This window comes from Talpa occidentalis, unplaced genomic scaffold (genome assembly GCF_014898055.3).
Source record: "Talpa occidentalis isolate TD23 unplaced genomic scaffold, MPIMG_talOcc4v2.1 talOcc4.6, whole genome shotgun sequence".
NCBI classification, from domain to species: domain Eukaryota; kingdom Metazoa; phylum Chordata; class Mammalia; order Eulipotyphla; family Talpidae; genus Talpa; species Talpa occidentalis.
The window spans coordinates 89,737,652-89,881,830 of NW_023604972.1; the positions used below are offsets into that span (position 1 = coordinate 89,737,652).

The 144,179-nt window shown below is 41.7% G+C and overlaps 1 protein-coding gene across 1 annotated transcript; it reads left to right on the forward strand.

Annotated features, from left to right (window-relative positions):
- Positions 1-4,705: 4,705 nt before the first annotated feature.
- LOC119260606 (rho guanine nucleotide exchange factor 28-like) lies at positions 4,706-64,490 on the forward strand (the record flags this gene model as incomplete). The annotated part of the gene is made up of 14 exons (XM_037529584.2): positions 4,706-4,825; positions 6,001-6,118; positions 10,372-10,626; positions 12,211-12,287; positions 17,287-17,465; positions 18,484-18,575; positions 20,149-20,331; positions 22,831-22,959; positions 26,067-26,167; positions 29,033-29,071; positions 29,166-29,213; positions 33,043-33,528; positions 34,584-34,884; positions 63,301-64,490. Coding segments are annotated over 14 exons (2,292 nt in total), but the record flags the coding sequence as incomplete, so codon positions are not given.
- Between the last annotated feature and the right edge of the window lie 79,689 nt (positions 64,491-144,179).

Consider the following 144,179-nt stretch of genomic DNA (forward strand, 5'->3'; position numbering starts at 1 on the left):
TCTGCTTTCCTTGCTTTTCCCGGAGTTCTTTAGTTCCTCCATTAATTCTTTGATCTCCTGCATTTCTTTTACTTCCCTCTTTAGGGACTCAATTTCCTTCTTCTGATCTATCACTTTTTTAATCATGGCAATTTTAAATTCTCTTCTGGAAGGCTCAGAAGTTCTTCCAAGTTGCTGTCGTTGTAATCTGGGGAGTGGTTTTCTTTTTGTGGTGTGCTTCTTTCCTGAGGAGTTGTTAGGTTGTGTGTGGTTCTTCTACTCCCTACTGTCTGTTTTCTAATTTGTCGTATGCGTTGGGACACTGTGTTGCTCGGACTGACTGACATCTTGGGTGAACTTCTCCGCTCCCCTCTGGCTCTTCCAGGAGCCATCTCTGTCTCTTGGGGGAGCTTTCTGCTGGTTTTAGGCAGTTTTTACTTAAGAAATGTCCCTGTTCTCAAATGGCGAAGCGGGATGCAGTCCCTGTGCCTCCGGTTTCAGGCACACTCTTCTGCGCACCCGGTCTGCCCCGGACGTGGGTGCCTGCTCCCTCTGTGGGCTCAGACTGCTGGTCGGAAGGGGCCTGGCGTGGAATAACTTCCTGGCTGGCCACTGGGTCCTACAGAAGCCTTCTGCCCTTTTCAAGCAGTCTTAAGAAATTTCCTGTTCTATGGGGTGTTAGTGACTTTTTTTTTCCTGGTTGCTAGGTGGCGCCAGAGATCTCTCCTATTGTCCTTGGGGGGCTGTTTTTCGCCTCTCCCCACCCCGTGGGACAGGGAACAGAGCGGGAATGGTAGGGTACACCTCAACAGCTTTGGGGTGCTGTGTCTGCCTTGTGCCCCACCGTCGTGGAGAACCCACGCCCCAAATTTTCGTGCCCCGGGTCTCAGTTCAAAGCCCTCAGTTCCAGGACGCGGGCTGTAGCCCAGTTCAGTGGCGCGGGAATGGCGCCTTTTGCACCGCTCCCGTGCCCGGGTGCCTGGTTCCTGCTCACTCAGGGAGGGACCTTCACCTCAGTGAGGACCTCCCCGCGTCTCCCTGCAAGCCTAGGTCGTCTCCCAAGCCTAGGTCGCAGGCGCGGGGACCTGGGCAGCCATGATCCAGGTCTGCACTTGCTTTTCAAGCGCGCCGCTTTCCCGCGCCAGCTTACCGGCAGCCAGGGCTGTGTGCGCGTCTCCCGGGGTCTTTGTTCTTCTCTAATGGCGCCCGGAGCCGTTCGCTCACCGCCGGGGCGGATCCTGCAGGGTTCGCCTCAGCTCCCGTTCACAGGGTGTGGTGGCTGCAATAGTTCCTTTCCATGCACAGTCCCGCTTGCTGCGTCGTTTGTTCTTGTGGGCCGTTTTGGTTTGTTGTTTCCTCCTCTCTGCCGGTCGGAGAGTGCCGCCTCTGTGGGCGGGGGAGGGGAGCAGGGTTCTGCGCTTCCCTCCCTTCTAGTCCTCTTTTATGGCCACTTTCTTCTTCGGGTAGTTTGCTGGCGTCACCCGTTTATCTTCCGTGTCCCGGTTCTCACTGGGACCTGCCGCTTTTCCTCCCTATTAACTTTTTTTAATGGGAGATCTTACTCGCAGCGTCTCCTCGCCGCCATGTTGCTCCGCCCCCCTCCATCTCTTTTCTTGATACAGATAGCAAGAGTTTGAATTCTAATTCTTCAGAACACGTTCATTCTCTTATTTTTTTACATGTTCGTTGTTAAGTAAAAAAAAAAAAAAATTCACACTTTTACCAGCTCTCTTTTTACTTAGTTTCCATGGAAAAAAGCAGGTCTTAAGAGGGTCTGGAACATTGGCTGTCACACAGGGTGAGCCTTATTTTTGGATGAAGCACATTTCTCCTTTGTGGGAAGATCCTTGTTATGCAGAGACAAGGATTTAAGTCTGTCTTTGTGTTCCTATTGTTGACCATACATAGTGGGTACGTATGGCAAGGAGTCCCCCTCATACTGTGTAAATAAAATTGCTTCCTGAAGACTAAATTAGCAAAATCCACAGACAATGGATGTTGGTGTGTCTCTGTTGGAACAAAGAATATACTGCTTAAGGATGTGTGAGAGAGAGTGGGGAAGCCCCATGCTCTAGCCACAGAGACTCCATAGAGTCTCAGGAGGCTGGGCTGATGTTAATTTAGTCCATGGAAACTTTTAGTGTGGGTGACAATTGTGAACACGAGCAATGTGGTCAGTGTAAAGCAGTAGTTCTCCACTTCCGGTACATATGAATCTCAGCTTGTTAGAAATGAGGGATCCCTTGCTCCAACCCCTAATATGCTATTTTGATAAATCCAGGATTTTAAAGTGGAGTCTGGGATTTTAAAGTGTTGATTAAAGAAAATACTAGATATTTTTAAATGATCTTTTTCCTTAATGACAGTATCTTGAAAACTTCAAGTACAAAACCACAACTACAGACACTATTACGGGCAAAATATAGAATATTTCCAACATCATGTGGATATCCCATCTGATCATTTTATATCCACACCCTCCTCTTGCCCCTACCTCCTCCTTAACAACTGGTAACTACTAATCTGTTTTCTAGTTCTATAACTTTGTCACTACAATAATGTCATAAAAATTATATATGGGTTACATGGATTTACTCAGCATCATTTTCTCAGGAATCATCTAGGTGGTTATGTATATTAATAGTTCATTCCTTCTTATGATTGTAGTATTGCAAGGCATAGATGTACCATTGTTTGTTTAATCATTCTTTTGTTGGAGGTTGTTATAGTGTTGTTTCTAATTTTTGGTGATTATGAATGAAGCTGCTATAAACAGTCATGCACAGATTTTTGTGCAAATTTAAGATTTTATTACTCTGGTGTAAATACTTGCAAGTGTAATTTATGGGTTTTATGGTAGTTGAAACTACCAACTATTTTCCTGAGTACCACTTTACATTCCTATCAAGAATGTGTAAGATATCCAGTTCTCCACATCTTCAATAATGTTTAGTGTTGTCACTTTTATTTTAGCTATTTTGAAAAATGCATAGTGATATTGTGGTTTATATTACTTTCCCCCTATGATTTATGATGTTGACATCTTTTCATGTGTTTATTTGCCACCAGGATATCCTTTTTGGACAAAATACCTTTTGTCCATTTTCTGAATGAATTTTTTTTTCACTGTTGAATATTGAGATTTCTTTTTATATTCTAGATAGTATTCCTTTTTCAGATATGTCATTTGAAAATGTCTTAAGTTTTTAACTTGATCTCTCAGTCTATAAATTTGAAGTTCAATTTTTTTTTTTGTTTGCTTGTTTTAAGGATCATCCATTTGGTTTCGAGTCTAAGAACTCTTTGTCTAGCCTGAGATCTCAAAGATTTTCTCTTATTTTTTTCTAAAAGATTTATGTTTTATATTTAAATCTATGGTCCACTTTGAGTTAATTTTTGTATAAGAGAGAAGCGGTGGGTCTGTGGATGTCCAATTTAATCAGCACCATTCATTGAAAAGACCATTCTTCTTCAATGGAATTGCCTTAGCTCCTCTGTCATAAATAAGTTGATCATTTTGGATTGCTATTCTGTTCACTCATTTACGTGTCTGTCCTTCCTCACAGACTTAATCATCATAACTATATAATCTTGAAGTTGAATAGACTGAGCCATTCCACTTTACTGTTCTTTATCAAAATTATTTTTTTTTTGGCTGTTCTAATTTCTTTGCATTTCTGTATAACTTCTAGAAGAATCTTGTTTCATATACAAAAAAATCTGGGAACTTGATAAAATTGAATTAGAACTGTGTATCTGTTTGGGGAGAACTGACATCTTGATGATGTTGGGTCTCCCAGTCTACGTACCTGATTACATCTGTCCATATTTGCATCTTTCTTTCACCAGGATTGTGCAGTCTTTAGCATGTAAGGCCTGTGTTTTGATGTGCCAACCTAACTATATCTTTTTGTTTGTTTTGTGGGAACAACTGTAGATGGTTTAAGGATCATTTCTTGAGATCTACTGACCTCAAGTTTAGATAAAATTGTAAGAAAAGTTGCAAAGCCTGGAGGTGGTGCTTTCTAACAGGGGAATGGGTGTATTCTCATATCTGGTGCAGTGTTCTTCAATGTGGACATGTGCATCATTCAAATAACTCAGCTAATTTTCTCACATCACCTATGATTCTAAATTGGTTCACATGTAGATTTTTCTACAGGTCAACCTTATTGAAATATCCAGCCCATACCTCTATTTCTTCTCATCACTTAATAAATCAGCCTTCTGATTATTCATTTTTTTTCCTTTCATCTTAGTCAATGCTAAGCTCTCTTTCCATTTGTGATGTGTTGACTAAAATCAAATTCCCAACTGAGGACTGAATGATGGATATGAACAGTTAGCCAATGTATGTTGTTCGGAGAGCACACCTTCTGAGGATTGTCAGATGTTGCTGCATGCCCTCCCTACATCTATAAACATACTGAAATTATAACATTGAAATAAGAAAGTTGCATAAACACAAGAAAATGAAGATATCAAATATTTTTATTAGATTATTTGATCATTGAACTAGTTCAGTACTATCACATTTGGTGGATGTTTTCCTCTTATTTCAATTAAGGACGTGTCTGGGGGAAGAGAGGTGATTTTGTTTAGAAATTCTATGATTATCTTTTATTTGCATAGAACATATTGAAATACATGAAAATTGCATATTCTTTTCAGTTGTTAGAGCTAATTAAATTTATAAGCCATCATTGAAATGTTTTCTTCTCAGTTTTCAGAAGAAAATGCAAATAAAATGAAGAAAATATATGGAGAATTCTGTAGCCACCACAAAGAAGCAGTCAGCCTCTTTAAAGAACTCCAGCAGAATAAAAAATTTCAAAATTTTATTAAGGTCAGTATTTTAAAACTTTATTGCAGAGTGGTAAACCAACATGGAGAAATAGCTCATGCTTGTTTCTTAGATTATCTGAACAAGTTTTACATCTACATGGTTTTTTCCACCTGAAGGGGAAGGAGAAGGAAGTGTGGTAGGTTTATGGCAAAGATAGGAAGTTTGCTTTTCAGTGTTACTGAAATATTTCTCCCCAATTATTTCCATTTTTGTATTGTGAAGTCATATCCTCCCAGCTTCTGAGCACCTTTGTAATATCCTGGGAAGCTTTTGCATGCCCTAACAAGTTATAAGTCAGAAGAACCAGAGTGCAAATAAAGGCAGGCTGACCCCTTCCCCACTGGGTTAGTTTGAAGCAAACCCATGACACATACTGTCTCACATATTATATGTATCTTTCCACAATAGTTCTTCAAAAAAAAATGCAAAGGTATTACACTGAAATTAACAATAGTTCTTAACATCTTCAAACAGCTGGCCAGTACTCAAATTTCCCTGATTATCTCATCAATATTGGGTTGCTTGAATCAGGGTCTGACCACAGTTCACAAAATATATAGAGTTGTATCTTTTAACTCTTTTCATTTGAATGCTCTCTCCTTTTTAAATTTTGTTTCAAATATATTTAAGAAATTATTTTTTAAAACTAAAGTTTCATGAGTTCTAAATTCTACCTACCATTTTAAGAATGCTACTAAATTTTCCCCTTTTTATGTCATACACGTGTCTTGAGAACTGGAAAACTTGCCATATTTCAAGATTTTTAGGAAAATGTCCTAATTAGTGGAATCTTTAAATGCTGTGATGAATAATAGCAAGCATAGAGAAATACCTGTTGGAAAAACAATTAACTAAGAAATATATATTCAATATCTGTGGTATCTGACTATTTTTTGAAAATTTTGGGTATTCGTGAATCCTAGTGCTTATAAATCTTGGAATGAATTACCAATGCATGAGAGTAACTTGAAATCTTAAGTTGGATTATTGAAATGAATGATAAACTATATAATTTAATGACAGTTACTTCAAGTTTTAATTAATGGTAATGTATTCTATCTTAATATTACTTCTGAATAGACTGATACTGTTTAGGTTTTTGTGTTATTAGATTGACACCTAAAAAGACAATACAGATAGTTTGTGTATGTAAAAATGTATGTGTATATTTTAAGCTCCGAAATAGCAATCTTTTGGCTCGACGCCGAGGAATTCCAGAGTGTATTCTGTTGGTCACTCAGCGCATCACAAAATACCCTGTCTTGGTGGAAAGGATATTGCAGTACACAAAGGGTGAGTGATGACTTCCAGGACAATCATTTGCCTCTTTCATTAGTTTTAAACATACCTGGCATGTCTTAACAGCTATACATGTTTGTGGCCTCTGATTCATAATGATTTTCTTTATAGAAAAGCTGTTAAATCCTTAGGATTGGATCCATTTTGAGAAGTTATCTTTCTATAACATGACTTGGCCAAGTAGTATGAATTCAACCCAACAGGCATCTTCATGCTTTGATCCTGCCTTTTACTTCTTTTTTTTTAAAAAAAAAAAAAAGATTTATTTATTTATGCATGCAAGAACTGGGGTGTAAGCCAGAGGTGTGGGGGTTGAGAGGATTCACCAGAGAGAGTGGGGAGTAGAACAGGCATATGTACTGAAATGTACTGCTGAGGGACCAGCGGGCGAGGCAGGAGAGCTCTGCTGCACCATGTGGGTTGCTCCCTGGCCAGCTGGGGATTGAACTCATGCTGCAGTGGCTAGCGATAGCTTGATAGTGCTGTCTTTTACCCCTGCGCCCCCAGGGAGGCCCCTGAATTTTACTTCTTTATTTTCCCTAGATCTAAGCCTTCATAATATTGCTGCTGCTTCATCTTCCTATTGCCTTCCTAGAAGTCTGATGAAAAAATAAGTAATTGACCTTACCATCAAATGTCAGTGAATTTTTAGATTGAAAATGATTTTATTTATTTCATTTTAACATTTATAATTTTTTAAATTTTTTTAGACAATATTTGCTTTCCTCCACCTCCTCAGATTGAGTCCCCATAGAATTTCCTTCCCCAAGGCACCCATGCGTCACCGCCACAGTCCCCTGTGCTCCTCCCTCCCTCCTTCTGATCCCTCTCCCTCCTCCTCCCCTGCAGGATGTCTCTGGTTTATAATTGTCTGTTTTTGCTTTATTGTGTTTTTTTACTGTTATTATTTTTTTACACTGATGTCATATTTGGTTCCTCTATATTCCTGTTATAAGTGAAACCATCCGATATTTTTCTTTTTCCTTCTGGCTTATTTCACTGAGCATAATACCTTCTAGCTCCATCCACGTTGCTGCAAATGGCATGAGTTTATCTTTTTTGATTGCTGAATAATATTCCATTGTATATATAAGCCACAGCTCCTTGATCCAGTCATCTATCTTTGGGCATTTGGGTTGTTTCCAGGTTTTACCTATTGTAAATAGTGCTGCAATAAACATAGGTGTACAGGTGCTCTTTTGAATCAGTTTTTGTGTCCTTTGGGTAGATCCCGAGTAGTGGAATTGCCAGATCCTATGGTAGCTCCATTTTTAGTAGACTGAGGAACCTCCAGACAGCTTTCCACAGTGGCTGGACCAGTTTGCACTCCCACCAGCAATGTAGGAGAGTTCCTTTTTCACCACATCCTCACCAACATTTGTTGCTGCTTATTTTTTTGATATGTGCCATTCTTACTGGTGTAAGGTGGTATCTCAGTGTGGTTTTGATTTGCATTTCCCTGGTTATAAGGGATGTTGAACATTTTTTCATATGCCTGTTGGCCATTTGCATTTCCTCTTTGGAGAAATGTCTTTTTTATTCTTCTGCCCATTTCTTGACTGGATTGTTTATTTTGTTTTTGTTGAGCTGTGTGAGTTCTTTGTATATCTTTGTGATCAGTCCCTTATCAGTTGAATGAAGTGCAAAGATTTTTTCCCAATCAGTGGGGTGTCTCTCTGTTTTGGCTAATGTCTCTTTGGCTGTACAAAAGCTTTTCAGTTTGATGTAATCCCAGGTGTTTATCTTTGCCTTCACTATCACTGCTTTGGGTGATGAGTCTTTTAAGATGTTTCTGAGATGTATGTCTTGTAGTGTTTTACCTATATTTTCTTCTATATACTTTATGGTTTCAGGTATTATGTCGAGTTCTTTTATCCATTTTGTGTTGATTTTTGTGCATGGTGAGAGGTAGTGGTCTAGTTTCATTTGTTTTTTTTTTGCATGTGGAGGTCCAGTTATCCCAGCACATTTATTGAACAAACTGTCTGTGTTCCATTGCATATTCTTTGCTCCTTTGTCAAAGATTAGTTGTTCATATAAGTGTGGCTTTATTTCTGGGCTCTCTGTTCAGTTCCATTGGTCTGTGTGTCTGTTTTTGTTCCAATACCAAACTGCTTTAATTTTTATGGCTTTGTGGTATAGCTCAAAGTTTGAAAGTGTGATACCTCCTTTCTCCTTTGTTCAATTGAAAATTATTTTTAAAGCAGCTATTTTGGACCCTCCAGTTCCATCCCTGTTGTCACAAATGGCAAAAAGAATTTTTTTTTTAAATAGATGAGTGGTATTTCATTGTGTAATATATACCACACCTTTATCTACTCCTATGTCCCTGGGCACTCAGGCTGTTTCTATATCTTAGCTAATGTAAATAGTGCTGCAATGAAGATAAGAATGCATATATCCCTTTGAATTACTGTTTTTGTATTCTTTGGGTAGATATTTAGGGGAGTGCTCCCCATGATTTAACATAAAAGAAAAAACAAATACAAAGGAGAAGAGTCACCTACGTTTTGTTCTCAGCAAAATTAAGACTTTTTCATAGTCTCTTCAAATTTAATACAACATTTCAAAGACTAAAATCTGTCAGGTTGGATTAGGTCATGTAGCACTACTCCAAGAATTATCCTATGCAAAATTCCTGGTAGAATAAATAACAACCATTGCTGTGTGTCAGAAATGATAAGTATGACTTACAGCTTCTCAGACAGCACTGTCATAGTGGCTGAATAGACACAGCTCTTCTAGGCCAAGCCTAGAAGGTCAAATGGTCAGTTCTCTCTCTGGCTTCTGGAAATGTTGGTTTGTGTGACTCTTCTGGTGGTGCTTCTCAGACTTTATTAGGCGGTGTCATTCTCCTTGGGATCTTGCTTACATGCAGATTCTGATTCAGTGGGTCTGAGTAGACGCAAGACAACATTTCTATCAAAATTCTCAGGTGAGGCCAATACTGCTATACTTTGAATAGCAAGCTATTGTAAGATAGTAATCTACCCCTGAAGGCCAAAAAACTTAGAAACTTTTCTTGGTCTTACCTCAAGTCACCTTAGAACTCACCTTCGATTTTCTCTACTGAACTTCCTATTTATAAAATATGCCTTTTAGAAAGAAGAACCTACTTATGAGAAGGGCAGGAAGTATACTAAAGCAATGAGGTATTTTTTATTCAGTGGTAGTGGGAAAGGAAGTATCTTCCTTGCTAAAGGTGGGTGTCAAGATCTGTTCCTTGAAGCTTTCTGACAAAACCCTATATATCTTTAAAACATTTAGAACTTAGAAATGTGTAGACCTTAGGAAGATTAGTTCTCATTCCATTTGGCTCTTACTTCTGGTGCTCTAGGCCTCAGGAACTTTTTATTTTCTCTGCAAATTTTTCTTTTCTACTCTCTTCTCTACCACCTTCTCATCTTCTGATACTTTCCCTTATACTTTCATTCCCTCAGTGAACATCTAATAGATTTTTTTCCCTTATCTACAAGTAGAGAAGATAGCTAAGTTCAGTTTTATCTGGAGTTTCAGGAGACTGTTCCAGAAACTCCTCCAGACTTTTTTTTAGATAATCTAGGTATAAGAGCAGGTGGCTAGTGTGTTAAAGAATGAACAACTGTAATCTGTGGCTATCAACTGTGCTGACATGTGCAAGTCTGAACTCTCTCATGGATACAGTGTCTTCATCCCAGTTTTTAGGTTGAAAAATATCTTGATATATTTTGTTAATATATTCTTCATCATGCTTTTGCATCAAATATAATTTTGAATACTATTTTTATGGAGGAAGGGGCCTACAGAGGAAGGCATGTAAGTTTGGAGCCCATTCAAGTTACCTTGCAACTCCCTTTAGTGAAAAGACACCAACTTGGGTCTGTGGCCCCTTTGACATCTAAGAAATTTGGTGTGGGGATCTCTTGATTACCAGTATTTGGGAAGATGGGGGGAAGGCTGAATTTAGTGTATGACACATTCCCCTTTCCAAGGGGAGATCAGATTAGTCCCCAGAGCTCATACATTTTCTTATCTCAATGTTTAATCCGAAACACATCTGATAAAAAAAAATCATTGTATAATGAAATACTTAATGGCAGTTTTTTGGGAGGGAGGGTTCAGAGTGTGTATATAATATTTGAATTTAACATTTTATATGAGATTTTTGCTATTTGGATGATAAATTTAATTATATTTAAAAGTAAAGAAAAAAATGTCTCCTTTATTATTCTGGCTTATTGTACAGTGTTCTTTTTTTCCCCATGCAGAAAGAACTGAAGAACATAAAGACTTATGCAAAGCCCTTTGCTTAATTAAGGACATGATTGCAGCCGTGGATTTGAAAGTCAGCGAATATGAGAAAAAACAAAAATGGCTTGAGATTCTAAATAAGATTGAAAACAAAACATATACAAAGCTCAAAAACGGCCATGTGTTCAGGAAGCAGACGCTGATAAGTAAAGAAAGGACTCTATTATATGATGGCCTTGTTTATTGGAAAACTGCTACGGGTCGTTTCAAAGGTACTGTGGTTCCAAAAGACCAGTTCCTCCTCTTTTCACACATGTTTTTCATTTGGCAGAGGACAGATTTTTAAGAGAGAAATATTTCAGAAAAACAGGCACACACACACACATCCAGGGTCAGTGGCAAGATTCTTGTAAGATCTAGTGAACTTCAGTGGGCAAACATGGCCAACACCACACATGCTTGGTGGGCGTTGGCAGCCCCAAGCAAAAGTCTTCATATGTATTTATGAGCCCACAAGTTTGTGATGTTTGAATCAAAGGAACTGAGGATTCTGCTAATTGTTGGCACAGAAACCCTACTCTGGCAAATGTGATGTGTTGAAAGTGAGACGAAACGCCTACCCACCTAGGTCTGTTGGATGCCAAGCCAGGTGGGACTGCCAGAACATGGAGGGGAGAAATGAACTGTTTGTTATCTTTGTTGCTGACTAATATAATGCATAAATATACATGTTGACATTGTTGTCAACTCTTCCTTAAAGCTACTGTTTGTTAATGGAAATTAACTTGACTCTCTTAATCTGGTTAGAGTCTGAAACAGTTTGTTCCAGTTCTTAAGGGCCTATTCTGTAGCTAACACCTAACCTGATCCAGGCTTTCTCAACCTTGGCCACACACTGAATCTCCTCTGAAGCCTAAGAAAATTTCTGATGCTCAGTCTCCTCCTAGAGATTCTGGTTTTATTGGTCTGGGGATAAAGCCCAACCACAGGAATGTTTAAACACTCCCAGGGAGTCTCTGTGGCCAGGTTAGGAACAATGGTCTCCTTGTTGTTAATATGTCCTAATAACTTTCTTAGGTATGCAAGGAGAGGAAGAGATTGTTGAATTGTAGTTACTCAAAGGTAACTCATTGGAGGATTATCAAGTGTGGATGGTGGTTGCAGCTAATGACTAAAATGGGATTTGCTCATCAGCAACTTGGAACGTTACAGCTCCCCATTAACCACAATTAGAATATTAACCACAACTAAAGTGTTAATCACAATCTGTAGTTCCTATTGCTCCAAGTCATTTGCTCTTTATCCATTTTGTAGAATCAAAGGTTTGTTAAATTTGTTAGAATGCTCAGCAGTGTAGTAAGGATCAGGTCTTATGAGTAATTTTTAAAGGAATTATGAGATTGTAAATTTCCCTCATATCTACATGGGATAAAATAGCAGATTTGTATGTATAATTCACGAAAGAATTTTTAATTAAGTAGCATTTTTAAGCATTACCCTCTTCACCGCCCCCCCCCAAACCCTCACTAAGAACATGCTTTATTCTATTAGAATCTTCTTTCTATGTGACATTTTTCTTGTTTCTGAAAGCTATAACTGTAAAATTTTTCTGGAGATTTAGACTCACCTGGAGGTAAACACACAAACTTGCACACTTAAACACAACTCATCTACTAAAATTGTTTATCAAATGAATCTTTGGCTATCAAAATACAGGGATTTGTATAAAGGTCTCAATTTTAATCTTTTCATTTTAATTAAGCTTAAAAATTTCAAATATGAAATCAGAATATTTAATAAAGACATTTGAGCTGTGGTTTGCTTCATTAATACTAGCAATGTCTTTTTCTTCGAAGATATTCTAGCTCTACTTCTAACTGATGTGCTGCTCTTTTTGCAAGAGAAAGACCAGAAGTACATCTTTGCAGCTGTTGTAAGTATATGGGCACGTGATGCCTATTTTAATTAGTTTATTCCCACATTTTGAAAAATGCCTGAAATACCTCAGGAAATTGAATGGTTACTGGTGAGAAAATGCTCCTGTTGTAGTCCCCATATGAGTGATTGCAGTATTCAGTAACAAACATCGAATTGGGTTTAACTAGAAGCTAGTGTTGACCAGAGCTGATAGTCAGCTGGCTGAGCAGTTTAACCAACGGTGAAAATATTAAAGTACTTTGGTATTGGTTGGTGAATAGGCACTACCCTGAGCCCCACGTGACCCTCTGCATCTGGCTATCTTGATCTTTCTTCCAGATGTGCACCGCCCCCCTACCCTGCCCCTCACTCCCTGTCTCACCCTACTCTTGGACTTTCCTTAGCTCCAGCTACAAAACATTAATATTAGGAGTGGCAGGTCACTCTGGCACCTTCCGCTCCCTTGTCTCCTTGGATAGTGCCTGCTGTGCCTGTTGCTAACCCTTCCGTAACTGTCATGATGTTCCTTCTACCAAACAGAATACCATTTCATTACCAGTAATGAAAGTATAAAAATTATTCTTTGTTTTTACAATAATGGCTACTGATTTCTAAGGTTGTTCCCATGACTGATGTTTGTAATGGTATATTAATCTCATTGCTAGCTCGGAGTAGCAGTAAATCAGCATTGTGTAACATTTCTTATATAGTGTCTTATGGTCCAAAAATGACTGACTTAATGAAGGAAGATGTCATCAGTTAGCTCCTTGCAAGGACCATGGAGCATCAGGCCTCGTTCGAGGAAAGAATCCAAGATGCAGTACCAATTGTAGCAGTATAGTGGTGGCTGTTTAAAATGCTCATGCTTATCATCCATTGAATAATAGCATATTTGGGTACCATTAACAGATGTCATCAATTCCAACTGGTAATCCAGTTGGCAAATCCTTTGGCACATCCACACCTCAGTGAAGTTTCTGTTATGCTGTTCAGAGAATACAAAGAAGCATGCCAGCTCAGTGCTGGACGCTAGGGAGGAAGAGGCTGGAGCAGGGCCTCATCTGCCTGCCCAAACCTGTCAGCCTGCCCTATAGGCTTCTTTACCTTGCTCATTCAGTGCATAGCATTTCAGTAGCACAATGATGCCAAGTTGTACAAAAGTCAGAGATTCTTTCACAAGTCCATGCCAGAGAATAACAAGAGACCTTAAACAAGTCCTCATGTCTCTGAGCCATTTGAACTATATATATTGTGAATTTAATGACAACCTGCTGATTTGACAAGCAGCCTCTCCCTAAGGTGTTCTGAAAGCACACAGAGAAAATAAGTGACAGGGTCATACCATTTTGTTTGACCTATGGGGCTGGTGAGAACCTTGCTGCAAGTGAAAACAAATTTCTACCACATTTTTATAGAAACAAAAGTCTCTTCAAAACTAAAGATCTGAAAGAGAAGCAAATCTGCTCTTTGACTGGTATAATAGGCCATAGGACCTACCGACAGAACAAGAAATAGCCTCAGCATAAAGACAATTCCCTAGTATTCTAGGACAACATAGCCTGTGGATTCAGATCAAAGTGCTACGCTCAAATTAGTGTAGGACTTGAAATACCAATACATCCTTCTTATCTCTTCAAGAGTTATTTGTGCCACTAGTAGAGCACACTTACCATAAAGTGGGGGCTTTAGGAAGGTAATCCAGAAAATGCCAGAATGAAGGCAGCCACGTCTTAGCTTGGCAAAATGTATTTGGCCTTGAACAACAGTAAGATGATGCCAATGCTGTTTACTGAATATGTTAGCCTGACATGTGGTCGCATTCATAAAGGCCAGCCCCATGCCAGGGAGCAGAAGAGGAACCATTAACCTGAAAGCGTTAGGTGTACTCTACTATGTGATCTATGTATTGTAGATGTTTTAGAGTTAAATCTTTTTTTTAAATATATATATTTTAAAGATTTATTTATTCATACATACAAGAACTGGGGTACAGGTCAGATGTGCAGGAGGGTGAGAGGATTCACCAGAGACAGAGCGGGGAACAGAATAGGCAGACTGACGAAATACACTGCTGAGCGGAGCAGCAGGCAAGACAGGAGAGGTCTGCCTCGCCATGTGTGTTTCTCGCCGACCAGCCAGGATCGAATCTGCGCTGCAGAGGCTGCGTTCAACTGCCTGCACCACCAGGGGAGGCCCCTATAGTTAAATCTTGAGGGAATTTATGCATCAGTGAGAGGTATGCAACTGTCTGGATTTTCTAGTGTGCACTTTAGCATTTTAGAAAGCTATCTTTATGCTAACAGGTGAGATTTGTTGACTTTTGTCCTATTAGAAGAGCGCATAGATGCTTTTGCTACGTGTTGTGGAAGACATGATGAATTGGAAGTGGTCAGAACATAAGCAACTGAAAATTGCAAAAGGATGGGGTAACATCCTTGCAAGAAAATTTGATCTGTTTTTAAGGAGAACTCAACTAGAATTTGGAGTAGGACCCAATCTAGGAAAGGAATAGGAAAAAATAGATTTGTTCAATAAATCCTGGAATACTGAGTGTAAGAGGATGTCTTAAAAGCGAAGAGAGTAATTTCAAAATGAATGACTAATAAGCAAGTGAACATATAGATGTGCAAGTGTGAAGTTCAAAATGAGAAGCAACCTTAAGCTCTCGTTACAGTGACATCCTGAATGGAATGGTCACTTTCTACCCATCTCACTTATAGAATCAGCCACTTTATAGAATCACAAATGGGTGTGGCGTAATAAGGGGGCTGAAGGTAACAGCTCTTTTTCCTCTTCTCCCATGGCAGAGGTCAACTCCATTGTCTACAGGGACTGGCTGGGAATGTAATTGGATGAACTGGACTGTGCTTAGTAACACGGACAGGGAGGGTGGGAACTGTAGTGAGCTGGTGAGTGAAAGCCCTCACTCAGAGAAGGCATTACCCAGTTTAGCCAGCATTCTGAAGTGAGATTGCCAATCTTCTGCTTTTACCCAAGAACCCAGAAATCTAGTTTTATTTCTTTTTTTAAATGATTATTTATTCAAGAACTGAGGTACAGGCCAGAGGTGCGGGAGGGCAAGAGGATTCACCAGAGTCAGAGCAGGGAGCAGAACAGGCTGAAGGACCAAAAGCACTGCTGGGGGAGCAGTGAGTGAGACAGGAGAGGTCTTCCGTGCCATGTGGATATCTCCCTGGCCAGCCGGGAATTGAACCACGTTGCAGAGGCTGTGGACAGCTTCACAGTGCTGTGCTCAACCCACTGCACCACCAGGGAGACCCTAGAAGTTTTATTTCTTAAAAAGGGGAATCCCCCAGTTTTTAAATGTTGACAGCTGTTACAAAGAAAAATCTGTTATTTAAATGCTGTGGCACAAGCAAAACATCTCTGCAGGGTGTATTGGGAGGTTATTGTATTAACAATTTTTGACCTCTGCCTGCCTCCAAAGCAGACATGTTACCTCTTTTCCTAAGAGACTTAACTTAGCTTCTTAATTATCTCTGGTGTTCATGTGTGACAGTATGAATAACGATGGGCATGTCCTACATGCCTCCTGGTCTGATTTAATTAGTGTCGCTTTCTACCCACCTACTGTTAGAGACAAAATATCTGACACCACCAACTCCCCTCCTCCTGAAACACTAACTGACTAGTTCAAATAATCTCATTCTTGCAGATGTCTTAAGCAACTCAAGCCTACTCTGCCTCTTTGTAAACTGAGGAAGATAAAGCTCTGCATTTGAAAGAAGGAAAGCAGATAATGTCTTAGATAGTAGATCATAATTGAATTCAATTGTTATTGGCTATTAGCCATGCTCAGGAGCAACCCCTAAATGGGAGGTCAACACTGCTTCCATCTGCAGAGGAGAGCACGTAACTGGGTAGACTAGTAGTCTGTCTCATGATTATGTGTGTGTCTGTCTACTCAAAGAATGGGCTAATGAGGCATTCTGGGTACACCCTTGCACACAGTGTCAGATGTGGCAGAGCTATGTGACTGGAATAGCAGACAAGTCAGCAGAAAGGAGCCAGCAGTGAGGTATGGAGTGGCATATTCTGGATAAAGGCGTCACTCAGTCCATGAGGGAGAACAAAAACCACATAATGCAACTGACTCTATAAACAGTGGTGGAAGCCACAAACCAAAGAAGATTCTTCCTACTTACCCTCAAACTGTTCATCCTTCAGGCATTCTTTTGCCCATTCCCTCAACTACCACTACCCACCCAAATGAATATTATCAATATCAGAATACTTTGAGTTGCCCAGTGTTTAGGATGGGACATTGAAGAGCCACCACAATAAATGTTGTTAGAAGAGATTAATCATGATTTGGCTTCAAGTCTTCTTTCTTCCTATTCCCTTCTCTGATGTAATTATGCTAAACCTAGTTCTAGAGGCCTACTGTATACAATGCACTGTGGCAGGCAGACTAAAACGAATCAGACACTTTGCTGTCCACCAAGGGCTTGTTTGGTTGGTGGGAAGAAGCATTTGCAGGTAGAACTATGGAAGTTCTGTTGCTGTGCCTTCTACTATAACAGCAGAGAACATTTGTTGTATCTCTCATTCTTTTCATTTTACAGTTTACTCCTTGGTACCCGAGGTTCTGTAACTATCACCTTATTGAAACAGCATTGCTATTAACTGTTAAATCCAGTGAACTCTATTGTCTTTCATTTGTTCCAATTTCTTTGCAACATTTCTATTTCCTATCCCCTGCCTTTCTAGAAAAATCACTCCACCCCCAATATTTTGATTTTTCCTTTACTGCCCTGCTTGTTCTATCTTTTTAAGAGTTGTCCTTTTAAACCACGCATTTGTAAGTACAGATATTTGCCTAGCTCCTCATCTTCCATCTTCTCCTCCACATATCCTCTTCACTGGAGATCTCATTAATTTCCACAGCTCTTCTGGAGGGGTTGAAATGAAATGAAGATTTGCCTACAGCTGTTGCATCCCTGATCTAAGTGTGTAGGTCTTATTTCATCTGCGCATCCTCCTGTTTTATATAGGATCAAAAGCCATCCGTTATTTCCCTTCAGAAGCTTATTGCTAGAGAAGTTGCTAATGAGGAGAGAGGGATGTTTCTCATCAGTGCCTCTTCTGCTGGTCCTGAGATGTATGAAATTCATACTAATTCCAAGGAGGAACGAAATAACTGGATGAGACGGATCCAGCAGGCAGTAGAAAGGTAACATTTTCTTTTGTCCATAATCCAGGGAATGGACTTATTTAATTGGATATTCTAACCATGTCTCCCCTGCATCAAAATGTTGCCTCAGCGAGAACGCTCAGCTCCCTGCCCCCCAAACCCACCTGCGATAGCTCCTCCTCGTCTGCAGCTTTGTTCTCCATGTCTCCCTGCATGCCATGCCCCACCTCCCCTCTGCCTGTGTGAATCCCATTCATCTTTGGTGCAGCTGGTGGCTTACTGCCTTCGTGAAGACTTCTTCAGTCTCAGTGGTCTCTCCCTTGTCTGAAATTCTTTAGCACATTTCTCTCTATCATTTATTTGGTGTGTATCATGTAGACTGTCTTCTAGCTATTATCATCTTTTGTATATTTATGTTTATTAGACTGGAAGCTCCTTGAGGGCAGGGGCCATGTCTTATGTTCATCTGTGTCCCTAATTCTGGAGACTCATTCAATAAACATTTTTAGATTGGTGCATCTATGTGTTCTAAGTTAATTTAGTCCTCATTATTTGTGCAACTATAAATGGGCATAGAAGGGTGGGCATGCTCATTCTTAATCATAATTTGATTAGTTTGATCTTGAATGATGTTACATAAAGCTTTTCCACTTCCATATCGCATCCAACCTGGCACCCTACCTCCATCTCCTCTAACTCCTACGCTACACTAGGAATAGTAGCACCCAAGTGTAGTAGAAAGGAAAAATTATTTTAGGTGTATTTAATGCTGGTTTTGGTATTAAGGGGGAGGAGGGAATGAGAGAGAGAAGGTGTATGTGTTCATGTGTGTTGAATGAAATCTCTGAGTTATCCTCTACTGCTGACCACATCAAGTTATGCAAGATCCTTCATGCACTGAAGAAAACCAGATCTCTCAATTAGGGGACATGATAAATTTGCTCTCTGCTGAGCTTTTCTTCTCTGAACAACTCTGCCAAGTCCCATGTCTTTGTAGTGAACATAAAGAGTTTTGATTTGTTTTCAGTTGTGTCTCTTGACTGTTGTCTTTTAAAAGTTGCCCAGAAGAAGAAGGGGGAAGGACAAGCGAATCTGATGAGGAGAGGCGGAAAGCTGAAGCAAGAGTGGCCAAAATTCAACAATGTCAAGGTACAGCACAGGCTTCTCAGCTTTCCTGATCAGAAGCACAGATGGGAGTTTTTACCTGATTATTCTGTATACCCAAGGCCCACCCTGATCACTGTCTTGAAAAGAACAATAGCAAAAAGCATGCTGGCACTAGAAAGTGATTAAAAATATATTTTAAAAGTTCTGTTGATAACAAATATGAAACAATATTTGTTACAGGGCAACCCCAAAGGGAAATGGGATGGCCTGGGTGTAAGTCCTCACCTATGTGCTTAATAAAATTCAATAAGACCCAAGGGTGGGCACACATAGAAAAGTTAGTAAAAGGTTATTTATAAGGAGAGAAACGAGGGGAACACACAACACACGCACACACACACACACACAGAAGAGAGGGAGAAATAGAAAAAGGGGGATAAAGAGAAATTAATTGTTGAATATGTTCTACCAGTAAGGCTGCTTGAACTGGGACCCCAGGTGCATGTGGAAGGCAGGCAGGACCAAGCCTCCTCCAAGCCCACGTGTGTTCAGTTTTATACCACACATGGCTGCTTAACTCCACCCTTAGTTCCTGGCAATCCCCACTTCATGGCAGATTCATGGCATGATGGGAGTTGTACTCCTTGGTGCCTGGGATTTCTTTCATATGGAGTGCGGGTGGAGTTCATGTCACTGCTCATTCAGGACATACTGTTCCCCTAACAGGCAGTATGGGGCAGATGGGCACTGGAACTGTTGTCCATGGGTTTCAGACTCCAGCACTGTTGTCAGGTCACAACTGCATAATTTTGGAAAAGGAACCCCCCAAAACTTGATGTTTCATTCCCATGTCTGAAGTAAGCAAATTAGATTAGTTCAGTGTTTCTCATCTCTGGCTGGACATTAGAGTCCTTGGGGAGGGCTTTAAAATACTGATACTTGGCTCTTCACTCAACCAGTTCACTTAGAATTTGTGGGAGGTGGGGTGTAGACATCAGTGTTTTAAACTCTCCTCCAGTGTTTCAGAGGCTGAGAAGACTGAGAACCCCTGCATTAGATGCTGGCTAAGGTTCCTTTAAGCACTAAGAGTTCTGCGATGTGTTGAAATCAGAGGAAAATGAGGCATGCAAAGATGGTGAAAGAAATTGGAGGTTTAGGAATAAAAAAGTAAACCAGTGTGTTTGGTTTTGACCAAGACCGGCTGAAGTCCGAGCAGTTTCAGGCCTTTGCATTGTTTTCCTTGCGGGTATGGCTCATCACAGACAGTGCTGCCTCAATTTTCATTCCTGAGCTTAATGTTTAGTCTTAATAGAAAACAGCCTGAATAAACAAAGAATAGCTTTGCAAGCTTTTTTTGGAATTAGGGAAATGGGAAAAGAAACAAACATTTAACGAGTACCTTTTTTACAGAAAATACAATGGAAGCTCAGAGAACTATTAAGTCATTGCTGGAAAAGGCCCCTGTCACTAAAAGTCAGGATTTATAGCTTAGTTTCTCCACCTGATAACTTGTAATTTATCTGCTAACTAATTAGCAATGGTTTTTTCCTTGAAACCTGGATTTTCATATTAATGATTCATGTGATAACTTTTAATGGTAAATGCTATTTCACAGAAATACTCAGTAACCAAGACCAACAAATTTGCACATATTTGGAGGAGAAGTTGCACATCTATGCTGAACTTGGAGAAATGAGTGGATTTGAGGATGTCCATCTAGAGCCCCACCTCCTCATTAAACCTGATCCTGGAGAGCCTCCCCAGGCAGCCTCATTATTGGCAGCAGCACTGAAGGAAGGTACGTTGCTTCCAAAAGGATTTGTTTAGACAAAGTCAGATGATGTTTATTGAACCCCTACTATGTGCCATGCACTGTGTTCCTGGGGCTGAGGATACAGCAGAATAAGACAAAGTGCTATTCTCCTGGAACTTATATTCCAGAAAAAGAAATAATTACATCAGATCGTATCAAGTGCTGTGAAGAAAAATCGGCAATGTAGGAAGGACAGAGATTGGTGGGGCTGGGATAGATGAATTCTGTATTAGACAGGGTGGCCAGAGAAGGCTTCTTCGATATGGTGTTATTTAAGCAGACATGAAGGAAGTGAGAAAGCCAACTATATATCTAGACAAAGAATGTTTCACAACAAGCAACAGCAGGTGCAAAGGCCTTGAGCAGATTAGTGCCAGACTTATTTGAGGAACAACAAGGAGGTCAATGCAAGTAAGAATTTAATGAGGGCTGGAGACTGGCAGGGGATGTGTCAATGTTAATTGGACTTTGACTATCATTCATATTGAGATAGGAAACGTTTGATTTGTATTTTTAAAAGAATCTTCTGACTAGAACAGATTAGGTGGGGGCAAAGTGCAGACAATGGTGATAAAGTCTAGGGTAAGACTGTGGGAGCTGGTGGTGCATAAGGCAGAGTAGAGGGAGGGCAAGAGCATTGGAAATGAGAACGTCAAGGAGATAAAATCCAGGGTATTGGAAGGACTGTATTCATAGAATTTGAAATTCATGGAATTTGACAGAAACAGCTTTGGGGGAGGGGGTAGACTTCACCAGGTAGTAAATTGTTCAGCGTGTCTGGATAAATGGCAAGAAGTGAAGGTAGAGTGATAAGATCTGCTGGCACAAACTTCAGGGGAAAATGGGGTGGGACAGACATAGTAGAGTCTGGAAGTGACAATAGGGACAAAGGGCCTGGGAGATAAAATAGCTGCCACCTGAGAGAGTGCCGGGGAATGCAGTCGTTCAGCACACGGTTGGTGAATTACAGACCAGGAACTGAGTGTGTCCCATGACCTGTTTCTGTAAAGCAGTTTTTTTGGAACCAGCCACACCTGCTTGGTTATGTGTCCTCTGTGGCTGCCTCTTGCTACAGTGAGTGGCTAGGATGCATCGTTGTGACAGAGACTATATGGTTCACAAAGCCTAAAATATTTCCTAGCTGGTCCTTTGCAGAAGTTTGCTGTCTTAGAATCTCTGAACATTAGTTTTGGAACAGAATTTAAAAATCAAAGAACCTGTCATCTTTCTTTCATAGTTGAGGAAAATGAGGTCTTGGAGGGAGTCCTTGGAGGTTGTCTGAAGTGGGGTGGGGTTGTTGATGGAGTCTCCTTGCATTCTATCCTGTGCACTGTGTTTGGGGATGAGAAGTCGGGCTGGCTTTGGTGAATGCTTGTTGTGGGGGATGACAGACAATGCACAGGGAAGCAAGATGCTTTCAGAAAGTCACAAGAAAATAAGATACTGGAGTTGGGATGAGGTGAAAGTTTCACTTCAGAGAGGTCAGGGAAGTCCTCCAACGAGATGATTATTTGAGCATGGAAAGGAGAGAAGCAGCAGCTGTTAGGGTATCTGGGAGAGGCTATTCCAGCGCAGAGACGAAGTGAGTTTGAGGCCCCTGTCTGTGGAATAAGCTTGGCTTGTTGAAGGAAAGGAAGGAGGCCAGGATGGATTTGGGGGAGACAGCTCCTAGGTGAGCAGCGACCAGAACTTTGGAGGCAGGGGTTAAAAAATTTCTTCCAGTATTCAACAATCAAAAAAAAAAAAATAAACTCTTGTCATTCACAGCAACATGGATGGAGCTGGAAGGGGTTATAAGATAAGTCAGAAGGAAAAAGAAAAAGATAAATATCGGATGGTTTCACTTATAGGAGGAATATAAGGGAACCATATAAGAGATCAGGAAAAAAATAATTATAATAAATAACAAAACAAAATTAACAGGCAAATATAAATCAGAGACATTCTGCAGGGGAGGGGAGGCAAAGGGATGAAAACAGGAGAGGGAAGAGCACAAGGGACTGTGGTGATGGATCACGGGGGAACTGGTGATCCGGTCTATGGGTCTATGGGGACTGCCTGAGAGGAGAAAGCAAACATTGTACAAAAAAGGAAGAATGATGTAAAATATATGTAATTAAATAAATTTTAAAAATTATTCAAAATGATGGAAGTTATTGGACATTTTTAATCAGGGATGCGGCAGCATCTTATTTGACACAGGCCAATGCAGTTTGTCAGCCCTGGTGTGGATTAAACTATCTCCCTCTATCTCTGCATATATACCTGTGCATTTTAAAAATTTTTTTTAATTTTATTTTTGCGTAGAACTGGGGTGTAGGCCAGCGGTGCAGGGGGGTGAGAGGATTCACCAGAGGCAGAGTGGGGAGCAGAACAGGTGGATCTACTGAAATACACTGCTGAGGGGAGCAGTGGGCGAGACAGGAGAGGTCTGCTGCGCCTACATGTGCATTTTTAAAAGCACTTTTGTTTTTTTACTTTTAGCGGAGAGTCTGCAGGTTGCAGTGAAGGCCTCCCAGGTGGGCGATGCGTGTCAGTCATCTGAGGAAGATGGTGGAGAAGCTGCCTCGGACCCGCTCCATTCTCTGGAGGCTCCGGGATCACCCACCGCTTGTAAGTGAACCCGCAGGTCTCCGCCGGGAGCCTGGACAGTCCCCCGGAGCACTGCGTGCTCACGTAAAATGAAGGCAACGGCCTGCCCCTGTGTGGAGGGAACTTAATGTATTTTTTTAAATCAGAAAAAAATCTGAGGATAAGTCTGTGCAAGCCTGCTGTACACACAAGAATGTCGCTGGGTTTCCGAGGACAGGACGCAGAGAAGGGCTGGCGGGTCATACTGCTCTGTTTTCCAGGCCAGCTTTGTTCCTTCCCCACCCCTACCTTGTCTCATCTTTGACCTTTGGAATTCAATTCTCAAAGAATTTTAAACTTTTTGGGTTTTTTGAGTATGGGGCCGAAATTCATTAGAGAACATGTCCTTTAACTTAATCTCATACATATCAATGGAGGAAACAGAACCCAGAAAACTAAAATCTGTTTCTCTCTCTCTCTCTCTCTCTCTCTCTCTCTCTCTCTTCCTCTCTTCCCCTCCCCCTTCTCGCTCTCCCCCCCCTTTCTCTTCCCCATCCTCTCTCACTCTCTCCCCCCTCCCCCCAACACACACACACACACACACACACACACACACACACACTCACTCACACACACACACAAGGTTTGGGGTGTAGTTAAAAGCAGAAGTGCCAAAAGGTTCTTGATCTATGTTATCACTTCAGTTCAGGCCAGAATTCATTTGTTAAGATGTTGTTTCAATATATTTTAAATACAGAAAGATAGGATGTAGACAACTGATTTAGATCATTCTTAGAGCCTAATGATATTGTTACATGTTTGGTGTGAGCTAGATATTTAATTCCCTCAAGGCTTCTGAAAGAAGAGCTAAAGAGTATATTTTTCATCATGTTTGGATGGTTAAAAATCTGACTTCTATCAGGTCTTATATGCATAAGAGAAAATGTCTTTAGTAACTAGAGACTGGAGGATTAAATTGTCTTAGAATTTCTTCAGTGGCATTCCTTGGTTAATTAAGATATATGGAGGTCACACAACTTTTTAATTCTATGTATTTTTTTTTTTTTTAACAAACACCAATAATTATTTTCTCCTCTGGAGTCTTGCTTTATCTAATCCTGGGTTTCCAGTTTCAGAACATGCACATATGTTTTTCATTTTAACACAGCCCAGATTCATCAGGGGAGCTGTACTGCCCTGGGTGATTTCCTCCCTAAAGAAGAACCTCATTATGCCATTGAGGAAGCTCTATCTAAAAATACACGCAGGGTCTGCTGCTTGGCCTTCCCCAGGGACAGCTGGAGGGTTCCTCTCGGCTCCTGCAGCTGCTCAGAGACCAGGGCCGTACCTTCCCGCCCTTCAGGCCAGGCAGTGGTAGTCCTCCCGGCTGTGCCCACATCTCCCATGACCTGGGAAAGTTCCAGGGAAGGCCCACAGCCTCTGCTAGAACCACTGAGAGGCTGATCCTGATGTATGAGGATCCCACTGAATGAGGTCCAGGGCCAGATGGGCAGAGGCCTGTACCTCAGAGATACCTCAGTGCTAGGCTGCTTTGGATCATGGTGCTACAAGAGCTCAGTTCTCTTTATAAAGTTGACGAGAGCGAAATGCTGTTTGTAAAGGAGGGCCTGTAACTGCGCAGGTCAGTTCTGTGATTGAGGACAGCGTCCTTCTAAGTAAGGCCTATGTCAGTCTGAGTTTTTGACCAACAGGCTCCTCGAGTTTTCAAGTATATCTGATTGGGTGGACCAGTATAATGTACTTCCTGTAAAATTCCTGAGAACCTCTTCTCCTCGCTGAAATTGAATACAGGACTAGAGGGACTTGACCTCCATGCCGTTCTTCCACCCTCCTTTGGTTCATCATTTCTTGCCTCATTACTGATTGTCCTCATTTCCACAGAGGGAGAGAGGGAGAGGATTGCCACTTCTTTGGTAATGCCTTTGGCATCTCTCTAGAGTTAAGAATAGTATCCATTGGTGGAACCAGTTCTGAGTGGTAGAAAAATCTCTATGAAATGTTCCGTCACTGTAAGTGTTGACTAGTTCGAGCAAAATGAACTTAATTTTTTAGCTGATATATATAATTTAGAGCACTTTTTGCGTAACCAAAAACTTTGTAATAGAAGAGGCCTTTTGAGTCATAAAGGACTCTCATTTCCCAAAGACCTAAATATTTTTTATTTAAACAAAGAAAAAAACAAAACCTTTAACTTATATTTTATTCTTAGGAATAAAGTTTCAAGATGGCAGTGGGAAAAAATTAATGTCACAGAATAAATATTTCATTTAGATTCTGATTGGATGCGGTTTCAATGAAATACTATGTGTGAAAGGGCTCTGGAAAGTCTAATTTTAATCAGTGCAGGGTGACCATAGCATACATTTAACCATGTTCACATGGGTAAAGAAATAAAATCTCACCCATGGAGTTTTGAGGGGTAGGGTGGAACCTGTATTTGGTACTTAATACTTCTGAACTAGAACTGTATCTGTGTTTCATAGGCTAAATATACAGTACTTAAAGTTTTGCAGAATTCAGAGCATAAATAAGAATTTTTTTCTTATTAAATAAGAAGGGGAGGGGAAAGCACTTGGAAATGATTAAAAAAATAAATTATTTCAAGATGGGGACATGTTTTCAGTTTGTGTGGCCACAGGGTCATAACCTCTGAGCCATCTTCACCTGCTTAGAGATGCTTCCCCACTGTCTGACTCTTCACCCCATTCATGGCTGCTGCTTCGGGCTGGGCCGGGAGGGTCCATGCTCAGACCTGGGTCTGTCGGCTGTGCTTTTGCTCCGCAGGCCTGTTCACAATTTCAGTTTGTCCTACTAAGTGAAAGTGAGATGTAGAATCTACCCTCTCAGCACTACAAGCATCACACAAATGCCTCTCTGTACGAAAAAAGAAAAAGATGTGTGATCATGAATGCCAGCTGTCAGTGTGGTATCTATTAGTTTGTAAGCTCCCTGAGGGCAGGGCCTCTGTGTTGCTCTGTGCTGTTTCAGCACCTCGTAGAAGCGTATTTAATGCCTGTGATTGTGTGATGTTTCTTATTTCAAAATATGTGTCGACTATGTACAAAGGAACCCAGGCTGCTGATGTTTGATGATGTCTTTTTGTTTCTGTCTCAACGGTGTGCTTCCAGCACTAGTCACAGAAGGGGCTGAAGGAAGAGGCTGTTGGGATGTGGATCCCGGGACCCAGGGTGTGGGAACCGACCTGGCGGTCTCTGATGCAGGGGAGAAGGTATTGTGAACTGATTTGTTGGGCACCGGTTTCCTTGTGTGATAAAATGACCTCAGGTCCTGCTGTCTATGGCAGTGAGTGGAGTGAAAATATTTTCCTGAACTGTTCTCAGCTTCAATATTCATGTTTAAATTTCCTGACTAATTCTTCTTAAAATGTTCTTGCTCTTATATCATGGAGGTGTGAACAAAGAAACAATCGAAAAGTGATTAAAAAGATTTAAAACTCAAATGTCTATGTGTGTCTGCACTCTTACTTCTGCCTCACTTTCTGCTCTGCAGGAACCTGTAGCTTTCCACCTGCTACCTTGAACAACTCTTGGCTCAGCGGTTGCTCTGGGCCCCAGGGCCAGATGCCACCAGGGGGCGCTAAAGTGGCTGAAATAATTCTAATTTGGGACTATTCTGCTTTTGTCATTTTCTTTTCCTTCCTTCTCCTTTCAAATCGTTCTCCTGTAACCACTCACACTGTCACCTACTTTTTTTGTGATAGGCTTTTATTTAACCTGGTCAATTTTTGCTTGGGGCAAAGTGGTTCCAACATTTCTGATTTACTATACACAGAGCTTATTAGACTGTATTTTAAAAATTAAATGCATGAAACTTCCTATTCCAGTGAAATTGAGATGTCAGAAATGGAATAAGAATATTGTTCTGGGATGTGGCTATTTGTCTTCCCCAGGTTTGTCTGGGGCACAAGAGTTTAACTTTCTCTAAAATCAAATAAAAGTACATTATCAGACAGCTATGTGGGTAATGTGGGAAAATAATGTCAGATCTTTATATATATATATATATATATATATATATATATATATATATATATGTTATGTTTTTTATATATTACATACAACTAAGAAACCAACTCCAGAGATTTTTAAAAGTCCATAGAAAAGGTAATTGATATTTTTTAACTTCATAGGCCAAAGTGAAAATAAGATAGCAGTATTTTATTTCACTTACTCTGACTATAAGCTTTTAAATTATTTCTCCATAAAGCATTCCTGCCTTCCATCCTTTTCAGTGCACCTTTTTAAGTCTGTTACTTTCAGCTGCTTTTATATTATTGAAGGGAAAAAGGAATGGTTGCTTAGTAACAGTTTCCTCTTGAATGGAAAGCTGTGCTGGCCCCATCCTAATGCCACAGGTGAGTGAGATTAAGTGTCCAGGTTCCTCTGTTGAATGAATCTGCCTGAAAAAAATTGCCATTAAAACAGCATTTTGAAAAATTAAATACACTGACATATAAGGCAGGATCACTTGAAATAAAACTTTTTCAAAGTGTGTAATGGTATTCCATAATTAGCTTCTTTATTAAACTAAGGTTTTTTAATTAAAAAATGCATTTCCAAGTTTTTGAAAAATTTGTAACCCCAATGGCAAAATATCCTGTGTATTTACCAACTGCACCATGCACTGTCACCACTAGGTGGCGAACCAAGTCCATTAAAAAGATGGTACTGGAAATTCCTGTCTGTATGAAACCCAGAGATTTTGGGAATAAGTAACTACATGTAGCAAAATCCAACTCATGTCTATGTTTGCAATTTTATAGAATATAAAAATTCTGTGCTATGCAATCTTTTTATTACAAAAGCAATGGTGTGTGGAGCAAGGACAGAATCAGAAGAGCAGAGAGAATACCAAAACTTATGACAGAATAGGTTTTCTTAGCCCCTGGTCTCTTCCACAGATCTAATGACTCCTTTTCCATCTTTTGTGCTTCTACTATTAGAGGTGCTCCTTAGTAATGACATTTTTTATTGACAGTGTCAGGGAAGAGTGTTGGAGTGGGGTAGGGATCAGTCTAGCATATGGCATCATCATTGGGAACAAACTGAACTGAAGAAGTCGAAAGTTACCTGAGACCATTGCCACTGCTGGGTGTTTCCTGTGGCTTTAATTTATAGCTGCTCACATAAGAGCAAGCAGCGTACAGGAGACAATAGGCTTTGGGAGGGCGGGGAAGCTGACCTCCTGCTGGGTCCCTGTGTTTACATATGGAATCGAGTGTTAGTGTCCACACTCATGCCAGGCCTTACTCTTAGGTTTGTGGAGGTAGCATTGAATATACAAATGAAGCCCTGCTACTCATGGACTCACATCCTAGTATGACGAGACAGACAATGATTGTGGGGTAGACGTTTAATTCTGCACGCAGGGAACCTCATGTTATACAAGTGCTCTAAATGTGTGTTGTGGGGGAGACAGAGAATGAGGCATAGGCCCATTCCCAGGGAGTAGCTGGTCTCCTGCAGGCTCATTCAAGACTTCTGCTGATAGAGCTTCCTCTAAGGATCTCACAGCGGGGTGCAGCCACCTGAGTGCTGGTATTTGGAGCAGGCCTGCTAAGCACATGCCTCTGGGCCACTTCTAGGTCTGCTGTCTTTCCCTAGCCACTGGCTTCATGAATTTTAGCTTTATGAATTTATTAAATATTGAGAAAGGGAAGTAGAGGCCAGACATGATGTTCTTCAGCTCCCCAGTTTGGCCTCCAGGATGCAAAGGTCCACCAGGCCCAGGCGACAACTTCCATTGGGCCCAGGGAGCCCAATTCACAGTGTGGTTTGCACAAGGTAAATATTGCCACATAGAGTTTGCATTGCTTCCATACTGTTATCCCTTCTAGTTTTAAGGGCGATTTGGGTGAAAAGTCACCGTGCATCTCAAATACCAGGTTTGCATAGAGATGACACTCATCAAGGGTGGTTTAATTCCATAGGCTTTGATTTCGGGGAAGAAGCAGTCTCTGTAGAAGAGTTGAGAGGAGGTGAAGTGACTTGCCCAAGGTCAGACATTTGGGAACACTATAGTGCAGCTTTTCAAAAGTAGGGTGGTTATTTTCTTATGTTTTTATGTATTTTAGGTGGAATATAGACATTTTCCAGTCTCTTCACAGTCAGAGGTGAGCTATGCATACTTTCAATAGATCACCATCTTCTTCTTGTGGATAATGAATGCTGTTTCAAGAATTTGACACTTACAATCTTATTTTCCAGATTATACAAGCGATACAGAATTTGACCCGTCTCTTATACAGCCTTCAGGTAACCACACTCCTCCAATCACTGACATTGTAAATGTTTCACTTAATGCAATTCACATTATTTGATGATTCCCAGACCTTAAAAATTAGAACATTTGAGAGGCAGCGAATGAGCCTAAAAGAATGCCAGCCCCCATGTGCCGTGCGATGAGGTTCTATGGACCTCGCCTGGTTTTGTGATCATTAAGCAGTGCCACTACTACATTTTACACCATTCTGCTCTGAAACCATAAAATGGTTCATATCTAAAAATTATTGATGAGTGTGATCTGGGTTGAAGCTTACAGTGAAACTCCTAGATGAGTATAGCATGACTTCACATTTCTGGTGAAAACTTAAATTCACACCTAAGTCTTTTCACTTCCACATGTGGCCTTAGGCCTCTACGGCTGTTAAGTCATACACATGCTCCTTCATTCTTTTGTTTTTTCATCCACAAAAGTTACCAGCTTTGTGAGTGCCCGCCCCACTGGTTTATGGACCATCCACCCATCCTATCTTATACCTGTTGAATATTGAAAGAAGATAAAATTATGACTGACTTAAGTTTTTGCCAGAAAAAAAATGTGAAGTCATGCTACATCAGATGTGTTCTTATCTACTTTAAGTTTTGTCAAGACTTCTTTCACTTACGTTCTGTTGGTCATCTGCCTGTTCTTGCTGGAACACCACTGTCTTCATTATTAAAATTTGGGGTTATATTTAAATACATGGCAGTCCTTGTGTCCTCTTAGTATTTTTCTATGCTTATCTATATCTTCTTTCCTAAAAACTTTAGAGTCACATTGAACTTTTGTACCTCTTACCAAGTCTGTGACATTGAAATCTCTTATTTATAAATTAAATTGGGGAGAATTGGCACTTGTACAACAATCAGTTCACTTGTCTGAGAACATGTTGCTAGTCATCTCTTAGCTTCTGCCAAAAAGCTTTGCAATTGTCTCAAGTAGAAGCTGTGTTATTGTTATTTATTAATTTTTTTTTTTGTGGTGGTGGTGGTGGAGTGGGGGGGAAGCCTAAGTTTATTCCTAAACCTTTGTCTCTATGTTGCTTTTGTGAATTTATTTTTCATTATTATGCTTTCTCAATGGTGGTTGCTGGTATAAGTAAAATAATTGATTTTTTTAAAAAAAATATTTATTTTGTAACTGGCCAACTCACTGAATTTTATTGTCTGTTCTAATCGTTTTTCTATTATTTCTTGGCATGCTGCTTTGGTGTGACTTTCTGAAAATGTGGTCAATAATGGTGGTGACAGCATTCTTGTCTTAAATCAAAATCTAGGGGGAATGCCTTTAGTGTCTCACATTAGATATGCTGGAATGGAGTAGATGTTCTTAAAAATTAATTTATCATGTAAAAAAATTTCTTTTAAATTAGCTGAGAAGGCATATAGTTCCAGTAACGTTCATTAACTTTTGGGAGATGAAAACATTGACCAATATGACTTGTGTTGCCTGGAGAAAATACTTCCAAAGTTGTCTTTCGTAATTTGAATGTAGCCCTATGTGGAGTCAATATTCAGAAAAGCAGGTGATCTAAATGTCCTAATTTTTGCAACACATTAGACTGAAGCAACATGGGAAATTCAAATTCTGTAGTGGATTCTATGAACAAAAGCTCTGTACCTGCTCAAAGGCTGTGGGCTCTGAAAAGTTTCTGTTCCAGGCACAGTCTCTCTTTTGAAACAGGCTCTCTAATGCATTATTAAAGTTTTTATGTAAGTATTTCTAATCTGATGAAAATGAAATTTGATCTGTGTATTATCAGGAGAATATAATTCAACATGAAATTTAGGCAAGGCAGAAAGGAAGAGAAGACAGAGTTATTCCAGCAAGAAAAGGTTGAGAGAGTGAATTAGGAATTTCCCTAAACTTGAATAGCAGAGCTGTTCTCTTTCCTAAGTGTGAGTGAAAACTTTAAGTGTGAAAATGAATCTCCAATATCCAAATTCTACCCCTGTGCAGAAAAGAGAACGTCACCATTCTTATTCCAAGTGTTAATTAGAACGAAGAATACTTCATGGTACAAATTGTAACCCTTACATGGGAGTTATTGGCTATGATAGTTTTGACATATAAAATACTGGATTTTTTTTGTTGTTGTTTATTCCACTGATGCCCTTGGGGTTTAGTAGAATTAGCTGGTGACATACAGTCTACAATTTGCTCTGGCCAGGTCAGCAGAGTCTTGAATGGTATATTATTTATGTGCTTATTATTTCATATTTAAAGCTCAAAGTAATTAGTCTAAATTCTAAATGATAAAATCACTGTTTGCTTTATAATAATTTCTAAAAAAGACATTACTCAGGTGAATTTGAAACTTTTAAAGTAATTTTCAAATTTGAAAATACTAATTTTATTTCAAAAGGCCTCAACAAATACACTCTCGAGTCATGTTGTAAGACAAGCACCAATTTAAAATATCCCTTAAGGGGCCTCCCCTGGTGGCGCAGCGGTTGAGCGCTGGGCTGCGAAGCTGCCTGCAGCCTCTGTAGCGCCGGTTCGATCCCCGGCACCCGGCAAGGGTCCCACATGGTGCAACAGACCTCTCCTGCTGCGCCCGCTGCTCCCCTCAGCAGAGTGTTTCGTCAGTCTGCCTGTTCTGTGCCCCGCTCTGGCTCTGGTGAATTCCCTCACCCTCCCACGCTTCTGACTGTACCCAGTGCTTGTATAAATAAATATTTCAAAAAAATAAAATAAAATATCTCTTAGTTCTTTAGCCTTCCGACCTATGGGACTGCTGATGTAACAAATAACTAATGGTCAAATCCCTGTCTTCCCAGCATCTGTTACATGTACAGTCTTAAAAATTCTTAGGAAAGAAAAATGTGTATTTATCCCTAGGAGAGCAATAATTTCTCATAATGAGTCAACACACACACACATACCCAGTATGTGGCCAGTTCAATTTGTCCCTTCTGTGCTGCTTTGTGCTTTAAATGGGAACTTTTAAAATTAAAAGCTTCCAAGGGCATATATAGGGACTTTTTTGGTTTTGTGGAATCCTTCCAAATTTTGGCAATTATTTCCTGTGATGCAGCCAAACATTTCATAGGCAGATACCGTAACTCAAAATGTTTTTTTAATCTGGTTGGTAATGTCCTCTGGGCTTTAGCGGATCTATCTTCCCTTAATCATTCCAGCCTCCTGTTAGCAATCTATTAAACAAATGAATTTCAGCTTAGTCTTTTATGCATGACCTTCGTGCTGTAATACAAAGAAATAGCAATCATAAGGCTAGCTTTACCACTTACATGTCTCCTAAATATGCTATTAATTGCTATTCTTGGGCTTTGTATTAAAAAAAAAATTATTTACCAAAGGTCTCCAAGTGGTTGACTTTTATTTTTATATCGCCATGTGTGTAATACAGCTTAAGTAATTTCTGGTTTGGGACTCAAGTAAAGGATTCTACCAGGTTTATAGAGAATCTTAAAAATTCTTATGAATTATTGACTGGAGAGACTTCAGAAATAGAATGAGGCAGAGCAGGAATGCAGGATCTTGTGAATTTATGTACTGAATTCTTATTCAGAAGACTTGCTTACATACTATCCAACAACAAGCCACAAACCACATTTCCAAAACAGGGGGTGTGCTTTGCTTTTGTGCTTCATTTCTTTTGTATATAAATTCCCAGGCTGTATGGCTAGGAAATGTCGACCAGCCTACTTAAAGTACCCAAGCCTGTCTTTGGGTGTACCTTGGAAGAAGCGCAGAATTATTAAGAGAAAGTTTTGTGGTTAAGCTTTTGGTGCATAGCAGTGGTCCCACCCACAAATGAATGGAATATGGGAGCCTTGACTGTCCCCTCTGCTCCGACAGGCCGCCTTGACCATCCAGGACAGCCACATTGAGATCCACAAGCTGGTCCTCCAGCAGCAGGAGAGCCTGTCCTCTGGCCCCTCTTTCCGAGGGAGCCCCTTTCAGGACCAGGAGAAGTCCCGCCACTTGGAGAAGCGGCGGGAGGAGCTGGCCAACATCCACAAGCTCCAGCACCAGTTCCAGCAGGACCAGCGCCGCTGGCACCGCAGGTGCGACCAGCAGCAGCGGGAGCAGGAGGCCCGGGCGAGCTGGCTGCAGGAACGCGAGCGGGAGTGCCAGTCGCAGGAGGAGCTATTGCTCAGGAACCGTGGGGAACTGGACCAGCAGCTGCAGGAGTACCAGCAAAATCTGGAGCGACTGAGGGAGGGCCAGCGCCTGGTGGAGCGGGAGAGGGAGAGGATGAGGGCCCAGCAACACCTGCTGTGCAGCTGGAAACACAGCCGGCAGAGTAGCCTTCCTGCCGCCTTTTCTCCAGGAAGCAAGGAGGTAGGGGTCTTCTGTGCTTGCACTGGCAGCATGTAAGGCAGCTTCTCACACTGGGTTAGTCATGGACATTCACAAGATGGTGACCCCGAGATGGTGACCAAATGTCTGTCTTTTTGCCGGTTGCATAGACCTTGTAAGAGCTACTCAGTGTGCAGGCTGCAGAGGTTGACACCTTTCAGAGACAATGCATGTGCGTGTTGACATGAAATGCGGATGTTTGAAAGGCCTGCATCCTGTTGGATTGGTGTGAGGATGGGGCGTGAGGTTGTCTCTATGAGGTGGGTCCTAGGGCCACACTCGCTGTGAACAGGACCCTTTTACGTAGTTTAATCTCCCAAGTTCTGGATAGATGTACTTTTTAGTAAATTGACCAACATTAATGTGCATTATGGGTCCACTATTTAGTCAGTATAATGCTATTGTCATTCCAAGCGTATTCGCTTTCATAAATTTGACATAGTAAATTCAAAATCCCCTTCCTTAACCATATGTGTATGCTAATTAATGACTCAGCCAGCAGGTTAAAGTCTCTTATAAGAGTCTGTTCTCTTCGCACCCTCTCTAACCATGTTTGAGGATCCTTTGTGTCCCAGGAGTTTAATTTTCTGTATTGTGTGAGCACATGCTTTTTATTGATAGGGCATAAAGTTCTGAAAGTTGAGAACTTATCAGAAAGATCTGTGTGGCATCTTTATTCCTTTCAAATTGACTAAATTACATTTATTGCAAATACCTCCTGTATAAGCCTTCAACTTTATTTAGCTAAAGTGAAAATGCTGTTCTGATCAAAACAAAGTGGAAACACTTTAATGGCAAAGAATACTTCTGCTTTATTTATTTTTTTTAAGATATGCTGTGTTTAGTGAATTGACGTTTCTGGTACTAGCTCATTAAGAGGGTGTGGGAGGAGGGAGTGGGGAAAATCTTCTCAACCTCATTTAGCAAACTTTTGCTTGCTAAATTCTGTTAGGAATAAATAAAACCTGTGAAGTGTATGAAAACCTGTGCAAGTTGTTAGAGAAATTATTGTACTTTTTCTGTATTTTCTCATACAGGTCATGGAACTTAATCGATCTGAGAGTTTATGTCATCAAAATTCATTCTTCATCAATGAAGCTTTAGTACAAATGTCACTTAACACTTTCAGCAGAACAACTCCATCAGGTAGCCATCAGGATGTCACTTGCCCCCTAAATATTTCTGATTCTGAATCGGTAAGGACTAGTCGAAGTCAAGTAGACCTTGAGACGGAAGTTGCTCAGCCCTCAGATGTCAGTCCTGAACTGTGCACAGCTGCCGGGTCCTGCCACCAGATACCTCCTCCCTACCAAAGCAGCAAGGATTCTCGTAAAAATGGTAATTAATATTTTAAATGTCATCTGTGTAGTTTCTCTGAATGGCTGACTCTACTTTTGAGGAAATTGAAGTGGGCTGTAGAATGGGAATAAATTGGTGCTGACGAGCTGGAGCTTGTAATGTAAACGTTTCTTGCCATCAATTCTAAGAATTTGGACTAGATAGACCGTATGGACCGTAGTTGGAGGGCTTGGAGGTTGCGACTGAGATGTAAGAGCCAGACAGGGTTTTCAGGTTGGCAGGTGAAATGATAGCTTTCCCTTCAAGCCAGAGCAGCTTGATCCTCATTCCTCACTGGAGACCCCATGATTTCCTGAGCCACAAAGTTGTTGGCTCTCAGAAATAAAAGATAGGAGCAGGGTTTGTGGTGGGACTTTATTATCTATCAGGGCAATTTCCTGTAACATTAGTGAAATCTTCTTACTGCTATTAAGCACCCTAAATGAGACTGTTAACATCATTTGTCATTGTAAAAAGAGGTGTTGTGTCTCTGTAAGCACTTTGTAATAACACAATTTGCTAATCCCATTAAAGCATTTGCCAAATATAAAAGAAAGGCAGCTCAGGTTCCCAACTCCACATGAATCCAAATGATTGAAATCTATGTCTATTATAAATTGTTTTCTGTGGGATATGAGGTAGGGAATGAGAAGAACTTGAAACCTCCCTACTGAAAAACAGATGGCATGCAATAGAATAAACAAATGGCTGGCGACATGGATGTAAAATAAATCACCCACAGCACAATGTTTCAGAGACATAAAACAAGCACTAGTATAGAGATCTCCAGAACTGGACACAGATTTGTTTCTATGCTTAATATATATGCTTAGTTGGTCATTTAGGAGGATAATTTTTCACCAATGGAGAGTCTTGAAGGGATTCAGTATCCTGAATTAGAGACAAATAAGTCTGACACTGCCTGAAAGTTGATTTATGATTAAGCCAAAAGATGTTGATTCTTAGTAGTGAATAATTCTTTATATTACTTAGTCACTGTTGTAACCTTCTTATTTCTTGTCAGCATGTAGGAGGGGGTAAAGTAATTATATAAAGTATCATTTCAAATAAAAAAGAAAAAATACAATGGGATCATTCATTGGGATTTAAAAGAAAATAAAGGATCAGGTAGAATTTAGAATGTTTCTCCTTTAATATATCATCTTGCAACTTTAGTAGGATGGAGACCCCCATTACCTAATGCTTTTTCTAGATACATGTCAGTGTTGTTGGTTGATTCATTAGCTTTCCATTTGCAGTGCATTGTATGTTTGTCAGCGTGGCTTTGCATCCTGGCTTTGGCATTATTCAAAAACTCTGGGTTACACCATAATCAGTTTTGTTTGAAAGCAGCCTTTCTCTTACTTTTTATGTCTCTCCCATCTTTTCTATTGACTTGCGTTTTGAAGTAGAAAGCTTTTAAACAATTGGCAGCACATTTGCAGGAGATAGAAAATGTACTAAGGAAATAAACAGTGATTATATGCAAAACCAGTCTCTCCATATGTAAGGAATTAGCTAGAGGCCAGGGAAACACTGAGAAAATGTACTTATGCTTAAAGTATTGTGTGTTCAGTGTAGGCCAAGGACACTCAGGACACTGACAGAGAGGAAAATCAACTTTGGTCTATATCTCCCAGAAACATCCTGCTGTGTGCGTAAGTAGGGATTAGATCAGAAATGCAATGTGTGCTGTTAAGCATTGGAGTTTTGCAACTAGTTGGAAAAACCTATTTATTTTTGTTTACTTAAACATGATAAGCAGTTTCTAGAGGAAAGAAAAGAAAGTGAGAGATGAGCAGGTGATAGGAAAATGGACAGAAAATTGGATATATTTTAGTCAGAGCGTTGTCAGGACTAGATAGAATTGTTTGAATCTCTCTAGAGCTCCACAGCTCTTACAATTGAAAGTAGCACAAAATAAGTGACTGATAGTGGTCTTTGTCAGACTCCATGCCCCCCACACATTCGTGTGGAGCTGAGCTGGGTGAAGCAGGCCCTAGGCGTGCCTGTGGAGTGGACAGTCCACGTGCTGGGATTAAGGACCATGCACTGTAAGCGTCCCCTACTTATGTATTTGGCTGGACAGTCTTTGGGTGAGTGGTCATCAGGGGCCATTACTGCATATCTGGCGGTTCACAGTATTCTGGCAAACAAGATTTGCCTCTAGTGTTCTTGCTGGTGTTTTATTAAATGTGTACTTAACAGGGTCTGCTGTTTTCAGGCAACACCTTACAGAATTTTTTGCCCTTTTTGTCTGTACACATGACCTGCTCAAATGGGTAGAAATGGGAATTTCTGAAATAGTAAGCCTGATAGAAAAAAAATTGTGTAAATAAAATTCTCAAATGTGTTTAGCTGTTGCCTAGCTTAGAATTTTCATTGCTTTGTTTAATTCAACCTCACCAGACATTTTACTGTGCTCTGTGCTCTGGTTGGAATGGATTTTTGAATTTTTCTTCCACCATGTCACCACCAACAATTATATGATACTTACCAAATGCCAGCCATTATGCTAAGGTTTCACATGGAGAAACTAATTTGATACAACACCCCTCTGCCATGGCTCTGTTATTATCTCCACTTGAGAGGGGAAACTGAGGTACAGAGAGGTTAAATGATTGTCCAAGGTCATACACCTGAGTAAATGATAGAATCAGATAGGGAACCGGGAGCCCTTGCTCTAAAACTATTATACTGTAAATTGTGAATTTCTAGAAAGCTGGTTTGAATTGTACCTTTTAAAGAATTTGGAGTAGATATATAATAAATCTTGTTGTAATGCCAATGGAATGGTCACAATTAAGGGCAGTTTTTGTATTTTCTTCCCCTCCTCTTAATTTTTTTAAGGATTTATTTATTCATGCATGTAAGAACTGGGGCACAGGCCAGATGTGCAGGAGGGTGAGAATATTCACCGGAGACAGAGTGGGGAACAGAACAGGCAGACTGACTGAAATACACAGCTGAGGGGAGCAGCGGCCGAGGCAGGAGAGGTCTGCCATGCCAAGTGGGAATCTCGCTAGCCGGCCAGGGATCGAACTCGTGCTGCAGAGGCTGCAGACAGCTTCACAGCACTGTGCTCAACCACCTGTGCCACCAGGGGACCCCCCTCCTTCTCTTTTTAGTACTACCATTTGGAAAAGATATCTAAGTCTTTTGGATTGTGAGGGCCAGTGCTTACCTGGGTCCTGATATCATAAATGCCTGTTAGCTTCACTTTCACTGTAAGATACATGTTCTTATGGATAGTTTCTCTAATGTTGCCTAGAAGTAGCCCCATGTAATTTGTAAATACATTTTTTTAAAGATTATTTATGCATACAAGAACTGGGGTACAGGCCAGAGTGTGGGGGGTGAGTGGATTCACCAGAGACAGAGTAGGGAACACAACAGGCAGACTAACTGAAATACACAGCTGAGGGGAACAGTGGGTAAGTCAGGAGAAGTCTGCACCATGTGGGTTGCTCCCTGGCCGGGGATCGAACTCGTGCTGCAGTGGCTGCGGACAGCTTCATAGGTTGTGTCTTAACCCCTTGCGCCACCAGGGAAGCCCCAATTTGTAAATACATTTTAAGGTAGCTCTTTAAAGAATTTTACTTTTTGAATGTTTTGAAAGTTGGAAGTTGTTTCATGAAGAAAATTCTTGGATTCAACTGTTAATACTATTTGATTTAGTTTGTAGTGGAGGTACAGGTGATGGTTTAAAAACTTAATCTTCACTCCTCCAAGGAACACTAGCCAAGATTACAGAGAATTTGAATTTCTTTAAACAATCTCGTCCCTATGGAATAATTGCTATGTAACTGGCCTTATGAAATCCTCACCTGTTTCTTTAAACAACCTTATCCCTATGGAATAATTGCTATGTGACTGGCCTTATGAAATCCTCGCCTGTATTACTCTTCTTAAAGGCAAAAAAACGCACTTTACTTTGTGACTTTTTAAAAAAAAAAAAAAAACTAGCTTTAGCATTCTAGAACTATTCAGAGTATTTAGTATTTTATAATATATGCTTTTTTTTATTAGTCAACAGAGAAAATGCTTTCTGGTATGAAATTTAATCTGATTTCTGTCTAGTCTCCCTTTTTAGTTATATTTTTATCTGTACCTTACTCTTTGCAGGTTACCTGGGAAGTTCCTCTGCAGTATAGTGAAAGTATCTTGGTTTTGTTAGGCATTTGAAAAATTTAAATCAAGAACCAAATTTTGTGCATAGTCATGAAATAAGAGAAAAAGAGTAACTTTATTTAAAGTTTTGATTCTAAGCGTATTTCCCTTTACTATGTAATAGAGTTTAGTGACTATCAAAATGTGTTTAAAATTCAAAGCATTGTATTCAAATTCTTTAATTTTTTAAAGATTTATTTATTGCATGGAAGGACTGGTGTATAGGCCAAAGGTGTTGGTGATGAGAGGATTCACCGAAGACAGAGTGGGGAGCAGAACAGCTGGATTGACTGAAATACACTGCTAAGGGGAGCAGCAGGTGAGACAGGAGAGGTCTACTGCACCATGTGGGTTAGCTCCCTGGCTGGGGATTGAACTTAGGTTTTAGTGGTGATAGTGCTGAGATTAAACCTCCAGGCCACCAAGGAGGCTCCTGTATGCAGATTATTTCATTTTGGCAATTTTTTTTTAAAGATAGACAGCTGTATTAAACGTTCAATGACATGTTTTTATATATGGAAAGAAAATAGAAAATTTTCAAGTAATAGTGATGCAGTGGTTAATGTTTAAGACTCTTTAAGAAGTGAGCATATGATAATTTCTAATGTTTAAAAAGTATGCCATAATTCTGAAAAGGACTCCTTATTTGTGTAACCTGTATGAAAGAAGCTTGGCCAAGGACCTTAGGGCAATTTCCCATGAAACAGACTGGAGTAAGGTACTATAGGTTTCAATGACAAAGGTGTCTGTTAAAAGGGGAATGTACTAGTTTGCTAGGGCTGCCATAGTAAATTACCACAGATGGAGTAGTTTAAACAACAGAAGTTTGTTTCTTCACAGTTCTCAGGGATGGAAGTCTGAGATCAAGGTGTTGGCAGGGTGGCTTCTTCTGAGACCTTCCCCCTAGGCTTGTCATCCGGGTCATCTTCTCCTGTGTCCTCACATTGTCTTGCCTCTGTGCATGTCTGTGTCCATGTACTTAAGGACACACCAGTCACGTTGGATTAGGACCCACCTGCTAACTTCACTCAACTTAATTACCGCTTTAATGGCTGTATCTCCAAATACATTTTGGGTTTTTTTTTTTTCCTCAGCCTTTGGCTAAGAGAGTGAATACTTCACTATATGAACTTTGGGGGGAACACCATTTAGCCCTTAGCAAAGGGTAAAATAATTACCTTTCTGCTTGCAGTGTTTTTAGGTGTTATGAAAATTTTAATTTTAAAAATAGTGTAACAGAGTTATAACTAACTTGCAAGCTTTTATTTTTTTTTTAACTAGGTTAAGGGAGTAAGTTGAATGCTGTAAAAAAAATCATAACAGTAAAATTGTGATATTTTTGTATGTTTATAGATAGGGCATCTGTTACTAAGACAATGTCAATAATTAGGGTGAAAAATTACTGAGTCTGTAGATTCATTAGGCTGGATTTCCAAGTGTAGGTCTTCATAGGGGACTTGTGGGAGTTTGAGGTCTCTGATAGGGAGGGATATTAGATACTTTCATTTTTGGATTACTTAAGTGAAACCAAAGGTAAAGGGGAGAGAATATTCATTATAATAGCCAATTATTGTCCAGCTATTTCTACAAAGTTTAGAGAAGTCAAAATCAGGAAGCCATTGAGCAACTATCTTTCTTCTAAAATCTTGACTATCACTTTGGGTAACATTTTAAAGCATCATTGTGCTTGCTGTCAGTAATCTCCATCAGGAAGAGTATAAAGAATTAGGCTCCAAGGTTTAATTTCAGTCTTTCTCACCAGCAAGTGTGGATGATTGACTTTAGCCTTTTGCAGATTTTTACAGAAAGGGAAACATGACATTTGCTCATGGAGTCTGTTGAACCATGGTGCTGACTGCCAACTTCCTGATTGCATGGTTCTCTGGGGGCAGGTTGGCTGCGTGAGCCAACTGGGCCAGGGCCATCCGCCTTAGTGCGTGTTGGACCCAGTACACAGCAGGAGAGCAAAACCAAGCAGGTGGGTGGATTCGGAGGCAGCCAGCCAGCCATGTGGCTGCTTGCTCATCCCTACCCTGGGTTCCAATTTGATTAGGACAAGCTGCTGACGTGGGAATCCACTCAGTATGAATGATTCTGCAGGGTAGGCTGCCTTTGGGCCATCCTTAGCTTGAAATATGAAAACTATATGCACGTATGGGGTCTCTGGGCCATGTTTGAACCATCTTGCACAGTGTGGCTTTATTCTCTCAGTGATTAGGGTTAGGTTTGGAATGGACACTTGTTAATCATTTATGTACTAAATGTCTTGCTATTGGTCTTAATAACTCAAGGGGCAATGATCTAAAGGAAGTGTCCCTTCCACATATCAGAATCTGGCGACATTCTCCTCTCATCTCTATGTCCATGCAACCATGGAGATACCATTTTTAGGATTTGCTTAAAATGTAGAGTGTTAGCTGAGGATTGTTATTTCACTTTGCCTGGGAAGAGTGTGGCCATCTGGTTCAGCAGGAGACAGACTGCTCCTTAAAGGGCCCACAGAGTGCCTTAGTCACTGCAGACCTTCAGGTCTTTGTCACATAGAGTCAACTTTGTCATCGTAGCTTGAAAGCAGCCATAGGCAATATGTGAAGAATGATACTAGTGGTGTTCTGGTAAACCTTTATAAAACAAGCCAACTAACTTGTAGCTTATCTTTTTTCACCACTGATAATGAGGTGGTTATGCTCCTTGTTGAGAGATTGCAACCCAATGAAATCACCTTGGTACATTGGTAGCGTAATTATTTTATAGCACTTCATGTCATTCAAAAATGCATTTTAATTCATGATCTCGTGTTCTTTACAAGTCTTGTGAGATGATGGTTACTCTTGCTGTTATTCAGTTAAAGTTTTTTTACTTTTTATTTGGTCTCAGTGAAAATGGGAATTTGGAAAGATATAGTTGAATATGTTAAATGTGTTTAAAGCCAGTGACTTAAAATGGCAACACCCCTACTTCCCCACCCCCCCATTCCATTTCCCAAAATCCTATGATGGTATTTGGGAGGGTTAGTCTCTAACCATGATGGGAGCTGCAATGACAGTGGATTCCTCCATTAGAGATGCTGATTGGTCAGGCTTGGCTCTGCCCTGCAAGTGTGTGTGTGACATTGTCCTTGGGTGACTCCAGGCCAGTCAATCTAATCCCTGTTCCTGCACCCCACCCTGGCTTGCTGTTAGAAGAGAGAGTTCACATGCGGACTCTGGCCCCTATTGCTGCTGTTTCCTAAGCCTTGATTCCCCCATCTGTGCAAAAGGTAAGGGAGTGTTAATAGAATGGAAAAAAATTTTAAAAGCCTAACAGATTTTGTTATCTAAGGAAAGTCAGCTTCTTGCCTTCCTTCTGGAAATCTTCATTCTAATTGTGATTCAAAAGTGGCCTGCTGATAAATATGCATCTATTAAATGTTATCAGGAAGCCAACAGTTTAAAATCTGATTAAAAAACAATGTTATTTGGGGCATTTCTTTCCTCAGAATGGAACTAAGAGGCTGTGTGCGTTAGTATTTCACCAGCACCAAGAAACAAAGCATCTTGTTTCACTTTGTTCTCTCTATGTTGGAAGTTAGATCCATCAATCCTGTTTTCAGAACAAAATGTAAGAAGTATTCTGATGATGAGACTCAACATCTCAATTTGGGATATAGAGCTTCCTTATTTACATACCTTCCACCCTCTTTGGTTGTATAATATTAATAATTGCTCGCTCTATATAAATATACCCCAGGAAAACGTCTATGTGTTCTGGATGCTCTGAGTAGGTTTTCCTACTAGGAAGAAAATGTTGAGATCAGCCAACAGAAGTATTCTGGCTTATTTCTTCACTTTAAATTAAAAAAAATTATAGTCTGATTTATGACCTTAATCTCTTTATGTGTTTGGTTATCCTGAATCAATTTGTTCTTGTTAGTCCTGGATAAATTGATAAAAATTAGGGTTCAGAATCACCAGGACACATCTCTTTATTAGCACTTATCATGATTTGAATTAATTACAAGTGTAATAATTTATGTAACATCTGTCTGCTCCACTGTGGAATGAGTCTTGAGGTGGCGGGGACTGTGCCTGTCCCCTTTGTTAATTGCTCTATCTCAAGCACCAAGCGCTGTGTTTGGCATGTAATGAACATCTGATAAATATTTATTATGTGAATGAAAGAGTCAAGGTCCACTCTCTCCAGCAGAAATGAAAGCAGCTGCGAACTTGACTCCTCACTGAGACATTGAAAGAGGTTGAGAAAAGATAGCAGAGCTCTGGGGTGTGATGGTGATTTGCACAGGCAGGACCTCAGTCTCACTAACCTGATGGAGTGAGTTTCAAAACTTTTTGAAGTATTTGATCTTCAAATGTCATGATAACTACAAGATTGTTTGCCTTTAATAATTCACTGGATTCTAGGTGGCAGATTTTAACAATGACTTTTCTTCTCCTTATTAATGTTGAAATACATTTTTGTACTACTGTGCATTTTGATTATCAGTTTGGCATAGGACAGTTTTGTTCAACTCCAGAGATCATCTTCTTATGTTATTTTTTCCATTTAGGATACTGTATTTATAGCCCTATATGGCTATGCATAGCAAATGAAAATGTAAAAATTAACATGTGCTCTCCCCAAAATACTTTAAACCAACCAGAAATGGATCCTTCATTCAACTGGAAATGAATCCTGTCATTTTCAGAAGATAGCACATAAATAATTCAGCATTAAATTATTACATCAGTAACAATTAGTCAATCTTTCTGTTCACTGGGGTTTTTTTTTTTTTTTTAAACTTTTGAATGCTAGTGAATTAAGCATGGGTGGCTAGCTCAACATGAATGAAACACTTTCTTAAACCCCTTTTCTTCTGTTAAATCCTATTTAACAGTCCAATGTATCTCCCCAGGCAAAACAATTAGTATTTGTTGAGTTAAATACGCTCCTAGAATGTGAACCAGTTTTCCTGGCATCGCCCTCTACTTGTCAGTCTTAAAATATTGTCTAAAATGTCACATATTTATTATAGAAATCTTAAAATTGAATATGGTGGCAGCTTAAGAAATGTATCACTTTGCTTTGCCCTAGAGTGACTGAAAGGCGCCTATGTGTTCTTAGCTGGCTGAGGCAGGGAAATCTTGTCCTGTTGTTCTACTTAGACTTCAGATCCGATAATAAGTAAACCTAAGCCTGAGTTCTGATCTATGGAGATGTTAGTTTGCCGTGATAATTGCTGTTGCATTTCCTTGTAAGGGGCTAGGATATCCATTCTCTTTCTGGATAAGATATTAATTCAATTTAATCTGAAATATTAACGCTTGGTTTGAAGATTTACCTAAGAAAAAAAAATGTAGTCTCGTAAAGGTTCCAGTTATTCAGGGTAATGCCCTGAGCAATTTCACAGTAAAGCTGTGCAAAATCTAATTATTTTGTGATTTTTTTTCCATAGCTCTCTTAGTGCAAATTTCATTACACTAGAACTTTTTCCTCCCAAAACATACCATGCTGGATGTTGGGATTAAATATAGGACACTTGAATCATCCACCAGAAATACAGGAGCCTTGGCCTCTCTGGTGAATTGAGGCCATTTTGTAAGGAATGGTGCTGTAAGGCTTTGGAAGAAACATTTACAAGCACAACACTGGCAGAGTTTTAATTTTATTTAATGACCTGCTTCCTACCAGTGATCTTGGCACCCTTTGCAGTGATTTGCAATCAATTAATCTTACAGAATGTAGTAACATTGCAATAAGGGCAATGTAATCTAAAAGTCTCATAAATCTACCAGCAACAACAACAACAACAAAAAAAAACCCGGAATTGCATACTCAAGGACCTCTTCATTCAAAGCCTCAAATGAGGAGGTGATTCTAACATTCTATTTTCTAACATGTCCTCAGGAGCCTCAGTCCCCTTACAGATTCTGAGTCCTGAAGTTCCTATTTCTCAAAGACTGGCCCTTGCTGGACACTGGTCCCACATATGAGGGAATTCTTGATTCTTCTGTATTACTGAAAGAAGGCTATAGTTTTGTTCCCCCTTCCTCTCCCCTGTATCCAGGATAATCATGCTTAACTGCTAGGCCATATTTTTGGAGGTCTTTGTAGGAATGATTCAGGAAGGAAGCATGTTTCCATCCTGGGAATACAGTGACATTTGTTGAGGCAGATGGCAGGAGACAGGGTGGTGTGATATTAGAAGTCAAGGAGACTTCACATACTTGGCTTTGCCAAAAGTTTCTGGAATCTGCATGTTTAGGATCTTAAGTGTATATTCTTGTCACTTCAGATGTACCCTTGCAGTTAACTGTTTAGCGATGATGGATTTTTCCTTCTTATTTTAGCTTAGTAAATATGGAACTACTAAATATTCTAAATTATATAAGCATAAACACTTGAAATATAATGTGTTGTCTTATTTCCATATGGTTCTGTTTTGGGATCTTTTCTAACAAGAATATGGAAGCTTAATGTCTATTCCATCTGATTAAAACGAACCCCTTTTAAGAAATTAAAGGTTTTCAAGACAGTGCTACTTCTAATGAGTAGGTTAAACTTCTGACTCTTGATGAATTTATTCTTACTAAAAAAAAATTGTACTATTTTTGATTACTTGTTAATTTATACAGATTGGGATGCCAGATTATACACAAGGAGAGCTCATCCTATATTTTTAGATGCTTGATGCTTCTGGTCATATGAGCTCTAAAATATACTCACAAAGTTTTACATATGCAAACTATTTTTCATTGGCATATATATTGGAGGGAGAAACATAATGAACGTTTTGGCCCAAATGTGATGGTCTGGTGGTCAGCATGTGGCAATAAGACCAGATTTCACATTTATGCTCCAGTGTGGGAAAGGACAGTTGCACATGGCTGTCTCCCTGGAGACTGAGGACCGGATTCATGTGCCTTTTGAAAGGATACGCCAACAATCCTGCACGAGGGAGGGGCATTTAGCCTTCCTCAGGGTACTGAATCACCTACATAAATTTTGGGGAAAAAATTATTTTATGCTGAACAAGCAATTTGAGGTATGTAAAGCATTATGAACAATTGGATGCTAAATTTGTCCTAGAAATTCCCCGTTTTGAGCTGACTCTCTGTGCCAGTTATGTTCAAGGATATGGGGGAAAAGCCTGAATCTGAACTATGGGTGCTTTAGAGAAAAGTATTGGGGAAAATCAAAGAAGTCCTCATTGCCCCTAGTTAAGATATGGAAAGATTTTTTTCCAAGTAGTTTAGCAAATTAAAAATTTCCTCTTTGTGTTTGTTAGATGAAAGATGTGTATATATCATAAATACTTGTGAGATCCCTCTCCACCAAATATGTATAAACACAATTTTTTTTAATAAATCAAGGGGGGGCTTAAATGTTTTTTTCTCAAACAAGCTTATGCTACTTCTGCACATTTCCATAAATATATAGTACTTATTGGTGATTATTTTCAGAGATAATTATTCTCAGTTTTTTATTTTTTTATTTTTTTAAAGATTTATTTATACAAGAACTGGGGTACAGTCAGAGGTGCAGGAGGGTGAGAGGATTCACCACAGACAGAGCAAGGAGCAGAACAGGCAGACAGACTGAAGACACTGCTGAGGGGAGCAGCAGGCGAGGTTGGAGAGGTCTGCCGTGCCATGTGGGTTTCTCCCTGGCCGGCTGGGAATCAAATCCACACTACAGAGGCTGCAGACAACTTCATAGCACTGTGCTCAACCCACTGCGCCACTGGGGAGGTCCTAGTCTCAGTTTTTTTTAAAGAGAGGCTATTGGCTAACTTTGGGGATGTATAGTTCAGTAAAATTCCTGAAAGTGTATTTTTTTGAAGGGCTTGGTTAAGTGGCTGGTTCAGCACTGCCCCAGAAACACTACGAGGGGTGAAACCTGTTGGGCAATATCACTTTTAAACATAATGGCCAAAACTAAACACATGAGAAAAGTAGCTGATGTGGTATTTCCTTATAATTAAAATGTAAGAAGATAAAGAATCCTTTTTATCTCATCTTCTACACTGTTCCTACAAATATAGACTAAAAATACATTTTAGTAGATTTATCAGTATTTCACTTTATACTGAGAGATATGAAAGAACAACTAAGTACACAGATGAACAATGAATGCAATAAAGAATACACTTAATATTGAACAGTGGTGTTGGCTGTAGGTCTAGTGGTTAAGATAGAAGTTATGAGAATTATACCTGGGTTCAGATTCCAGCATTGTCATTTACAGAAATTTTACATTACTGTGACATTTTAGCAAGTGTTTAACCTTGTTTCCTCATCAATAAACATGGACTTCTGTTAGTATCTGCTTTCTAGGTGGTATAAAGATTACAAAAGACAAACATGTGAAATTCTTAACATGTTGGAACACCCAGTGGCCATAGTTATTGTCACTGTCACTGTTACACTGTGTTAAGGGGCGAGTCAGTAGCAAGTGCCACTGTGCTGCCCCCAGGTGGTTGCTCTGGTGACCTGACTTATTAGGTCTCTTGGTTTTATTTATTTATTTATTTATTATTTTATTTTTATATTCCCCATACAATTGCAACCCCCTTATTTTGACCCCTACTCCTCCTTTCCCCACCCCCCATAGTGTGTCTCTGATTCATAGTTTTTTGTTGATTTTGATTTTTTCTTTCTTACAGTTTTTCTTTTTCCTGGTCCCTTATTTAGGTTTTCTAGATTCCTGCAATAAGTGAGACCATCCAGTATTGTTCTTTTTCTTTCTGACTTATTTCACTGAGCATGATCCCTTCCCGCTCCATCCATGTTGCTGCAAATTGCATGTGTTTATCTTTTTTGAATGCCGAGTAATATTCCATGGTGTATATGTACCACATCTTCTTGATCCAGTCATCTATTTTGGGGCATTTGGGTTGCTTCCATAGCTTAGCTATTGTAAATAGTGCTCTATAAACATAGGGGTGCAGGTGCTCTTTGGAATTAATGTTCCTGTGTCCTTCAGTTAAACACCTAGGAGTGGAATTGCTGGATCATATGGAAGCTCTATCTTTAGTAGGTTGAGGAATCTCCACACAGCTTTCCATAGTGGTTGGTAGGTCTCTTGGTTTTTATCTCAGCAGGCATTTCTCAAAAAATGCTTCACTATTCCTCTATAATTAGGTGTTACACCATAGAAAGTTCCCATAATCAGATAATTGGGAAGTGGTGGTTTGGGGACTATACAACATTTCCAGAACTTTTACTGTGTCCATGTGTACTGTGAATCTTCAAAAGTGGCACTTCCCAAACCGATTTAACCTCAGGATCCTCTTTTCCAGTCTAGCATTTTGCAGGACTACTTACTTCTCCTTGAAATACACTGGGAAAAAAAAACACAGTGTAAGTGGATGTTGAAAAACTCATTGCAGGTGACACACCCTTCAAATACAATTTTTACCCCCATGGGGTCCGTTAAAGCCCAACTGAATATTTCAACATGAGCTACCACATAGGATGTCCTTTAAAACCAAATCCAATATAATGAATTTAAGATAGAGCTTTGTTTAGATCCTAGGCCACATTTGACCTGTGGATACAGGTTTGTCACCAGTTAATTTAAGACTTTTCCAGGTCAGCTTTCTGGGGCTTATTCAAACACACCAGGTATTGATAGACCTGATGAAAGAATCCCAAGAGTTACGTGTTGGGGCTGGAGGCCTGGTCCCTCAGCCTATCCTACTCTGTCCTCTCTCAACCTGTGGTCCAGGCCTGAAGTGCACATTCTGTAATGTGAGAGGCCATGGGTGTCTCTTGTACATCTGTCTCCATATATCTGTTTCCCCTCTCAGGAATATCCTCCCTCCACTCATATTCCCAGCTCTCACTCAACTTTCAAGACTTAGCTCCTGGGTCATTTTTTTCTCTAGACACCTATCCAGACCCTTCCAACCGGCCAAAAGCCTCTGTGTGTGGCCCCACAGTGTCCATTAGACCCTTTTATTACTTATCACAATATTTTCTGACTTGTTTTCCCTCTATACTCTGAGATGCTTGATATGGTTTTCACTTATTGAGATATAGTTTATATATAGTGAAATGCTCATATATTAACTCTGTTATTTAATCAGTTTTGTGGGAAGAACATCAGGGCACAGGTCACATTTCTGTTCCTCCAGAAAGTTCCCTTATCTCTTGTTCCAACAAACCCCCAATCCCTGAAGCAACTACTCATCCACTTTTCATCTCCACCGGTTAATTATGAGGATTCTAGAAAGAAATGGAATGAGACACGATGTCTAAACATTTTTGCGTTTAGTTTTTTCACCCAGATGCATCCTTGCTGTTGCATGAATACACAATTGGTTTCTTTTTATTAACCCTTCCCTGATGACTGTACCGCAGCTACCTGTTACTTTGTTATGGGCACATGGCTTATTTCTAGTTGTTGACTATTAAAGTTTCTGTGAGCATTCTACACAAGGCTTTCTTGTGAATTATGTTTTCATTCCTCTTGGATAAATACATGGGAGTAGAATCACTCCTACTGTAGGTGCCCATTTAACTTTTAACAAACTGTAAAACAGTTTTCTTTTTAAAGATTGATTTATTTATCCATACAAGAACTGGGGTACAGACCAGAGGTGTGGGGTGTGTGTGTGAGAGGATTCTCTAGAGACAGAGTAGGGAACAGAACAGGTGGATCCACTGAAATACACTGCTAAGGGGAGCAGTGGGCAAGGCAGGAGAGGTCTGCTGTGCCATGTGGGTCAGCATGGAATTCATGCTGCAGTGGCTGCTGGTAGCTTCATTGTGCTGAGACTTAACCCCTTGCACCACCAGGGAGGCTCAGTGTAAAACAGTTTTCAAAGAGATTATATGACTATAAACTTCTAGGGTGCTTGGATGAGGTTCTTTTTCAGCTCGATTTCACTGGTGTCCAGCCCAGTGTCAGGCTCACACTAGGTACTCAGGGTTTATTGAGGAACAGATGGATAAGAAGCTCAAAGCAGTGTTCACTCCAACACTCTGTCCATCACAGGAGTAAAAACTTACTGGCTAAAGGTGGATTCAGTCTAGGCAGGCAAGAAATGGAGGGTTCTCTTCTTACCGTCCTGCTGCACCTGCCTCTCACTTCAGAGTGGCAGTATGTGCAGGTGAAGCCAAGTTAAATATGTAGCTGTCACGGGACCCAAGAAGGATCCTGATATCAGTAGCTGCTTAGCTTATTTCCCCCTTTTTTTTTTTTTAATAGAGGCATGCTTTATTTATTTGTTTGCTGGTTTGTTTGTTTGTTTTGTTTATACATGCACTGGGTACAGTCAGAAGCACGGGAGGGTGAGAGAATTCACCAGAGCCAGAGTGGGGAGCAGAGCAGGCAGAAGGACCAAAGTACACTGCTGAGGGGAGCAGCGGGCGGCAGGAGAGGTCTGCTTGCCATGTGGGACCCTCCTCCGGTGGCGGGGAGCAGCCGGGGATCGAACCGGCGCCGCAGAGGCCGCGGGCAGCTTCGCAACCCAGCGCTCAACCGCTGCGCCACCGGGGAGGCCCTCTTTTTTCTTTTTTAAGATTTATTTATTTATTTATTTATGTAAGCACTGGGTACAGTCAGAAGCGTGGGAGGGTGAGAGAATTCACCAGAGCCAGAGGGGAGAGCAGAGCAGGCAGACTGACAAAGTACACTGCTGAGGGGAGCAGCGGGCAGCAGGAGAGGTCTGCTGCGCCATGTGGGACCCTCGCCCAGCAGCCGGGGATCGCCGGGGATCGAACCTGTGCTGCAGAGGCTGCGGGCAGGTTCGCAGCTCAGCGCTCAACTGCTTTGCCACCGGGGAGGCCCTGCTTAGCTTATTTTCTGAAGTTAAAATTCCTAACACTCCAGTTCAAGACCCTCCACACCCTACTTTTTTATACACTTGCACCACCCTTAATTCATCTGCACAAATTCATTTCGGCCAAACTTGGAAACTCTTGTGGCATCTAACATTTTCTCCCCTTTGCAACAGTGGTATCTTACCACAACACCTGTTGACATGGTGTTAACCAGACTCAGTGCAGACATTGCCTTTGCTCTAAAACTGGTTCTGGCCAGCACATCTGGATTTCTCTCCAGAGGGACTCTGGTGTGGTGTCCACCCATGGACAGTATTCATTAGCCATTGAGCAGGATATCCTGCCTTTATTGTAGTGATGTGTGCCCGCATCTTCCTGCTCTGTGAGCTAATGGGCTCTCAGGCCTGTGTACTTAGTGCCCCTCAAGAGTCTGGAGGCCTGGAGGCTCAGAGGGTTGGTCACTAAAGGAGTCTTTATGGTTATCCTTCATTGTCCTTGCTGGTGATGGCTGATTCCACCAAAGGGAACTTAAATTCCATGGCAATGATTTGGCTCCTTCTTCAGCAGAAGAAAAATCTGTTTAAGGAGAGGAACACATAGTATAAATTTGTGAATTCATGTCACCTGGTAGATAATTAAAGGGAAATGAACATGCTCTAGGCTTCAGTGTTAGTCACAGGTCACATGCCTGGAAATACACATATGAACAGGTCCATAGAGATATGCCAACAGAGTAGCTCCACGCGACTGTAGTATGCAGCACACAACTTAAAATCATCTCCGTAGGGAGAGATGAGCAAGAAGTAGAGCAGTTGACCCTATGACATATATGTTCTCTTTTGACAGCCTTTTTTTTAAAAAAAATAAAGTCCTAATTTTGCTTCTGCAAACTTTCTTTTGTAATTGTACAGTTTCTAAAAATATTCATTTGAAATTTAATTTCCAGAAATGCATTATAGTAATCTTTGATAACAAACATAAATGTGAAAAGAATGCTAAGGAGGTGAAAATATATGTACCAAGCAAGGCTTACATTCTATAAGTTATGTAGCAGTTAAGAAATTATAATCATTTTTGAGTGACAACTCAGGGCAACAGCTGGAAAAGATATTTCAGGATTTGGTTTCTTGGTAATTTTTTTTTTTTTTTTCAAAATCTTATGTTGCTGTGAAAACTGTAGTACCAATTTCTCAGAATAGGTGCATAATTCTTGACAACTCATAATTGTTGATCAAGGGAAAAATACACTCATTTGTAGACATTTAAAATAAAGAATTGGATGCCAATTTTTTTTAAGTCTGGTAATAACATAATTATTAAGAAGTAGGTTGAACTAATTAGGTTGGGTGTGTCTGATCTAATTGCTTGTTGCCTTTTTCTGGTTTCAAGAAAAACTCAGGATCCTGTATGTTCAAGAATTTGAACAGCTGCTTTTCCCTCTACCCAACCAGTAAGAAATAAATGCAGCATTAAAATTCCTAGGTTGATTTCCTGCATTATTCACCTGGCAGAAAAATGAATTCAATACTTCTCTCAGCAAAATGAGAGGCATAAGTCTTTCAATGTGGGTAGGGTCGTGCAGCAAGCAGTTTCCAGAAAGCCAGCTTTATTGCCATGGTATTTAGAAAGACCTGGTCTCTACAGCCTTGAGAGGAATTTAGTGCCATGAAAGTACAAACTATCCTTGTAGCTGGGACCTACATTTCTTTCATTCAGCACAATCTTAAAAGTTGTCTTTGCTTAACAGGGACTCTTAAGATTTGAATATCTTAATTTATTTTGATATAAAATGTGAACTTGACATATCAGTCTACCTGAATGTATTATGGACAATTTGAAATATAGCTAAATGAAACTGAGGTACGTAACAACTACTCAAGTGCTATCACTTAACTTCAAAAAATTAGGAACTTATGACTAGTCTTGCTTTATCTAGCCTCCTACCCATCCATGTTATTTTGAAGCTAATTCTAAAAATCATCAGTATATCTGTAAAAGACAAGGCTCACTTTGAAACTGTTATCATACCCCAGAAAAAATTAGCAGAAATTCCATAGTGGTCAACAGATAGTCAGTGTTTAAATTTCTAATTGTTACATAAATATCATATTTATGTATCTCTGTGTATATCCTTTTTGCAGTTTACATATATGTTTTGGACTCAGGAACCAAATAAAGACCACATATTGCAACTCGTTGCTTTGTATTTTAATAATTTTTTAAATATATAAGTTTCAATTATGAAAAATTTCAAACTTACAGAAAAGCATAGAAAATATCTATCAGTATGTATTTAACAAATGTTAACATTTTGCCAATTTTGCTTCAGTATCTTTTTTTAAAAATTACAGAGTTGAAATCCTTTCCTTTTATCTTTTATTTTTGAATCAGTTCAGTATCCTAGAATTGATGTATATCATTTCCACAGTATGTGCTATCAATACCCATATATATCACACCTATCATTTTTTGTTTTCCATACTTAACAAAAATAGCATGCCCTTTTCTCCTGCCTCCCTCTCTTGCACTTCACATACTCTCCCTGTATGTCTTTGTTTTTGTACTCAGCATGCATATTCATACATGTAGCACAAATAGTTCATTTTCAACAGCTGTAGATTCCATTATATAAATAAACACCAGCAAATTCATTTCCCTACTATGAACAATTAAAAGGCTTCCATTTTTTTCCTATTAGAAATGATTTTCAGTAAACATCCTTCCATACACTCAGTGGAAGTGAATATAGTTGATGTAGATTTTAACACCTGGAAGGGGCAGGGATGCCTTTAGTTTTGCAGGTATGACCGGTTCTCTCCAAAATTGTTCAACTCAGCAGCAATATACGAGGGCATCCATTTCTCCAGGTCCTCCCCAAACCTAGTATTGTTAGGCTTCTAAATTTTGACCAATATCATAGGTGTGCAATGACCATTTGTCCTCTCAATTTATACTTTCCTAGTTACCTGTGTGATCTCATTCCTTTTTGTATATAGTAGCTTTTTATGCTCTCTTTTTATGCTCCCTCTCATTTCCTGTTCAAGGTTTTTTTCTAATAGCAAATTTTTGAATTCTAAGAATCAACTCTTAATTATACAGACATATTCTTTTTGATTGGGCTCCGTATAATTTGTAATTTAAGAAGTTGTTTTCGATGGGCCTCCCCGGTGGCGGCGCAGTGGTTGAGCGCTGGGTTGCGAAGCTGCCGGCGCAGCGGTTCGATCCCCAGCTGCTCCCCGGCCACCGGAGGAGGGTCCCACATGGCGTGCAGACCTCTCCTGCCGCCCGCTGCTCCCCTCAGCAGTGTACTTCGGTCCTTCTGCCTGCTCTGCTCCCCGCTCTGGCTCTGGTGAATTCTCTCGCCCTCCCGCGCTTCTGACTGTACCCAGTGCATGTATAAACAAAACAAACAAACAAACAAATAAATAAATAAAACCATGCCTCTATAAATAAAAAAAAAAAATGTGTTTAAGAAGTTGTTTTCGAGAAGTCATTTATAATTATCTGGATACTTTAAGATTTTAAAGGGGCGTTTGTGCGAGCTAAACTCTTTCAAGAGGGAGAAAAATCAATTACTTGTGTAGAAGCTACTTAAAATAATGTTATTGACTGTTGTATCCTACTGAGACTTTAACCATCTGCCTTATTTTTTTCGTTTGATGACTTTTTCTCCCTCCCTTTGTATTTTATGCCAAGGCTCCTATACTTCTCTCAGTAACTGATCAATATAATTTTACACACTCAACACATCCAGTGTCTGTCAGTTTCACTTTCCTTCCTGGAATTTCCCTTTCAAGATCTGCTGGCTTCCTGTTCCAGTGTCCCCTCGTGGCTCTGCAGACCTGCTGTCCCCTGTAGTCGTCCGCTGGCCATCTCTTCCCATCCTGTGCTGGGGGTTGTGTCCTCAATGCCATTCTGTCCCCCTTGTGGCATATTCCTTCTTGGTGGAGCATATCCTCAGCTTCCCTAAGATGTAAATGAATGCAGACGTTTGTCAGATTAGCTGAAATGTCTTTTTTCATTTCATTTGGGTTTGCTGCTGTTATGTTTAGTTTTTATCATTTATCGGGCATAAAATCCTATAATAAAAATTTATTTCCTTCAGAATTTTGACAGATTTGATTCTTCCAACTTTCCAGGGTTGCTCCTGCAAGGTCTGGTGCTGTTCTAATTCCTGTTCCCTTGTGACCTGTTCTCTGTTTTTGGAAGTTTTTAGAATTATCTTTTATCTCATCTCAGATGAATTGTATTCTATGCCTTAGTGTTGACTTTTATTAAAATCATTTTTACTAGTTATGTATTAGACTCAATCTGGAGACATTTCCTTGATTCTGAGAAGTTTTCTTTTTATTTAAAAAGAAATAATTTTTATTTCAGTTTTAATTTACTGAAATTATCTTTTGGTTGGAAGTTGAACTTGGAATCTCGTTTTCCTGTTTTTCTCTTTTATTTCCATTTCCTCATACTTTCTGGTTTACTTTCTGGGAGAGTTTCCTGTCCTTAACCTATTATTCCACTGATTAAAAAAAAACAACAACAACAACAAAACAAAACTCAGCTAGCATTGCAATTTCCAGGCGATGTCTCTTGTTCTCTTATAGTTCTTGTTTTTAGAATCATGTTTTGTGACTGAAATGCCTTTTAAATATCTCTTTGGAGTTGTTCATTAAGCTTTTTAGAAGTTTTCTTCAGCTTTCTGTATTCTGCATTGTGATCTGTTTCAAGTAGGGTTTGTCTCATGATTTTTTAGCATCTCATTTTTCATAATATGCCTACCATGGTGGGTAAGAGGAGTGAATTAAATGTTTGACTCAAGGTCAAACAATGTTAGTGTCTTAAAGAAATCCTATATTGCAGTTCTATCTTGATTACTTTTGCAATTTGATTCCACTGAGAAGCCAAGGATTAGACAAAATGGACTTCAGAGGTACTTTGTAAATATCAGAATTCCAAACTGATGATTCCATGACTCTAGTTAAACAGATTTTTTTAATTAAATAATCTTGGATTCATTCACTCATTTGGCAATATATATTGATACCTACTTTATTATGGCTTGAAAATTTTCTTTGATATTATTAGACTAGACATATTGCTTTTCATTTCCTACTTCTTAAATGTTACATTTTTAGTTTTAAGCAAGCTCAAAAAGAAAAAATAAAAAACAGGAATCCAAGTTCCAAGAGAAGCTTATCAATTCATTGTTATGGACAAATGCACCCAGTTTATAAAATGAGATCTTTTCTGAATTATGTTTCACTTAGGAGATGTTAGATTTTCCAAGCAGGAGCCAACACTATACCTGAATCACTTTTTTATTGGTAGCTATAAACTCAAAAGAACCTCGCCTAGTTTATGACATAGGTTCATACAATTTGTATATCTTTTTAAGTAGATACAAACCCATACACAGCACTTGCCAATGACCTGTCATATAGTTGCTTTAAAATTGATCTAAATGCACTCAGCATCCAGAAGAGGTCTTTAATTTATTGCCATGGTGTTTTCTGTATATCAGATATTTAGAAGCCACACTGGTGGAATAACAGAGAACCCTTTAAGATTTTATAGTACAAATATATAGAAGGTTATAAACTTAAGAAAAAGTTATGATCCATTTCAAACATACACAAAAGCCGAATAATTTAATAAATCCCGTCTACCCACACCCAGCTTTAATTATTACCAACAGTCAATCCTGATTCATCAATGACCTTTTCCTTTTCTGCTCACATCAGATTATCTTAAAGTAAATCTAGGACATCCTAAATGTCATCCAAAAATATTTAGGCATTCTTTTCCAAAAGGTAAGAACTCTTAAAAAAATCACCATAATATCACTACATCTAAAAAAATTAACAACAGTTTCTTAAAATCATACTGTCAGTACTTAAATTTTTCTGATTGTCTCATTTCCCCCACCCCCTTGGCTTGTTTGAATTGGGAGCCAAATAATTTCATGTATTGCATTCGATTTATCTATAAGTCTCCCTTAATTTAGTGTCCCTGACTTTAAAAATAAAAGACAATGTATTTGTTGAAAAAACTGAGTTAACTTGGACAGTTTTTTTTTTTTTCCTGGAAAAAATTTTGTATTTGTTTTACTTTCTAGGATATTTTCTTGTTCTTAGCCTATTATTCAACTGATTTATTTAAAGCAGTTTTAATTTTAATTTGATTTTTAAAAAATTAAGCTAACATCAAAAATATCGTTTTGTCTGAAAAATGACCTACATTCTGGATTTTGTTGCTTGCATCCTGATAATGTCATTTAACATAGTCTTCTGCCCCTTTATTTCCTGTAAACTGTTAATTGGGGATAGATGTTTGATTAGATGCAGGATTTATATTTTGACATGAAAAGAGTCATCCTAGAAGGTGCTGTATATTTCCTATATTATACATGTTGTTTATTTCCTATTGCTTCTATCACAAGGCTTACCAAGTTTGTTTTTCTTTTTGTGATATTAAGATGGATCTGCAGGTTCTGATGTTGTCAATGTGATCCATAGTGATAAAAGTTTCCCATCAGCTTCTCAAAGATTTCAGCAGCTACTGATAATTATTGCCTTGGTCCATGATAGACATAATGGACAGAACTAAGTGTATCCAAGTTTGGAAAACCTCACCTATTTCCACTTCTTCACTCCTGATTTTTCACTCTGGCATGCTGCTTGGGAGAAAGAACGGTGTGAGAGCAAATCAAACAGCAGAGAGAGTAGCATAATGTGTCTTTTTAATTTTTTTTTTTTACTTTATTTTTATGTAGAAGAATAAGAGTATAGGCCAGAGGTGTGGGAAGTGAGAGGATTCACCAGAGACAGAATGGAAAGCAGAACAGGTGGATTTACTGAAATACACTGCTGAAGGGATCAGTGGGTGAGACAGGAGAACTCTGCTGAGCCATATGTGGATTAGCTCCCTGACCGGGGATCAAGCTCAGGCCATCATGGTGACAACACTGAGACCTAACCCCTAGGCCACCGGGGAGGCCCCATAATGTGTCTTGTATTAATAAATAGAATTGCGTCTTTGTTGACCTGTTTGCCTCAGTTTCGCTGTTTCTTGTCAATATTAGTTACATATCCAGCCAAGATAACTCCCAATGTGTTAATCACTGAGAAGACATTAAGTTCAACTCAGTTTCTACTTTTTGAAAAATGGGTACTAGTTTTCTTTCTCACATTCCAAATTTTCACTTGCACACACACACCTGAGTCTACTCAGTTATTTTACTTCAAGTGCAGTATTTTACATGAAGAATAGAAAGGGAATCAACACTAATCGAGATTGGCTTTAGGTATCAACTCCAGGCTAGTTTTCATGCCAGAGGCTTATATCCTATTTGTAGCTCATGATGGAAAATTGAGTTGAGAAAAATTAGGGACAGAGACCAAATTTCCTTTGCTCTGAAGATAACTCATGCTCTGTACAATAAGTGTTTTCTATTAGGAGGAAAATGCTGTGCATTAATGCTCATGAGAAAAAATAGTGATTGCCAGTAATGCCATGAGGAAACGATTTTTTGAATGTTTCAGAGTATAAGCGTGAATCTATCATTAAATGGGGACTACGGCTTATTTTGCAGACTTCAAGGACACTTTTGTTTAAGGTAGAATTATTCTAGGAAAGTGTGAGTCTTGATTTTAGGAAAATGCACAAAGAACATAGTAATAAGAAGTATACATGTCTGAACTCTTCATTAAAGTAAGCAAGAACAGAGCCGAGGTCCAGAAGATACGAAACTGGAGACCTCTGTTGAGGAGAATGGACTGGGAGAATACAGAGAGGGTGGACCCTAAGGTAGCCATGACCTCACAGTAGATGCAACTTGCTTTTTTGTAGCATAGGGCTTACGATTGAGCTAACTTCAGACCTTGGCAATTAATGTTTAGGACGAAAGTTACACTGGTGCTTTTAAATGTAAATAAGCCTTTTGTTTGTTAAAATAAACAAGTTAAAATGTTTTTTATTGAGAAAATCCAAGAAACGGAAAAGACTCCATAACTATATTAAAATGATAGAAAAGCCTTTTTGATTTATCAACAACCTATTCCTTATAATAAGTTACTCTAAAATTTGCTGCCTTAGAAGGGAGATCAGGTGTGAATTTTGATTATGGGCATTGTCTTCCAGTCATTTTTTTTTTTTTTTTAATTTTTTTTTTTTTTATAGAGGCATGCTTTATTTATTTATTTTTTTTTTGTTTGTTTTGTTTATACATGCACTGGGTACAGTCAGAAGCGCGGGAGGGTGAGAGAATTCACCAGAGCCAGAGCAGGGAGCAGAGCAGGCAGAAGGACCGAAGTACACTGCTGAGGGGAGCAGCGGGCGGCAGGGAGGTCTGCTTGCCATGTGGGACCCTCCTCCTGTGGCCGGGGAGCAGCCGGGGATCGAACCGGCGCCACAGAGGCTGCGGGCAGCTTCGCAACCCAGTGCTCAACCGCTGCGCCACCGGGGAGGCCCGTCTTCCAGTCATTTAAGCAGCTTTCCAACTATAACTGAACAATATAGGTTTAAACTGTGGGGATCCACAGTTCAAGGTTAAAAATCCACAGATTTTCTTGTAAACTTATAGTATCAAAAGAGTACAATTCTATAAGTTTTTTTGTCTTATGACTTAACATTCTCTTTTCTCTAACTTACTTTATTATAACAGTAGACGGTATTGCTTCCTGCTGGTGTCCTCTGTCCCGGAATTGATCTCTATAGTCATGTTACCCCAACTCCACTTTCTTTAATCTGATAGTTTAAAATCCCAGCAGCACGTAGCAAAGTGTAAAAATTGGTAAATACAGATGTCAAACAATAGGTTGCAACAGAGGACCCACACTTGGGAGGATCAGGGGACTGTCTGGATGTAAATCACACTGCGCATGTTCCTGGTATCCTGACTGCTTTCTGCCCTATGAGTAAAAGGAAATCCTTTAGTCCAAATGTGGACACTTAACGATTTTTTTTCAAACTTAGTTAGAATATGGACTTAAACCCTTCTATGAGTCTAAGGAAATTTCAGTGAAGGATGGAGATTTATGGTATGAATAAAAGGTGTTATGCAGCAAAAACAAAACAAAATCACACACCAGAAACAACAAATAAACAAGAAACACCTGCACCACGATTCTGTTTCTCTACTTGGTTTAGTTAGGTTTTGGGGTTTTTAATGTGTTTCAGTTTATTCATCCTTATTTTAAGGCTAGTGCTTACTCTGATTACTTTCCAGAAATATAAGGATTAAATTATGTCAAGAGGAAAAGTTGTGTTGAGATATTTGGTTTAAAGGCTGTTTGTAGTTTGAAGTTTTATTTCATTACAATGGCATTTGGTTTTTAGTTGAACGAATTATTATTTTACCAATATTTCTTATTAAAAATGGTTTTCTATTTCTTTCATGATTAGAAATGTTACAGGCATTTTTGATCACAACCGAAATTGGATGATTAATTTTACTCCCAAACAATTCTGCTTTCTGAATCATGAGGTTTTACTTTAACAAATGTTTTTTCAGTTTAGGGTACTATATGATGACCATACTCTCTAGGGTAAAAAGTGTGGAAAAAGGTGACTGACCTTGAGAAATATACAATTGCTGTGCTGGAGTCCTTTCAGGATTGAAATGGAGTAATAAAATCAGAAATCATGGAGCAGTTTCTAATTTCAAAGACAGACAGTCTGACCTTGCCTAGATAGTTCAGGTAGAAACCCAGAAGGAACATGGAAAAGGAAATTGAGTTCCAGTCCAGGTGACACACAGCCACAACAGCCTCCAGTGTTACATCTGGAATTACAGTGTGGGCCAGTCACCTTAGCCCAGCGAGCTCTCACCTAGAGATGTTTTTCTCCTGCTATCTGTTCTTATTTGAAAAAGTACTGATTGAGCTCTGCAGCCCCTTACACACACACACACACACACACACACACACACACACTCTTACACGCTCGTGTGCGCGCTCTCTCTGTCTCTCTCTCTTTTTTCTTTCTCTCTCTCTCTCTCTTTCTCTTTCTCTCTTTCTCTCATTCTTGGTTCTTTATGTTCCTGAATTGGAGCCTACAATTTATATTAAGATAAAAGAATTCTTTCTGATATGTTTGGTTCTTTGACTTTTTTTTTTTAACAAATCTTCTCTTGAAACAATTAAGGGTAATTTCCTGCATACCTAGGCTCACCAGTATTTTGGATACTTTGCTACATGGTTCAGACTCCAGAGAAGGGCACTTAACATGGATTAAGGCATTCTGGAGTGCCTGGCATTGCCACCTTTGGCAGCAATCACCTCTCGGCCCACTTATTCCATAGATCATCATTCATTTTCCATGTGGTATTTCTCCTGCCCTGGCTGGAACTTCTGTTGACTGGGAGGCAACAGTGTAGCGGCTTAGGTGCCCTGTTCTCCAACCTGCCAGCCTGTGTGTGTGTGTGTGTGTGTGTGTGTGTGTGTGTGTGTGTGTGTAGTGTAATATTAAATATCAGCAGTTAAATTGAGAATATTTATTTTTTAGAGATGAAATCGTTTTATTCAATGGTTGGGAAATGAGTTGAAAGCATGACAGTGTGTTGTGACAGGACGGGTGGCTGTTATCTCCCTATTGGTAAAATAGGATGGAGGCCAGTCAGGTTGAGTTGTCGTCTTTCCCTGATACTGAAATCATTGTTAGAGGGTTTTTGTGTTTGATACTGAGGGTGGATGTTAACAGTATTTGTGACAATATTTCGTAATTACTCTCAGTTTTGAGGAACTTCGAATGTCTTTTTTTTTTTTTTTTTGCCAGTGACTTCAAAATGTGGTACTTAGGGAGAAGAACCATTTAACATTCTTACAATTCTTACAATTCAGAAAAGGTGGCCAAGAAATTTCCAGTGAGAAATGGGAATCATGAGAATCTTGGTCAGAGAAGCAGAGTGTCTCCCAGGGGCAACAGCCCTCTGGGTAAATTTAGATTACTTCATTGGGGCATGATGTTGGCCAAGAATTTGACTAGCCTGAGCCTAAGTTTCCCAATCTGTAAATTGTGGATCATGACATTTTGAGGCTTAAAGAGATAGTAAGATCCTAGAACAGTTTCTGTGTTAAGGGAGATACTCTGTACGTGGTGGTAGCTAGAAACATCATCAGTAGTTGTGTCTTCAGTGGTTCATGACCTCCTGGTATTAGAGGAACAGGATCTGGAGTTGGAGGTCAGTACAGTCAAGGTACCCCATTGTAAATGTCTATATTTCTCTGTGTCCCATTGCACCTAGAGTTGGGGACGGCCTAAACCTTTGAGCAGAGCTGTGGATGCGGTCCCCTCATGCTCTCCCTCTCCCCTCAGGAGTCCACCTCAGTTTCAGAGGCTTCAGTCAGTTTCTCCAGGTGACCAGTGTTTTCTTCCTTTGGCTCTGGCTGTCCCTCTCCCGTGGCCTCCATCTCCTGTAGGAATAATTAATGAAAGAAAGTGTGGAAAAGGGTATCCTTCCCTGAAAAATGGAGCCTTGTATGGATACTTTGTCCTTCATTTCTACCCAGCCATGTTCCCTGCCTTCTGTCATAGCTAAGTGTCCTGGGCAGAAGTCCTGAGCATTTTGTCATTACGATGCCACCAGTTGAGAGTGTTTAATAATAGAGGGCTTGAATCAAGGTTGACAAGGGCAGGCGGGCCTCATGCCAGCCCATCTTTCCCTCCTGGTTCCATGCACACTCTGCTTTGACCTCCACTGAAGCTTATAGTCTGTAGCGTTGCCATATAGCTGAGCCTCAGAGGGTGGTGCGTAGAACAAGTGCAGAAAACGTGGTTTGCACAAGAGCCTTTTTCCCTTCAAATCAAAATCCCCTTGGTCTCCCTTTTAAACCACATATTAGAGGGTTTTATCAGAAAAAAGGATCTAGAATAGGTCCTGATGTTGCTAGGTAACCAGAAGAAACAAACGCAATTGCTACTGGGACAATTGGATTTTCCCTTGCTACCTGGCTACTCTCGCTGTGTGATTGGTAGTGTCACCAGATTTGCATGATGCCAAGGCTGGAGGGTCTTCTTGATCTTCCAGCTCCTTTCTCCCCACCCTTTGCCCTCATTGTAAAGTCCCAGATACAGTATTGGACCCTTAAGATCAGTTCTGGCTTTGAGATATTCTGAGATAAGGTGCTACACAGAAGCAAATACAGTTTATTGCATACAGCTGTATTTCCAAGGTCTTGAACCCATTTTTAAACTAAATGGGCACACTGTCTCAGCAGTAGCAGTGTTTTAACAGCCCACAAATGGTGACAAGTCTGCATTTGTTTGGCTCTTTTCTAGGAGTATTTCACAAAGGTAATTTCTAGCTGCAGGAGACAAATTTGTACACCCGACAGGACATAGCTTAATGCTGCTGATTAAATCATCAGACACTGCTCTGTTCCTTTCTCCCTGGGTGCCACCACGCCTGGAGACAGGATTCCCGGAGTCATAGTGTTGCTGCTGTGGGTCTGACATTCCTGTAACCTGCGCTGTCTGTCTGTTGCAGATCGGGACACCTCTCAAACTGAATGCCCTCCCACCCTCGACTCAGATCCACACCGTCCTCCGCTGCAAACATTTATAGCAGAAGCAAAGCTCAATCTGCAGACAGTGAGCAGACAAGATGGGGAGACTGGAGATGCAGCCGAAGAAAATATTGTTTACCTCTAATTGTGTCGTCGTTATTTTTCCAAACAAAACTGGCACTTTGGGGAGAAACTTTTTTCCTTTCCTAATGTGTGTGAGTGTGTGTTAGTGTGTGTTAGTGACCATCTGTGTCCAAATTGCTTTAAGAGTAATATTTAATATTTCCTGCAAGGTCATTTTTGGGGCATGACTAAATTATGGAAAGCAGCTCTATTTGTATAATATTAACTTATCACACCTAATTTCAGATTTCTGGAAGGGAAATTAAGCAGAAGTATTTAAAAAGTTTTATGACTCTAAAGTAAAATGCATTATACTGCATTTTCTACTGGATCTCCCTGGTTTTGGAAATCCCTTTTAAAATTTAAATGAAGCAATTTGGATGGAAAGAGTGAAGTTCATCATGGGTGAACTTGTCCCAGTCACGGCAACTGATTATGGAGCGTGGCCCCGGTGCCCCAAAGGACCGGCAGATGTGGGAAATGTCTTCCCTCTTGCTAGTTTTTGTTTCATTTCTCTTTGGGGCATCAAAATGGTTACTCTTGGTGGTGATCTGTCACTGTCATCAGTCACTACACAACCAGCTTGTCCTGCCTGGGTGGTCACTCTGCTAAAAATACAGTTTGGACTCCAAGGGCCTGGGCCACCACATACTTTGCAGACTCTCTTTCTCGGTGGTTCTACTGCTGCTGAGCTTCCAGGCCACAGTTCAGCAGCAACTTTCAACACAGCCCTGAGGCCCAACCCCAGCAAGTCAAATCTGATGTAAATAGTGAAACTCCAGTAGAGTCGTCCTCCTCTAAGCTGCCCTGTCTCCCCCATCCTAGGAACACCACCTCCACCACTCCACCCTGTGGAGTGGTTCTTTAGGGCAAAATCTGCCCTCCCAGTTCAGCTCTCTGCCTGGCGTGCTCTACACAAAGCACACCAAGCCTTTAGTATGATAGGCGTCTGTGTGAGAAAATAAACCAGGAAATGTTTTTCAGCTCATTCTTCAGAAATATTTGTATATGTTTTGGTCAGTGTCAATAAATATCTTTTACCTCACTGTTTTGCTTTGTAATTTTAATATGGTGTAGGACCATAGTAACATTTGCATTTCACACACAAACACAACCTCCCTTAATGAAAAGTGGAAAGGAGTATTAAATTCATCCAGAATTGCCATGCTTACCAAGTGGGAGACCTGATCAAGGAAGAGAAATCACCTAGGATCCATTGTTTTATTTTGGTTTTCCCACTGAAAACTGCCAGTTGAGTGTTTCCATCATCTGTTCACTTGAGCAAGTCAAATCTTAGCTTTAAATAAAGCCTCTGGGGGCCACTCATCATCTGACTTTTGCTGGTTCTGGTCATTTTGGTCACAATCATACTAACACATTCAGGAACCAATCTTCACAGATTAGAACTTATTAAAATTTTGTTCAATTAGTCACCTCCAAGCTGAACTCCTAAATCATAAATTCATCTTCTAATTCTAAACACATCTAGAGAGAAAAACCTATCTTCCCTTTCTCTCCAATAAAGTCTACCCCAGAATCCTAGATCTCTTAAATAAAAAAAAAAAGAAGATATTTCAATCTAAATCCTTGCTCTGATAACAATTTATATCTTCCCTTTTTTCTTGAAAATGGATTTGGGAATATCCATGTGCAAAGATGTTCAAAATCCCTGTAGACCTCTTTAAAAATGTGTGCTCAGACCTCAAGTCTGTGCAGCCACCTTGGAGGAGCCTTAGCATCTTTTGTGATACCTACGTTCATAAGTTGCACTTGGTAATTTTCTTATTTAAAATTATGACTTTTCAACTGAATATAACTGAATTTCAACACTTTCTTGATAAATTCTTTTTTTTTTAAAGATTTATTTATTTATACAAGCACTGGGTACAGTCAGAAGCGCGGGAGGGTGAGAGAATTCACCAGAGCCAGAGCGGGGAGCAGAGCAGGCGGAAGGACCGAGGTACACTGCTGAGGGGAGCAGCGGGCGGCAGGAGAGGTCTGTGTGCCATGTGGGACCCTGCTCCAGTGGCCGGAGAGCAGCTGGGGATCGAACTGGCGCTGCAGAGGCCGCGGGCAGCTTCACAACCCAGCGCTCAACCGCTGCGCCCCTGGGGAGGCCCTCTTGATAAATTCTTTCTTCCACTTTGTCCTTACTCAGCAATGAATTCAGATTTCAATAAAGGTCACTTTGTGGAACAAATAAAAATTAATCTTAAGACCACCCTGTTTCCCAGCATCATAAATAAGTTTCCCACAAAGGATTTATTTTTTCCCAAAAGGAAGGCCTTGAAGGAATATTCTTCAGGGATTTGTCATGAAAAGAGAACCCTTTGCTCCATCCCTTCCAGGCGGCTTGGATTCATGCACCATCTCATCCATAGTCCCAGCTACTCAGCAAAATCACTGGAATCGTGCAACACCTCCTAGCCCACTCACGATCGGAGCCCTGCTTGTTCAGAAAAGGGTAAAAACGCAACTGCTGCTGCCGAGGGTGGCGGGGTACGTGTATGTGTGCGCACGCACAAAAATTATGTAAAGGAGCTGAGAGTGAAGTAATGGGAGGACAGAGAAAGAAGTAAAAAATATGTATTCTCCCCTGTGACCTAGGACCTAGGCCCACCATTCAACTTAGAATGACTCTTAAGTTTGAACCCATCTCTGTCTTTCTCTATGAGAGGCTGAGCAATTCAGAGTATGGATTTTGAGCCAGAACTTCCACTGACTGGCTGTGTCCTTAGCATGTCACTTCACCTCTCTAGGTTCATCTGTTATACAGGGATGATTTTATAGAATTGTTGTGACAATTAAATGATTAAAACGGGCAATGTGCTTAATACAGCCCTGGATATGGTTATTACTAATATTGGAAATACAGATGCTAGTTATTGTTATTTTAAAAAAAAGTTTGAGTAACTGCTTAGCATCCAGAGGGGTTGGGAAGGGGTAAGAACAAAGAGGGAGGGCAGCATATTGGACTGTGGTGGTGGAATATGGGTGTTAGTGATGTGTGTGCTACAATGGTGATACCTGATTGGGGAATCCTAATGTTCCCTCAGTTAAAAGGAAAGTGAAATAGAAAATTTTGCTCAGCCTGATTCTGGTTCTTAGGCAATTGCTCCTGCATTGCCAGAAACAGAATTTTAGTGCGTGGAGATAATTGTAAGACTAGACTATGGTTTCATAAGGTAAGTTTTCTAAATCCCTACTCAACTCATTCAATAAATATTTATTTATGGTCTGCTAAAGGCTAAGCAATCAGAAACACAAAGATAAATAAGCTTTTAAGTTGTTGAAGACAGAGATGGAGGAGTATAAATTACTTGGGGAACTCACAGGTAAAGCTTGTTGAGGTATCAGTAATATTTTGAATAAAGGGAGTTGTCCTAAAGTAGAAGATGCCTGAAACTTGAATAGAAAATGGAAAAAAGACATTCCAAGGAAAAAACGCAACTCAAATAGAAGTCGAGAGTCATGAAACAAAGAGATGTAAGAGGTGCTGGAGCACGCAGTAGGAGCTACTCAAAGTAAGTTCCTCCCCTTTGATTAAGGTGTCCAGTGAGCACTTTTTTTATAAGTTGGGCAACATGGATGTTCTCTTTCTTGTTGAAGCCAGACTGTGGAGGAATATGCCCCCTCATCCTTCCACACCCAATTCCACCAAAAAGCACATGGCTCTGGTCAAATGACTAGTTCTAACTAGCCACAAGATAGCAAGGGTAAAGAGAGCCCTGGGGCAACCTGAAGATGCTAAATGAGACTGGGGTGGGGGATCCAAAGATGTCTCGGGGAGCTCCTGTGGTATGAAGTGATCACTTATGTGAGTGAAGGCAGAGTTTTAAGTGGAGAGAGAAAAATGACAGATTTTGCTCTTCTGCTTTATTAATTTTTAAATCAACTCTCATGCCCCACCACCCCATCTTAATCTACCACCTAGGGCTTTGTAAAGAACAGAAAAAAAAAAAAAAGGTGTAGAAGGGCCACATAGGAAGGAAGATTCCAGAATGTTCTTGTGATTGACATCAGAGTTCACCATGTTCTCTACTGTCTTTCTCTCATGCACAGATCTCCCTTTACAGGTGTGAGAGAGGCAGTGAAAAGATATGGAAATGTCACTCAACCTGGATCCTGCTCAGTGAAAGCCCCCAGGGTCATGGGGTTACCCAACACCAGGAGCACTATTCATAAACAACGGAGTTGTTCTTCAGAGAGCATCCCTTCTCCTGGAACCCCAAATGCATGGAAACTCTGTGGTTGTACAACCTGGCTTCTGAGTTAAGTTTGCTTGTCTATGATATGGGGATAATACTATCATGCCTTCCCAGGCGGTTGTGAGAACTAAGTAAATTAAACCCAGTATAGCACATGGAAGAGAATAAGCACTCTGAAAAGGACAGTGTTAAATGCTGGTGATAGGGTAGGAGAGGCAGGATTGGTCAGGCTCGAGGACTAAAATAGTTGGGGTCTCATAACTTCAGTTTCCCATACCTTACGTCCCTCTTCCTGAGAGGGGTCCATGGTGAAACCTGCTATGAGGCTGGGCTCAGGGTAAGAGTTTCATGATACATGTAGAAAAGAGGACCAGTGAGCGAATGCACTACAGGCATTGGAAATCTGAGATCAAAGAAATGACAGAACTAGACCTAGAACCCTGATCCTGTCCCCATTATATTTCTTTGCTCTGGCTTGTGAGTTCAAAGCAATCACTTCAACTTGATGATTGAAGATCGTTGTGGGTGAAGTAACTTGAAGGGGGACCACGGTTCAGTAGTTCTGCAGAAGCTCCATGACTGAAAAACTTCAACATGCCATTAATTGAATCCTAGTTGTTTGGCCAACCAGTGAAACTTTTTGAAAAGCAGAATGTCAGGAGTTTTAGCTACTGCCAGCAGCCAAGAGTCTCTCAGGATGCAAATGTATGTTGTGAGGGCAAAGTTTGAATTTGGTGAGAAAACACGATTATACTTACTTTGCCAATTTTACTAGAAACTTATATAGTTGTATTAGAGAACTGGCCCTCATTACTGCAAGGCTCTCCAATCCTGCCTTCCCCCAAAGAGCCCTCTTTTTACTTTAAACCCAGGGTCTCCCCACAAGGTCCTGACTCCAGGGCACTCCAGGGACTATTTAGTCCCCAGGACTGATGCCCCCGGCCTGCAGGGAGTTCCAGTCACTGGGAAAGGTTTGGGAAGGTCCATTCCTCATTCAGAGGCTCCACCGAGTGTCCCATTGATAGCATAAAAGGGGGCTGCTTTGTCTAATAAAATACGTTTTTACTTTCTCAAGAAATATTCCCTAAGTTCTTTTATTCTCCCTCCTCCGTTGGTTTTTGTCTACCTTTCGAAGAAGGAAGCGGTGAAGGGGAAAAGAGATAGAACTCTGATGAATGGTTTACTGCTTAACAATTCAAGTTAAACATTTAATGAGGGGCGCTGGTATGGGCTGAAATACCATTTGGGGGTAAATGCCTGGCTTCATTTAAATTCATGCTCTCTTTACCACTACCCCCCAAGTCCTCCCCTCCTCCCCCCAGCCATGTGTAATGTCTGAGCAGGTTTTCTGGGTAGTTGTCACTGCTTATTTTTACAATCTCTAACATAACAGCTTCAAATATAAACGCAAACATAGCCAGCATCAAGGAGAGCATCTGTATAGGCTGCAGAGCTAAAACAGACTCAGAAATGTGCTTGACATTCCCCTGGCAGCAGTCATGGCCTCCTTGGAAAGCTTAGTCCAGCTCTCTGCTGCTGGCGAGCGCTCATCTGTGTAAGAAGTTGGCAGGTGCCAGCACAGGACAATAGGCTTTTAATTAAGGTCTGTGCAGCCAAAGGCCAGGAAATACACCTCCCGATGAGTTTCTTTTTTAACACTTGCATTTCTTCTAACTACCCTACAAACAATAACTGAATCCTCCAACCAAGGGAGCCATGACCATTCATCTTCTGTAGTACAGGAATTTGTACCATAAAGGCAGTAATGGGATTTTCTCTTTATTGGCCATACCTTGAAAAATTAATGTTAACTTGTATTCCTGGTTTGAGGCCGTTGATTTTACTCAGCTGTGCCACTGGGATTCCAACTCAGTGGAACGGGTAGGATGCATTCTCCAATTTATCTCCCTCTCTTCTTCCCTGAGCTATTCATTTCTTCATTTCCCCTTCTTTTGTAAATAAGCCCTTTATTAACCTTTCTGTGTGTGCCTGCAATTCAGTCTTACTATAAGTCTCTTTTAAGCACATGGGTGAGGACCCACAGTCAGGCAACTCATTTTATGTCGGGATTGCCCTGTAATGGTTTAGCACCCAATGTGGGTGACCACATTATACCCATGGTTGACCAGCCCAAAGTAACTTTCCCTGTGTTGGTCACCGTAAGCACATTAGGTCTACAGGACACATGGCATGAAAATCTTGAGAAGTTTGCTTTTTCCTTGTGTACAGCTCTCTCTTGTGGGTATATTTTTGGCCCAAATGTGGCTTCAACCATAAGTTTAAGAAGTTTTATCCCTAGCCTGAGTTCTTTTAGTTTTTTTCCAGCTTAAGTTTAAATGCCCTTTTCTCTTTAAATATTACCACCAGTTTTAGAAACATAAATAATTTGGTAAAACCTGGTATATGGTACATGATTTTGTTTCTCTACTCATCCATGGGTGGTTTACAAGCCATTGCAACTTTAAAATCTGTGCTTCTTGTGTCTTTTTGGTAATGTGTTTAAGTGTCATTTGCTACATTCTTGGTTCTATAAGAGGTGGATGTTCTGCTTCACCTACTGAGAATATGCAACAACAAATTGAGGCTCTTAATTTAGCTATTAAGAATATGAGGGACGAGAATCGAGAATCGTGCTGCTTTTGATTCAGCTTTTTTTTTTTTTAAGATTTATTTATTTCTGCATGCAAGAGCTGGGGTACAGGCCAGAGATGCGGGGGGGGGGGGGGGGTGTGTGTGTGAGAGGATTCACCAAAGACAGAGTGGGGAACAGAACAGGCAGATGGACCAAAGACACTGCTGAGGGGAGCAGTGGGTGAGACAGGAGAGGTCTGCTGCGCCATGTGGGTTTCTCCCTGGCTGGCCAGGGATCGAATTCATGCTGCAAAGGCTGTGGATTGCTTCATAGTGCAGTGCTTAACCCCTTGTGCCACCAGGGAGGCCTCTGTTCCTTCTTACCAGCAGGATCCTAAGATGATGGCAAGCTTGTTTGCCTCTATCTTCCTCTCGTACCATCCTAAATGGGCAGATATACAATCAGTATTACAAACTTTATTGACTTTGTATGAGTAGAGGATGGTTTTCAGGAAAGCCAGGGAGAAGGTTGATTGCTTCCACCAACAGGACGTACAATCCCCAGAACCAGAGATGGTTGTCCCAGTGGTAGATCCCAGCTGGGACCCCAACAATGGTAGAATGAAATGTTGGTCTATAAAGAGTGTTTATTGGTAGAACTACAGTGGGGAACTCCCAAACAAAGAAATTTCAGTACAATTCTACAGCTTGAACATAGAGATAACAAGGATCCATCAGAGTTCCTTGAATGAATTATCCAGACATATACCACCCACATGGATATAAATCCAGATGCCCCAGAAAATGCTCATCTGATCACTATGGCGTTCATTATGCGTAGTGCCCCAGATGTAAGGAGAAAGGTAGCAAAGGTGGACGGCATCACAGAGATGAGTCCATCCCAATTGGTAGACTTGGCATTTAGGGTTTTTAATAACAGAGAGGAAAGGAGACTGAAACCTGGATGCTTTTTGTACAGAGAGAGCAGAGGACAGAGTTTCAGGGAAACAGTGACAGAATGGGGAGAGCACCCCGGGAGAAGTGAACCCAGGAGGAGCGAACCCCCAGGGAGAAATCAGTGTGCTTCCTGCAAGAAAGAGGGACATTGGAAGCAGTTGTCCAGATTACAGGTAAATAGGAGACAAAATAATGACAGAAGGCAGGAAAGACGGCCGATGACAGCACAGCATTATGATTCATACAGGGGTTACAGGAGAGAATATAGATGGAGTGCAAGGTTCTGGAACCAAGGAGAGAGGAAAGGAGACAAATGATAGCACAGAGCAGAGGCTCAGATGAAGATAGGGAACATGGAGAGAGTAGACGAAATCAAGAGCCAAGTACAGAGGAGAGGAGACAAATGATAGTACATGGAGAAGGTTCACATGAAGAGTAGGGGGGCCCAGGGGCTCCACCCAATCTAAAAGCGCCCCAGGAGGAACTGTGCCAAAGACAAAAACCCATTGGTCTTGTAAACCCATTGGGGACCTGAGATATTTAAGAAAAAGAGAAAAACTTACATGTTACTAACTTCTTTTCCAGCTACTGTCGCAGGATACCCCAGGATTCACTTTCTGAAAAACCCTGAGATGACAAATATGCTCTAACCAATCTTCCTTTCAAAGTTTAGGAGATATGAAATAACATCTAGGATCATGCAATTATGCTGGAAGTACTTTCTCTTTAATAGTTTAATTTTTATCACACAGAAAGGCCTTCAATCTTGATTTCGGTATTTCCTTTTAACTTTTGCCTTTTTTTAACTTTGAGGTGTTTTTTTTTTTTTTCCTTTGCTTGTTTTTGCCATTTTGGCCTATGAGTGAAACTGCAGTTGTATGAGATATCACATGTGTGAGAAATGATAACTAAAGATCTCTCTTAAGTTATCTACAGTCTCTATGTTGTATGTCTGTATGTCCTTTCCTTGTGTGCTTGTCTTGGCCTCTAGCTGTTGTAAAATTGGTACAGATGGTGCCTATAGACATTGAAAAAAAAAGGAGTCTCCAGTTATGAGGAAAAACTAAAGGTTATGGTTTGACTGTCAACATTGTACTACTGAACTGAGCTGGAGCTTTCATAGAGATTAAATATTGTTGTTGCTGCTGTTTTCTGATATTTATGACAAAGCTTCCCAGAAATGTAAATTGAAGGAAAATTTGGTAGTCATTTGGTTGATCAAAGGTAATTTTGTGGAGCCTCAGTAGAGCACCATAGACACTCCACAAAATTTCTCCCTTTCCTCCTGGGAGAATTTGTCCTATTTGGTTTCCTCAGTAAAGAAAACTGGAAGGGAAGCTTCGTCACTTGGCAAAGTGGTAAAACTTTGGCATGTACAGAAATATTAGCACTATTTTCTGAAACTTGTGTAAAACCTTTCAGTACCTATGTATATAAATTGTCAGTGTTGATTGTTGTCCTGCAATATTGTATACTTCAATGGTTTGGTATCTGCAGAAATTGTTTCTGGAGAAAATAAGGGGGAAAAGACCCCAAAGGATTCCAATCGATGGAACTTTTGACAGTGAAAATTTCGTACAAAGGACTGAATAGACTGGTGAAGATAAACCTGATTTTTACTAAGCTTTGGTTGAAATAATACTGGTAATTTTTTGCATTTTGTTTTGATTCACAGAAAGTTTTCTCATTTTGACTGACCAGGATGTGCAGCAATGTTGCATTTTTTTTTTTTTCCCAGCAGAGCTAACTTGTGTTCGCATTTTCTCTCCCCTTGATACCAGCAGAATGAAAAATAGTGGTAGTAATTTTTAGTGCTCATGGCAGAGTATTTTTGCATAACTTCAATGGGGAATTTTGTCTGCTTAAACTAGAAAATTGGAAACATGTTTCATTGTGTGGCTTTGATTGGAATTCTTCCAGGGAGTTGAATTTGAGCTGAACCAGGAAGAGGAGAACCTGCAGTTTTGTTTGTAGGGTTCCAGAGACCTTCAGACAAGGTGAGGAAGCTGCCTCCATTGGCAGGACTGGACAACTGGGAAAAAGAAAAAGACCTGGTAGACCTTGAGAAGAGGTCACACCAGGTGGAGTCTGGTTAGACCAACTTTGTTCCTGAAGCCTGTACAGACCAGATGTCAAGAGTGCGCTCTGATCCTATGTGGGGTATTCCAACAAAGCCAGCTAAAATTGCTATTTGGTTATTCTGCCCTGTGATTTTATGCAAAAAATAGGTTAAATGGTTTAAAAGTAGATTTAGTTTGCAAATTTTTGCTATATTGGATAAAGTTGGGATCAAGGTGGAGAGAACTTTTAAATCAGTTAATCAGTTTTTAAGATTGGTTTTCTTCCTGTGATTTTGATATATTTGCTGTTTTGTTTTGATTAGAGCCTCCAGATGATTTTCTTTTGGCATGGACTTAACTATCTTCCAGGAATAGTGGACTTTTGTTTGCCACACTGGACAAAACCTGGAGACTGACTGGTGTTTCTTCCAAACTGGAACCCTGAGAAATTACCATCCAAGGCTGCACTCCAGCATATATACATTTGACCTTCATCACCATAGAAATGTGGGCAAAAAGTGAAAGGGGGGAATTGTTGGGGAGAAAGGATGTCCTGAACGAACTCCACAGACACAGGTTTATGTGGACTCCACCCTCTACTCCAGACTAAAGAGATCAAAACATCAGGAACTACAAAAGCCATAATGTCATCATCCTGGAAGGGAGGGTTGGTGGGAACTGAGGGTGGAGTTAAGCAGTCAGGTCTGGTATATAACCTGACAGGTGGACCTTGGGGGTTCTCCTGGCATTTCGCTGGCTCTCTGTGTGCCATTGGGATTTCAACTCAGTGGAGCTGGTAGAACGCATTCACCAATTTACCTCCCTCTCCTTGAGTTCTTCATTCCCCCTTTTGTAAATAAACCATTTATTAACCTTTTTGTGTGTGCCTACAGTTCAGTCTTTTTACAAGTCTCTTTTAAGTGCTCAGGTGAGGACCCACAGCCAGGCAACCCATTTTATATCAGTGTTACCCTATAACAGGGTCGCAGGGAGAAGACAATGAATGGGAGAATGTAAGGGAACTCAGTTCATTGAGAACTCAATAATATGTTTTTAAAAACCCTCATGCCAACATTAAACTGGGTATCATGGGTATCATCAGTGATGGGGGATTTGGAGGCATGGTATTTATTACATTACAACTGATAATTATTTGGTTTATATACACCCAGTACCCTACTGGGCTCGGTACCCTAATGTCAGCCTTTATTAGGCATGTGGAGGGGCGGGCAGGGGAGGAGAGGGGCGGGCAGGGGAGGAGAGGGGCGGGCAGGGGAGGAGAGGGGCGGGCAGGGGAGGAGAGGGGCGGGCAGGGGAGGAGCTAGACCTGGAGCATAGTGGAGCAGCAGGCACAGAGAGAAGAGACCTTCTGCTGCACCACATGCGCAAGCGCCCTGCCCCAGCCCCCACTTGTGGGGGGCCTACTCCCAGGCTCGCTTGCAGCTTGCTCCCTGGCAGGGGATCGAACTCAGGCCGCAGTGGTAGTAGCGCTGAGACTAACCCCTAGTCCATCCGGGAGGCTCTGCTACTGGCTTGTTAAATGGAGCCTTTAAACTTTGTTAAGAGGCTTCAGGAGACCTACTGACAGCTGCTTCCCCCAGCAAGTCAGAAGACTGTGTCGCTGCTGCTGCTTAGTGACAAGAATTCCCGCCGCTTTCTGACAATGGATGATCTTTTCACACAGGGCATCTCTGTTTTCAATCAGCGCCTTGAGGGCCTGGAGCGTCAAGCTGGAAGCTCTTACGGGCTGTCCTTTTGGGGTTCTGTGGCGGCTTCCTAACATGGGCGTGATTAATGAAATCACGGGCCCTTGATGATGAGCTCAACCTACATTCTCACCCCCTCACAGGCAATACATACTGATCTTTTCACATAACACTGGTATTTTATACCTTTGACAAATACATACTATTAGCTCAAATAAGAAAAATATTTTATTTACCTACATTTATTTTTCCTTTATTTTATTTGCCTACATTTATTTTAGCGTATGACTATACAATATATCATTTATGACTATGTAATTCTCCTTTCTGAAGGGCTTCTCATCATAAGCTGAGCATTATTATCTATTCTATTGAGTCAATAGATTGGACAGACACAGCAATCTTCGATGGTATGATAAAAGTGAGATATTTGGAATCAGGTGAAAACAAATCTATAAGGCACAAGTAAGTTACACGAACAGATGTTGACTTTCTTTGTTGTACTGACTCTTCTCTCTTAATTCACATCTATGGGCCTCATGAGGGGCTACACATAACCAATGAATGTCCAGAATAATAGGAATACAGAATACTCAATTAAACTAAGGCGCCGGCTTGGGACAGTACTCTGAGGAGCTGAGCACAGTATATGAAACTGAACTATTGGACTATTTATGGTGCTGTCTCCCCAGTAGCTAGACTAGATGGGTCTGAGAGTTAAGGAATAGAAGTATGATTAACTCTAGTCACCATCATTCATACTGACCACTTTACGTAATTTATTCTTCTCATCTGTAAAAGTTAATTTCGCTGGAATAAAAATCTTGCCTCCATGGGGTAGGAGTGGGAGAACAAAAATGATTTTACAAGGCATTACAATGAGAATACCACTAAAATTAAAGATACAAATGGCTACTTATTTTGTGCATTTATGATGGCATGCTCATAGGCAAATAAAAGATTTTATCTATTAATGATGATCTAGTTGCCATAATTGTTTAATTAGTGATGATCCTGATTACTGTGACAGGTGGAGGCATTCACATTGTGAGTAGGAAGAGATATTTTAAGACCTGAGGGATTCCTGATACTTACATGCCTGAAATAACTGAAAATTGGTATTTCTCACAACCATAACCTGATGGGTATATCCCAACTAAGTCTTCCAAAGAGGCAATCCATGAAGACCACTGAAAGACTGGCTGAAGCACAGTGATGCAAAGTGGAATGAGTGGGAAAAGAGAAAAATGATGTCAATTATGTCAAAGTTTCAACTGGAGCAGAGGGGACCGTGTCTGCTCCACTCACACTCTTCCACTGTGACTTCTGTGGTGATCAAGGCACTGTACAGCTATAAAGGTCATCTGATTTAATATGCATGGTATGAAAAGGGAGCGAGCAGTGTTGTTCTATGTTGAAAACATCATGTCCCCACCTCTTAGCTCTGTTCTCAGCTGCTGGGGTGGAGGGATGTTTTGTGTGTGTGTGTGTGTGTGTGTTTGGTAATTAGAAAACTTAGGATGTCTCTTGTGTTGAGGAAGGCAACAATGAGAATGTGAGCACTTGTTGATTCAAAAATTGGACCTGGCCAACAGGCATATGAAAAAATGTTCAACATCACTTGTCATCAGGGAAATGCAAATCAAAACTACCATGAGATACCATCTTACACCAGTGAGAATGGCACATATTAAAAAAACTAGCAACAACAAATGTTGGCGAGGGTGTGGAGAAAAAGGAACTCTCCTGCACTGTTGGTGGGAGTGCAAACTGGTCCAACCACTGTGGAGAGCTGTGTGGAGAGCTGTGTGGAGATTTCTGGACCTACTAAACATAGAGCTTCCATATGATCCAGCAATTCCACTCCTAGGTATTTACCCAAAGGACACAGAAACATCAATTCCAAAGAGCACCTGCACCCCTATGTTTATAGCAGCACTGTTTACAATAGCTAAGCTTTGGAAACAACCCAAATGCCCAAAAATAGATGACTGGATCAAGAAGATGTGGTACATATATACCATGGAATATTACTCAGCATTCAAAAAAGATAAACACATGCAATTTGCAGCAACATGGATGGTGCTGGAAGGGATCATGCTCAGCGAAATAAGCCAAAAAGAAAAAGAAAAATACCGGATGGTCTCACTCATAGCAGGAATCTAGAAAACTTAAATAAGGGACCAGGAAAACGAATAACTATAAGAAAGTGAAAATCAAAATCAACAAAAAACTACGAACCAGAGACACTTTTAGGGGGGCGGGGGTGGGAGGGGAGGGATTGGGATCAGAACGGGGGGGCTGCAATTGTATGGGGAATATAAAAGTAAAATTTATTATTAAAAAAAAATTAAAAAAAATTAAAAAAAAAACAAAAATTGGACCTGGGATATTAAAGGCTCGTTACCTCTTCTCCCATCAGTATACATTCTGTTTGGCTTCCTTGCTCCTAGAAGCTGCCCAAGGACGTATGACTGAAAAAGAAAAATGTTTAGACAACTTAGACAATGCATGTGATTATATCAACTTTTCAGATTTGGTGGGTGGGTATGGAGAACTCCTTGTCCTATAGCTGACCAACACAAAGTTTTGTAAGTACATACCATTTGTTATTAAAAATGCCACCTACCAATATTCTAAGATCTTTCCAGGCCCTCCATGGATGGCAGTGGTTTCAGATCACACTTAAAAAATCAGCTGAGGTTGTGAACTGTGACACAGCACAGAGTATTTGAAAAACTATGAGAAGTGGCAATATTGATGGGTACAAAGTGGAAAATTGTTTCTATGTTTTCTTATATTTTTCTTATATTCTTCTATTTTCAAAGTTGTGAATAGTAATCTATTTGTATCTGTTCAAAACTTGTTAGGAAATTATTTTACTAAACATTTCAACTATAAAGACCCTAGTCAATACCCTAGTCACTACCCCTGGCAACCACCAATCTTTTCTCTGTTTATGAGTCTGGGTTTTTTTGCATTCCACATTAAGTGAAATCATACAGTATTTATCCAATTATCCATCAATGAACACTTAGGTTGATTCCATGTATTGACTGTTGTAAAATAATGATGCAATGAACGTGGGGAGCAGATACAGTGATTTCATTCATTTGGATATGTACCCAGAAAAGGAATTGTTAGTGAGATTGAACATATTGTATTTTTCAAAGAATTGGTTCATTTCAGGATTATCAAATTTGTGGACAAATCCTCCTCCCTCCCTCCTCCTCTTCCTTCCCTTACCCCTTCTCCTTCACTGGGCTCTCTATGCGTTCACCTGCCCTGCAAAGTTCTCATTACAGCTGACACTAGAATTAATGTAAACATATTTCGGGACTGGCCATATTTTGAGTCACTCACTCAAGGAAGATTTTCGAATGTGGCGATTGAGCCTGTTAAGTATCGTTGCTATGGAGACAGTGTGAGAGTTGGATTAATTAAGGCCTGAACAGATGTTGTGAAGTGTGCAGAATGCACTGTTTTCTGTTAGTCATTAAAGAGGATATGTGTGTACATGAGAGAGGAGAAAAAATAGAGACAGAGACAAAGCAGCCCAATGATAGATCTGCTGGGTGCTGGACATGTGACATTTCCTCCAGTAAAACTAACTGCCAATAACTCTGCGACACCACTCTATTTTCTCCTCTATCCATGCCAGACAGAATAATTGCTCCAAGTGGGTAAGCAGTCCATCCAGTCTCCCTTTTTTGGGTCTGATTTATGAGAGGCATAGGAATACACAAAAGCTTGTTCTTGGATCAGTTAGTTCAAATGACCCATCTGTCTTGAACACTCAAAAATCAAACTGGACTGTGTGAATGGCTTTTAAACTACCTGACAGTGAAGCCAAGTCTGTGGACTGGGGCTTTATTAGTTGTCAGCCTGCTGGGGGTGTTGTCATCAGCAAACTGGCAACTGAGAAAGCGAGGGCCTGCCCAGAGCCTTGGAGAAGTTGCCACGGGAATGCCTTCATGACCGGGGAGTAAATGAAACCTCAGTCTAATTCAGGTTTAATTTGGAGGCTATTTGATTATTTTAGCTTGGACTAATGCTGTTTTTAAAACATTGTATTTCTGTTTTCACTTGAAGGATATTAATATTTGTCTTAGGTCCAAGTTCAGTGAATTGGGTTGCATTTGAATCTTGTTTGGTGGCTCTGAGGAGCAGAGCCCCACAGTGCCTTTTCCTAGTCAGCAGGTAGAAGTTAATGTGTTGATAATGTCCTAAGACTTTTCTGCTGGATTGCTAGCAGTTTGCCTAGATCTGGTAGCTTTTGAAGCAGGCTTTTTTTTTTTTTTTTTTTTTTTTTTTTGCTTTATCTCACAGCTGTGGATGTGATATAGTCTGAAAATGAGGGATCAGGAAGCATCACAGAGTTACTTTGTTTCCAGAGGGACAGTGTCCTGATGGCCAGACCCATCAGACCACAATGAGGCAGAATGGAAAGGTGTAAGACAAAATTGCATGACCTGAGAGGGAGGAAGAGAGGAAGGAGCTTGGGGAGGAGGAGAAGGAGAGAGAGAGAGAGAGAGAGAGAGAGAGAGAGAGAGAGAGAGAGAGAGAGAGAGAGAGAGAAACTGAACATCTCAACCGAAGCTTGATGGCTGATCACACACAAATGCGGGTACACACCACAGACATTCCTTGTGCTCAGTCTTGTCATGCCATGGATTACAGTCTGGTTCAGTCTATGAAGACAGTAGTTTCGTTTCTTTCTTTTATTTTTTAAACAGGTAAAGGCTGCAGTGTCTCTCTTCCATGGTGGAGCAGGCCAGATTCCTTAGACTCTATTGAGAGCCATAGAGACAGGGAAAGAGGAAAAAATTGGAGCAAAATGAATTTATCACCTTCTTAGAATAAAATTCTTATTTGATGTCCCGTCTGTATTGTCCTTTTTAGATCTGACTTCTCTACTTACCCTTAACCTTGATTGTTACATCTGTTGTATTTTGGACTTTTCCTTTCATTTGAAGACTATCTCTATTTATCTCATGGAAGAAAACACTTACTGAGGCTGCAGAGATAGAAAAAGCACCAGCAGTGGAAACTTTGGAATAAATGAATGAAAATAGATGCAGTGTAATGAATTAATTCAAGAGGAAAATCTACTTTTCACTTAAATTGTCAAATTTGAGACTGTTTTTTAATATGTTTTATTTATATAATTCTTACATCATTTTTCGTTTTTGCAAAATGTTTGCATTTTCATTTTAGTTATATTCCCCATACAATTGCACCCCCCTTATTTTGACCCTAATCCTTCCTTTCCTCCCCCCCTTAGTGTGTCTCTGGTTTATAATTCCTTGTTGATTTTGATTTTTTCTTTCTTATATTCTCTTTCCTGGTCCCTTATTTAGGTTTTCTAAATTCCTGCTGTGAGTGAGACCATCCAGTATTGTTCTTTTTCTTTCTGGCTTATTTCGCTGAGCATGATCCCTTCCAGCTCCATCCATGTCGCTGCAAATGGCACGAGTTTATCTTTTTTGATTGCTGAGTGATATTCCATTGTGTATATGTACCACATCTTCTTGATCCAGTCATCTATTTTTGGGCATTTGGGTTGTTTCTATAGCTTAGCTATTGTAAATAGTGCTGCTATAAACATAGGGGTGCAGGTGTTCTTTGGAATTGATGTTTCTGTGTCCTTTGGGTAAATACCTAGGAGTGGAATTGCTGGATCATATGGAAGCTCTATCTTTAGTAGGTTGAGGAATCTCCACACAGCTCTCCATAGTGGTTGGACCAGTTTGCACTCCCACCAGCAGTGCAGGAGAGTTCCTTTTTCTGCACATCTTCGCCAACATTTGTTGTTGCTAGTTTTTTAATACGTGCCATTCTCACTGGTGTAAGATGATATCTCATTGTAGTTTTGATTTGCATTTCCCTGATTACAAGTGATGATGCATTTTTTCATATGTCTGTTGGCCATTTGCATTTCCTCTTTGGAGACGTTTCTTTTTAGCTCTTCTGCCCATTTTTTAAGTGGATTATTTTCTTTGGAGAATTTTTTTAATTCAACATTAGTATATATCCCCTCCCTGTTGTGTGTGTGTGTGTATGTGTGTGTGTGATCACGTCAATCTACCTGCTGCTCTGGCAACAAATTTTACTGTTTTCCTTACATGGTGTTCTTCCATGTGTAATTTTGAACCTAACGTATTCAGTTGCTGCTATCCACAATCCCAGCAGGCCCTAAAGGCAAGGAAGACACAGAGGAAACTGTGTTTCTTACTAAGTCATTAGCCAATGGTCCAGGATTTAAGCCCTCTCTATCATCCACCCTCCAACCATTCATCTCACATGCAGTCAACACCTGCCATGGCCAGGCTTGTTGACATGGAAGCACAAGATATCTGTTCTAAATCCCCTCTTTCCAAAAGGTCACCATTTAGAGCACATCAAGACCTCTATCAGCAGTGAAAGGCTAATATAGTTCAAGCAGAATCTCAAAGGGATACCAGGCTACAGTGAGGTGAGCAGCCTCTATTTTCACCAGTTGGAGTAAGTGGAATAAGTGGAGAGTGCATTGGAGTGGGGGTGGTGGGGATTAGGGGGTTGGGGGGATGGGAGGGAGACTTTGAGGTTGGCAAATATTTTGGTTTGTTTTTGGCCAGTGTGAGGGTTTTGAGTTTTTTGGCTTAATCTTCTTTCAACATGGTAGACCATGCTCCAGGGAGTGTCTAGAATTATGGGAAGGTATTTTGGCTTGTCACCATAACTGGGAGGAATGGTTAGTCCTTCATGGTTAGGAGGAGCAGGGAAGCTCAGGTCCTGCAATGAGGGACAAGAGAAGTTGTCAAATTCCAAAGCCCATTAGGAAATACTGATCGAGTTGCAGCTTTTAGAATATTTTATACAATGCAAATTCGAAGGTAAGAAAGCCTTTAGAAACCTTTTATGCATTCTGAAAAGCAACTATTTATAGATACTGGTAATTTGGTGCATCTCAATTTTTAATCAGTGTTCAGATTTTTAAGATTATCATAAAATTCAAAGAGGAGTCTTAGTACAAGAGTTCATAGAGAAATGATTTCCTTAACGTTGTCAACCAAAAAATGAAAGGCAAGACCAACACAAAACCCAAGTTAATGAGGCTCTGACATTTTTATAAAATGCACTCTAACTTGAGCTGACATTTAAATTAAAAAGCCCAGCAGTGTAGCAAGAAGCTGATTGATTTGCAAGCATGTATATGAGATAATGAGGGCTCTGCTCTTGGTAGTGAGGGGTAAGAAATCATCTCTTCCTGGCCCAAAGCAAAGGAGATGAGGCACTTTGTGTTTGAACTGCAGGAATTTGCATTACATTGAGACTAAGTCATTCAAATGCCGCCTTTCTCCTGCTTACTAGAGCATATTTTCATATTAATCTTGATAATAAATAGAAAAAGGATGTTGGTAGGTGTTTTGCATGTAAAGACACTAATGGTGTCTTTATGGTGTTTTGCGATCTTAAATTTCCCAGGGTCTCTGGCCGGTAGTGTTGGGAGGGGCGCAGAATGGAGGAAAGACAACTCAAAGTCCAAATAGAGAGATACCTAATGGGGCTTGCACCTCTGGAAATGTAGCCCGACTCACATTCATTGGGGATCAGGTTCAGGGAAGGTGGGAAAGTATTTGGAGGAATGTATGTGGTGGGGATGTGTATTGGGGACTCCTAAGTGTCTGGCACAAGCTAGGAGGGGAGTACATAGGGGTTATAGCCTGGGTTGGGGCTCTATTGTTTCCACTGATCAAAGCTTGCTATCTCTAGTTCCTGTTCTCACTTAACTTTCTGTTAAGGTAGTCTAGCTGGTTATGCTAATCTGGCCATAAAGTCTGCTGTTTTCTGCAGATACTGGTTTTCCAGTATGTTCCTCATACCAAGACTTTTGTCCTGGTGAGAGGCCCCCAGACTGGCTACAGTTTAAGCTTGACCAGCAGGAATTCTGGATACCAATATCTCAAAAACAAAGGAACTGAGGAATCCATATCCCAACATGCTTTAGACACAGTATCCTTGTTGACAGACAAGCAAAAACTGGTTGTATAAGTGGGTTTCAGTCCTGCCCTGCAGGAGGTTTGAAAAGTTCAGGTCCAAAAGCAAAACTAACCACCCTCATTTGGAAATGTATCACTTGTCTTTGCTTTGCCATGAGGCACAATATATCCCAGAGGCTGTGCATGGGAAGCGGCTGTGACTGGGAGCAGGGGTCAGGCCCTTCTCGATTGCCTCAGTTTCCCCATCCATAAAATGGTCTGATAGTCAAACTCACCTTTTCACTGAAAATTAGCAAAGTGAGACTTGTAAAGGATGTTAATTCAGGATCAACCCCAAGGACTTTAAATCCTTGGGATGAAACCACTTGAGGGTATTTATATGGAAGCCAAATTGAAAGAGTCCTTCTGGAAGCCTCTAAACTAACGAAGCCTCGAAACTAACAGGATGGCAGGATGCTTAGTTAGCTTTTCAGAAAAAGTAGATGCTCGTTTCATTTGTCAAATGGAGATAAAAGAGTAATAAGTTTGTGCTAAAGGTAATACTAATAGGCTCCAGATTTGGTTGAAGTGAGGTTTGTCCTTTCAATCAAGCCCCTTTCATTGTCTACATTAACTTCAGTCATGACTCTTGTTAAGAAGCCACTGACTCTGAAAACCACAGTGGAAACAAGGTAGTGCGCCCCCAAACTACGTCTCCTGGTACTTCCCTGGAGAGGATATGCTGCTTCTGAGTGGGTTAAAAATATATGTATTATTCCCTTAAGAACCTGAAGCATCAACAGCAAAAAAGGAGGGAAGCACAGAGAGCCCCTGTGGTCCTGGAAATGCGGTGTATAGTATCCAACTGGACATTTTCTAAACAGATCATTGGGGTATTTCTTAATTTGCTCCTTGGAGGAATATTATCATTTTTGAGGTGCCTCCTAAGTTGGTTGATGTTAAACTGTGTCCGAAAATAAACTCCTTCCTTCTTGATTTTCCCTCTGGGGTCCATCAAGAGATTGACTTTCAGGCAGCTTAATGAAGGGCAAGGGTCCATCAACATTGTTTAAGGAACTGCAGGAACTGCTAATTGCCAGAGGACCTGGTGCTGGCTGGCAGCCTTGAACAGGCCTCTGGGCACTACCATCCCACCCTTTGCTCCAACCCTTAACTTCAAAGGAAGAAAGGACTTCGGGGGGACTGAAATTCTAACAGCCAGTGACAGTCTGCTAATGTACTCACCTAAGCAACATCAGGTTACAAACTGGCTTCTAGGTAGACCTGGCATGATTCCAGTGGGCAGATCTTCATTGCTGGCCTTGCTCATGTACAGAATAAGGACTTATGCTGCCATAGTAGGCATTCACCTTCTATCATTCAACAGATATTCAAGCTCCAAATGTTGAAGGTCTGAAGTCCTCCCCCAGGGGGAGCATCTAAAAGTTCCAACTAATCATTGGGTTCGCAGAGAAGTGATTTAAGGTTAACTCATCCTAGATTCATTGGATGAGAGCTCATCAGCTGGAATGCACCAGAGAGAATCTCAGCCTTCTAGAAAGAAATTTGAAGGTATCATTTTCTGTATCCATAGCAATAGACTGCATAAGATACAGAAGAACCAGGGACTGCACAGTCCGAAAGTGAATGCAAAGCACAGTGTGGAGCCATGGTTATGATCTGGGCTCTGGAGTCAGACCACCACGACCTGAAGCCCAGTACCACTGTTTACTATCTGCAGGGCCATAAGTGATTATTATTTAAACTTCTGTGCCTCAGTTTTCCATCTGTAAGTATCAGATAATAATATACTTAATTTATAAAGGTGTTTTGTTTGTATGATTTTGAGGCTCTGTAGTGCAGGTAGGCAGTAGGGCAGAGTGGGCAAAGGAGAGTCCTGGAGCCCTCAGTGGATTTTTCAGGCTTTTAAAGATCTTTCTAGAAGAGAAGAGTATTGTAGATGGGCTCCCTGGGCTTCTCTGCAGCTCTCCAGGGCACTGACACATGGTCCTCTACTGCTCTGTCCTCGGTTGACACCGCCCTTACATGCTCAGTCTCTCAGCTCAGGTGTGCCCATTCAAACACGCCCACTACACATTCCAGGTGCCACCTTCAGGCATGCATGACCTGCACCCACACTCCTGCATTCAAGGCTCAGGTGATAGCTACAGAGGCCAGCAGTGGAAAAACGTGAGCATCTTCCTTTATCCTACAATTCACCTCCTCTGGGATTTTTGCAGTACAATCTACCCACAGCTTTCCCTTGGCGAATGTGCAATGCTGCATCCATGACCTGCAAAAGTAAACAATATGACTAAATATAGCAAGACAACCAAAAATACAACAGACAACTAAGCCCAGGCTGGGCACCAATCTAGGAACAAAAAAAAAAAAAAAAAAAAGTTATTGGTGCCAGCAGATGATCCAACAAGTTTTCCACTGAAGACATTGCTCATGTGAGGGGGGTGGGGTGGGGAAGACTACTCTGTTCACTTATGACATCTACCATTACACGCCAGGAGGCGTCAGGCGTCAGGCCTTCTCTGGCTGTGGTCTCAACCACAAAATACACTGCATCCACCCCTGGGGACACACTCAGATTGGCGGCACACTACTCTTTTGGGGTTAATTTCCAATCCCTAGGGGTACTCACTGCTGTCACTTCAGCACTTAGCTTTCATAGCCACCAATGTGACAAGAAGACCCCTGCATTAAAGACAACCCTTAATGGCCTCTTTGATTCTCTCTTTGGCTTGGTCTCTACCACAAGACTTGTTCCCCTGCACATCCCCTAAGGACTGATCCTTAGCACCTCACCCTTATTCAAAAGTGAACAGGGGAGATGTGCCATATTTAAGACAGGGAGATTTGCATCTGGACCTCACCAAAACTGTGTGGAACTGAGAAAGGGCTGTCCCCACAGTCAGAGGTGAGCTGAAAGGCCACACAAACCAGGTCCCACAACTGGCTGTGAGTTAGTGCCCAGAGGGGGGATCCAGCGATTTAGAGCCCAGGGGCCATCCAGCCACTGCCAGGGCAGTCCATGGGACATCAAGATCCACCTCTGGAATTAAATACTAAGGGAGGGCATTTTCAGGGAGAGCAACCATTAACATATCCATTGTCCCACTGCCCTACTTGAACTCTGGCCTAACAGTATTGGACACAATTGGGTCACCAGTTTCTGGCATCCCAGAAGGAGCTCACCAAAGAGATGCTGGCCAGTACCAGTGACACAGTGTCCCAACGCATAGGACAAATTAGAAAACAAGCAGCAGGGAGAAGAAAAATTACAAGCAACCAAGCAAGTCTTCAGGGAAAGGACATACCACAAAAAGAAAATCAACCACCAGATTGCAACAACAGTGACTTGAAAGAACTTCTGAGCCTTCCAGGTAGAAAATTTAAAATTGCCACGATTAAAAAACTGAAAGAAGTAAAAAATGATATGGGAAAAATAATCAACAATCAGAAGAATGAAATTGAGTCCCCAAAGAAGGAAGTAAAAGAAATGCAGAAGATCAAAGGATTAATGGAGAAGATAAAGAACTCTGGGAAAAGAAATGAAAGCAGAATAGATGAAATGGAAGAAGGAATATGTACTCTTGAAGACACAGAATAAAAAGAACCAAAACAGAAAAGGAAAGAGAAGTACAAAGGTACAAGAATGAAGAAAGACTTCAGGAAATATAAGAGTTATAGGGATCCCAGAAGGAGAGGAGAGAGACATAGGAACAGAGAAAATATTCAAGGAGATAATCGAAAAGAACTTCCCAAGCATGAAGATGGAGCTGAAAATAGACATACAAGAAGCAAGAACACCAAACTTCCATGATGAAAGGAAAAATACAGCAAAACACATAATAGTAAAGCTCCCAAGAATCCAAAACAAGGAAAAAATAATGAAACTGACAAAAGGGAAGAAACAGATAACATACAAAGGAAAACCAATCAGGCTGACATCTGACTTCTCTGAAGAAACACTATGCATGGAGAGAGTGGAGGGACATATTCAATAAACTCCAAGACAACAAATGCCAACTAAGAATCCTCTATCCCACAAAGTTTTCCTTCCTCTATGAAGAAAGAATAAGGACCTTCCCAGACAAACAGAAACTCGAGAATTTCATTATGACTAAACCCCACTTCAGAAAATACTACAAGGAGTCCAAAAGCTGGAACCAACAGAGGGATGAATAAGAATGAAACAAGACAAAAAAATAAAACCACAGAAAAGACAAAATGGCAAACACAGATGCTAACATATCAATATTAACTCTAAATGTAAACAGATTAAACTCCTCAATAAAAAAACCACAGAGTCCCAGGCTGGATTAAGAAACAAAGCCCAACCTTTTGTTGTCTCCAGGAAACACATTTAACTACAAAAGATAATAGATTGAAAGCAAAAGGATGGAAAACAATCCTACAAGCAAATGGACCAAAAAAGAAAGCAGGAACAGCTATACTTATATCAGATAAAACAGATTTCAAACTAAAAATGTAAAAAGAGACCCAGACAGTCACTACATTATGATCAAGGGACAATGCATCAAGAAGACATAACACTCATTAACATATACTCGCCAAATGAAGGAGCACCAAAATATATCAGACAACTATTATCATCTCTGAAAACAGACAGAGAAAATACATATGTAGAAGGAGACTTCAAAACACCACTATCAACAATGGATAGATCAATGAGACAAAAAATAAGTAAGGACAGTAAAGTTCTAAATAAGGTCCTAGACCTCTTGGCCTTAACAGACATCTATAGAACATTACCCCCTAAAAAATCTGAGTATGCATTTTTCTCAAGGGCACACGGATCATTCTCCAGGATCAATCACATACTGGGACACAAGACAAACATCAACAGATACACTAAGATTGAAATTATACCAACCATCTTCTCTGACCATGATGGCATCAAACTAGAAATAAACCATCAAAAGAAGGGAAGAAACCCTCCTACCTCATGGAGATTGAAACCCACACTACTGGAAGACCACTGGACTTATGAGAAGATCAAAGAAGAAATTAAAAAATACTTTGAGTTGAACGACAAGGAGGACACCAATTTCCTGAATGTGTGGGATGTGGCAAAAGCAGTAATAAGAGGAAAACACATAGCAAAACAGGCTCACATCAAGAAACAAGAAAGAACTCAAAAAAACAACCTAATCACACATCTCAAAGAACTAGAAAAAGAACAACAAAAAATCCCTAGAACCAGAAGAAATTAATAAAAATCAAAACAAAAATAAATGAAATAGAAACTAAAAAAAAAAAATCCAAAATATCAATGAAACCAAAAGTTGGTTCTTTGAAAAATAAATAAAATAGACAACCCCCTAGCCATGCTCACAAAGGAAAAAGTGGAGAAAATACAAGTAAATAGGATCGCAAATGAAAGAGAAGAAATCACAACAGACACAGCAGAAATCAAAAGGATAATCAGAAACTACTATGAACAGTTATATGCAAACAAGTTCAACAATCTAGAAGAGATGGACAAATTCCTACAACTTTACAATCACCTAAAGCTAGATAAAGAAGAAATAGAACACCTAAACAGACCAATTACAAGCAGCGAAATTGAAATGGTAATCAAAACCCTCCCCAAAACTAAAAGCCCAGGACCAGATGGATTTACAAATTAATTCTACCAAACATTCAGAAATAAACTAGTGCCTATCCTTCACAAACTCTTTCAAAAAATTGAGAAGAGGGCCTCCCCGGTAGCGTAGCGGTTGAGCACAACGCTCAACAGCTTGAGCACAACGCTGTGAAACTGTCTGCAGCCTCCTCTGCAGCATAGGTTCGATTCCCAGCTGGCCAGGGAGAGACCCACATGGCATGGCAGACCTCTCCTGTCTCGCCCGCTGCTCCCCTCAGCAGTGTATTTCGGTCAGTCTGCCTGTTCTGTTCCCCAATCTGTCTCTGGTGAATCCTTTCACCCTCCTGTGCCTTTGGCCTGTACCCCAGCTCTTGAATAAATAAAAAAAATATGAGAAGGAAGGAATAATACCAAACATGTTCTATGAAGCCAACATTATATTCATACCAAAACCAAACAAGGACAACAAAAAAGAAAACTACAGGCCACCCTTTCTAATGAACACTGAAGCAAAAATCCTCAATAAAATTTTAGCTAACAGAATCCAACAATGTATCCATAAGATAATTCACCATGAAGCCATAGGATTTATTCCAGGGATACAAGGATGTTTAACATCCAAAAAATCAATCAATGTAATCCAACACATCAACAAAAAGAAATAGAAAAGCCATCAATAGATGCTGAGAAAGCTTTTGACAAAGTACAATACCCATTTATGATAAAGGCCCTTGAAATTCTCGGGATACAAGGAACATACCTCAACATCATAAAGGCCATATATGATAAGCCCATAGCCAATATCATTCTCAATGGCGAAAACCTGAAAGCATTTCCATTAAGATCTGGAACAAGAAAAGGATGTCCACTCTCACCACTGCTTTTCAATATAATACTAGAAGTCCTAGCCAGAGCAATAAGACAAGAGAAAGACATCCAAGGAATCCAAATAGGGAAGGAAGAAGTACAACTATCACTATTCACAGCTGATATGACAATATACATAGAAAAGCCCAAAAACTCCACAAGAAAAGCTAATCAAACTAATCGATCAGAATACAAAATCAACACACAAAAATCAGTAGACTTCTACACACAAACAATAAATCTGAAGAAGACAAAGTCAAGAAAACTATCCCTTTTATTATTGAAACAAAAAAAAACAAATACTTGGAAATAAACCTAACAAAAGAGGTAAAAGCTCTACACAAAGAAAACTATAAAACACTGTTAAAAGAAATAGAAGAAGACACAAAGAAATGGAAAGACATCCCCTGCTCATGGATTGGAAGAATTAACATTATCAAAATGGCCATCCTACCAAAAGCAATTTATAGATTCAATGTTATTCCAATAAAAATTTCAATGACATTCTTCAAAGAAATAGAACAAATATTGATGAAATTCATATGGAGCCACAAAAAACCCCCAAATAGCCAAAGCTCTCCTGAAAAAAAAAGGGGGGGGGGAATGAAGGCATCACACTCCCAGACTTCAAACTATAATCATCAAAACTGCATGGTATTGGCACAAGAACAGACACACAGATCAGTGGAACCAAACAGAAAATCCAGAAATAAACCCACAGATTTCTGGTCAACTAATCTTTGACAAAGGAGAAAAGAATGTGTAATGGAGCAAAGAAAGTTTGTTCAATAAATGGTGCTGGGAAAACTGGGTCGCTACATGCAAAAGAAAGAAGCTTGACTACTATCTCACACCATGCACAAAAACCAACACAAAATGGATTAAAGACCTAGACATAAGACCTGAAGCCATAAAATATATAGAAGGAAATATAGGCGAAACACTACATGACATACACCTCAGCAACATCTTAAGGCTCATCACCCAAAGCTGTGATAGTGAAGGCAAGATAAACAGCTGGGACTGCATCAAATTAAAGAGCTTCTCTACAGCAAAAGAGATAGTAACCAAAACAAAGAGACATCCCTCTGACTGGGAGAAAATTTTTGCACACAATACTAATGATAAAGGATTGATCACAAAAATCTACAAAGAGCTGAAGGGGCTGGACAACAACAAAGTAAATAATCCAGTCAAAAAATGGGCAGAAGAGCTAAAAAGGAACTTCTCCAAAGAGGAAATACAAATGGCCAACAGGCATACGAAAAAATGTTCAGCATCACCCGTCATCAGGGAAATGCAAGTCAAAACTACAATGAGATACCATCTTACACCAGTGAGAATGGCACATATTAAAAAAAACTAGCAACAACAAATGTTGGCAAGGATGTGAAGAAAAAGGAAAAAAAAAACCCAAATAGCTGTTGGGAGTGCAAACTGTCCAAACTGGAGAGCTGTGTGGAGGTTCCTCAATCTGCTAAAGATGGAGCTTCCATATGATCCAGCAATGCCACTCCTAGGTATTAACCAAAGGACACAGAAACATTAATTTCAAAGGGCACCTGCACCCCTATGTTTGTAGCGGCACTATTTACAATAGGTAAGCTAAGGAAACAACCCAAATGCCCAAAGATAGATGACTGCAACAGAAGATGTGGTACATATACACAATGGAATATTACTCAGCAATCAAAAAGGATAAACTCATGCCATTTGCAGCAACATGGATGGAACTGGAAGGGATCATGCTCAGTGAAATAAGCCAGAAAGAAAAAGAAAAACACCAGATGATCTCACTCATAGCAGGAATTTAGAAAACCTAAATAAGGGATCAGGAGGAAGACTATAATTAAGTAAAAATCAAAATCAACAGGCCAACTATAAACCAGGGACACACTACAGTGGGGGGATGCGGGGAGAAAGCAGTACGATCAAAACAAGGGTGGTGGGAATTTTACAGGGTCTATAACCAAGATGCAAATCCATACAATGTATAAAAATGAAAAATGATGGGGAAAAAAAAAAGGTGACCAGGGCATCACACACAGTTGATTTTAAGAGATTCACCTGCCTGCTTTAACATCTTTAACTGCTAACAACCACTCAGGGCTTCCCAAATGGCACTAGATTTTGTCTTGTGTCAATTGGCTTTTTTGATACACCTCCTCTGCATAGCTCCTGAGAACTTCACCCAAGGCTGCTTTAGGCCACCAAGGCCCACTGGCCACCCCTTGATTCTGATCTCCTGGGGGGTACAAATGATACAATCCACCCCCAGGATCCCATAGATATAACATCAACCACCAAAGTTCTCCCCACCTTCTGATAGAATGTCAGTTCTAGTCTATCAGCTTTTTCCTTGACATCAGCACTGGGCAAGCTCCAAATGGTGAATCGTGGTCCTCGTTCATCCCTGATGAGTCGGCTGTCTCAGGAGTTGTGGGCTGGTCCTCACAGGCCATCTCTTCCACTCAAGGTCTTGTTCAAAATTGCCCAGACCTCGTCCACCTCCTGTGCTTCTGCAGTATCTTAAGCTATCCTCGAAGCTCCTGGACTTTGGTCACCCTCTGTGCTGCCACGCCACCTCCAGTGTGGCCCCTGACTCCATTTGCAGAACTGTGAGGAACACTCCTCCCCCAGTCCTGCCCCCGAGCAGGCACCATGTCCATCCAACGCCTTCCCACTGTGTTCAGTCCTCTCCACTTGCACTGGGGACTCAGGAGCCACCCACAGAGAGAAGCCCAGCCACTGAGCACTATATCCTCATGGCCTGCCACCCCTCAGTCCCTCTGAGGTCTTCAGGGGTCTCCACTACCCATCTGTGTTGAATCCTGCCAACCAACGCCAACTGTAGTGCAGGCAGTAGGGCAGAGCCAGCAAAGGAGAGTCCTGGAGGCCTCCGTGGCTTTTTCAGGCTTTAAATGATCTTCTATACCATGTGTAATGAGGCAAGCAGGAGCAGAGCAGGCGGGGGGGAGGTAGGGAGGTGGGAAGGGGAGAAGGGGAGCAGGAGGGCTGGGGGATCAGGAGGCTGGGAGGCCTCCTAGCCCCTGGCAAATCTTTACTCCCTCCGGGCTCTTCGAGCTTTCCTGGCTCCTCCACTGCTCTCCACTGCAGCCTGCCGCATGATCCTCAGCTGCACTGTCCTCTGCTGATGCCGCCCTTGTATGTTCAGTCTCTCAGCTCAGGTCTGCCCACTTACGCATGCCCACACCACCCTCAGGCATGCATATCGTAACGTCCACCATTAGGCATGCATATCCCAAGCCCATGCTCCTAAGCACCGCCTGCATTCAAGGCCGCAGGTGAGGCCAATGGTGGAAAAACCTGAGCATCTTCATTTACCCTACAGGCTCCTAGAGAGTTCCCGGTACACAAAAACCCCTAATGACCTTCCTGCAGCTTAAGATCCTCACTGGAGTGTGATTACAGATGCTTCATCTGTGTCTGGCGGTGACCATCCCCTCCACTCCCTTGAAGTGACTTTATTCAGAGAGCTCCTTTCACCTGAGCATTCAGAAGTGGGCTGCAGACCCCTCATTAATTCTCACATCACTGAGAAGCAGGTGTAGGGTAAAGAAAATGTCAGGCTTTTCTGCCCTTCCGCCATCAGGATAGATGATGGATCCTTGTCCTGAATGCATGCCTGATGGTGGGCACCTGGAATAGGGTGTGGGCATAGGTAGATGGGATTCAGCTGAGCTAAGACTGTGCTTTTAAGGGCGGCGTCACGGGGGGACGCCAGCAGCCCCAGCCAGCAGCAGCAGAACCTGAAGGAGAAGCCGAAGCAGAAGCAGAGAACGCCAGAGAGCCCAGATAGAGTGAAGACTTGCTGGGGGCTGGGAGGCCTGCCAGCCTCCCAGTCCCCCAGCCAGCACCCCTGCCTGCCATATGCCTGGTGAACCCCAAATAAAAAACCTGCAAAACTACTGAGGACTCTGACTCCTCCTTTACCCGATCTGCATGGGATCAGAAAACCTGCACTGTGCCCGTTCCTGCCCCTACAATTGGCGTATGTCGGCAAGATCCATGCAGACGGGTATTGGAGCCCTCCGAAGACCTGGAGGGACTAAGGAGAACAGACTTTGCCTGTGATGATGCTGGAGGCACCATGGCGGCACAGAAGGTGGATACGGTCCGGAGCTGTGGGACGAGACCTCGCAGGGAGGAGACGCCCGAGAGGACCAGGCAATGACACCGGAAAGGACCAGCCAATGACCCCTGAGGCAGCAGGCCGCTGCTGACGCAGGGAGAGGCCAATGGACATGGACTGATAAACTTGGACTGACAATGCCGCCAGAAGGCGGAGGACCTTGCAGGTTGATATGTTTTGGGACCCTGGGGGTGGAACAGTTTTGTTTGTAAACCCCAGGAGATGGGAATCTGGGGGTGGCCAGTGGGCCTAGATGGCCAAGAGCAGCCTGTGCATGCCCAGCAGCCAGGTGGAGGAGAAAAGCCAACTAAGAAGGCAAAAGCTGGTACTGATGATAAGTTGAGAAGCCCTGAGCGGCTGTTAAGCAGCCTGGGTATGCTGAAGACCTGTGAGTCTCGTAAAATCACCTGTGGGTGATGCCCTGCTCATTCTTGAGCGAGGGTGAGGAGCTGAGGAACCTGTCCTTGGGGGACGGGTGGGGAATGTGGCTTGGGGTGGAGCCCAAGCCGAATGCAGAGTTTGGATCCCCGACCCATGTGCTTGTGCAGTGGGTTGGCTTGAGTGCAGGGGTCTGCGAGTCGCATGGGTGGCCATGAAGGCCGAGTGTTGGAGCGACTGCAGACAGAAACCCTGAGGGTTGGCGATTACCCCCAACAGAATATAATTGCCAATCCCAGAGCTAGTGCATCCTGGGGGTGGATGCTGTGTGTGCCTTGTAGCCGAGACTACAGCCAGAGAAGGCCAGGAAGCCTGACGGCTCCTGGTGTGATATAGCAGATGCCGTGTGTGATTTCCCCTCCCTCGCATGAGCAGTGCCTTCGGCAGCAGATTTGGTGGCTCATCTGCTGGTACCAATAATTGTCTTTTGCACTTGGTTGGTGCCCTGCCTGGACTTATTTGTGTTCTGTTGTATTTTGTTATGTTGTATTTTGTTATTTGATGTATTTGCTTTTGTGGGCCATGGCTGCATTGTTTGTTTGCTTAGAAAATTGTATATATATATATGTATAGACTGTATGGCAGAAAACCCTGAGGGGGTGGACTGTAGGGTAAAGAAAATGTCAGGCTTTTCTGCCCTTCCGCCATCAGGATAGATGATGGATCCTTGTCCTGAATGCATGCCTGATGGTGGGCACCTGGAATAGGGTGTGGGCATAGGTAGATGGGATTCAGCTGAGCTAAGACTGTGCTTTTAAGGGCGGCGTCACGGGGGGACGCCAGCAGCCCCAGCCAGCAGCAGCAGAACCTGAAGGAGAAGCCGAAGCAGAAGCAGAGAACGCCAGAGAGCCCAGATAGAGTGAAGACTTGCTGGGGGCTGGGAGGCCTGCCAGCCTCCCAGTCCCCCAGCCAGCACCCCTGCCTGCCATATGCCTGGTGAACCCCAAATAAAAAACCTGCAAAACTACTGAGGACTCTGACTCCTCCTTTACCCGATCTGCATGGGATCAGAAAACCTGCACTGTGGTCCTGTCCTGCCCTTACACAGGTAAGAGAACAATTCCCCTCAAGGGAAGAGGTTCTTCCAACAGCTTCCTTGTCAAGGATGAGGGAACTGCCATGTGTACCTTGCTGGCTGGTTCCCTGGTCTTTTCACCAAGGACTTGAGTTCATGCACTTAGTGACTTCACTTGGGAAGAGCTGGTGGCTCATTTGCCAGCTACAAGAAGGGAGGAGGCAGGGAAGAGAGGGAATGAAGAGAGCCTCAAGTTGTCATCGCCTGAGAGGTGCTTAAGTAGGACCTTTCCACCCAGGAACTTCTGCTAGAGTCATTACGAAACCCCACTGTAGGGTAAGGAAAAATGTCAGGCTTTTCTGCCCTCCAGCCATCAGGATAGATGATGGATCCTTGCGGTCCTGAATGCATGCCTGATGGCGGGCACCTGGAATAGGGTGTGGGCATAGGTAGATGGGATTCACCTGGGCTGAGACTGCGCTTTTAAGGGCGGCGTCACGGGGACACCAGTAGAAGCCAAAAGAGAAGCCGAGAAGCAGCAGAAGCCGAGAGAAGGCCAGAGAGCCCAGAGTGAAGACCTGCTGGGGGCTGGGAGGCCTGCCAGCCTCCCGGCCCCCCAGCACCCCTGCCTGCCATATGCCTGGTGAATCCCAATAAAAGACCTGCAAAAACCACTGAGGGCTCCAGGACTCCTTTACCCGGTCTGCTGGATCTTAGAAAACCTGCTCAGTGCCCCATCCTGCCCCTACACCCACATTACATGGGGGAAGGGCATCGCCATGGCTTTGGTAAAAGCTACCTGTCAGGCAAGATGCCTGAGAAAAATGACTTTGTCGTCCCACTCTATTACACATAATCAATGGGGCTGGATCACCACTGACTGCTACTCATCACACAACATGCACACCGAACTAGTTTGCTTTCAGCCATTTCCCTGGGCCCAGACTAATACATCCCAGAGTAGATGTGCAGGGAAAGGAGTCCTTTTCCAAGGAGAGGGGCTTCTGGATGTGTGTTCTATCCTAGGCAGAGCATCATAGAGACTCCTGTTGGTTTCCCAGGTACAATTTGTTGGGCCCAGGGTGATGTGTTGCTGAATGAGACATAAAATCCTCTGTACCTCTTCAAATGGATTAGAGGTGAGTCCAATTCTAATTTTCTACTGCAGTTTGAACTTGTTCCCACAGCTTCCATTTAGAAGACCATTTTGAATGCAGAGGTTACGTACTATCAAAAGAACCATAGAAACACACCAGAAGGCGAGTGACTCCGCTTACTTCGGCTGTCATTCAAACATATTCCTTCATGTTAAAGTTCATAGATCTTCTCATGGACCCAAATGAAGTTGGCTGTTGGGGCTCATGAGCCCATGTGATGACATGGACATTTAGCAGCTTCAGCTGCTTCTGTGCTACTGCTGTGGTTTGCGCAGTGTGAGTTACTTGCCCTACTTGAGCTGAGCTGATAAACTCTGTTGATCCCAAGGCAAAAAATAAAGCCACACGTGGCAATTCAGGAGCCTGGGAGGTGTAGAATTGGGAAGATGAAAGAGAGGAGCAGGTCTTTGATTTTACCGAAGAAAGTTGGCGTGTTTGTGCAGATTTTTCTACGAGATGACATAACATGATTCCCAGTAGCAACATGTAATCTGGCTGCAGTGTTGTTGGTTTCACTCAGCCTCCCTCTGGGAAAAGCAGCAGGCAGACCAGACTGAGCCAAACGCCTGCAGACATTTCGGCCTCAACTGCACCCAATGTTGCCGGCTCATGCACCAAGCTCTGAAACCCATCTACTTGCAGAAGGAATGTTCTCTCTCTGCTCCTGTATGACCCATCTGCAGAATCCAATTAATATTGTCCTTCATAAAAACCATTTTATGTTCCAGAAAACTTACAAGTCTTTTTTAACAAGCTTTTTTTTTTTCTTTTTTTTTTTGGAATGAGAAAATCTCCACCTACCAGGAATTAATTTTCAACATGAAACTCAAAAGCCATGGTCAAAGTTATGAATTGTTCCAAGACCAAGCCAAATAGCCTTGCAGATTTGTCTGTGCTGAAACAACCAGGTGCCCTACAAAACTGGTCAATGGCAGATAGCACAGTAAATCTAGGACTAGCAGGCAAGATGAGTTCTAGAATCTAGGTGGGAGATGGTCAATAGTTGAAGGATAGGAGGGAATGCTTAACATTCTCCTTCCTACACAGAGTAGGTGTGACTTCATGCTGAGAGCTGGAAATAGTGACCAGGCCTGGGTCAGAAATAAGATCTTCACACATAAGGACTACAATCATTGAGCAGTCATGTGCTAGCATGTCATGGGCAGTATTACCTTCAGATTACAGAGGTTGAGTGATTTACTTAAGGTCACTCAGTGGTAGAAGCAGGATTCATTCAACCCAATGACTGACTCCAAAAACTCAGGTATGGTTTTAAGCATAGCCTGCACTGCCACTTGAGTTAAAACAGCTATCTATGGCTCTTTTACTACAAGCACCAAAAATATTTCATCTGCCTAAGGCTACCAGCTCAGAGGGCATTCTAGTGTTTGACCATCAAACTCAATCCAAAAATGTTTATTATGCCTTAACTAGGGATAATATTGACTAATATTTATTGTGTGTTTATCTAATAGAAGACCTTATACGAAACACCTTAAAATATATGACTTCATCTAACAATTACAGCATGGTAGGCATTATTATCTACAATTTATAGGATAGAAAGCTGAGATTTGGAGAAATTATGTCACTTGCCTGAGCTCATGTGTATTAGGTTAAGCCATATGAAACTGCCATTTTGTGGGTCAAAACCAATCAAATATAGTTCAACTTTATATTAATTAGCAAGACTGGGACTTGATACCAGTTCTGCTCCTGATTTGCAAAGGAAGCCTATGGGGCGAGTTTGGAGTCAATTGTCCTTGGCATCGATAGGAAAACAATGGCTCAGATCAAGGAGTAATAAATCATTCACAATGTGTAGTGGCTGTACAATGCATGGATCTATCTACACATGCTTCTAGAATGAGCAAGCACCAACGATGATTAAGATGTTCTCTATATGGTGAAATATAAACTCAGCCCTTGGATAACCTACCATACCCCCTTTCACCCATCTTCTTGTTTCACACCTGATTCTTTTCAGCCTCCCTTTAACTTTGCCCTGTTTCTGTCTTCTGATTCCTGTCCTGAGATTCACCTCAAACTCGTGCTTCTCCTGTCATGACTTGTTTGACCTGGCTCCTCCACTGGATTGTCCTTGGGCATTGGGTTGCTCTGTGTGACTCATCCCCTCTCCTGGTTCCCACCTCTCACCTCTCTCTGGGCTGTGTACTTTTGCTCTCGATTTAACCCTCTGGGGCTTCTGGCTCTTGCTGTCAAGCCCAGCCCTGCCCGGGCAGCTATTCTCCCTGGGGCTGACCTTAATGTTCCTTCATTCCCAGTTTTCCACGCCAGTCACTTTTCTGTTCCAGACTCCAGCTGATCCAACTTTCCCCCAACCAGTGTGTGGGCCGGGACATGACAGACTTTGAAGGTGCTCGCGATAAGTTTGAGGAGGTGGGAAAGTTAGCTAGTTCTGTTTGGTTCCCACGAGTAGGAGTTCTTCAGAGAGTGGGCAACTCTGACAAAAAACATGAGAAGATGATGGCTATGATTTCAGGGAAAGGACAGTTATGATAAAAAAGTATGGGTGGCTCCCGTGCTTCTGGCTGTACCCAGTGCATGTGTAAACAAAACAAACAAACAAACAAATAAATAAACATGCCTCTATAAAAAATTAAAAAAAAAATTATAAAAAAAAAAAAAAAAGTATGGGTGGGTGGGTGGAGAGAGAGGGAGAAAAAAATAAAGGAATTAGGTTCTGTTGGTTATCCAAGGATGCAAACCATTTCAAAACTTAGTTCTCAAAGGAAACCACCAACCAGGTGAAAGAAATAAGTGGTGATACCCCTAAGGAGAGAGATGGAAGGAAAAGGAAGCTGATTCCTACAAATGTATTAGTTTCCCTTTAGCCCTCAGCAAAAGTGGTGACTGAGCGTGGCACAGGAAGGCATGTAGAAGAGGAGATGGACTGTTTGCTTCCCTCCTTCCTTGGGAAACATTTCTTCCTCCTGTCACCCCAAGCATGTGGCTTCATCTGCAGGGGCCAACTAATTAGAGGGATGGAAAATTTTAAGATCTGGGAATAAGAACCCAAAGGAAAGTGAGGCTGAGAAGTTTTAGCAGAGAGAAACCAATCAACTTTATGGGAAAATAAAAAGGATCAGAGCAGATGTATTTGGGTTGATTGGGAGGTGGCTAATAGGAAACCACAACGTGATATGTAAACATACCTAGGCTTTCGTAAATACCTGGCAGCTCTGGGACTAGACAACTGGTCTCACACATGTTTAACAACAAATATAACCAGAAAGCCCTTTTCCTTAGTTCAATCATTTTCACCTTCCCTGAGGTGTAGTAAGGATGATGATGATGATTCTTAGTTTGACAGGGCTCTTAGCAACAAGATGCTTTAGTTTTCAACCTCAGGGTTGAAATATTTCTCTATATTTAGTCTTCTCATCCTCAGATGTTCTCTAAAAACCTTAGTTTTCCTGCAGATGCTGAGCATCATACTGGACTCAGAGTTGCAGGTAAGCTGCTGATTTCCCCTACTTCCCTTGGCCTCCACAGCAATGCTCTTTCCTTTGCTGTTTATCACACACCTGGGGAAGATGGTGCTGCCCACCTGACCTGGAACATCTGAGAAAAGGCACTCAATAAAGACTAGATGTAGCGCCATCAAGGCACAGAGCAGGTTCTCTACGATCCGAGCAGATGGGTAAAGGAGAGTACTGGAGCCCTCGGTGGCTTTTCAGGCTTCTATTGAGCTTTTTACACCATTTGTAGTGAGGCAACCACATACAGGGCAGGAAGGGAGCCGGAGGGCCAGGATGCTTGCAGTCCTCCTGGCCCCTGATGAATCTTCACTCTCTCTGGGCTCTCTGGCATTCTCTTGTAGTATCCCCGCTGTCTCTGCTTCTGCTACTGTGCTCTCTGCTTCTTTGCTGCTTCTACCACTGCTGGTGTCCCCATGACGCCACCCTTATAAGCCCAGTCTCTCAGTCTAGGTGCACCCACTTACACATGCCCACACCCTACTCCGGGTGTCCCCCATCAGGCACGTGTGCAGCCCACAAGTGTCTGCCATTAATACTAATGTCGGGAGGGTGGAAAATCCTGACAATTTTCACTTATCCTACACTAGCCCTTTCTTGCTTTTGAGTTGTGAAAGAGAGCTGTCTTTCGGAAATCAAAGTGAAATGAAAAGAACCCATGCAAAGTAACTCTGAGTATTTCCTGTTGGGCCATCAAACTCCTTATAATGCATATCCTTTTAGGGAGCAGGGTTATTGAACAGAAGAGCAATTTAGAAGGACCTGATTTTGACACTGTTATTCGATATTTCTTTAATGGAAAATATCTAATGTCCATTTACTGGAAGTGATGTGTCTCAGCACTGTGGTTCAGCTGGAACCACACTGATTAAACATGCTCGAGGGCTCCTTATGCTTGCGGTTAATGCACGTTATACTTTGGTTGTTCTGCTTTCTGTCTTGTTATGTCCAGTCCTGCCTGTGTTGTGTGAGAGAAGAAGGGGGTTGGGAGCTTTGGAGACAATTTGTATTGGAACCCAATTAACTTAAAGAGTTAGTGTGGGTCAATAAATACCCTTTAGAATGTTTATTTCATTCTGTGTTTTGTATGGCCATCCTTATGGCTTGACTCAAAATGGATTATAATTAAAAAGAATGCTTAGCTCTTGAATATTGTTCCCTTTTGTCCTTACAAATTGAACATAGGTACATAATTCCAACTATATAGATATAATACAGATTTATTTCTTTAGCATTATTAAGAGATTAAGTTCTCTACAATAATTTTCCAGATAACTGAAACTTATTCCCTGAAGAGTGAAAACATATTTGTTTTGATTATGTAAATGAAGATAATCTTGGAATCATAAATCGTATTTCTCTAATTTTCTAAACAATGTTTCTCAACACAAGTTAATCTCTTCTTTGTAAAAAAGAGTGTTAAAAGCCACCATTATTGTAGTGATCCAGATCCAGCACTGGTCTAAGTCCCTTTATTAAATGGCTGGACTAAAGTCCCTTTATTAAATGGCTCCTGATAGCAATATGTTTGGAATTCTTGTTTTAAAAATTGTATTTTTGTTTTCTACCTTTGCTGTCATTCTGTTTGTGTCATTTCTTGTTGCTGGCAATAGGTCCACTTCTATACTTTCTTCTTAAATCAGCTCATCCTGCTCAATTGGAAATGAGATATCAGGTAACCAATTGTAGTGAACTTTTAAGTAAAGCAAAGTCAGTTATCTGAGTGAGGTTTTCTTAGGAAAAAAAGTTCATTTCAGTGTATGGACTTCATGAGATCTATTTTGGCCATTTCAGTAGCCTTTTTGCGCTTGTTTGGATGTTTCCCCTAAAGATTCTAGATAGGGAAAGTTACAGGATCTCTGAATTTTAGGTAATTGAGATGTTATGTAATTTTAAAAAAAACAATCTATCACTTTAACTTAGTGGGCCTGTGTGTGTCTTTCAGCTCCAGTCTCAAGTGGCGCAGGTCTTCCTGATCTATCCAGTCCGTGAATTAGCCCTTCCCCGAGGGTATCACGTTCATCTCTACCACACAGCTAGTAGTTTATTATATACAGCAGACCCCTGGAATTCACCAGAGATGTATTCAAATCCCCCAAAGAGCAAATATTATTATAACATAATAGTATCCCACACACAATGCAATAAAATGTGGTAGGAAAATTTAAGTGTTCCTTTAGACCCTTAATGACTCTATAAATTAAGGACTTAAACTTCTTATAAAGCTGGTTGACTTTCTTTGTAGGGTCATTTCTTACAAAGAAATAAAATTTTATTATTTCGCCAGCATCACTGTATGGGCACTGATGTGAAGAAGGCAAAACCTACTTTTGAGGCGGAGGCTGTGGGTTATCCTGGGCTCTGGCATCCAGTGAAGTGACTCCTTGCACATTCCAGACTCCCACTTTGAATGATTTAAAATTTTTACAAATTGCATTTGTAAAAATTGTGGTAGGTCATGGATCAATGGTTGCACCCACAGAGGCCCACAGCCACATAAATGAGTGGAGAGAGTCACTTCCATAAACAGGCTCCCCTGACATTTCCATCCTCATCTATTCCAAACACAGTTCTCAATACACTGACTGTGGCGATAACATAGAGGGGCTAGGTCAAATGCCATTCAAATCCCCTTCTCCCTTGTCTATCTTGCTTCCAGAGATGGGGACTTGATTTCCCAGACTCCTTGCAGCTATGAATCACATGACAGGAGTCCTGGCCACTGGGACACAGACAGAGGTCATGGGGAGGGCTGCCTTTTGTCCCTTTTCTTTCTTTCTGCCTGAAATATACAAAATTCTTTTCAACCATCATCACCAAATCCACACAAAGACATAAAGAAAAAGAAAGATGGAGCCTGTAACTTACAGCTGCTAACTCTCTAATTTATTTAAGCCAATGTTCTCAAGTTTTCTATTACTTGCAGCTGAATGTATTCCTGACTGGCTCGTGATCTTAATTTTTACCATGTTTTATTTCAGAATGGAACGTTAAGCCGTGTTCCTTCACTCAGACATATTTTTTTCCTGCTAAATACATTTCAGGTTTTTCTTTCCATAATAATTATGGGAGGGCCTCCCCAGTGGTGCAGAGGTTGAGCACTGGCCTACGAAGCTGCCTGCAGCCTCTGCAGTGCTGGTTCGATCCCCGGCCACCTGCGTGGGTCCCACATTGTGCGCAGACCTCTCCTGCCGCACCTGCTGATCCCCTCAGCAGTGTATTTCGTCAGTTTGCCTGTTCTGTTCCCTGCTCTGGCTCTGGTGAATTCTCTCACCCTCCCATGCTTCAGACTGTACCCAGAGCTTGTATAAATAAATCTTTACAAAATTATAATAATAACTATGGGAAAAACTGACAAAAAATATGTAGCCCCCCTTTTGAAAAAAAAAAAAATCAGTTCATTCTGCCTTTCTGTTACTGAAAAGTAAAAAATCTAGGATTGAAAAAAGGGTAGGGCCTCCTCAGAGGTGCAGGGGTTAAAGACACAGTGCTATCAAGCTATCGCCAGCCACTGCAACATGAGTTCTATCCCCAGCCAAGGAGCTAATCCACATGGTGCAGCAGACCTCTCCTGTCTCCCCTGTTCCTCCCTTCAGCAGTGTATTTCAGCAGATGTGCCTGTTCTGCTCCCTACTCTGTCTCTGGTGAATCCTCTCACCACCCATACCTCTGGCCTACAACCCAGTTCTTGTATGCATAAATAAGTAAATCTTTTTAAAAAACAAATAAAAAGGGTAAAGAACATATGTGTTAGCTGACTCCAGTTCAATACTGGAGAAAAATAGAAAATGTTGAATAGTATGGCAAAATGGGCATTCACACTCTCTCTGATCCTGCATTCCCTATATTTTCCAAAAAGAGAAATGCATGTGATTTTTCAAGAGAAGCTATAAGTATTGATATTTGTGATGTATCTAATTTTGGGGCAGCTAATTAATAAATTTTTAATTACTCTATGAGCCAGCAATGTGTAGGATAAACTGTACATGTGTGCTTACATAATTTGGCTGGTGACCAAATCATGCATCCATCACAGCCCACAGGAAGTGCATTAAAATTACGCGCTGGAGAAAACCAAGGGTCTGCCACACTCACACTGTTACCACCTCATTTACAAAATCATCTCTCTCCAACTCAATATTCAGCAACCTGGGCCTCCCTGGTGGTGCAAGGGGTTAAGACGCAACCTATGAAGCTATCTTCAGCTACTGCAGCACGAGTTCGATCCCTGACCAGGGAGCTACACATATGGTGCAGCAGACGTCTCTGACTTGCCCGCAGTGTATTTCAGTCAATGCGCCTGTTCTGTTCCCCACTGTCTCTGGTGAATCTTCTCATCCCCCACACCTCTGGCTGTACCCCAGTTCTTGCATGCATAAATAAATAAATCTTAAAAAAAAAAAAAAGTCGACACCTGCGGTGCTGTCTGGTGGGTGTTTGTAGGATATTTTCAAGGATACAGTGCCCTGGTGCCCAACACTGACACACAGTAATAGAGTGTGAATGGAGAGCGCAACCCCATGAGAAGCACACAAGAGTATGGGAGAAGCTAAACAGAAATGGAAGAAGTTGGTAAATCCTGCAGTTTAATGCAAGGGACCCATGAGAAAAAGCAACCACAGATCACTGAGCGGACGGGAGTGTTGCCCAACCGTCTTGCCCAAATTGCAAACATGTGTCCTGAGGGAATGAAAAATCAGTGTGTTCTATCTCAGGGAAAGCTTCATGCCAGGTGTTAATTGGGGTCTGGAGTGAAAGCAGGACATGCTGGAGGAACAGCTACTCATGGTCAAAACACTGAGACCCAGCGATGCATGAGAAATCTCTGTCCTCAGAGAGTCAGAAACCTCAGCAGCTCTTCATAGACACAGTGAAAATTCCTCTCTGCACAAACTGTTTATTTGTATACCAAGAGCATGCTTTATGACAGGGTGGGTGAAAATGGAAAATGAATGCTGAGAATCTGCCAGATATGTTTGTTAAACATTAAAGTGATTTCTGTGATAATGAATGCATGCTTACCGAGCTGTGAAAACTTCGAGTAAGATGAATTACCAAGTACCTTGGTGCATTTAACAACTCTGGGATGTTATCAGGGTTGGGAAGTTAAATTATGCTGTACATCGAACTTCCAGCCAAGCACCCAAAGAATGTGGAACGAAAGCTAAGGGAGCCACACATCTTTTAGAAAAAGCCCTAAACTTGAACAACAACATGTGCTTGCTTGATTCCTCAAGTTTCAGCAGGCCGAAAGCCAAATTTTCTGAATTCATTTCATACCTGTGATGACTTCCAAAACTAATAGTCCTTGCTTTTGTTTGGTACACAGTAGTCATGGATGATATTATGACAAGAATAATAATAAGTTGGGGGTGGAAGCTAGAGTGGACAGGACAGTTATTGAAGATCAAAGTGGTGGGGTTCAGCTGACCTCACATGTCAGAAATGCAACTCAAAGGAGGTGGGTGAGGTACATCTAGGGGTGCAACTTGGTGCTGGATGCTGTGCAGGGGTCCAGAGGGATGTGAGGGGTCTGTGTTTGTCTCAAGGAACCTGCACACAGGCACTTTAAAAATTAAGAAGACTCATTCTAGAGGCAGACACCAAATTCAAGACCTGTCTCAATCACATTATGTATTAGCTGCATGCCCTTGGGCATGTTACCTAACTTCTTTGAACCTAACCTCTGTGTCTTCATAAGTAGAATGAGGCTAGTACATCTACTTCAGAGTTACTATCATGGCTCAATGAGATAATGCAGGCCAAGCGTCCATTGCCTGGTACAGAATCAGCACACATTAAAGGCTGGCTAGTACCTCTGAGGCATGACCTTGACATTATGCAAAAGTCTGACTGAATTAAAGGTGGTTCTTATACAATGGCCTTATTATCCAGGCAGACAGATATAAATCACATTTGGTCCAATTGGCGTCCTTGATTGTGTTGTGAAGGCATTCCTGATGGAGACTCTATGGGTACAAAGCAAGCTATGGTCTGATGTGGTTTTATATTTTTGGAGCCTCGAACTATGTCTGCCCCCAGCTAGAGTGTGTTAATAGGTGGTGTCTCTGGAAATTAACGGTAGAACTGTTTAAGAGAGATGTCACCAGCATCCCCAAGCCTCTGAGTTCTAGAAGTTTGTAGCTGAGCATGACTGGAAAGACTACACAGATGAAGGGCCTTCTTTAATGAAAAAGAAATCTTCTCCTCTTTTTTCATGCTCCAACACTCCCAGAAGAGATTGCAGGAGGAGTGGCAGCTTGGGGAGCAGTTGGCTTGTTTCTCCATCCATGCAGCCCCAGTCCTAAAGGGTAGAGCAGAGAAAAAGAGGGTGGACTTCTTGCAGGGATCAAGCTACTCCCCAGGCTAGTGTGATTGCTCACCTAACCTGGGAGGGTTTTGATAAATTTCTGGCTAGAGGAAGGGGGATAAGCCCAGATGCTTTCCCTAGGATGCTACTGTTAATACTTGTGGCCAGGATTAAAAAGCAAACAAGCAAACAAAGCAAACCACTTCAAGAGGGTGGGGAAGAATAAGCACACTGGGCATTTCCCTTGGAATTGGGAGCACATGAAACAAGTCATCTCATATGAACCTGTGCCCCTCTAGTCACCCTATGCTTTCTAGAAAACAATTATGTCAGAAAATTTCATTAATTTTATGTCTTTGGGTAATTTGCTGATTTTAATTGGCTTTGGGAGTGTGGTGATTGCAGAGCGGCTGTGGGTAAGCACACAAATGGAAATAACCTTTTCTTTGCATGATGAAATGTAATTGAATGATGGCTCCAATTTATAATAACCCCAGAACAAGAATGCTCTGGGAATGCAGCTTTGATATTGGTGACAATATAGCATTTCCAGGTATGAATGAGGCACCATGGTGATGGGATGTCAAGGCCATTGCCTTGGCCCAGGCATAAAAAAAATAATAACACTCTACAATCTGTTGAAAGCTAGGGACTACTCTAAAATTTTTGCTTATTAACTCATTGAATCCACACGAAAACCCTACAAGATAGGTGCTATTGTAATCTCCATTGGTAAATGTGGAAACCAAGGAAATATTGATAAATTAAAAAATTTCCTTCATGTCATATAGCTGGTACATAGTAAAACTAATCAGAGAAATATTGCCAACACCCTACGATCATCAGACATTGGACTTGTTGATTTCCCACACTCTTTCTTAACCACTTTGGTTTTTCATATACATTCCATGTGTCAAATTGAAACAAATGAAATTACTGTTTGTGCAGGTAAAAAATCATTAGCAGTTTCACAAGATTCAATATAATATTCTATGGTACAGGTGTCATTTCTACTTAGTTAATGAATTCAATTAGCATATTCCATTTCCTGACCATAGTCATGTACTCCAGAGGAAGACAGGAAACCAACATGATCCTCTCAGTAGGGATCTTTTGCCCTGAATGCTAGAATGAAAGTTGTCATGCACAGATTTAATGTCAGGAACTCTTATAACCATATTGATAGTATCTTAAAAATGAAGGCTAAATATTGTTTAAAAATGAACAATGATATAAAAAAAAATAAGTCCATCCATAGAGTTTCTATACATATCTATAAACAGTGGATCCACAAAACTTTGGACCAACTACATCTTATCACCAATTTTCATGTTTTCCCTTAGTTGAGACAATCAATCTTTTCAGTTTAAGGCAACTGAGGTGTGTTCTTATTCCCAACCACAGTTTAGTCATTCTTTAATGGAAAGAGACAAGAGAGTGTTACCACTGTGCAAAGGACATGAATGTCAGAGATGCCAGAAATGTCCATGACCCTTTATATCTGAGTCCTCGGACTATTCAGCTAGTCTGCCACATACTGCTGAGAAAAACCCCTTCCCCACACTGCTTGCTTTTCCTTTGCCCTGAAATCCATTGAACTCCTTCTTTGCTGCCTCTAGAGAACAACTGCATAACAAAGACACACAATTAAACAAAGTGGGCTTTTTAATTCACATCACAGTCTCTCCCAAAGGAAGATAGAGAAGGTGTAGGCCCAACAGCTTAAGGTTAGGGAAGACAGTGGACAGCCTGAAGTTTTCTAGCTAATAAGGCTTTCATAGGGGGAAGTAGAAAATGTGGGGTAGAAGACAGAGTCCTGGTTTTTTTATTATAAACTTATTTTGGAATTTATGGTAAGTCATTACCAGGTAGTATTTTTCTATCAGGAATTATCAATGACTCATATTTTTCTCCACTTCATGGGGATATGATAAGGATTACATCGAGACATTATCAGTGATCTGATGCCCCAGGAAAGGTAAACACTGTTGGTTGTCTACCCAATACCCGCAGAATCCTAACTTTGTGCAAAAATGCATGAGTAAGAACTTTTCATAGTACAACATGTAACCTGGGTAAAGTATATGAGCTGGGGGAAGCAAAAGCCAATTTCTAAGATGAAAATGATGTCCTAATTGCTGAAGGGCATTGTTTTCTGGTAATTGGTGATTGCCCTGTCTAGGAATATAAAGCTTGTGTACTTCAGCAGTAGCATGAGTAATATTCTTAAGGATCTTGAAATATGAAGGTGAAACTTTCAATGTTATTCCACTGAAAGTGTGTTGGAAATCACATGTCATTCAAAATGGGATTGGGTCCCAGAGACACATTTTATTTCCTGTCATGCATGGGAATGGGAAATTTGGGGGAAAAAAAAAGTCTCTGGAGTTTATTGACCTAAATTCATTTGCAAATGTCAGGATCCAGAAGGCTGTGGGGCTTAAGCCAAGGAACAAAAGGACTGAGCCTGCTGAAATGCTGGCTTCTATTCTCACTTCCTAATAAGAAACTCCCCCTGCCCCCCAGAGTGTCTCTGTTCCCCCATTAGAATATTATTTCCCTGGGATTGCAATGAGGCTGAAGACACTGCCACCAGATATGGAAGGAGGACCAGAAAGACTTAAGAAGGAGTGAAAATTCAAGTCGAAGATAGTAGAGTAGGTTGCAATCACTGGCCTTGCCATCTGGTGACCAAAGCAATTTGCACTAGAGAATGTTCTAGATCCCTTGAGTTGCATGGAGAAGAGGACGGCACTCATCTTTCAGGTGAGGTGGGATTGCCTGGGTGAGGATGGAAGGAGGAAGAGGACACAATGTTCAGGACCTGCCTTGGGGAATGCAGACACACATATCCATTCCTTCAGCACAGACCTGGAAGCTATTGTAGACAGTCAAGTAGAAATGAACTTCAAGGGAAGTCTTTAAAGACTAAAAAGGAATCCAGCTTGCTGTGTGAGATGTGTTGAGTATAGCCTGAGAAACCCTATCAGGTTGGCCTTGAAGATGGTGGGAAGCAGTTATAAAAGTCTCAGAATTTTGAAAGCAATGTCTAACTTTCATCATCTTTTGAATTATCTCCAGAGTCAGGAAAATAGTTACCCCAAACTGACTTTGTCTTGGAGGACTAAGAAAAGGAGAAAATGAAAATTGCGGTTTTATTGTGTTAAGAGTCTGGCCAATTATAGTCACGTATGGGGACTGCTCATCACCAGGTCGCATGACTAATCTACATGAGGTTCACATGGCACTTGATGGCATGAGACTAACCAAGTGTTACTTGATTTCAGTAAAAAAGCTGCTGTTTATGTATTCAACATGTGTGAGTTGTACGTCAGGGACATTTGCCTGTGATGCAAATAATTCTGAGGGAATTCATGGGGAGATGTTAGTGCTGTACATATCAGGTTGAGCAAAATATCCAACAAGGACTGTGGTCCATCTGGGGTGTGGGCCAGGCACTGGAAGCAGGCTTTGCAGAGAGCAAGGCCTTTCAGTCTATGAGACTTTCAATCTATGAGAGTGTCAATAGTCCAATCCCTGGGAAACCATCACGGGGCTGCCGTCCAGCCAATGTCAACAACCACTGGCTTCTCACCAGACCTTGTTCTGTGTCTGGTCCCCCAAAGAGCTAGGCACATTGTATTTTGCAATTCTCACAACGACCCTATGAGATGGACTTTTAAAATTAATATATCGGTGATTTACATACCTACGTAACTTCAGGGGTACATTGCCACATTACCAGATGTGCACATGCTTCACTTATCCCAAGGTGGACATTATTTCTATTTTATGAATGAAGAATAGGAAGTCCAATAGCACACGAAAGGCTGGTGGCAGAGTCAGCAGCACAGCCAGGTCTGACTCGGCAAGAAGCTCGAGGGGTAGGTAACTCTTGAAGTCACTCTGGTGGCAAGTCCCAGCTGATCGCCACACTGGGTTCAATGCCCTGTGAGACTGTCCTGAAATTCACATACATGGCAGAGGCGGCTTGCAGCTGAATTTCCACTAAGTTCCCGTGAGCCTGTTCAGTTTCCAAATGTTCTCTTCTTGCCATGGAAGGTTTTGGAGGGGGCAGCCTCCTTTTCTGACTCTCGTGCCCATCAGCCTGCAGAATGAGGTGTCACTCTCTCTAAAGCAGGTGGGTGGCTCTGAGCCATCTCCAGCTCCGGGTGGAAACTCCCCACAGGAATTGTTTTCTCAGCCAATGCCCAGTCACCCCTGACAGACAAAATGACTCATGTAGGCTCAGAGTTGCCAAGAAGATAAGGCATTGCTATCAGATTTCACCTTTGAAAGGTCTCCCTCCCTTTTTTCACTGTAGGATGGATTCATCTTGAATTTCAAGATGGGGGAAGATGAGGGTCACGAGGAAATTTATAGGGCTACTTCCTAGGGCCATTTCCAGTATTTAGCTATAAATATTTTCAAGAGGGATAAAAGCAGTTACTCTATTACTACCCACCAGCTGGGGAGGACAGGAAGGCACCCCAACACTCACCTTTCCTGTTTGTCCCCAGGGGGGTTGAGAGGGAGGCAGGGGATGGCTGTGTTGCAAGTGTGAAGCACTCCCTCCCCCTTCCCATTCCTAGTCAATCTCCCTGGACTTGTGTGTTCTTTCACTGCCAGACCTCGAACTCTGAGGATAGTTTCCATTTTCTCCCCATCTCCCAAGCAGTGAGCAACAAAGAAAGACATTTGAAGAGCCCATGAAATGTTTTTATTGAAACTCTGTTCTCCAGAGAGTGATGGAGGAAGTCATTTAAGCAACCTTATTACAAAATAAAAATGTATCCTCCTACTCCATGACAGGAAATGCGAGGACAGACGAGCCCATAAAAAAAAGTCCTAAAAAAGTAAATAAATAAAAAAAGAAAGTGTGCAAGAGAACTGGAACAAAAGAGAGATGTTAAAAATCACACCCCAAAGCAGCAAAACACAGCATGAGACTCAAAGACCTTAAAAAAAAAAAAAGCCTGCTCATCCTATTGCCTCAGGCAGGACTTTCTCTGGGACACAGTGCATTATAGCTCAGATTTTCTAATTAAAAAGATTCATCAAGCCAGCTGTGCATATTAAGTGGGGCAGAGACTCCCTTATCTTGAACTTCAGCCCCTATGAGGGCACTCCTGATGTACCACTGAGTGGTGAGGGCACATTTGGCAGGGCTACCACAAAGATGGCAGGTGCTTCTCAAGTGGTTTGCATGACACTACCTTCTACCAGCATTCTACCATAATATAGTGGCATGTAAACAAATCTCATGAGTGAAGCTAATGACAAAACAGAAACAAGGTAACAAAGAGCCAGTTTGCAAAATGACCCTTGGCCACCCCTACGCCTCCAGCTGAACACCACTGAGACTACACTGAACTGAGCAGAGGTTGTGCCCTGCTGAGCTCTGTTCTCGGGAATTTTTTTTTCAGATCGGCTTGACTTTGACATTGGTGGTTATTGATAGCTAATCTCTCATAAGTTCCTCTGGGCATTTCAGAACCCTTGGATTTAGCGAATTTCTCACAGGATAACTGTCTTTTGGATTTCAATGTACTGTGCTTGGGAGTTGGCCCTAGAGTGGGCTGGGAGAGACAGAAATACATGGAATATGAGGTGCAGCAAAGCAAATCTTTCATCAGAAGGGCTCATTTACTTTCCAGCGAACACGTCTTCTCTTGGGCTTGGCTTCCTTTTGCCTCAGGAGTGCTGCTGTGTGCCCTTTTCCTCCTGTGAGGGGTGAGGGTTGAGCATGGATGGGAGAGACAGGTTTCCCCTTTTGCCCCATTGTGTGCCACCTGCCAAAAGAGGGACTCGTGTCTCTGCTGGCATCACACAGTGCTGCCCATGGACCTATGAGCCTCGAGCCCATGAGCAGAGATCATGGGGGAGGAGAGTCCAAAGGCCTTGGTGGTTCCCTGCCGATGCCCTTAATGTTTTGGTTGGGGATTGGTGGGCCAAGGTGGAGGGAGGTAAATAGTTGTGGGGGAGGAGAGAGGGTAAAAGAGGGCATGGGTTGGGTCGGGGGAGTGGAAGAAAACCAGCAAGATGAAGGGCATGAGGAGAGGATGATAGGTCTCATCTTTGTAAGGTCTTCTCTCATATGCTCCTCACCACTGAGATGGCAGGGGTCCCATTCAAGTTCCCCCACCCCAAACATGCCATCAGATGTGGTAGCTCACCAGTGGCATCCATGCACTTTAGATATAGAATCCATGCATGTGATTTCCCAAATCTCAAAGGACACTAGAACGGATGCAGAACCTGAGTATAACACTTGATGATTTAAAGGGCTGCAATTCTCTCTTAAGAAGCTTTTAGACGTTTAGGAGGAATAGACTGCATAAAGTTGAGATAGCAAGTAGTATTAGTCCTCCAGGCATATTTGAGGAAGAAAAAGCCTGAATTTTAAAAATAAAAACTGCGGCTGCCTTGCTTAATCACTCTCCTAACAAGCCACCAAGCAGCCATTGTATTCTCCTGAGCCGTCAGACATATATCTTGCTGAGACACACGAGTCCAAAGTCAGGATATTGTCTAGGAAACTTGAGCCAGCAGCCTGTGCAGGAGCCGCCATCACTGACTAATTCCTTCCAGAAGAATAGAAACCCAGGCCCAAGGCAGCAGTGCAGAGTCCCCAACGGACACATTGCCATTTATTTTCAGCGTGATTATTTTCCATTACACACTGTGCAAGGAGCGTTTTGAATGCTATCTTACTTTCTTTTCATGTCCCTTCATTTACTGCACCCCTAGAGACAGTCAAAGTCTCCAGGCCACACTCTACAATAAAAACTCAGCAAGTTTGAAGGATACAGTGTGAAGCTTCCCAGACGGCCAGGAAGTTCTGCTGACGGTACTAAAATTCAGGAGCTTCATCTAGCATCCCAGGCAGGTGTGTTTATTCAGCAAAGGGGAAGCTGGAAATGTTTCCTTTGGGAATGACTTCTCTTCTTTCTTTGTGCTGAGAGCTGGTGTGTTTTCCTCCTGCACTGTCTTGACCTCTGCCTTTGCCACTTCTGGATCTTAGACCGGTTTCCGGGGGTTTTGTTTGGGTTCTGGAGAGTACTTCCCTCAGGATCCTTTGTCTTGCTGTGTGCAAAGGGTGGAGGGCCTTTTGTGAGCTGTGATTTAATATCACAATCTTTATTCACTCAGGCATTTCTTGGCCTGTCCCTGAGTGCATGAGGACAGAAAACAGTCACACTGATCTGTAAGGAGAGACAGCCTCTAAATGTTATCATGCACTGAAACGAAGTAGCCCAAAGGTGTGTGCTGTGTTGCATGTTGCTGAGGATTCCCTCCTGTTTCTATGAATTTCTCAGTCAAGATCATTTTGGTGCATTTTGGAAAACGTCTCATTTTGGAGTGCCCTTCCAAACTCCCAAGCATCAGGATCACCCTAGGGCTTTGTTAAAATGGCTGGCAGAGCCCATCCTCCAGAACTTGTGATTGAATAGATCCAGGGAATGGTCCAGGAATGTGCAATTATAGCTAGTGACTGGGTCTTATTTGGAAATAAGTTAAGATGTAACTAGTTACAGATTTAACTAGTAAGAAGATGTAACTAGTTAAGATGAGATAATACTGGAGCAGGGAGGCCCATTAACACAATTTGGCTGTGATCTCCTAAGAAAAGGAGAGAGATCCTAAGACAGAGATTCAGGGGAGAAGGTCATGTGACAACAGAACAGAGATAGGAGGGACGTGTTTGTAAGAACCAAGGACCAGCAGCACCATGAACTAAGAGAAAGGCAGAGCCTTCCCTAGAACCTTCAGCGAGAGCACAGCCTGGCCCACACTTTGACTTTGGACTCCCAGGCCCCAGACCTGCCAGAGGATACACTTCCGCTTTAAGCCACCAGTTTGTGATAATCATTCTTTTTGCAGCTCCAGCAAAACACCAGAAATGTTGATGTTGCTGACCGTAGAAGGACTTACTGAGAACCCCTGATCAAAATCAATTAGGTCATCTACCTGTTCTGCACTCCTGTCTCTCTTTATCTTTGCTAAATTCTCTTTCCAGAACAATTCCTACTTGCACCTTCCTGCGTCTCGTTAATTGCTGAAGATTTGACCGGCTCCTGTTTCCTTAATACTTCCCTGCTTCTTGCTCCTGCCCTTTTTATCCTATATAATCCACAGGGGCTCTCTTCAGCTCTATCGAGGTCAAATAGGATTTCTGATTCTCACTGCCATCTCCGCCCCACCCTGAGAGAGAACTGTGCCTTCCTGTGATTGGGTTTTCACTCACTCTAGTAAGAGACACACAGGCAGTAGGAAACTACTGCAGGAGACATCAGGGAACTGGAGAGATGGGGTGGGAGTGAGGGGATTTGGACCTCAGGAAGACAAGCATTAAGAGGGATTTATCTGCCTTCAAATATATGATGTGTTACTGAGCACGCAATGCAGACAGCCTGCTTTCTACCCTCAGACAGGAGGACAAAGGAAGGGCGGCTTAGGAAGGAGAACTTCTAGTGGACAGAAAGAATTTCAGAGGTTGAAGGTTTTAAGTCACAGGAATGTCAAGGGAGAACTTTAGGAAAAGAGCAGACACCTCTTCATTAAATTTGATTTAGATGGGCCCCGTCCTGGAGACAGGAGAATGAGATAGTTGCCTGAGGTGCTCTCAGCTCTTCGAGTCCACAACCTTGCAAAAGAAGTAAAAATTCCCTGCTACATGGGGTTAAAAAAAAAAATAACTCAAAGGGAAGAAACATCTCTCTTGTAATATTTGTGATGCTAGGTAAGGAATTTGCCTGTTTCCTTCTTTTATGTTTTTAATGTAATGCCTGGAAGATATATTTTGTGCTAAGGAATTAGATCAGTTAAAAGGTTTTCCTTTTTATAGTATTATTACCAAAAACTTGTTTTTATAATCCTTTAAATATCTGGTCATGTCCAATCCAGTTGGCCACCTGCATGATGACAAAGGCAGTGCATATTCATTTCTCTTGCTGCATAGCATATGATCACAACTTAGCAGCTTAGAACGACACACATTAGTTAACTTCACAGTTTCTGTGTATCGAGAGCCTGGGCTGAACCGGACCTGGTCTGGAGGGTGTCCCAAGGGTGCCATCATGTTGGGCTGCATTTGTTTCTAGACCTTGGGGTCCCCTTCCAAGCTGACATGGTTGTTTTCAGAATTCATTCCCTTGAAGTTGTAGGACTAAGGGTGTGGCTTTCTTGCTGGCCAACAGCTGGGGGCTGCTCTCAGGCCCCCTTGTAACATGAATCTCAGTTTTCAAGGCTAACAGGAGATTCATCTCTAATATAACCATGGGGTGACATCTGTCACCCTCATCACACTGCATGGTGGAAGCCAAGGGTAGGGGACGATGCAGAGGCATGAGGGGCTGTCCTCGGGGGCTGTCTTGGAATCCTGCCTACCACATGGAGGTTGGGAAGGGGTTCTTCTGCTCTTGTTCTTGCCAAGGCCCAGCTGACAGGGGGACTGGAAACCAAAGGCTGCTACTTTATTTAGGATTTATCTCCTGAAATAAATATGCCTATGGAATCCTGAACGGAATGTAGAAAGTGTGAATGATCCCTGTTTTACATACCAGTCATGCTCTATGATTCAACAAAGCAGTTAATAGTTGGAATTTAACTTCATTAATAAAAAAAAATTAAAATGAGTGGTCTACAAGTTTTAAAAAATATTGTAGCATAGAGGGTCAAAAATTTATAGCCAGACTTGCTGGTTATAAATCCTGACCCTGACACTAAGCATATAGTCTTGGGCTGGTCATTTAGCTTCTTTGTGCCTACTTTTCCTTATATATGAAATAGTAATAGTACTTCATGGACTGCTGGTGAGGATGAAGTCAGTTAATACATGCAAAGCATTTAGAATAAGGTCTGCCGCAGCATCAACTCTATAATATGTGCTAGCTGTTATTTGACTTGGGACATTAGATGTCACATACCACTTACATGCACGACACTCCCTGGACATTTTTAGGACACTGAGCATTTCTGGGTTTGTGGCTATGGTTCTGCTCCTTTCTCTTCCACTCAGGATGCAAGAAAAAGTGACATTATTATAGGGTTAAATTTGAATGAGGACTGATTTTTTAATTAATTAAATGTATAGATTTCCATCTTCATAACTGTAACAATAATAATACTGATAGCTAACATGCATCAGGAAATTTACCAAGTGTTGGGTCAGGATCAACCCTGTGTGTAGAGACTATTTTCTCTGTTCACAGAGAAAGAGCCTGAGGCTTATAATTTATTTGCTCAACCCACGTCTTCAGTGGGAAAGCCTGCAATAGATGAGAAGGAGCTCAAGTTCTTCATATCTATTCTGTACCATTTTCCCCCTTTATGGCTGACAACTCCACACTCAACTAGGTACTATGACATTACAGTCAGGAAATACTAATATAATATAGAATATAAATGACACCAGAGAAGGAAACCCTAAGTTCCGGTTTGTTTACCCAAGTAGACCTTGTCAATGCAGAAGGAGGAAGCAACTCAGAAAACAGACGTTGGAACAGCACCTGCTGTGTATCAGGCCCAGCCAGGGTTCCTTACTTACCATTGTCTCATTGAATCCTCAACAACCTTCGTTCAGCAACAGAAACAATCAAGTCCTCATTCAGCAGCAGCCCCCTCCAGGGGGCACCACCCGTAACAGTCTGTAAGGTCAGGAATGGCCACAGAGCAGGTTTTCTATGATCCCATGCAGACGGGGTAAAGGAGGAGAAAGTCCTGGAGACCTCGGCAGGTTTTCAGGCTTTTATTGGGATTTACCGGGTACATGACAGGGAGGGGTGCTGGGGGGCCAGGAGGCTGGCAGGCCTCCCAGCCACCAGCAAGTCTTCACTCTGTCTGGGCTCTCCGGCCTTCTCTGTGCTTCTCTGCTCTCGGCTTCTCTACTTCTGCTGGTGTCCCCATGACGCCGCCCTTAAAAGCCCAGTCTCAGCCCAGGTGAATCCCGTCTACTTATGCCCACACCCTACTCCAGGTGCCCGCCATCAGGCATGCATTCAGGACCGCAGGGTTCTGTCATCCATCCTAATGGCGGGAGGGCAGAAAAGCCTGAGACTTTTTACCTTACCCTACACAGTCTTTGGCGGCAGCCACCGTTGACAACAGGAAGGCCCTACTGTAATGAAAAGACCCCATTTGACCAACCAAGAATCCAGCCCATGAACTGCCGACCTGGAGCTGAAGTCCTCAGCTTGATCCCTGCAGCCTCCGCGTGTGCTAAGGATGATGACGGAAGGCTGAAAACTAAGTTCAAAAACCGATTTCAAAGAAACCATTAGGCGTATCCTGAAAGAAATCAGTTGATTTCATCTGCTTGGAAAAAGCATTTCAGCACATAAAACGAATGGTTGTCCTTTTGTGAAAGGCCAGTTTTTACAGGGGTCAGAAGGAAAAGCAGAAAGGCGGGTCTGCTGATGGCTGGAGATAAGAGAGGGAGACCGAGCAGGCTCTGAGCACGCAGCCTGGCTGGACACTGGCAGTTTATCACCAGGGAGAAGATGGAATGATCAACCCTGGCTTTCAGCTGAGAATAATTGCAGTGGGAAAACTCCCTTCCCCTGTGTGGCACTTGTATTGCTCGCATAGAACACATCACTTCTGACACTTCTGGTCACCAAACAAATGTGTGGGGGTGTGTGTGTGTGAGGGGGGGGGGAGCATGCGTGTCTGCGTGTGAGTATGTGTGTGTGTGCTTTATCTTACCCCAAGCAATTATCTGAGACACCTATATTCATCTTAATGCTGACTCTCTACCTGAGATTCCTTGCCCTTGTACCCCTAAGATTCAGAATGAGTAGATCTGGGTGCAGCCCGAAAATATGGTTGATTCTGGCATCACCCAGATTACCGCTGATCTACATCCAGATCTGAATTTCCAAGGAATGCTGATTAATCCTGTAAACAGTGACTAGCTGAACATTGCCTTCATTTGACCCCTCACCCTTAAGCTTACCTGGAATGATGAAAACTAAAATGAAACAAGTCAGGGGTGTTCACCCTTTCTGAAAAGGTGACAACACCTGTAGCCTAGATAGGCAACCACAATCACTTTGTAGGACCACCCAGGCCAGAGAAACTCCCAGGAATCAGTGAGAAACCTGGGAGCAAAGTCCTGTAAAATCAGAGCAGTGAGCAGGAATGATGAGCTCAGAAACCCTCTGCCACGCAGATTAGTGAGGGGGGCTCTGAGGAACATAGCTGGCTGGTAGGGTCCCCCTCTGAGCAGATGCTCCCTCTCCCCTCCATCTCTCTGGAATAGATTGAAACGGAACTGATTCCTTGTCCACAGCACATGTCCCCTCTCCTTCTTGTCTTCACTGGTAAACGGGACCTTACTCCCAGGACTGGAGATGCTACACCCACACCAAAAGCGACAGTTCAAGGAGACACTGACCTAAGCGTGTGCACAAATATTAACGCCGTATCTCCCGGAGAACTGGGAGGAGTTATGTGCAATGGGCTGGGAAGGATTTCAACTGCCTGTTGTTCATAATGAATTATGTTGACTCAGAAAGGGGACCCTCATTTCCAAAGCTAGTTTTTTTTCCCAGATACTCACTTTCCCACACAATCAGCAGTCGTTTATCAGGCAGGGGCATACTGACTTCATTTTTCCTCTATGTGGGTGGAGACATCCCCACTTGTTGGGTACCCACTAGGTGTCGGGCACTGGGCAAAAGTCAGCACATTCATTGTCTTATTTTATCTCCCATTGAGTCTCTGAAGAAGACATCATTATCACCCCAACAGATCAGCCCCTTCCCTGAGGTTCAAGGAAGTGATATGACTTGACCTTCCCACAGGAAGTGAGAGGTAGAGGAAAGATTCAAACCCTGGTCTGCCTGCTGTCAGCGCCCATGCCTCCTGTGCCCTCCATGCCTGGGACTGAGGGCATACATAATGGAACTGAAGCATACATAATGGAACAGGTTAAGAAAAATATTCTTCAGTACTTTGAAAATCACTAGCTTCCTCAGGGACAAGTGCTTTTAGTCACATCCACTTCGAATTCATTTTACTGCTTGTTATTCAAACTCATTTGTTGTTTGTTATTCAAATGACAAAGGGCAACTATTTTTCACACTGCTTAGCATTGATGGCAAGTGCCCCCACACAAACATCTACTGCTGGGCTTGTTTTTAGAAGACATTGAGGACAATACAAATTTATCAAACCAATTAGCATGAGATGATCCTTGTCATGAGGAATTTTGGTTTACAGGGATTTCTTTTAAATAGGAAAGGGCATTGACAACCCCATCCCTTCCCCACCAGTTGCTAACTAGGTGCCTGCTTACAGAGCAATTCTAAAGCCTGATGCCTGGATTTGACACCTAGGATTTGTAGCGTAAAGGATGTGAGGTGTGGCCTGGGCATCTGGTGTTTCCAAAGCTCCCCAGATGGTTCTAATGTCCAATCAAGCTGGAAAATTACTGATTTAGATTGGTAGGGGAAGGCGTGATCAGGGGAGAAGAACATAATCTAAAGGATTAGGAAGAACCGTGGGGTGACAAATGCATCCACGTTTATCAGAGACTAACCCGATTTCAAAACTGGAAAGTCCTATGTCCAGCGCAAAGCCCTCAGTCCCAGGCAAACAGGGGACAAACCCAGCAACCGAGAATTCCACCCTATGTTAAGTAAAGGCAAAGGTTCTCAAATGACCATCTCTGTTTGTGGGAGATGGATGTGTTTGCAAAATATCTCCTTATACACACTGGAAAACCACGTGACTCTTACATGGCCTTTCAATGCCACTCTGTGTGAATTCGAGTGAAACAAATACCATCTCTGCCTTCATGACTTCTGTTGCCTTTGCTTCGGACTTTGGTGCAGGCATAACTATCTCCCATAGACATTCCAGCACCGACCCAGCTCCGGGGACTCACTCCATGGCCCTGTTACTTGAGCAGAGACTTGCTGATTACACTGTTTTTTCCTGTTGCTTTTTACAAATAATTCTCAACACCTGAAGGTTATCAGGGCTCTTTGAAGTGTCCTATGATTCTGATTCCCAACCATTTACCAGAGATGTGAGATAACTCTGAATTTGCCCAAATTAATGTGTAACTTCAAGAAGCACTCCACCCCCTGTGAGCATCCTGACTGGATTTCATGGAATCTCCTTTGATTCTGACTTCCCACGGGTCTGGAATCTGGTCATGGAGAGAGGGAAGGAGGCAGTCATTCCTGCTCTGAGCATGTTTGGCAGCTTTTGCAGTAAACACTAAGGAGACGAGGCTCTGCTCTGGCACGTTTCAGTTGTTGAATCAATCAAATTGCAGGTTTCTGGTGGGGGCCTTCCCTGCCCCGCCAGGGGATGGTATCCCGAAGACCCAGATACTGGCAAATGACCTGCAGCCACAGACCAAAATGGCCATCGCCACAGTCAGCATGATGCCCTTCCACGTGGGGGTTCTGGGGTATTCCTCCATGATGGAACCCATATACTGTGGGCTCTCTCTGTGTTAGCCAGCATGTGGGGGGCAGCACAGACGTGACTAGTTTTCACCCCCACAATGAACGTGACAGGTAGACGTTATTATCCCTGATTCACAGAGAAGGAAGCAGGCGTGGTGAGAATAAGTAGGTTACACAGCTGGTGAGTGACAAAGATGAGAGATGACAGCATCCGACCCACCGGACACCAGGGCTGCTGCTCTGGATGCCAAGAGCACACATTCTAATAAGGGAAGAGTCAAGATATGGAAACAACCTAAATGCTGCAAAACAGACAAATGGATCAAGAAGCTGTGGTGTACACACACACACACACAGAGAGAGAGAGAGAGAGAGAGAGAGAGAGAGAGAGAGAGAGGGAGGAATACTACTCAGTTGTCAAAAAGATAATCTCTTGCCATTTGTGGCAACATAGATGTAGCTGGAAGGGATTATGCCAAGCAAAATAAGTCAGAAAGAGAAAGACAAATACAGGATGGTGTCACTTATATGTAGTATATAAAGAAAGGGTCAGATAAAGCTAAACTAAAAAAACTAGCACTTAAAATCTGACTACAGAATGGAAGCAAACAGAGAGGGAGGGGTGAGAACAAAGGGGAGGGAACAAAGAGCTAAGGGACTCTGGTGGTGGACTGGGGGTGCTTGGTGGGTGAGCTACGTCAACAACCCCTGAAGAAAGGGATGCTACTTTTCTAAAATGCAAATGATGACATAAACCAATGTTAACTCCATAAAAAAATATTATTTTAGGGCCTCCCTGTTGGTGCAAGGGGTTAAGTCTCAGCACTAGGAAGCTATCGGCAGCCACTGCAGCATGAGTTCGATCACCATAGAGGGAAATAACCCACATGGTGCAGCAGACCTCTCCTGACTCACCCGCTGCTCCCCTCAGCAGTGTGTTTCAGTCAATCTGCCTGTTCTGTTCCCTGCTCTGTCTCTGGTGAATCCTCTCATCCCACCCCATCCCCCACACCTCTGGCCTGTACCCCAGCTCTTATATGCATAAATAAATAAATCTTTAAAAAATGCAAAATATTATTTTTAAAAACATGAGTCAATAAATAAAAAGAGCAGTGAGAAGATGTTGGAAACACAGCACATAAAACAAATGACATTTAGTTAGGAAAATAAAGTTAAAATTAACTGAAAATGTCAAGAGTGCAGCATAGTATTTAAAAAGCCTGGACATGGACCCTAACTATCTACTTCTAAATCTTAGCTCCACTTACCTGTAAAGTGGGTTTAAATGAGTTAATCCAGTTAGAATAGCCTTAATATTGGTAGTAGTGGTAGTTGTGATAGTCTGAGGGATATTTGTTGTCTTGCTCTTATCTTTATTGTCATTGCTGTGATGATGATGATGATGATTTCTTTCCTAAGTGTCTCTGTTGAGGACATACCTTGAGCTCCTTGAATCATACTATTAGGATTCACAGGATCTTAAGAAAAAAACAATCCAGAGCAGGTCACACTACATGTGCTGTCAAAGCACGGCATATTTGTTTATTTAAAGATTTTTTCTGAAAAAGTAAATAAAATATCCCCAAGCTCAAACTCTGCTAATACACATCCAAGAAATGTTGAAGCCTGGCCTGGCCTGTATTCAGTGCTCACAGTTGATGCTGAATAATTTGTAGTTGGAGAACATTTTGCAAAGGGGACTTTTAATGCCTCCCACCCCAATCCTGCATCCAGGTTCATTTTATATTCAGTAGAGTCATCTTGCATTAGGAAGAAGCACACTGACCATAGACATGTACAGCCAAATGTAAGTTATCCAGTTTCATGTGTCAATTTCAGGAATCCCGTCTCTTCTCTTGGCATTTGAGGACCTCCAGTGCTGGGGTATTCACTACCTCAAGGGGAAGCCTGTATCAGTCTCTGCTCACTCTAAGTGTTACAACATCCCTTCTAGATTAATCTGAAAGCTGTGCCCTACTAACAACACCTGCAGATTGATCCAAGTCTTGTTATTGTGGCAACACAGAGCAGGCCTAACCCTCTTCCACAAGAGGGCATTCTCCCCTACACCCATTGCTTAGGTAGTTGGCAATTTTGTCCTTTTCAATATTTGTTTTCTGAGGGTAAAGGCACTTGGAAAAACTTTGGAAGACAGGTCTTAGTATTAGCTGGGAACAATACCCTCACTGTGTAGACTGATTTTTGGACACAAATAACCAGCATTGCTTAACAGTTTTGTGGAAACATGTTCTAATGGGCTTAAGAATAAGATTTGGTCATTTCAGCCCAAGGCCAGACTGGCCATATTTCAAGCTTCCAATTGACTCAATAGTTCATAATCACCTTTATCACTTGCTTTGTTTACATTGTTTCCTGTATATGGAATCTCTCATCCACCCAGAATCCACTGGGCCCTGATCATTTTTTACTATTACCATTTTCAATGTAGAATTGCTATTTGCTGCCTAATGTCTTTGTCTAAAACCCAGAAATAGAGAGGGTTCTCTATGCAGGAATCTGAAAAGGCATTGCTTTCTATGACTGAATTTAATTAATTATGAGAGAATTACTCTGGTTTTAAGAAAAGGGTTGTTTATTCCACATTCACATTAATAATAACTTTGCTCTTTATAGTCACTTCCCTTCTGTAATAGAGTTCAAAGTGCTTTGCAGGCAGAGCCTAATTAGATCTTTTTAAATTATTTTTTAAAGTGTGAACGATAGGCTACATTATTATTCCTACTTTATAGGAGGGAAAATGAAGAGGCATGGGGGAAAAAAGAGGAGTTGGAAATGTGCACCCATGACCTGGCTATTCACTGGCTATTTCTGTCCCTGTTCAACTCCTTTTGCCCATTCTTCAAAGGATATTTTCTGTGACTCAACTTAATGGATATTTTCTCTTGTTGCATGCCTAACAACTCTTGATTCAGTTCATGTCTATTTTTCTAGGGTGGTGTTGGGGGCATTTGATTTACAACAATTTGTTCTAGTTGTTTACATTTTATCCTTCAGATATGGACTAGAAGGTCCTCAAACCAAAGGGTTGCACAATCTATTTCTTGTGTAGCCTGGGTAGATAAGGACTAGGAATAAAGAGTTTACTCAGCAAATCTTAGCTCTCTTCTGGTGACTTAGAGGATGGGACATGCCATCAGGGGATGACTGGTTATTCATGCCTGGAATGTGGGCCTGGGAAGGAAGAGAATCACGATATTTGTGCAATGACTGTGCACAATCAGCAGAATATTTTAGTCTCCCCACTTCCTCCACATGCATTGTGTTATTATATGGTGGAATTGACACAGAGAAAGGCTGGCACTCCCAGTCTCCTTGAAAAAGTAAGGAGGCTATTGCTGAGTGGTTAATGGCAGGACTGAAACAAGAAGATGTGGCTTTGAATCTCAGATGTGTCACTTACATGTGGCCTTGAACAGGTTATTTAACTTCTTTGAGGCTCTGGGTTTTCTCCTGTAAAGTGAGACTAATAATAGCGTAGTCATGACAAATGAGACAATCTCTACACAAGTATTTGGTGCAGTGGCTCACACAGAGTTAAGAATCAACAAAAAGCATCCATTTTAGCATGATTATTAAGTAACTGGTAATTCTAGATAAGGTCAAAAATTGGCACAGGCAGTACATGTGTGGGATATGAGAAGAGTGGCCAATGAATCCCATGCTGAGGGAGGGACCAGCAATTACCCATGAAAGAGAGTAAGACTTTAGGTTTTGGTAAATAGGAAGGATGGGAGAGACCTAGGGAAATGTGTGAACCAAAACTCAGGGCTGAGAAAAAGAGTGGGCTGGGACAGATGAAATACAAGGTTCACATGAAGGTATGTTAGGAGACAATAATTAGAAAAATGAGAGTAATGCTTCTACTAATAGTGGCAAAGTGGTAAGTTATTTCCTTTAATAATATGACAAGGTAAGAATTATCATGGTCATTTGAAAGATTAGGAGGCTGAAATTCTGAGACAAACTCAAAATTAGTTGGTAACCAATGTTTGGCACTGGGGAGGATGAATGCTTTTTCATGCTGTGGGCAGAAGGTGAATTAGACACCATCCTTTTGGAGAGCACTTTGAAAGAGTTATTAAAATTGTTAATTCCACTTCAAGGTACCTACCCTGGAGGAACACTTGCATATGTCAGGTAATAGGCGTGAAGGTGTTTCACTGAATATTCCAGAAGCTTGGATACAACTCACATATGTACTAAGGATTGGGTACTTCAATAAATTGTGGCATGGCTATCTTGTGGTATGTTATTCAGCAATTTAATATTATGAGGTACATCTACATAGCTGATATGCAGCAATCTCTCAAAGAAGTTGTTCAGTTAAACAGAAGTTTTATATCATAAAATCATTATAAAACCATTAACTTTTAAAACCCTGAACATGTATAGGCATATCTGCACATGCAATAAATACATGGAAAACAGGTCCAAATGGAGATAAATCAAACTTTCAACAGTGAATCTCTCCGGGAGAATATATATTGGGGAGAGTATATATTAAAGGAAGACATATATATTTTAGTTTACATATTTCTGTATTGTTTACAAAGAAAATAGATTCAGCTATTATTCAAATTTAACAACAAAATTTAAAAATATGTATACTATATTTATATTATAGAACACTAGTCACTAAAATACATTAAAATATTCTACAAAATATATTGATTTGGAAAAAATTCTTCAACTGAGTGAAAAGAAGTTTCAAAGCAGTATGTATGATAGCATATTGCTTTATAAAAATTATCAAATATATAGCACATATATATATACATATATGTGCATATGGATAGACAGATAGACAAAACTAGAGAAAAAAAAAACACATCAAATGGTGGTTTTCCCTGGGATTATGGGTGTTTTTTATTTTCCTCTTTAACTTGTAGCACTTAGCTTTTTGCCACAGAAATGCTGTATACCAAACCATCCCAAAACTCTGAGCCTTAAGATTGCAATTATGTTTTTTTCATTCACAACCATGCATCTATGGGCCAGCCAGTCTAGCTGGCAGGTGAGGCTTAGCTTCAAAGTATGCGCTGGGTGCAGGCCTGCTGTGTGCATCTCATCTTCCTTGGACCAGTAGGCTCACCAGGGCATGTTCTACTCATGGCGATGACAGAAGTACAAGGGAGCAAGTGGGAACATACGCTATGGCTTCAGGCTTTGGCTTGGAGTTGGCCTGCTGTCTGTTCTGCCCACATGGCCAAGCCTAGATCAGTTGGGAGGGATGTTGACTTTGTTTCCAATGAAGGACCTGCCAAGTCTTGGGTGAAGGGCACAGAGATGGAGAAGTTTGGGAACTGTAATGTACTTACCCCAACTGAAATGTGTTTACCTCTTTATCCGACTGGGAATGTACGCTACTTATAAAATTGACATCTTATTATCTAATATGTGATTGCTCCCAATGATGAGTGATAAAACAGGGAGCTGGGAGCAGCGCTGTTTTGCTTAGTGCTTCTCTGGCTCAGCTCCAGAGTCTGTTAGCTTTGTGGATTAACTCTAATTTCCAGCAGTGTCCTTAGGATTCACCTGGGAAAAATTTGTCTTCTGATTTGGACAAGGTTCCGGGTCTTCTCTCTTTTTATCAAAACTCCCCCATGTTGGAAGAGTTCATGTGCCTTGGGAGAATGACTTGGAATGCCGGGTGATTTTCCGAGGAATATAAAACTCTGAGCTAAATAGCAGCAGTCATTGCATCTAAAGTGGGCTCACAGGGTCTCCCCGGTGGTGCAGCAGATGAGCGCTGGGTTGTGAGGCTGCCCGCAGCCTCTTGCTGCACCGGTTCGATCCCCGGCCGCCAAGTGAGGGTCCCACATGGCTTGCATATCTCTCCTGCCGCCCGCTGCTCCCCTCAGCAGTGTACTTCGGTGCTTCTGCCTGTTCTGCTCCCCGCTCTGGCTCTGGTGAATTCTCTCACCCTCCCGCGCTTCTGACTGTACCCAGTGCTTGTATAGATAAATAAATGAATCTTTAAAAAAAAATAGAAAATAAAGTGGGCTCACAACAAAGTTACCAGAGGTTCTTTTTGTACTATTTTGTAAATGGCAAACGGAACTGTGAAGTGCATTTCATGTCTTCTGCCTCCATAATGGCCAATAGCAATGGCAGCTGATAGGGCATCATCTCAAGGCACATGGCAACATGAACGATGTGTTATCTCAGAATGTTTCTTCGCTTAACGTTTATCACCAAATCACAGTAATGAGAGATGACTATACACCCCAGAGTTCACCTGTGTTGCCCTCTTTGCATTCACATCCGCCCACAGAAGAGGACACCGCTATCGGAGAACACGCTTGGGACAAATCACTCCCTGTCTCACCCCTGTATCCCCTCTGCCTCCCCCAAGCTGAACTCTGCTTCAAAAACTGGGCTAGTTCCCCTGAGAGGAACCACTAGACCCTTCCAGAGGTGCAATAAATCTCCCACCAGTCTATTTTAAACCCCTCAAAGAAAAGGCATTTAACCCCATCCATGGGGTACTGGTGCGGGTATATGTGTGTGACAGAAAATGTTTTCATGATGCAAATATTTATGATCTTTTTAACCTCCCCCACTAATCTCAGTCATGCTTAGCCAAACTATCTTTTAACAGCTTTAATGTTTCTTCATAAATCACCCTCTGCCTCCTCCTTTTCCACTCAAATCAATCAATCTCTTCCTTGTTTCTCCGGTGCCCAGCGTGGAGGACAGGGTTGTCCAGAGGTGTTCCCAGATCATGTCTTGGTCCCACATAGCTTAGTCGCTATCAGAGATGGATCTGAAAGCCCTAGAAGCAGAGGATTTTCTCTTGCTACTTCAACTGCCTGTTTAGCTCAAATGAGATATTTGCATTCTGAGTGGTCAAGCAACAAAGCAAAGAACCTTCTGACGTTTCTATACAGAGGTTTTGCTGGGCTTCAACATCTGGAGAACCTGTATGAGGTGGCTGGAATGTAAGTAAGGGGCTTTGTGTCAGTGGTGTGGGGGAGAGAGAGAGTGCTGAAGGCATCACATTTTTCAGTTTATGACACAAAATCTGTCCAGAGGTTATTTAATCACTTATATCTTATTAACAGCAGGTTCATATATTAACTTAAAATATTTAGGAGAGGGTACCACTTTTGGAGAATGTGCTTGGGACAGCAATCTTTTCCCTCCCTCCCTGCTACCCCCACCTCCTCTCTACCTCCCTAATCGAAGCTTCTGCTTTAAATTCAATTCTATAGTTCAGATCACTTGAGAGGAGTCACTTTTAGGTGCAGAGACGGCTTGTCCATCCCTCTTTGCAGGTTATAAGCTACATCCCCGAGGTAGGGACAAGTCTGCAAAAGAAACTCAAAGGCTCCATTTGCAGCCCAACTCCATCCAGCACTGTCCAAGACACCACACAGAGTATGGGGTGGGGCTGCAAGCCCCTCATGGCTACTTAATGTGGAGGCTTCTGGGGACTCCTGGAAAAACTTTTAGAACTGGTGCTCCAGGAAATATTCTAAACCCACTCTATTCAAGTGGAAACACCCCAGGATTGGGAATTAGTTTCTCAGGGTTCCAGCTCTGGCTGTTTAATTTACAGCATTTTTTTAACCTCTCTGAGTCTGTTTTCTCATCTGCAGTAAAGAGTTAGTCCGAAAGATTCTAGAATCCTTTGCAGAGCACCTGTGTATCGCTGTGGGAGCACTTCCTCACATTCCTTTCTTTCTGACCCACAAGTGTTCTGAGGATTCCTTTCAGGGACAATCCAACCATCACCAGCACAAGACCTCCCAGGATGAACAAATAGTGGCAGACTACTACCCCTTTTGTGGCTTGCCTATGTATTTATAGAACCAAGTGAGTTAGATTACGCCAACACACCACTAGCCAAGCCTTCCTGGAAAGAACAGTTTATACTGTCAAATGCTCTCTTGACAGATTGCTCTCAAAGAACATGAATCACACTTTGAACTCCAAGTCCATTGCAAAACTCATCACATTTTCCACCAGGTCCAAGGATATTTTTCCTGTTGCAGGTGACACCGTCCTTTACCCTGGAGTGGTTTGTCAGAATGATAAAGAAACTCTTTTTCAACAGAAAGCATGGCATCTAGTGTGACCTCCACCAAATACAAAATGAAAAACATACTTCTTCCTCTTTTCTGGGGTAATGCAACTAAGAACTTGGGATACTAGATACTGATTGGTCACCATACCGACCAACAACAACTCTGGCTGCACCACCCACAGGGACGAGGGACCTGGTATTGCTGGATCCTTGTGATACTTTAAATGTGAAGTAAAATTGAGATTAAAAAAAAAAAAAGAAACTCTTCTAAAGCAGATAAAACGTATAAAACTGCTATTCCCTTGGAGGCTTTGGGCTGACTATGATGTCCTACAGGGAAAAACCATCCCAAACCAGGGTGGGCCAAGATACATCCAAAGTGAACTGGAAGGCAAAATTTCTCAAACTATCATTCGTTCACTCAACAGTTTGCCATTGAGCTCCTGTGAGGTGCCAGTTTGGATGGCTATCATTCTCGTGATCATCAGCACAAGAGTTCCTTATAACACTTTTTCTGGAACTGAGCATTAGAATTTAAATCTCTCTAATTTTGGAAGAGAAAAACACTATCTCACTGTGGTTTTCATTTGAATTTCTGATGCTCGACATTTTATAATCTTTATACTTATTGTATTCTATATTTTATGAATGCCATTTATATGTTAGGATCCTAGTACATTTTGAGTGAATAAATACATACCAGTAGAATATCCAGTAATTCATAAGCATGGGAACGATACAAAATTGAGGCAGACACTAAGGTCTGTGTTGTGTGTGAGCAACACTCAACACCCACCAGATGCCAGGCACGGCCAGGTCTTCTCTCTGCCCAGCCACTGTGCTAGCTATGACCTCTTCCCCTCCCTTGCACCACCTGCCTTTTCACCTCTGTGAGCCCCACCTGACTGTCAGTGGTTGGTCTTCTGCAATGAGTTGGGGTATTGCAGGATAAAGTATATTCTATTTCTGCAGAGTTGGGATATATCTAGTACCCAACAACTTTAGGTATGAGAATTTTTCCCCTTTAGCTTCTCTCTCTCTCTCTCTTCTCTTCACACAAACTTGGAATCCACATGGGAAATGAAACACAGTCCATCTGCTTCACAGAGCAGGAGTTTGTGCTTAAATGACTTCCCCAAGGGAGTCCAGATCCCCGATGAACATTGAAGTCTATCTGTTTGCTTCATTTTGTTATTTCCTGTCCTTCATGAGGCACAAAATGTAGCATTCAGGACGTGACATGGGGTTTCATAGCAGCAGCTTGTGCGGAGAATCCCCAAGGCTTTATGACCCAGAGAATCTGAGTGGACGGTCATCTTCTTTATGATGACATTCTCCTCAACTACTTAGACTCTCTCCCACCAACATATTTTTTCACCCTCGTAAAAGAAGATTTGAGGTCCCACTGAGCGTCCTGGCTGACCTGAAGACAAAGTTCATCATTTGTGTGAGGACTTGTTTCCAAGGCAAAGCTTTTACTTAGAGGTTTGATTCTTGCAAGTCAGAACATGTTTTCTACCTCAGGTGGCTTAAAGGAGCCCTTCTCAGAGCAGCCTCATTTCCCAAATGTATGTCAGGCTCTGGGGTTAGATAGTGACTCCTGACTACCATCACTCCTAACCATGACTCTCAACAAAAAAAAAAGTTGTTTTTCTCTCCCTGTGCTTTCAGGGAGGCTGACCTTGTAGTGATGAGACAGTCACAGTTATGATGATTTCTGTGCAGCCTGAAGATGTCTGACCTCTCCATTTGATGGTGAACATGGAGGACATTCTAATGCTGTAAATGTTGTAAGTCAGGTGTATGAGGGATGATGTTCAAAGTGCAGCTTACATTGACTGAAGAATCTCCCAAACACTTCTTTGATTATTCAAGTTGACCACAGCCTCGTTCATGCTCTCTCTTTCTTCAACTCACCCGTGACCATGAAGAAAAAGGACACTGAGGTTGGGGAACATTTAAAGAAGGATTAAGTCGGGCCTCCCCAGTGGCGCAGCGGTTGAGCGCTGGGTTGCGAAGCTGCCCGCAGCCTCTGCAGCGCCGGTTCAATCCCCGGCTGCTCCCCGGCCACCAGAGGAGGGTCCCACATGGCGCGCAGACCTCTCCTGCCGCCCGCTGCTCCCCTCAGCAGTGTACTTCGGTCCTTCTGCCTGTTCTGCTCCCCACTCTGGCTCTGGTGAATTCTCTCACCCTCCTGCGCTTCTGACTGTACCCAGTGCATGTATAAACAAAACAAACAAACAAATATAATAAATAAATAAATAAATAAATAAATAAATAAAAACATGCCTCTATAAAAAAAAAAATAATAAAGAAGGATTAAGTCTACTCATGGCTGCTGACTTGGAAGAGGGCCTTGCCTAGAGTTTATACTGGTGGAGGAGCAGAGAGGGAAAAATGGATGTGGGGCAAGAGAAGAAAAGGTGTAGAGAACTACTCACCAAAGTTCACTCCACCAGTCTCTTATCTAAATGTCTTATCTCTTTTAGTCCTCATTAATAACCAATGGGGTTGGTATTATTATTGCTTCCATTTTGAAGTTAAGCAAAGAGAAGTCCTGAAAGGTTCAGTAAACTTCTAAAGAAGTTTACTTTTTCAGTGGGAGAACCAGAATTTAATGCAGCTCTATGGATACTAAAGCTCACACCTATAACTATGATGCCATGAGGCATCTCATTGTCTCTGGGACAATGAGTGGATTGCCCAGTCACCTGTGGAGTACTCATCTGGAGAGTTAATATAAATGTGTTCCCCTGAAGGAGACTATGAGCTTTAAGGGGGCTAGGAAGCAACATATTTGTGCTGTAGTTACTCCAGATCTCCATTTCAATTTTGAGTTTGTAAACTGGTGGCTGTAAGGACAAGGCACCAGCAGAGAAAAACATATCCTGGGTCCAGTATTTCCATGGTAAATTGAGCTAAGATGTGATCCCACAAAGATGTATACATCCCTGTTCCTCAGCAAACCATAAATAATAATGGCAACTAATAAAATCAGATTCATGTGCACCAATGTGATTACTTGAGGGTTGGCCTTTCCAAGGAGAGTCCAGCACATCTGCTGTTGTAACTCAAAAGAAATCAGACTCCTGGTATTTCTAGTGGGCAGTTTTCAATAGCTACTTTTTAAGAAGTCTGGAATAATCTTGCATACTTTGGTGAATATGCAATTGACAGATAATTTACTTCCCATTCATCAACATCCTCAATGAAGGAAAATGTTGGAGTGATTAATATGATGAATTAATGGGGGAGGGAAGGAAAAAAATCAATCTGGAAAGTTGGTATTTAGATAATTTATGGGCATTATGGCATGGAAAAGGCTGCATCAGTTTTGAGTAAGTACGAGTTATGTGGTTCAATAAAGAGCTTATAAATAAACATGAAGGTCTAGCAATCTTGAACTTCAGAATTAATCTCATCCGAAGCAATAGGGGCTCAGTTTCAAAGAAGGAAATGTAGGGCAGAATGCCCAGCTCAGTAGATAATTTGAGGAAAGGGATAACTTTTGAAGATATTAAAAATATGTTCCTATTAATTTTTATTTTTATGCGTCAACATAAGAGTACTAAAGTTCTTCACAGATAATCTTTGAAAATTTTAATTTAGTTTAAATCTTATAGAGTGAAAGGAGTTTTAAAATCCAGTTAGTCCAACCTCCTCATTTTATAACATAAAAGAAAGAGTTCAATCACAGTGAACAAATTTGCCTACAGCTACATGTACAGTCAGTTTTATGTCTAGCCACAAGATTTAAATATAATATTCATAGTAACTTTCTAATATTTCTGATTATAAGCATGAAAAGTACTCACTGGAACCAAATGAGAAAAAATGAGAACAGTAAAAAGAGGAAACGAAAGCTAACAACTCATAATTCTACCACTCAAATCACCACTCCATTAACACTGTGGCGTATTTCCTTCCACCCTTCTTTTCTATACATTTACATTGTTGCTAGTTCATGAAAATGGGGTCGTACTATACATTTTTTATCCTGATGTAGCTTTGGAGAGCTTTAATAAATTTAAAATAGCCTATTGCTTTCTTGTGACTATGAAAGTAATGCTTGTTTATTGTAAAATATTCAGACAATACGGACATTATAACAAAAATATCTAAAAATCACCAGGAGCAACATCAGCCAAAGACAATAAGTGAAAATCCTGGATTGCTTTCACAAGCCACCTTTTGGAATATCAGTTGTCTATTATGTGGTTGTCCATTTCTGGACACTATTCTACCCCTTGATCATTTGTCATTATGTCAAGCCCATACTGTCATGATTAGTGTGGCCTTTTAAGTCTTGAAATCAGTTCATCTTAGTCTTTTGTTCTCTTTCCAGTTGTTTTATTAATGATTATTCTCAATTGTTTATATTTCTATGTGAATTTGAGAATCAGCTTGTTCCGTTTTATAAAAGTTGTGCTGTGATTTTGACTGGGATTATGCTAAATCTGTAGACCAATTTGGGAAGTTTTGACATACTAATAATATTGAATCTTAGAAGTATGACATATCTTTCCATTGCCTTAGATCTTTAATTTATCCTAGCATGTTTTATATTTGTCCCATCTGTTCTTCATTCCCCTTTTGTTCTTTTTCATGTCTTAATTTGGACTAATTGAATAATTTTTGTGATTCTGTTTTAACTCCTCTGGCTTAGTAGTTATAGCCTTTTGTTTTCTTATTTAAGTGCTTGTTTATTTAGTATTGTAGCTTTTTTTTTTTCTTATGTCATTGTTCATTTTTGTACAATATTTGATTCTCCCCTCAGGTGTAATAAAACTCCCACTACCACATCACTCATGAATTCTCATGTATGGTATATATTCTTAACTGACCACATTCTACCTTTGTAGAGGTGATTTGACTTCACATATAAGAAACTTATAATAGTGTACTTCATTTATTTGCTCTCAAACTTTATGGTATTATTACTATACATATGTATATGCATAGTATATGTATACTTATATATCTGTATAACCCCACAGATATTGACTGGAAGCAGAAGGTGCATTAACATTTTAAAGGTTTTTTGATATATATTGCCATGTGGTTTTCAGTAAGATCAGCTAGTGAATGGCAGTTGCAGTAAGTTTATGTGTCTTCAATTAATAGGGTGTCTATTGGATAGTGACTGTCCACTGGAATTGCAATTTGACTATTTCAATCTTATTTGTTACTAAATATAAGCTTGCAAAAAAATGTTTTTTGAGAGATCCAGGTTTGGAGTTATGCTGCATGACCAGGCCTCACTCAAGGACCCTGGCACTGCCCAACTCGCGCCCCCAGATTGTCAGGACAGGAAGGGGGCACACTGGTGTGGTAGGTGGGAAGGAGCAGAAGTTCCAGGCACTTAAATGCATAATTACTAGATATCTATGTCTCATTACCATGGTAGTAATAACACCAATTAAACATGTTAAAGTGTAAAGTAGCATCCAGGAGACAGAGCCCAGCACCCCGCAGTTTTCCCGCTGCCTGGAATTTGAAGGATGGTGGGAAATGCTTTCATTGGGTGCTATTGGGTATGCATTTCTACTCCTCACCCCTCCAGGTGTGATTTCTGCCTGTTTTGTAACAACTCAAAAAATTATTTATCTCTTGCAAGAATACAGAGGCTTTTAAAACACAAGGCCTGCTACAGGCCCACGCCTCAGTTGCCACCTCCTGCCCACACAGACCTACCTGTGGTGGTCTCTCTCCTGGGTGTCTTTGGGCCCCTTGGCAACCATAGTTCCCACGCAAGATGGGGTTATCCTAGTCTCCCAAAACTGCCTCCAGGTTTCCATTTCCCTGGTAATTTTTTTAAATACCGGAGCACTTTTGTATAGGGCATTTTGAAGTCTTCAGGGACTAATTATGAGCACACTGGGGAGTGTGCGTTGTGAAATGAATGGTCTTACAGACTGGGGGAAAATGTTCTGAATGACTCAGTGGAGCCCCCGGGCACATTTCAATGGGTTTCATGGGCTTCCCACAACACAGGGTTGTCTGCAAAAGGGAGGCTCTGCCCAGGTGCTAATTGCATAGACTGTGAGTGTGGTAAAAACTGCCTCCAGAAAAGCCTCTCACAGGATGTTCGGACTAGAAAGCTACAATTTTGTGCCATTTTACTCCGACCCTGAGGCCTTTCAACTGGATTAGCCAAAGGTGTTCCCTGTGGATTCCAGCCTTGGAGAGGCCTCACCGACTCCATCTCAGCATCCCCACCGGGTCCTGCTCTCCCTGCCCCTCTGCTTCCACCCTGCTGTGACATGGGCCTCCCTGACTCAGCAAGCCCCACCACTCTGGGCTCGGAGACTGTAGGGTAAAGAAAATGTCAGGCTTTTCTGCCCTTCCACCATCAGGATAGATGATGGATCCTTGTCCTGAATGCATGCCTGATGGCGGGCACCTGGAATAGGGTGTGGGCATAGGTAGATGGGATTCAGCTGAGCTAAGACTGTGCTTTTAAGGGCGGCGTCATGGGGACGCCAGTAGCAGCAGTAGAAGTCGAAGCCGAAGCCGAAAGAGAAGCCGAGAAGCAGCAGAACGAACGCTAGAGAGCCTAGATAGAGTGAAGACTTGCTGGGGGCTGGGAGGCCTGCCAGCCTCCCAGCCCCCCAGCCAGCACCCCTGCCTGCCATATGCCTGGTGAACCCCAATAAAAAACCTGCAAAACTACTGAGGACTCTGACTCCTCCTTTACCCGGTCTGCATGGGATCAGAAAACCTGCACTGTGGCCAGTCCTGCCTTACAGAGACCCAGATTTTGATGGAGGCAAGGGCAGCCGTGTGTTTTGGTACCTGGTTCTTGTTTCCAGAAATAGCCAGGTCTCAAAGTGGGAGGGGCACCGATTTAGAGCTAAGGGGATTATGAGTGACTCCTACTCATCTATGATAAGTGGCGGGAACTTCAACTCCACCGTGGTTACGGGAACCTTAGTTTTAAAGCAAACCATTTTCCCAGGAACTCTAAGATCTCTTCCAGCTCTTGAAACACAGTGTTTTCAACTCACTCAGATTGCACATTAAATCCACCTGGGCAGCTTCTCCAGTGCACCAAGACTAGGGTAACATCCCCAGGGATTCTGAATGAATTAGGTAGGTGGGGCTTTGGACAGGAGGCGGGGAGGTGGGATTCAAGTTTGTGGGTCTCCAAGAGCATGCAGTTTGAGGACCCTCATTAAGAAGAACGATATTTTACCTTGCAAATTTTACAAAACTGATTTCAGGAATGCAATGCTCCTACCCCTTGGGAGTAGTCTGTGAAAGTGAGTGACCCTGAAGTTTCACTTTATTGCTTCAGAGTAAATCTAGGGATGCCCAGGAATCAGTAGTTTATAAAAGCTCCCCGAAGTGATCCCAAGGTGCACAATTCCAGTGTAAGAATCCTGGGGTTGGTTCTGATCCCTGAGATGAAGATGAATCTGAAAATACATGGTGATCTGTAGAGCTTGGCCTGCAAGATCCTTATTTAGAAATTTCCTCTCCAGGCACCTCTCTTCTAATTTCTACATTCCAGTAAGACTTGGCTTTGAGGTCACCTCCTCTGGGAAGCCTTCCCTGATGTTCTCTAGGTTGTCTCTTCTGTATCTCTCTCTGACCCATGCATGTCTCTGACATAGCTCTTAGCCCATTCCATTATAATTATTTACTTATAGCTTGTTCTCCCCCCACTAAACTGTGAGCAACTTGAGGGAAGAGATTGTTTTAGGTATCTTTGTATCTAGCACAGTGCCCCAGCACAGGAAGCCTTCATTTAAAAAAAAAAAAAAAAAAAAAAAAGGAAAAAATATTGCTATTATTTTTACACAGAAATTGTGAATTGCTCTCTTTCCACATTATATTTTCTAGCTCTCAATAACCAATAAAGACACCATAATTGAGATATTCAGATTCTTTTTGTTAATAAATGTAAGCTCTCAACTCCCCCCTATTGAATATCTACCAAAAAGCCAGATTAACCATTAGTGGCTCTGTGGCTGGGACAGAAGGACATCTGCATGGAATATGGGGGTGTCACACGTGATCCTGGCAGGAACCAGGGGCTTCCTGACTGGGGTTCTAGTTCTAGAAGGATGGAGGCACTCCAGAACACGCACTGAAGAAGACAGAAGCGCAGGAAGAAATACTTGGGCTTCTCTCTCCTGCCCTCCAACCTCCTGTTGATGCCTCCCAGGGAGGCAGGGGCACTGTGCCCAGTGACGCAGGATGTAAAGACCGTTCCTCTGACCCCAGCTCAGAGTCCAATGGGATGGGAAGAAGAAATAGGAAGTCAGCACAGTAACCTGGATGATGCCACATTACAGGGAGGAGAGGAAATAATAAAATGTCACCTGACTTTGATAAGTTGAGGTAATTTAAACTAGTTCCCCTGTACTTTTATGAAGTAAAAAACTTACCAGACTCTGGGCAGATTACAACTTGCTCAAAAGTCAGGACAGTTAGCAAAAATGACTATGTATCCAGTTGCTATTGCTTAGGAAAGAGAAGCAGCAGGCAGGAATGTTCCCACGCACCTTCCTATCCCTGCTCCTTGTTTTTGAGAGGTAATTATTCCTCTCAAAAGAGGTGCCTCTTGGACACCACAGGTGTTGGCACCTAGTTTTTTCCCTGCCACCTCCTACATCACCTCAGATAACTCCTTCCCAGCATGAAGAGCAGTGTGCCTACCTGTACACATTCACACCTTAGTTCTCTGCGCCCACACATGGGTAATTATTCCTCAGGCCACACTGAAACCTCACTGCCCACCTTGCAGGGGTCAGGCACAGCACGCTGGTGTTGTGCACCTGGGGAGACAGGAAGCCCGGAGGGCTCAATCTCAGCGCTGGTACCGGGGGCCAGCACAGTGTCTGCAGCACTGAAGGGGGCTGGCAGGGGTGCCCTCACACACATGCCCCTTTTCCCCTCCTGGCCCTCCTCTCACTGGAATGACCTTACTGACCTGTCTCTTACACGGGGAGTTACCATAAGCACAGAGAAGAGCACAGCCTCCGCCAGAGGCTTCCTTTCTCCTGAGGCCCCTCAATCTGGCTGCCTACCACCATTTCTTCTCTGCTTTGTTCACCTTGGTTTTACTGTAGTTGGGGGATAACAATGTGAGGGGGGTAGATGGGGTTGTCTTGTTTCTCTGGTTCCTAAGAACCTATAGGGGAGAGCCTCAGAATAAGATGTGACTGACCCTAATTACTTTCAAACTTTCTATTCTCTTAATCTTGTGGTTAAGATGGGTAACCATCTGGGGTGGGCAACCTCATTTGTCAAGATACATTTTCCTTTAGCTTTCTAGAAAAAAATGAGGGGGGTTGAATGGAGTTAGAGCAGAGCTCTCATGAGGGCTTGGAAAAGAACAAAGATTTCTCTTGGCTGAATCTGAGGCTTTTGAGTTGCCCAGCAGGAAGGGAGGCTGTGGCTGCCCAGAGAGGACACTAAAGGGACTCCAGAGGGACCAGGTAACAAGAGTCTGCAGGGAGTCTGCCTCTGTGGGGGTGGAGACAAAGCCTCTTAGGCCTGAGGCTGCAAAGATTTTTCCTTTCTATGTCTGGGAGTTAATAAGTCATGGGGCTGCAGGCTGGAAATGACCCCAAGAGACCCAGGGGTCATAGAGACATGATACAGGTGCCCTGTTAGCATGGAAATTCTTTGAGGGCAGAAACTGTGGTTTCTTTTTTGTAGCTCAGCCCCAGCACAATACCTTACTCTCATTAGGTGCTGAATGGACTGTTGTTGAGTGAATGAATGAATGAAGAATGAAAACAGTTGGTGTTTTTCTGTTAACATTCTCTTTAAACATTGTGGTAATAGTGCTCACAGGCATGCTTGCCCAGCAGGGAGACCTTTTCTTTCTTCATATTGGATGGGGCTATGTGCCAATGCAGAGTAATTACCCTGTCCCCTTCTTCCTCCGCATCTCCTCACTCCTCCTGGCACAATAAAAGGTTACTTGGGATTCCATGCAGGGTCCACACCAGCTTGCTGAGGAACAAGTTCCAGACATAGGTCTAGTCCCTTATCCTCTGGAAAAACCTGTGGCTAAGAAAAGCCCATGGGAGGACTGTAATTCCAACCTTTCTTTCTATTCAACTCTCAAGTGCAAGCTCTAAAAACAGAGCCAGGGCTCTAGACAAGGGCGTGCCCTTGGTGCTTCAAGCAGCAGAGCCTTTTCAGCCATAGTCCCTGTCCAAAATCCACTTTCCTCTATCTGGGGGACAATTGTGAATAACCATTCCTACACCAAAACTTGAAAGCTAACTAAGAATACCCGGGAAGTACTAAGTACCTTGCCGTAAGAACCAACAGCCCTGTTGCCTGCTCCCACCCAGAGGGCTGCATGACTCAGGGTGCTCCCAGACAGGTTCTAATGGGCTTCAGGAGCATCTCTTCTCACTGCTGTGATGATGAGAGGGAGGCTCAGCCCAGGTGATAATTGTCTTGACCTTGAGTCTACTAAAAACTGGCAAGAAAAATGCTATTTTTGTCTTGGAGTTTTCAGTGCCTGAGAAGATTGGTAGCAAAGCCAGGCCACATGGAGATTCAGAAAAACCTGATTTTATAGGTGGGTTGGGAAATCGAACAATCTTATGAGGCCTAGCAGAGAACGCCCTGGCCTGTATGAAGAGTCCAGACAGAGTTAGTAGGCGTGAAGCTATGGAGGGGATTCATGGTGATGACTCCGAGTGGGCTCTGCAGCCCCAAATCTCCTAACTGAGCTACTTCTAGCTTTGTGATCATGAGGAAAGTTCCCAGTCTCCCTGAACTTTCATTTACTCACCATTCAAATGGAGATAATCCCAGAACCTACTGTGTAGGTAGTTGTGAAGATAAAACAAAATAGCAGTGTCTGGTAGGAAATAAACACACTCACAATAGCACTCACTTCCTTAATACTCAGTAGGAAGCTAAAGGTAAAGTTGGGCAAGAAACTCTTTTTGATCAATTATATTAAATAAAACATTTTCCCAACTTAAGTGCCCCAAAACAGATGAGTGGAAAGGCATGGAATATATATGTACAATGGAAAACTACTCAGTGATCAAAAAAGTTAAATTCATACCATTTGTGGCAATATGGATGGAGCTGGAAGCGATTATTCTAAGAAATGAGCCAGAAGGAGAAAGATAAATACAGGATGGTATCACTTACATGAGCAACATAGAAAAACCAGACAAAAGGTTAGACAAAGACAAACTTTAAAACCAACCCTTGAAAGCTAACCATAGAACTGAGGTTTCCATAGGGGAGGGGGCAAAGAAAAACAGGGTGGGGAGGGGCACAATGGTCTCTGGTGGGGGACTATGGGTGCGTGGGTGGGTGTGCTATGGTGAATACATGGCATGCGCCAAAGTATAGGGAAAATCTTATACTTCCAAACCACCAATAAAGATATAAACCAATGGTACTTAAAAAAGAAAAAAGGAGATAAAACATTTTTCTCTCTTCCCATCACTGATTAAGACAAATAAAACACATAAATTTCCACTGCAAGTTTGATTCTTTTAGTGATGTGCAGCAAATTCTTCACAAAATCACTATCCTTAAGCAGTACTCCAGGTCACCCCAAGATAAACCAGTGGCCACTTAATGAGTTTGCATTAAGCTCCTTTGATAACAAGGTGGCCAAATAATATGGCATGCCTTGCCCTCGGGAAGTTCATAGTCACGTTCAGTGCAGATTGTGAACTATAGGGTGAGGCTTCAGTGTAGTTGTGCTGACTGGCCTGTCTCAGAACCATCTGGCAAGCTGGTTAAAACACACACCCTAAGTGCCTCCCCTACTGATTCTGATTCCAAAGATGAGGGACCAGGTCCATGAATTTCCATTTCTAACGAGTTCTCAAGTGATGCTGATACTACTATTTTATGGACCATCTATGAGTAGTGCTGTTAAAATAGAAGCCAAAAGCTATGGGGTCATTTGTAGAGGAAGGAGAGAGTAATGAGTGACTGTTTTATTTTGGGTTTTTTTGGGGGGATTGGGGGTAGGTTATGTTATCTGAAGTGACTTGTAGAGGAAAGAGTACAAATCCTACAAATATGGGCAGGACTGCAGCAAGCTGCCTGTAGGGTAAAGAAAATATCAGGCTTTTCTGCCCTTCCGCCATCAGGATAGATGATGGATCCTTGTCCTGAATGCATGCCTGATGGCGGGCACCTGGAGTAGGGTGTGGGCATAGGTAGATGGGATTCAGCTGGGCTAAGACTGTGCTTTTTAAGGGCGGCGTCACGGGGACGCCAGCAGCAGCAGTAGAAGCCGAAGCCGAAGCCGAAAGAGAAGCCGAGAAGCAGCAGAACGAACTCCAGAGAGCTCAGATAGAGTGAAGACTTGCACCCCGCCTTGCATGTACCCGCTGAACCCCAATAAAAGACCTGCAAAACCACTGAGGACTCTGACTCCTCCTTTACCCGGTCTACATGGGATCAGAAAACCTGCACTGTGGCCTGTCCTGCCCTTACACAGCCACAATAGGAAATTTTTCCACTGGAGAAAATATTTAAATGTCAGGGAAAGTGTAGAGCGTATTCAGAAGCAGATAAAGACAAGGTGTATGTAATAGGAGCAAATGGTGGAATTCGTTACCGAGAGACCTGGGTGCTCAGGCTGAGGTGGGTTTTATCCTGCGAACAACAGGGCTCCATGCAGTGTTGCTGAGGATGGAAATCTGCCAGCAGTTGGTGATCCAATGCTTTATGTCTGTGTGAGAGACAGACCACAGGAAGTGATGAGAAATGGGAAGTCAGTTGGCCTGCTGACTTTTTTTTAATTGATAAAAAGTTTGTCTGAAAGTTTAAACTAGACCAGAGGGAGTAGAAAGGAGCATTTGGACATGGGAGACTAAGTAGAGGGAGTTTCATCCGGAATTTAAAATTAAATTGCCTGAGTTAGATAAGGGAGAGAAGAACATGAAAGATGGTCCTTGGAACAGAGCCTTAACTACTGCCTCAGAAGAGGGCGGGGTCTGAGGAAGAGAAAGATTGAACAAGGAAGTTATGACTTTGTTTTTGTACATGTTGAAATATAACTTACCCAGTTCTATCTACTCAAGTGCCCAGTGAAGAAGCTGGAGTTGGGCATTTGTATCTGAGTGTGTGACATTAGACAGGAAACTAGGAGGGTCAAGGGAGACCACAGTGGGGAGAAAAGGACACACACCACAGAAACTTAAGAATGTCTCCCTGAAGTGGTTGGTGAAAGAAAAGCTAGCAAAGAAGACTCAGAAGTGACACCCTGTATGATGTCAACAAACATTGAAATACAATGGGGCTCCCTGGTGGCGCAAGGAGTTAAGTCTCAGCTCTATGAGCTGTCCACAACTACTGCAGCACGAGTTTGATCCCCAGCCGGGGAGGTGAGGCACAGGAGACCTCTCCTGTCTTGAAGCTGCTCCTCTCAGCAGTGTATTTCAGTAGATCCTCCTGTTCTGCTCCCCACTCTGTCTCTGGTGAATCTTCTTACCCCTGCACCTCTGGCCTGCACCCCAGCTCTTGTGTGCATAAATAAATAAATCTTGAAAAAAAAAAAGAATGCAGACGATTTTAGGAAGGGACTGACTCATAGTGTTAACTGCTAGAGAAGCTAAGAGGAAGAGGCCATTGGATGTGCCAACTGGGATGTACAAGAGTCCACTTTCCAAGGCGGAGCAGGGGTACAGGGCTGCACAGAATCAAGCAATAATACACAGGAAGCGAGAAAGCAGGGGAAGCTGGAGTTGAGTGGTGACAGGGAGAAAATAGGATAGTAACTCAAGAGGGAAACTAGTTCATCTGAGGGTTTTGTGTTGTTTTAGGAACTGGGGATGAGAGCAAGTGTGTAGGCCAAGGGGAGGGAGCCAGAGGAAAATGAGAGATTAAAGCCACAAGAAGCAGAGGAGATGATTGATGCCGTAGGGTTTGGGAGAAGATGAGAAGGAGGGATGGAAAGTCCTGGACAAAGGACCGCTTTCTAACAAGGTCCTCTGGGTGTTCTGGCAGTGGGACTGCCTTGGATGGGATCCAAGCGAGTCTCCTTTTACTGAAGCGAAGAGCATGGCCGCCCAGCACAGCCCTGAGAATCTCAAATACAGAGGTGTCCGCTTTTCCCAAGGCCGGCCTCTCCACTTTCAAGCATTCAACAAGGAGCAAAGGTTACATAAGAGTTTCAATATTTTAATTTTCCAACAAATTTATTTCCTTCCTGGGTTAGCCAAATCGTGGAGTTTTTTCCCCCTCACCTGGATCCCCAAATTTAATTAGCCAACTTCCTCCTTCCCCTCTGAGAGTCAGAAAATAGAGCTCATTTCTCCCCTTCCCTTCCAAGCTTTTGCTTATCTAAGCTAAGGACCCCATGGGAGCTTTCAGCTGATTTATTTCAGCTGGTCCCTCATAGCCATGCTGACTCTGGGTTAACCTTCTCTGGCCCCTGTGGGGCCATTTTTAGGAAGGTTTGCTAGGTATTCTAACCTACTAATAGGTCCCCTGAGGGGAAGTCCACACTGTCACAGTAGATCTTACTACCTAACACCTAGTGAAATCCTAGGCTTTGCTGAGCTCAGCCAAGACACTGCAGGAAACACATGGGCTGGGGTTCCCAGAGAGATTGTCTAGATCTCAAAGAATAATGCTAAACAGACAGAGTACAAAGCTGTCTGCAATAGGAGGCTTTAGGGTTTTATTTTTAAAAGTTCTCCTTTTTCCTAAAAATTGTTGGGGAAGGGAGTAGCTTTCTAGTCAAGCGTCAAGCATGAGAAATAGATGAAATGTGTCTGTTTCTTAGAGCTCATATTATTTTCAGGTAGTATTGTGCCATTATTAATTATGAGACAAGCAACAAGCTATTTGGCAAAATGATATTACCAAAGGCACAGTACTACTCCTTTGTTTGTCTGCAGGGAGTGGCCTACCTGCCTTGGCATTGTTCCACAGGCTAATGCTTTTTTAGGGCATGTCATTAGTTTGAGTGACAGAAACACGGTCTGCACCCTTCATAGAAGTACATTAATCTCTGTTCTTAAAACATTTTCTTTAAACATCAAGTTCTGTTCCATACCATTTACACAACCGTAGGACTGGAAATTGTAATTCTGTCTCATCTTTCATGTTAAATTGAAGATGTCACAAGAAAGAAAATGGCCAAACATAATTACAAACATGGCAAGTGGGATAGAAACTTCTTCTGTAAGACATAATTCTAAAATTTTGTTATAACGTATATGAGGAGTTTATTTCCGGCTATTTTAATTTTTGTTTTGTGCCTTAAAAGTAAGATATTGATGCAAATTATGAGAAATATAAATTTAAAACTCAGTGAGCTGTGCTTTAAAGTTAGAGATGGAGTGAAATATTTATTAAAACATGGGAGATATAGGATTGTGGTGCATTAACATTGCTAACACGTCTTATCTATAATTGGAAGCATTGATCTTTGTCAGTCTTCCTGTTGCAGTCATGAAAAGTATGGCCTCTTTGCAAAATGGTGTAACCATTCTCTCTGAGCAGATGTGACTGCCAAGCTAAGTAACTCAGTTATACTATGTAAGAAAGGAATTTGCCCATTTCTGCTGCTCCAAACCTTCCCACGTAAAGAGCAGGTTTGCATGGAGACTGGTCAGACTCTCCTGGTTTCAATCATAGTTTTCTGTGACCTTCCTCAATTTACTTGCTCTCTGCTTCCTCAAATTCTTCTTTTGTAAACTAGGCATAACACTAATAGAAACCTACCTCAAACTGTGTGGAAATAAGGAATGTAACATCTGTAAAGTGCCGTAACAG